Source organism: Rutidosis leptorrhynchoides, chromosome 6 (assembly GCF_046630445.1).
Source record: "Rutidosis leptorrhynchoides isolate AG116_Rl617_1_P2 chromosome 6, CSIRO_AGI_Rlap_v1, whole genome shotgun sequence".
NCBI lineage: Eukaryota > Viridiplantae > Streptophyta > Magnoliopsida > Asterales > Asteraceae > Rutidosis > Rutidosis leptorrhynchoides.
Genome location: NC_092338.1, coordinates 116,329,939 through 116,474,117, shown reverse-complemented (window position 1 = coordinate 116,474,117; position 144,179 = coordinate 116,329,939). Strand labels below are relative to the sequence as shown.

At 33.2% G+C, this 144,179-nt stretch overlaps 1 protein-coding gene across 1 annotated transcript; it reads left to right on the top strand.

The window, feature by feature from the left end:
• Window positions 1-63,947: 63,947 nt before the first annotated feature.
• On the top strand, window positions 63,948-92,979 carry LOC139853999 (uncharacterized mitochondrial protein AtMg00810-like). The gene is made up of 6 exons (XM_071843333.1): window positions 63,948-64,211; window positions 64,293-64,531; window positions 91,787-91,879; window positions 92,613-92,652; window positions 92,767-92,834; window positions 92,940-92,979. The coding sequence occupies exons 1-6, from the start codon at window positions 63,948-63,950 to the stop codon at window positions 92,977-92,979; spliced, it is 744 nt and encodes a 247-aa protein (XP_071699434.1).
• Window positions 92,980-144,179: the final 51,200 nt, after the last annotated feature.

The window sequence follows — 144,179 nt, the reverse complement described above, 5'->3', positions numbered from 1 at the left end:
TAAGTAAAACTAAGATATTTCTACAATAAAAACAAGTTTTACTACACCGGGCCCATAACGACCCGTTTTACAATAATATAGCGATTTCGACCCATTTATATCTTTAGACGGATTAGGACTCTACAACCCAACCCGATACCAAGAGCATAATCCCGGGGACTACCAAATCCCCAATCCGCATTAACATATCTAAAAGCTACCCCATCGAGCCCAAGCGCTTCTAAGAATATAGTCTAACAACTAGTTAGCTTCAATATACGATACCTGTAAAAAGGTAAACAACGAGAGGGGTAAGCATAAAGCTTCGTGAATGCAATAATTATACATATAAATATATAATATACTTACATGCACCCACTTACACAATTTCCTCATACACGCTAGCAATTTAATTAGCATACCATTACAAAGTATAACGCTAAATCTCCGATAATACAAGCTAGCACAACAATAGCATATAACACGCGTAATACAATATGCTACACTACAACACATAAAACATTGATGTTCACAACATCCATTAGTATTCAAGCTAGCCCAAACGAATGGTATCGTCAACATCGAACTTATTTCCCATCCGTCCTAATTAATGTGGTATCGTCAACATCGAACTTAGACCCACATATGAGGTATCATCAACATCGAACTTTAACCCTCATCTAATGAATTAATGTGGTATCGTCAACATCGAACTTAAACCCACATATGAGGTATCGTCAACATCGAACTTAAACCCTCATCTAAACAAACAACAATATACTCTAGGATATGGTATCGTCAACATCGAACTTTAATCCATACCCCACAAGCAAATAAATCATATACATACATATATAATTATTCCACTCACCTCGAACTCGAGCATTACAAACCACGCGCGAAATCTCCAACAACGCACCCATGCAAGCTTTTACCTATAATACGCATATATGTATTCACACAATCAACATACATTCTCTACAAGAAAATTCGACGCCAACACCCTTAACCAAGGGTTTATACTTACCTTCACAAACTGCCCATTTAGACACCTAAAATGAACTTCACCAATTACCACTACGAGTGGTAATTCCAAATCATTCAAACAAGTACAAACTAACCCTTATTGCACTTAATCATACCAAACCAACCCACAAGTGCAACTTGACCCAAATTGCACTAAACCACCAAAACAAGTCAAGTTTAACCCATTATCACCATTTTAACACTTAACACAAAAGTTTAACATCCATTTAATCCAAATTAGTGACATTACCAAATTCGACCCAATTCAATTCACCCATTTTGACATAAGTCTCCAAAAATGTCCAAAACCACTAACGACTAGTGATTATATTTCGAAAACACCAATTAACTCCTAAATCAAGTATTTACACACTTGATTCACCAAAACTTGACTTAAAACCCATTTCGACACCAAACCAAGTCAAAACCCTAAAATCACAATAATCGGGTTTACTTACACAATACATACAACAAAACTTCCGATTTCATGAGAAATGGGTTTAAACCCTAACAAGCTCAAACCCTACACATGAACAAGAACCGTAACAATTAAAATTCGGAGTTAGAACTTACCAATACTACCATAACGTAGCCGTGAATGAGGTGAACAACTTTAACTCTAGCGGCTTGACCCGATTCACTCTTCTTCTTCCTCAAACCAAGCTCTCTCTCTCTCTCTCTAAAATTCTAACTCTCTCTCTAAGTTGAAGGTGTGTAGGTGAAAGAGTAAGAAATGAGATAAGGATAAGCTTTGGGTCATTTCTTATGGCCTCAAACCGTCCACAATGTGAAAAGCCTAAAACACCCCTCGTTAAAATATTAAAATTCCAACAGCTGCCCGTCAGGCCATTTGGACGGCGTCCAAAATGGCTGGACGGCGTCCCACCTTTTGTTAGTGGACAGCGTTCTAAATTCTGGACGGCATCCACTATAACTGAAACTGAAAACATCAACTTCTTTCAGGCACTGAAATTGTCTGAGTCTGATTCTGATGCAAATTATGAAAATGCATAAGTGTTAGGTAGACTCTTAGTGGTGCTTTTTGATGCACACAATACTGACACTTTTAGAAACATTTTCTGACGCACAAAATTCAGGATCTTACAAATCTATCTGAGACTGTGTATATGTATCAACCACCAGGTTTTCGTGATCATACTCGTCCAGATTATGTGTGTTTACTTCACAAATCTCTATATGGTCTCAAGCAGGCCCCTCGGGCGTGGTTTCAGCGATTTTCCGGGTATGCACAACAGGCTGGTTTTCAGCATAACCGATGTGATACTTCCTTATTTATATATCGACGGGGTACAGACTGTGACGACCCAGAAATTTCTGACCAAATTTCAACTTAATCTTTGTATGATTCCGACACAGTAATCAAAGTCTATAATATTAAGTCTCGAAATTTTTGAACTGTTTTATGAAATCAATTGACCTTGACTATTACCGATGATTCACGAACCTTTGAATTGTAAACACAAATGTATATATATAAATGATTATATATGTAAATATCTAAATATAATAATTAGATATATTAATGAACTATTTTTTTTATTAAAGATAACTTAAAACAACTAAAACTTGTAATTTTAAATATATCGAGTATATTGAATATAAATAATTTCGAATATAATTTGTCAACGTTAACAAAGTATTTAATATATAATGTTATACTCTGAGATTATTTGTTCAATACATATAATTAATATATATTTATTTACTAGATATTTAAAACATAATTAAACATGTAGTAGTTGAAGTATCTAGATATATATATATATATATATATATATATATATATATACATATACATATATAAATGATTAGGGTACATAATTATTGATTGTATGTATATTGATATATATATGTATATTGATATATATATATATATATATATATATATATATATATATATATATATATATATATTAAATATTAAATGCATGTTATTATATATTATATGATAATACATAACAAATAAATTGTAATATTAATATATGTAATTACAAGTTACAATATAGTTATTAGATTAATATTTTTTTTATTACTTTCATTATTATTATTATTAATACTAATATTAGTGTTAATAATTAATATCAGTATTAGTTATACTATTATAGATAATATATAGATATGAAATTTAACGCATTTAATTTATCATCTTTACTATTATTATTATTATTATTATTACTTTCATTACTATTATTAGAATAAATATTTAATATTAATAACAGTGTTATCAATATTATTTTGTATAATACATAAATATGAAATTTGATATAATTGAATTATTATATAACTACAATTATTATTGTTATTATTATTAGTATCACTGTTATCATTATCCATATCGTAATTAGTAGTAATATTACAATTATAGTTACTATTAATGATTATGCATTATTATTATTATTATTATTATTATTATTATTATTATTATTATTATTATTATTATTATTATTATTATTATTATCTTTATCAAGATTATTATTATTAATATCATTATTAATATAGTATTTATTAATAGAAATTAATATAATCTATCAATAATAATATAATTATTATAAGTTTTAGGAGTATTAGTATTGTTATTATTTATTATTATTATTATTAATATAATTGTTATTATTAATTATACATTTATTAATTATTAGTATTTATGATTATTATTATTATTAATTATTAATTCTATCATGTATATAAAAATCGCAGGTATAGATTTGGAATCAGAAATTATTTCACGTAGCAATCACACTTTATATGATTTTGTTTATATCTCTAAAAGCATTACTTAACTGTATTAATTATACAAATTGTTGGAATTATCTATCTGTTATTTTACTTTAAATATTCTGATTAAATTTTTCTGTCCAAAGATCGTTACCAGTCTAAATCGCATTATAGTGTAGCCAACTCGATCCCATTATCTTTATTAAGTTTCAATTAGATGATATCTATCAATATATAAGCTATACACTACTGCAAATTCGAGATTGGAAATCCAAAACACAGAAAATAGAGTCGATACCCCTGTTCTTTAATGTTTTTGTAAAATCATCGAATCTGAGTGTTATTTTAAAATCTAATAATGCAGTTCCATTAGAAATCTTCTTCTCAAACTTCCTGTAAAGTTACAACCTTCAATTTCAAGTATTCAATTCAAATTTTGCGAGTCAAAGATTTAAATCAAAAAGTCAACCAAATTGATCTTCATGAAATTCGAGTTCTAGATGAGGTTACAGGATCAATTGATGATTCTAATACGTTATAATTATAATTTAAAAGGTATTTCATGAAGAGGTCAAGGTCTTAAAACATTCCAAAATCGAAATCAGTATTTCTGTGTTCTTCATATCCTTCGAAGATACAGTAAGTTATTTTTTTAATCTTCCCGTTAATTCAAATTAAGCATAAAAGGTTGTATCTATTCCTATAAAAACCTCTAAGCCCAACAGATTACTTTATAGTTATGATTATCAAGGCGTCTGATCGATTAGTCTATGGAGAAGAAGAACTTAAAAATAATACGGGTTATAATAATAAAAATTGTAATTAAATCAGAAAAACCGGGAGCAGAGGAGTGGTTAAGTGTTGATTTGGGTTAGCGTGAGGTCTCGGGTTCGATTTCAGTTTGGGGCATTCTTTTTGTAAAAACTCCTAAAGAGGGTATACTTCTTACTTTTATATCTATTATTATTATTATTATTATTATTATTATTATTATTATTATTATTATTATTATTATTATTATTATTATTATTATTATTATTATTAATATTAATATTATTATGATTATTATTATTATTATTGTTATTATTATTTTAATTACTATTATTATCATTATTATTAATTGTTATGAATATTATGATTATTATTATTATTATCCTTAAATATTAGAATTATAATTAATTGCTTTACTATTATTAAGTATTACGAACATTAGTTATTAGTATTATTATTATTACTAATACAAGTATTAGTTACCCTTTATTATTAATATTATTATCATAACTCTAGTTACAGTTAGGATTATTATTATTATTATTATTATTACTATTATTATTATCATAAATATAATTATTATTAACATTGTCATTACTAATATTACTATTTTTGTATTGTTCTTAAGTAATAGTATTATTATTATGATTATAACTATGATTATCATCATTATTATTTTTATGAAGATAATAAAGTTTAGTATTAGATCATTAAAATTAAGACCGGTATCATTTTATAATATTAGTATTATTATTATTAAAATAATTACTACTATTATTATTACCATTACCATTTTTGTTATTAGTGTTAACATTATTACTAAAGTTATTAATACTATTAAAAGAGTCAGTATTATCAAAACTAGCATTTCTTTAACAAATAAATATTTTGTATATAAAAATATACATATTACATATACCATAATTATATTAAAATTTCATATAGTTATATATCAAACCTTTTAACATTTTTTAAATACTTACACACATAACAAACTATTGATTTTTAAATATAATACTAAACATATAGTTATAGATATATTAATATAACAAAATGAATAAAAATTATTTTAAATGAATATATACAAAATATATATATAACATAAAATTTAAGATATAATACATATAAATAAAGTATAGGTATTAAATAAAAATTTACTATAAAATTTATATCACTACAAACACATAAATATTATATAAGTAATAAATGGAATTATGAGATTTCCATCACATGTATTAATAAATATACAAATGATATAGGTTCGTGAATCCGAGGTCAACCCTACACTTGTACAATGTCGTCATATGTATTTTTACTACAAAATACAATATGGTGAATTTCATTTGCTCCCTTTTTAAATGCTTTTGCAATATATATTTTTGGGACTGAGAATACATGCGCTGCTTTTACAAATGTTTGATGAAATAGACACAAGTACTTTAAAACATTCAATGATTGAGTTACGAGTACACCGAATATCACCCCTTTATAGTCTGGTAATCTAAGAATTAGGGAACCGAGCCCCTAATTGATGCGAATCCTAAAGATAGATCTATGGGCACTCATAAGCCCCAGTCAGAGAATTTGAACCGCTTTAGTACTTCGAAATAGGTATACAACCGCCAGCTTTAAAAGATATGATCTGTTTGTGAGGTGTGCACAACCATCATATTTAAAAGAATGGCCTGTTTGTATGCTTTTGCATGACCGTGCAGAATGTCGGTATGCGGGGGATATTCTATATGCATATTGTTAAGGTCGATTACCAGGTGTTTATATACCGTATGAATGATTTTCCAGCAGTGTGCAGACCTGCACAGGTTATTTTCTAAATATGAGTTTCTTATGGTCTAGTATATTATTGAAAAATGATTATTTATGATAAACTAATGAACTCACCAACCTTTTGGTTGACATTTGAAAGCATGTTTATTCTCAGGTATGAAAGAAATCTTCCGCTGTTCATTTGCTCATTTTAGAGATATTACTTGGAGTCATTCATGACATATTTCAAAAGACGTTACATTCGAGTCGTTAAGTTCATCAAGAATATTATTAAGTCAATTATAGTTGGATATATTATGAAATGGTATGCATGCCATCAACTTTCAATGTAATGAAAGTTTGTCTTTTAAAAACGAATGCAATGTTTGTAAAATGTATCATATAGAGGTCAAGTACCTCGCGATGTAACCAATTGTAATGTATTCGTCCAGATGGATTAGGACGAGTTGTTAGAGTTGGTATCAGAGCGGTGGTCTTAGCGAACCAGGTCTTGCATTAGTATGTCTAACTGATAGTTGTTTAGATGCATTAGTGGGTCTGGACTTCGACCGTGTCTGCATGTCAAAAGTTTTGCTTATCATTTCGTGTCGAAAATTATTTGCTTATCATCCTTAAAGTCTAGACACATCTTACTGCCTCTATTGTATAGACAGTGTATAAATAAATTCATATCTTAGCGTATCTGTTATTGTTACCTTTGTCTGACAGCTTCCGTAGATTCCTCCGTAATTTATGGGATTTTAGTATTATATATGCATATGTAAATTATGTATTTCAGGGTACTAATCTACATCCTATAATGTATATCTTATCGAAAATATTTCATCTGATCGTACGAGATGAATCCCTCAACCAGTTCGAGTCCCTCAGATTCCGATAGCTATTTCGATAGTTATTCCGACAGTTATTCCGATATGGAAACACACTTGAGCTCCGAAAGCAGTATAACTGGAATGGATCAACCAATTGGCCATCATCAATTCTGGATGAATTGGGGATGGGTTCGTGATCGACCTAATCAATGGAGGCGAGAAGAAGGCGATCCCTTCCACCAACCGAATTCACCTCTTGCGAAGAACCTGGTGCACTTACCGGCGAACCTATCCGAAACACCAATTTCAGCCTCATTTCTAGGGTAGCTCGTCACGATTATATTCTACCCACAATTCTAAACCTTATTCATCCACTCGTTTTGACCGACAATCATCCCGGAATAATAGAAGAAGTCAACGAGCTTCGCGCCCGAGTTGTAGTCTTGGAAAATATGGTGCAAAATGTACCAGCTTTAGCAACATCACCGGCACCAACAGTACCACCAAGATCAATACCAGTACTACCAACAACCCAAGTTTCAACATCACATGCCTAATCATCGTTCTACGAATCTATCTACATCATTTATCTTCGTTCTACATGGCGATTATGTAATCTCTAATGTTTTAGAGATTATGTATCATAGTTCTAATCATAAATCAGATGAATTCAATATCACATTGACTCATTAAATCCATGATTACATCTGAAGAAAATATATATGTATATATGTTTTCATAAAGATTGTAATTAAAAATTCTTTTGTACAAATTGTTAATGATGAAAATATTTTAACGGGTAGGTAATACCCGAGGAATATTTAGATTTCACATTAATAAGTTACACTGTGCATTATTCGAATCTGATTCAATGGTCATTTACTATCCTACTTACATCCACAGATATATGTATCCGTTCACCGTAGAATAACCATTTTCATTCAATTTCATATTTGGATTTTGACCTATCAGAATCCAACAAGTGGCATAATGAAGAAAACATTGGATGAAATAAAATTTGTTAGAAACAAACAATTTAACTATGAGAAATTTTGTTAAGAAACCACGCTAACAAAATCCTAGCTAACTGTTTCTAGCTAACTGTTAATTCCTTATTACATTTTATTTATCGCAATTTAATTATCACAATTTTAATTATCGCAATTTTATTTATCGTCATTGATAACGCTCCATTTGTATATATTTTTAGTCTCGTTATCGGTTATCATTATTATTAATTTTAACGTCTTTTGAAGATTTTGGGTTTGTTCGTGCTTAAAATGAATATTTATGGTCAAGATGTGGTTATGAGACTTTGCATGACTTTTGGACGAGGAATTACAAAAACCGATACCAATATTGATGACAAATGACAAATGACAAATGAAAAGAAATCGAGTTTTGCTGAACCTCGTATACTGTCGCGGTTATGACATGTGCATGGGGGTACGATAGATAATTAGATTAGGTTTACATGTAATTTTTTCCTCTTTTGGTCCCATCTTGTGGGTTTTGTTGACAAGTGGAGAAAGACACCAACACTTTGATGTTTATTTTTCTTTGGTCTCTGGAAGCATACGACAAAAAGAAAACCAATTCTTCAAGTTAGTATTTTTGGCTTTTAATTAGTTCTTGTTCATCTACAGACAATTAATAATCTTTAATTTAATTATTTGTTTATTACAATGAGTAATTATTTATTGTTGATTGTTTGTATTGATTGTTCAATTATTATGTTTAGCTAATTTTACTCGTATTCATTTAGATGATTGAATCTAGGTGACGGATTGCTAATCTTTTGTATGTATTAATAATTACTCTTGATCCATGATTCTTAATTACTCCCATTGATTGATCCCATTAATTACTTGTCTGTTGGTTGATGTAACGAGAGTTACTAGATTAATTAATTTATCTAGGTTATTGAGAAATAAGTAGATAGGTTGAATTGCATTCAGGACACCAGTGTAATTAGATTAGTAATTAATCTCATCAATTGAGTAGGTAATTGTGAAGCCTAAAAAGGGACATCGATTTATCCTTCAACTGAATCACCATCTTGAGTAGTTTTAATTGATTGATTGTGTTCTTCAGAAGCGTGTGGGAAACCAGCGTGAAAAACCGACACTTTCATGATATAATTAGTAACTAAGTGAGGGACACCAGCTTATCTTACTAATAGATTAATGAACTAGGGTAACGAGAGTTATATTTAGTGATTTAATTACATTGTTCTTAATAACAGCAATCCGGATCCTAGGGAATTGAATCTAAGTGAATACCCCTTTATCTATTTTAAATTCGTATTTACTTTCTTTGTTTTAATTAGTTTTAATTAAAACCTCATTTTTACAACTTAATCTTTAGAATAATTATTAGCCTTAAAATCTTAAACACTGCTCTCTGTGGACGAATTTGTAATCATACTACAATAAGATTAGGTGTGCTTTCCGCATATCAAATTTTTGGCGCCGCTGCCGGGGAGCGGTTCTACATTGGGATTTTAAGCTTACTTTTAATTATTCGATCCTTTTGTGAGAAGCAATTCTTGCAAAAGTTACTTTTCTATTATTTTTGTGTGGATTTACGCGCGGTTTTGTTTTGGTGTGATTGCAGGTTAGGTATCTATAACTCTGGAACCGTCTAGAGTGTATCATACACGCAGCAAAGCTAAAGTTGAGCAAGAAATCGCCGAAGGTTTCTTAGAGTTACCTTTTTATATTCCAGACTTTGAATATATTAAGAAGGAGGAAGATACAATGGGTGATCCAGCGCGAGGTCAATCCATGGAAGCTTTAATGAAAGCCACGAGGGCTGGTAATGGACATGCCATTAGACAACATGCAGTCAACACAGATTTTGAGGTCAAGGGGCAAATTCTTAACATGATAACTCATCAATGTCAGTTCCGGGGTACACCGAAAGAAGATGCATTCGAGCACCTTCAAAATTTTAAGAGTATTTGTAATTTGTTCAAGATTGCTCAGGTTGAAGATACTGTTATTTATTTGAGGGTTTTTCCTTGGTCTTTGAAAGATGACGCCAAGGACTGGCTAGAATCATTGCCTGAAGGTGATATTGATAGTTGGAATACGTTGGAAGATAAGTTTCTGTTGCGTTTCTTTCCAGCTTCTAAGGCTGCTCAATTGCAAAGTGACATTAATCACTTCACTCAAAAGCCACATGAGACACTTTATGATGCATGGACACGGTTTGGTAAGATTACGTAATTGTCCTCAACACGGGTTGAACAACTTCAATAAGGTCCAGATCTTCTATAAAGGTGTTAATGTGCCGGCGAGGAAAGAAATAGATATTGTCGCAGGTGGTTCTTTGATGAAAAAGACGCCGAATGAATCTTACAACATCATCTCCGAAACAGCTAAGCATTCTTATGATTGGCATCAAGATATGGATGTTTCTCGCTCTTCTCATGTCGCTAGTACTGAAAATAGAGATGCGCTCGCATCGGTTAGAGCATAACTAGCAACTGTTAAAAGACAAATGGAATCGATGACTAAAGAGATGCATGCTATGAAAGTTGGTTGTGAGTTATGTCAAGGGCCACATCTCACAAAGGATTGTAATCAGGCATCTATGGAAGAGCAGGTGAACTACTTGGCTAATCAATACAATAATCAGTACCAAGGAGGTAGTTCGGGTTATCAAAGGAACGGACCACCGGGGTTCGTTAATCGAAATCAAAATCAGTCATATGTGGATAAGGGTCCTTCATTAGAGGAGTTGTTGCGGGGTTTTGTAATAAAGACGGATGAAAGCATCACGGCATTGAGGCAAGATAGTGAATCAACAAAATAGCAAGTGAGAAGTCAACAGACCTCGATTCAGAATTTAGAACGAGATGTGGGGCGTATAGCTCAGTCGCTCACGGAGAGACAACCGGGTGCTCTCCCTTCGAATATGCAAGCCAATCTGAATGTCAATAGGCCACCCCGAACAATCTTGACTAATAATAACCGAAGTGATGCGAAGAATAAAGAGCCTCAGGTTCCTACTATTCGCATGTTAATGCTATTTCTGGTGATGAGGGTTATGATTCCGATGAGGTTATTCCTACTTATACTCATAATTGTGTAGACGGTTGGATTAGAGTTAGTGATATAACTCCCGCGTATGGTAATTACTTGATGAGTTTGATGACAGGGAGTTCTTCTAGTTCGGATAATCAAGAGTCGGAGGTGAATAGTGTTGAGACTACCGAGTCTCCTGAGTTTAGTGTTGATGAGATTAAAGTGGAAGAAGAGGTGAAACCTTCACCTAAATTGAAAGTTTACAAGCCACCCATTCCATATCCAAGAGCTATTCAATCCGAGCAACCAAAGGACACTATTTCTAAGTCTACTAATTCTAATGAAAATATTTGTGTGCATGTACCTTTGGTTGATGTTCTTGCAGGTATGCCCAATTATGGGAAATTTTTGAAAGATTTAATGGCAAAGAAGGGTGAGCATGAGCAGACATCCTCCGCGTTTCTTGAAGCGGAATGTGCTGTTATTTTGGAAAAGAGTGATATGCCACCAAAGTTAGGTGATCCCGGGCCATTCATAGTGCCATGTAGGATTGATGACTCTGAAATTTTTAAGTGTTTAAATGATTCAGGTGCGAGTATCAATCTTATGCCATTATCTGTTTATTCACATTTGGGTTTAGATGAACTTAAGCCGACTAATACTAGAGTTAGATTGATTAACCAGTCAATTAGTAAACCATTAGGGATTGCTGAAAATTTGGTGATTAATATAGGTGAATTAGAGTTCCCAGCAGACTTTGTGGTTGTTGATATGCCGGAGGATAAGGTTGTACCCATTGTTTTAGGTAGACCATTTTTAGCAACTGCAGGTGCATTAACTGACTGGAGGAATTGTAAGTTGATTTTGAGGGATAGAGGTAAGGCTTTGAGTTTTCAAACAAAGTTTAGTGTTAAACCACCACCCACACCCGTTGATTCTGTGAATGTCCTGACTAGTGAAACTGATAATGTTAAAACTGAGACTAGTAAAAGGCCTAAGTGTAGGGGTGGAGTTGTTAAAGAAAAACCCGTGGTTAAACTTCCCGATGATAGTGTTGTTGATAGGTCTATGCGAAGGTTATTCAGGCGGGTTAAGAAAGCGATGAATGAGAAAGATGAGTAGTTAAGACTCCGGTTAGTTTCTAATTTATCTGAAAAAAAGAAAGAAAAGTTGAGGGAACTGACTAGGGAGTCAAGGGCCATGGATGATTGGTTGATAAGTGTGATCGGTAATGGTATTGAAAGTGGTGGTTCCAATGGTTTGAAGAAGGAGGGAACCCACCATCTGGGCATCAGTTAAGAGGAAGGTGGAGTCTAGTGCAAGACTCGTTAATAAACTTGCACATGTAAAATTTGTATATTGCGTGAGTTTTAAAACTTAAAAAACCCTAAAAATTTGAAAAAACAAAAAAAAAACAAAAAAAAAACAATTTTTTTTCTTTTTGTGTTTTGTTCTAGTGTAATCATTGCAGGTACTATAATGTGATGACAATCGAGGAATGGCCGTTAGTGCAGAGCCGTCTATCACTCCGTTTCGAGATTATATTGCTCTACAGCCGGTTATGTTTTTCTCATTCACTCTATTGTCCTCTCGAATTTATATTTGATTTATCTAATTTCATGTAAATGAGGGCATTACATGATCTTAAGTGTGGGGGGAGATATAAATTCTCGCGGATGTAATACACTTGGATTGAGTCTTATTTTTGATTAAATTGTTGAAAAATTTAGGAAACTTTAAAATTTTTGACTCGTTAAAAAGCCAAGTATAGTTTTTTTTATTAAGCAAATGTTATCACTTTTGTAAGTCAAATTGTGCAGGTACCTCATTAATTCTGGTGTTTTGTATTTTATTTTGCGTGAGTGTGTGTAATAAGGAAGCAAAGCCTTCCAGGATTTTCAAAAAAAAAAAAAAAATACCAAAATTATAGGATGATTCAAGTGCATCTATAAAGGAAGTCAAGTCTTTCGAATGCCCGTGTTACTTGGTGTAGGAGACTTCCTAATCTACATCATTTCATACTGACATTGGTTAATACTTCATTTCACGATTTATTACACCGATGTATCGTACTGTGGGAAGAGGAGCCTTGAACTTCAACCATGCTGTCTTTTTATGTAAGAGCAATGGCTTCGTGCTAGCGTTTGCTTAGACAACGCACGCCATGGCCAAAAGCCATGGTACCCTTAAAATACAGAAATGTAGTATCTGCTTCCTACATTTTCTTAAAACTAGCATAAAAGCTAGATGCGTGGGAGGTGGGGTCCAAGGACCTTAAATAAAATAAAAAGTGTTTAAACACTTCCTGGAGAATCGAGTCCTCCCATGTTGTTCTTAGGAAGTAAAGTCTTCCGAACTTGTAAGTAAAGTCTTACAAGTAAAGTTTGTTTCAAAAGACCATTGCTTGAAAGTAAAGTCTTTCAGGTTTCATGTAATAGACCCCTCAAAAAATTTACACCCAAGGTAGGTCGCTTAAGTGCAACTACCCATGCGACTGTCTCATAATCGGAAAGGCTTGTATGCACACCGGCTTTTGAGCCAAATCATGGAATTGATGGACCTCTTAATTATCCACGTGGGGCACTAATTCCACGAACCTCCGTCAATGCTTTTGCCCTACTATGAGAGAAACTATAGAGTTATGATAGAAAGCTTGATGAGTGCCGGTCATCCTATGCCTGGATTGACCATAAAGATAGGGGTAACCAGTCCCCTACGCTTTGGCGCACCCACCTTAACCTAATTTTGGAATTGACGATTATATTTGGAATTGACGAATCATTGGTGTTTTGAGGGCATGGAGGTGAGGGGGATAGCCATCACGGATTGATTAAAAGAGCATACTTTTTGGAGGCGTACTGATGTTATGCGAGGTGTATATAAAATAGTTATTAATTTTAGCAGAAAACACTATTAAATACGATACAATTTTACACAAGATATTTATTTATTTATAGAATGGATATACTTAAACCTTGCTACAACACTTATAGGCAGTGTACCTAATCGTACAGTAGTGTAGTTTTTAGTAAGTCCGGTTCGTTCCACAGGGAAATCTTTAAACAAAACGTAACGCTATATTAGTTTACTTTTATAAAAATACAAACATATATATAAGTAATATTATTATTATAAAGGGGGGTTTTTACCGTTTAATGACCGGTTTGTCGATTTTAAGACTTTAGTCGCAGTTAAAACCTAATGTAAAATATAAAATAAATACAAGACTTAAATTAAAGCGTAAAGTAAATAACGATAATGAAATTGCGAATAATAAAAGTGCGATAAAATAAAATTGCGATAATTAAAAAGTACGATAATTAAAAGTGCGATTAAATAACAATAAATAAAAGTACGATAATTAGAAGTGCAATTAAATATAAAATAAAGGAAATTAAATATGAAATAAAAGAATTATGCTTATTTAAACTTCCGTAATCATGATGTTTGACGTGTTGATTTTAGTTTTATGCCCATGGGTTAATTGTCCTTTGTCCTGGATTATTTAATATGTCCGTCTGGTTTTTGTCCATAAAAGTCCATCAGTCATAAATATAAAGTGCGAGTGTCCTCGTCAAATTATTATTATACCCGAAGTTAAATATTCCAACTAATTGGGGATTCGAATTGTAACAAGGTTTTAATACTTTGTTTAATGAATACACCAGGTTATCGACTGCGTGTAAACCAAGGTTTTACTACTTTGTTAACAATTACACCAATTACCCTTGAATGTAATTTCACCCCTGTTTTAATTATTCTAGTGGCTATTAATCCATTCCCGTGTCTGGTTAAATGAACGATTATTCGTACATATAAATACCCCGCCCATCGTGTCCGATCGAGTGTATATGGTAATTTATAGGGACGCCCAATTGTAAATCTTTATATTAACATTAACAAACTTTCATTTAGTTAAACAAATATAAAGCCCATTAATAGCCCATAGTCTAATTTCCACAAGTGTCGTTCTTTTGTCCAAACCCCAATTATGGTACAAAGCCCAATTACCCAATTTTAGTAATTAGCCCAACATCATGATTACTTCGTTTTAAATAAGCATAATAATAACTTAGCTACGAGATATTAATATAAAAAGGTTGAACATAACTTACAATGATTAAAAATAGCGTAGCGTTACACGGACAGAATTTCGACTTACACCCTTACAATATTCGCTAACATACCCTTATTATTAGAATTATAATTATAATTAAAATTAAAATATAAATTATATATATATATTTTACGTATATATGAGAGAAGAGAGAAAAATAGATTATGATTTTTGATCAGAATTCGGTTTGCTTTATAGGGATTTTTGATTTTTGGGGCTCCGCGACTCGCGGTAAAATCTTCTTCAAACTCCGCGAGTCGCGGAGAATGTATTTACAGCTCACACCCTTGGAGTCTTTCTCTGCCGACGGTTTATAATATATATATATATATAATATATATATAATTAATATAATTAATTATATATTATATTATATTTATATACATAGTTAACTTGTAATTTTTAGTCCGTTGCGTCGAGCGTTCAGAGTTGACTCTGGTCCCGGTTCCGGATTTTCGAACGTCCTTGCGTACAATTTTATATTTTGTACTTTGCGTTTTGAATCTTGTACTCTTGTAATTTCGAGACGTTTCTTATCAATAATTGGAACCTTTTTGATTGTCTTTTGTACTTTTGAGCTTTTTGGTCGTTTGCGTCTTCAATTCGTCGAATCTGTCTTTTGTCTTCACCTTTTATTATTTAAACGAATATCACTTGTAAATAGAACAATTGCAACTAAAAGCTTGTCTTTCTTGAGGAATAATGCTATGAAATATATGTTCGTTTTTAGCATTATCAAATATTCCCACACTTGAGCGTTGCTTGTCCTCAAGCAATATCGTCTTGAAATACTAGAATCACTTCTTTATTCTTCACACTTTGTACATCAGTGATTTCTATACGGCAGTATAAACAATGGTAGTAACGATATGGTTTACAGTCCCACATGACTATAAAAATTTAGATCCATTAAGGAAATTGGATCTTTATGAAAACATTTGATCTTTTGAAATCTAGTTTTTACCCTAGATAAGTTTTCCGGGATAACCCTTTACCGGTGTTTGCAAAATATTTTTGTGGGTTTGGTGGGTTTCAGATTTGAAAATTTTAGCTCAAACTTGCGGTTTTGTGTCACCCACTTGCTAACCTTGTATTAGGAAAGCAACACGTCCAGTTTACTTGTTCCGTATATTACCTTTCGGCAAACTACCGTCCGGTTGAAAGGAAAGCGTTGAACAAGCAACTGTTAAGGCAATGTCCCGTGACATGCTTTTGATTATGGTCTATAACGTGTCGGACGCAATTACTATCCTTGGTAGGAGCAATAGTAAAGCTCACCCTTATAATTTTTCGGTCTGGCACAAGGTCATGTCTTTGACCACTATGCAACCACCATTCTTACGGTTGACACCCGATTTAGTTCAGGTGACCTAATGAATTCCAGGTGAATTCCTAGGATTTTACGTTCAATGGTAATGAACGCATTGAAAATGGGTTTTCAGAAAACAAATCGGTTTGTAATTTTGATCAAAATATTTTCTCGTTCAAGCTCGAGTTTAGATATCATTGAATTCCATGAGTTTGTAATTCTCAATCTTTAAGGTCAATCTCTAGGATTGAGTGATATCAGTCTTAAAAGCTGATTTTTAATCTTTAAGGAGATTATCCTTTCTGGAGATCTGATTCATTAGTCTTCTCCAGCTAATTTGCATGGTGCCCCCCCATTGTACGAGATAAATCCTTCTCATGGTTAGGATAAATCTGACCACTTGGCGACCCTGTTTAATGCTGAGGTCCGTGGATTTTCTGCTGATTTTAGTGATGACTTTTCTAGATTTTTCGTCAACCTACAGCTGGTCTGAACGACAACTTCATGACCTAAATCAAGAAGCGCATGTCTTTTTCGGAAGACTTTACTTCCTTTTAATGATGGAATTGATTCATCGTGTAGATCCATCTCTTCTTTTCTTTCATCGGGTAAAACAGTTTAGTTTAGTCCAAAGCAAAAGTATTTTCAGTTATTTGTTACAGATATATGTGACATATGTTTAAGATAACTTGGTAAATTTTCCCATACTTGGCTTTTATTTTCCTTTTTATCGTCCTCTATTCCATTTTAAATGAATTTTAACATTTTAGTTTGTTTCTTAATTTATGTCCTTTCCGAGGTAACAATAATTTCGGTGTTAAAACCTAGTTTTATCGTTCATAAATATGTATAAACATGATTTTGAATTCATTTAATTGAAAATTTTGAAAAATTTTACTAGAAGTGGGTAGTCAGTATATAAGACCAGGGCTGTTCTTTATTATCAGAGAGCACTAGATTCTAATACAACTACTGCTTTACTAGTATTTTTAATGGTAACCAAGTGTTTAAGATAAAAATTTTAAAATCCGAAAGAATTTAACCCCTTCCCACACTTAAGATCTTGCAATGCCCTCATTTGCAAGAAATCAGTAACAATTTAAATTATTGAGGGTGATTAGTGCGAAAATGATTAAATTTTTACCAAAGTTTCCAATTATATTGGCGTTTGTTTGCTGAATGATAAATGGTGCACATCATTTGTTCATTCCGTCTTGTTGTTATTTCACATATATTTTGCATCTTGTCGTCAAAATTAGTTGCTTTTGCTGAACTTAATGCCAGTCTTTGAAAATGCGTTGTTTTACCCTGTTGTGTACATAAGATAAACTGCAAACATATATACATATTTTTGAAGTTTGGTATATTACCCCACATTCAAAAATTATTAAAATCTAAGAATAAAAGTTAGATAATTATAAAAATGATTACAATATTAACAAAAGTATTAAACGTATCAATAATTACAAATTACAAAATAAAAATAAAATAAAATAATAATAAGTAAACTAAGGATGATATTGGTACCAATAGGGGTTCCAGGCATAACCATAGGTGCTATAGAATGCTTCGGCAGGGTCATACGTAGGATATGGTGGCTGCATCTCTATCGACCAAGGAGGGAAGATGAGTTTCGGTGTAGGAATATAGTTTCTACCTATATGTTGGCAATGAGCTATGATTTGGTTCTGATGAGCTTGCCAATCTTCAAATGCTCTCTGTCTAGCATTTTCGTATTCCTGAGAAGCTATAAACCTATGCATTTCTTGCATCTCATTCCCCCCTCCTACATTACCTTGCTGCTGGTTTCTCTCCACCTGTGGATGTCTACCATGGTATCGTACTGCGGCGTTATTTCGCCTCTTCAAAACTTTCGCACCATGGTATACATTTAAACCTATAGTATCGCGGGGTTCCGGCTCTTCTAGTAATAATCCCCCCCGAATTATATCCACACCGAGATATTCACCAATCAAAGTAATAAAAATACCACCTCCTATTATGCTATGTGGTCGCATCCCCCGAACCATAGCTGATAAATAATAACCCACACAATATGGTATACTTACAGCGCTTTGTGGGTCTCGAATACACATATGGTAAAACAAATCCTGTTCATTTACTTTTTCCTTGTTCTTACCCCTTTGTGTAATCGAATTAGCTAAAAACCTATGTATCACTCTTAATTCGGCTCTATCTATATCCAAATAAGAGTAATTTCCCCCTTTGAAACGGTGATGGCTTGTCATTTGACTCCACACACCGTGTGTATCAAAATTCTCATCTATCTTTCTACCGTTTAGTATCAATCCTCTACAATCGACAGACGCTAACTCCTCAGGCGTATATATACGTAAAGCCTGAGCCATGTCCAGTAAAGACATGTGGCGCATCGAACCGCCTAACAAAAATCTAATAAAAGAACGATCGGTTAAACTAGATACCCGATCATTCAACTCTATACTACATAACAATTCTTCACACCATACTTTATATACAGGTCTACGTATGGTGAATAAACATATCCAGTCATTAAAAGAAGAATTACCATACCTCTGTACAAGTAATTCCCTAATTGGCCCGGCCAATTCTACAGCTTCTAAGGGTCCCCATTCTATGACCCTCGGTACCTCAACAACCTTGGAATGAAGAGTATGCAAACCCCGTTGATATTTTGGATAATCTATCCAAAGTCTGTCAAATCTCAGGTTCGGGTGCAACTCTTCCAAGTGCATATCGGAAAAGGTCATGACTGGATGAGGTATATCCTGCTTGTAGTAGTTATCCACCTCCTGTTGTTCCAAATTCTCAGCAGGAGCATTGCGGGCTTGGGATGAAGATTCACCCCTTTCATTCTGCAAAACACATCAAACACAATTTTTGTGCATCCAAATATGCATTAGTGTCAGCAAAATCATCAATCAAAATAATTACAATGACATTATCAATTTATATCAAACTTAAGCTTATTTTCACATTTTTTATCAAATCTACACTTTTTCAAATAAGCATATACGAAAATTTTCACCAAGTTCATAAGCATTCAACTCAAATAACATGTCAAAATAATCATTACTAGCAATTAAACAAGTCTCAAATGGCATTATCTTTCAAAAATCAAGTTCATGAATTTTAGACTTGAAAAAGTCCACTTTAATTCTCAAAATCATGTTTAGACTCAAAGTTTGGATCATTTAACTACCTAGACATGTTACACTACTTAATTTAGCAATAATTCATGACAAAAATCGGCCATAACCTGTTTATATCAAAAAGCCCCAAATTTGCTCAAGAACACAAACCCTAGATTACTCAAAATTTGAAGTTTAAGGCTTCTAATCATGTTAAACAGCATCAATCTAGGTTATACAAGCATAATACATAAACAATTTAAGTCTAATTACACTAAAAAGCATCAAAATCAAATTGGGGAAAAAATTGCTCAAGAACATCAAATTTCGAATTAAATGGTGTTTAGGTGTAGAAATTTACCGTTTTTCTTGAGTAATTCTTAGATAGCATCCTTCTCAACATGATTTTAGCAAAAAATTTGGTGATTAACGGTTAAAAATTGGGATTTTTGGGGGTGGTTTTCGGGTTTTTTCGCAGCTATTTTCGCAGTATGTTTTTGTTTTGGGTTGGGGACTGATCTGTTCTGCGGGTATATTTTTTTTCTGTAAATTGGTCCCTCCGCGAGTCGCGGAGATTTAGGCTCCAAACTCCGCGACTCGCGGAGTTTGATATATATATATTTTTTTTTATAATCATTAACTTATTAAAACAATTAAGTAATTAATTTTAAAATTTTGTTTCCCTTGTTATTTAGGACGAGGTCGTTTCGGATCGATGTCCTAGTCCGTCCTTCGACAAAATTTTAAAATTTGTCTTTTAGTAGCGATTGTTTTAAAAGCTAAGATTTTTGGGTTTTTTTAATGTTTTTGGCATACTCTAATTCAATAAGATTAAAAATAATGATAATAAAAGTTCTCGTCCCTCCCTCGGGTAAAGCAATTTCGGTTCAAAGACCTAGTCTTCAACTTACGACGAATTTTAAAAATCATATTCTTAACTTAATGAGATAAAGTAAATTTTTGTTTTTAAATTCACACAACTTAAATATAAAATTCAAAATTAATATTAAAAATTCACACCAAACTTAATTTAAAAATTTATAAATTCATACCAAACTTATATTAATTTTTCAAATATTTACAATTTTAAATATATTGTTTTTACAAAGTTTACAATATTAATTTAAGATTTAAATATTAATTTTAAAAACATGGTAAAAAATAAATTTAAAAATCTTTTTGTCTTTTTATCCCACTTTAATCAATCAAATATTATCAAAAATATGCGCCCCTCTTTTCGGTAAAGTAATTTCGGTTCCAAGACCTAATTTAACTCATGACGAATTTTTGAAATATTTTGGGTTGATTGTTTAAAGATATTTATACCTTAAGAATAAACGTTAAATTTCGCAGTGATGTAATAAATTTTTGAATGATATCAATAATTTCGGTCGCCAAACCTAATTTTATTTAATACCAATTTAATACTTTTTAGCGAACAAATTAGCGTTTATTATCAAAAGGTTAAAAATAAAAATAAAAATAAAAACTGTACAGACATACCTGTGAAATAGATTTCTTAGTTATATGATCTATCTGTAACGACCCGCACTTTTTCGATCATACTATACTTATAAGATTAATATTTACATAAATTAAACCTTGCCAACATGATAAGCAATCCAAATTGTCGAGACTTATATTTCCGAAAAGAGTTTTACACAACGTTTGACCGTCTAGTTTGACCGATGATATCACGAACTATACAATATATGATAATTATACGTTTGTGTATATATATGTATATATACATATTTAACATGATTAATGAATGTTTTAATATCTCATTTTGTATTAATAACAACAAGTTATATGTGTATTTTGAAACTACTAACTTAAGTTTTCAAAACGATAACAATACGTAACGTTATTTGACTTAAATACTTAAGACTATAATGTTTATACATATATTGTATAAGTAATGTATTTAATCACTTTTAAGAACTTAAATACATAAAATCATATAAGTGTATTCACAAAAGATAGCTATATTTGAATCCTCATTCCATTTTTCACAAAATTTCTATACGTATATTTAGAGTATTTGTACTCGTATCATACCTAGCTTCTATACGTATTTACTAATAGTAAATACACATCAAAATCACCACCTAACCAGCCATTATTCATGCCCTTAGAGCTAGGTAATTACTTTTGGATGATTACTTGACTAATTAACAAAATTACAAACTAAAAATCTTATCATGTATTACATGATACATGTTTTTTTTAGGTTATAAGTATCACCATTTCTAGTTCATTTTCTAACCTCATTTTTAGTTAAACACACACTCTTTCACAACCCTTAAAACCCTTAATCAATTCAGCAAAGTTTCCAAGAAGATCTAGTTTCAAAAACCATACTAAAACACCATAAGAAAACCATACAAAAACACTTCAAGAAAACCCTCCAAGAACACCAACTTACTTCCAATCTTTCATTCACCTCTAGTACCCTTTTGATTCTAGCTTCTTACTTCTCTTTTACAGCAACTTCATCCAAGGAACTTGAGGTAGAATCTATGTTCATAACCTTATTCAATTCATATATATATAGCTATCTTATTTTGTGGTACAAAAGTTTAACAACAAGAACATAGTTTGAATGTTTTCAAACTTGTTTGCAAACTAAATAGATCCTTCTAACTTAACTTTTAAAATACTTCAAGACCTGTAATATAACTTATGTATATGCTAATTTAACAAGGTAAAACTTGGTTTTTCAAAGTATAAGTATTTTTAGAAAAATGGTCATTAAATGATTTTGTTGTAACAAAAATGTTTAACTTCATATGTTTCACTAATGTTTCACTTATGCCGTATGATTTTGAATACAAACCAAGGTATTTACAGTTCATAGTCTTAAAGAAGAACTCGATCCAAGAAGATGGCAATTTGAATCAACGAAAACGGATTTGTAACGAAGAAACTATGACCGAAACAAAATTGGTTATCCTAGATCATTTCAACTACGGGATCAATTGGAAAAAAATGATATAAATCACATATTTCTAAGATAACATGATATTTTATATATATGTACTTATAATTCAATTTTATATGGTTCAGGATCACCCGTAAACAACACGAGAAGATTAATCATAAGATCCCATGATTGTACGCAACACGTCATTTGACAACACCGGTACTTTATGTACGCAACACGTCATTTGACAACACCGGTACCATGGGTCAAGATTAATCTCGACCAATACATTTATGATGGGGTTTTACGGGAGTTTTATTTATTTCGTTGGGGGTTATATTTATTCATTGCGGGTATATTAAACATCTAAAAATGAACCATTAAAATTGAATTGCTAACCTCGGACTGCTAACTACGGACTAAGGAATTATTCAAAGTATTAAAAGTATAACAAGTATATATTTATAACGTTTGTTTAAAAATGAAAACATATTGATATATTATATGGATAGGTTCGTGATATCAACCGGAAGACCGAGTCAAAATATATATATCATCAAGACAAGAGTGAGTATATAGTCCCACTTTTAAACTCTAAATATTTCGGGATGAGAATACATGTATTTTATGTTTTACGTTATGGACACAAGTAACTGAAAAATATATTCTACGTTGAGTTGTACCACTGGCATACTTCCCTGTAGCTTGGTAACTGTTATTTACAGCGGTATTGTAAACGCGAATCCTGTTGATAGATCTATCGGGCCTGACAACCCCAACCGGACTGGACGACCAGTATTCAACGGTTGCACAGTACTTCGTTTCGTGACTACACTTGGTACAGTGTAGTAAGATTTCATATTAAAGGGAATATGCGACGTGATTAATTGTTAAGTATGGTTACCAAGTGCTCAACCACTTAGAATATTTTTATTGAAATGTTTATATACGAAATCTTGTGGTCTATATATATATATTGCTGCGCACTAAACCTATATCTCACCAACTTTATGTTGACGTTTTTAAACATGTTTATTCTCAGGTGATAATTAAAGCTTCCGCTGCATTATGTTGAATCTAAGCAGGATCATGCGTACTCATATTTGTGTCAAAAATAAAACTGCATATCCGAGGACGTGTGTTGTAAAATATGCTAGAAATCGTGTTGTTATTATCATTTGTAAAGTTTGTAAGTCGAAGATTATCGTTAAACGATAATCATCTTTTTATTGTCTAAAGCTTGTAACAAAAATAATGGTTTGGTTTGTAATGTATAATATATGCAGTTTTCCTTTTTAAAAATGTCGCATATAGAGGTCAATACCTCGCAATGAAATCATACGTTATCTAACACGTTCTTATGGTTAAGGACGGGTTATGACATGTGGTATCAGAGCGTTGGTCTTAGCGAACCAGGTCTGCATTAGTGTGTCTAACCGAGAAGCCGTTAGGATACATTAGTAAGTCTGGACTTTGACCGGGTCTGATTTAAAAAAAAAAAAAAAAACATTGCTTATCACTGTTGGTTAAAATTTATATGTAAATATTATATAAGTACTAATGGGTTAGTTGTTGTGTGATAGATGTCGAGCTCAAAAATTGTTATCACAATCAACGACTCCGAATCAGAATCTTCAGATGGCGTTCCAGTCATTAACCTGTCCGATGACGAAAATGATATCCTTGGGGAAGACTCACAAATTCCGGATGAACCAACTATAGAAATATCGGAAAGTGAACCCGAGGAGGAAAGTGAACCCGAGGAGGAAAGTGAACCCGAGGAGGAAAGTGAACCCGAGGAGGAAAGTGAACCCGAGGAAGAAATACAGGAAATTACAAAAGACGAGTTCGAACTAGGAAAGAAACGAAAGGCTAATGAATTAGAAAATCCAAATCCCGAGTTTAATGAGAATGATGTGGCACCAATTCCACTCAACACTACCACCCCTATCCCCGCTATTCCTATTCGTTCTGTCCCGGCATCCAGTTCTTCAGTCCCACAGCCAAAATATAGGCAGACAGTTAGGATAAGCGTTAAGCAAATCTTTGTGTCTAAACGTCCTAGAAAATAGATCAAACGATGCGCTGCTGTGTCAAACCATGGAACCGAATAATGTTTTGTATAATATTAATAGTGTGGTTTGCTTAATGTTCGATGTAAGATAAGCATATGTAAAATATTGAAGTATGAAATGCAATAATTTTCCATGGTTAAGTATTATTTAGATTGTAGTAATTGATTCTGTACTAAGCTATTAAGTATGAACATTAACGGGTAGGTACTACCCAAGATATAATTATAAAACGCTAATAAGAAGAAAAGGCTTTTATAATAATACCTAGTTCATATTATTAATAAGCTATAATGTACTATAAATACACACTACATCTATAATAATCCATGTGAATAATTATTTTCTTTCATTAGGAAATGGCGCGATTGAATCGAATGACGGAACAAGAACTCGAGGAACTCATCAACCAGCGAGTGAACGACAGAATGTTATGGGTTGAGGCTGCAAGAGCTGCTGCAGTTAATCCAAATCCTCGTGTAGGATGCTCCTACAAGACGTTCCAAGCTTGCAAGCCATCATCATTCAGTGGAACGGAAGGACCGATCGGTTTAACCCGATGGATAGAAAAGATGGAGACGGTGTTCAAAATCAGTGGTTGTGATGAAAAAGACATGACCAAGTTTGCATCGTGCACTTTACAAGATAGTGCACTCACATGGTGGAAGAATTATGTGAAGGCGGTAGGAGGAGATGTAGCTTATGATACTCCATGGGAAGAATTCAAAGCAATGATAATCACCGAGTATTGTCCAAGGAATGAGGTTATTAAGTTAGAAGATGAGTTACGAAGTTTGAAGGTGGTTGGTACTGAAATCACCAACTACAACCAGCGATTCATGGAATTAGTTTTGCTATGCCCTGAATTGGTTCCAACCGAAGAACGGAAGATTGAAATGTACAAAGCTGGTTTGCCCAAAAAGGTCAAGGCAAATGTTACAGCATCGAAACCTAAGACAATTCATGAAGCTATAACCATGGCAAACGAGCTAATGGATCAGGTCATCATGGATAAGAAAGTATCCAATACTGATGTGAAGGTATCAGGTAACAAAAGAAAGTGGAATGGAAATTATGATCGAGGTAACCAACAACAATCTTTTAAGAAACAAGAAAACACGCAAGGTGCGGGTAGTGGTTTAAGCTTTGGTTATAAAGGACAAAATCCTTTATGCAACCGTTGCCACAAACATCACTTTGGTTACTGTAGTGTGTTATGCACCAAGTGTAATCGACAAGGTCATCTTGCGGAAGATTGTAAGGCTCTCGTTACAAATGGCAACAAGACTCCTGCCACCAACGCAAATAGAACTGCTTTGGCTACCATTACTTGTTTTGGTTGTGGAAAACAAGGTCACTATAAGAGTCAGTGCCCGAATCAGAATGGCGGACCTGCACGTGGAAGAGCGTTTGTTATTAATGCTAGAGAGGCACGAGAAGACCCGGAGCTTGTTACGGGTACGTTTACCATTAATAACTTATCAGCATCTATTTTATTTGATACTGGCGCCGATAGAAGTTACGTGTGTATAAATTTTTACACTAAATTGAATTGTTCATCATTACCTCTAGATGCTAAGTGTAGTGACCCGAACTTTTCCATGTTTATATATATTAATTGAGATTGATATTTACATGATTAAATGTTTCCAACATGTTAAGCAATCAAACTTGTTAAGACTTGATTAATTGAAATAGGTTTCATATAGACAATTGACCACCCAAGTTGACCGGTGATTCACGAACGTTAAAACTTGTAAAAACTATATGATGACATATATATGGTTATATATATAGTTAACATGATATTATGATATGTAAACATATCATTAAGTATATTAACAATGAACTACATATGTAAAAACAAGACTACTAACTTAATGATTTTGAAACGAGACATATATGTAACGATTATCGTTGTAACGACATTTAATGTATATATATATCATATTAAGAGATATTCGTACATCATAATATCATGATAATATAATAATTTAAAATCTCTTTTGATATTATAAACATTGGGTTAACAACATTTAACAAGATCGTTAACCTAAAGGTTTCAAAACAACATTTACATGTAACGACTAACGATGACTTAACGACTCAGTTAAAATGTATATACATGTAGTGTTTTAATATGTATTCATACACTTTTGAAAGACTTCAAGACACTTATCAAAATACTTCTACTTAACAAAAATGCTTACAATTACATCCTCGTTCAGTTTCATCAACAATTCTACTCGTATGCACCCGTATTCGTACTCGTACAATACACAGCTTTTAGATGTATGTACTATTGGTATATACACTCCAATGATCAGCTCTTAGCAGCCCATGTGAGTCACCTAACACATGTGGGAACCATCATTTGGCAACTAGCATGAAATATCTCATAAAATTACAAAAATATGAGTAATCATTCATGACTTATTTACATGAAAACAAAATTACATATCCTTTATATCTAATCCATACACCAACGACCAAAAACACCTACAAACACTTTCATTCATCAATTTTCTTCATCTAATTGATCTCTCTCAAGTTCTATCTTCAAGTTCTAAGTGTTCTTCATAAATTTCAAAAGTTCTAGTTTCATAAAATCAAGAATACTTTCAAGATTGCTAGCTCACTTCCAATCTTGTAAGGTGATCATCCAACCTCAAGAAATCTTTGTTTCTTACAGTAGGTTATCATTCTAATACAAGGTAATAATCATATTCAAACTTTGGTTCAATTTCTATAACTATAACAATCTTATTTCAAGTGATGATCTTACTTGAACTTGTTTTCGTGTCATGATTTTGCTTCAAGAACTTTGAGCCATCCAAGGATCCATTGAAGCTAGATCCATTTTTCTCTTTTCCAGTAGGTTCATCCAAGCAACTTAAGGTAGTAATGATGTTCATAACATCATTCGATTCATACATATAAAGCTATCTTATTCGAAGGTTTAAACTTGTAATCACTAGAACATAGTTTAGTTAATTCTAAACTTGTTCGCAAACAAAAGTTAATCCTTCTAACTTAGCTTTTAAAATCAACTAAACACATGTTCTATATCTATATGATATGCTAACTTAATGATTTAAAACCTGGAAACACGAAAAACACCGTAAAACCGGATTTACGCCGTCGTAGTAACACCGCGGGCTGTTTTGGGTTAGTTAATTAAAAACTATGATAAACTTTGATTTAAAAGTTGTTATTCTGAGAAAATGATTTTTATTATGAACATGAAACTATATCCAAAAATTATGGTTAAACTCAAAGTGGAAGTATGTTTTCTAAAATGGTCATCTAGACGTCGTTCTTTCGACTGAAATGACTACCTTTACAAAAACGACTTGTAACTTATTTTTCCGACTATAAACCTATACTTTTTCTGTTTAGATTCATAAAATAGAGTTCAATATGAAACCATAGCAATTTGATTCACTCAAAACGGATTTAAAATGAAGAAGTTATGGGTAAAACAAGATTGGATAATTTTTCTCATTTTAGCTACGTGAAAATTGGTAACAAATCTATTCCAACCATAACTTAATCAACTTGTATTGTATATTATGTAATCTTGAGATACCATAGACACGTATACAATGTTTCGACCTATCATGTCGACACATCTATATATATTTCGGAACAACCATAGACACTCTATATGTGAATGTTGGAGTTAGCTATACAGGGTTGAGGTTGATTCCAAAATATATATAGTTTGAGTTGTGATCAATACTGAGATACGTATACACTGGGTCGTGGATTGATTCAAGATAATATTTATCGATTTATTTCTGTACATCTAACTGTGGACAACTAGTTATAGGTTACTAACGAGGACAGCTGACTTAATAAACTTAAAACATCAAAATATATTAAAAGTGTTGTAAATATATTTTGAACATACTTTAATATATATGTATATATTGTTATAGGTTCGTGAATCAACAGTGGCCAAGTCTTACTTCCCGACGAAGTAAAAATCTGTGAAAGTGAGTTATAGTCCCACTTTTAAAATCTAATATTTTTGGGATGAGAATACATGCAGGTTTTATAAATGATTTTAAAAATAGACACAAGTACGTGAAACTACATTCTATGGTTGAATTATCGAAATCGAATATGCCCCTTTTTATTAAGTCTGGTAATCTAAGAATTAGGGAACAGACACCCTAATTGACGCGAATCCTAAAGATAGATCTATTGGGCCTAACAAACCCCATCCAAAGTACCGGATGCTTTAGTACTTCGAAATTTATATCATATCCGAAGGGTGTCCCGGAATGATGGGGATATTCTTATATATGCATCTTGTTAATGTCGGTTACCAGGTGTTCACCATATGAATGATTTTTATCTCTATGTATGGGATGTGTATTGAAATATGAAATCTTGTGGTCTATTATTATGATTTGATATATATAGGTTAAACCTATAACTCACCAACATTTTTGTTGACATTTTAAGCATGTTTATTCTCAGGTGATTATTAAGAGCTTCCGCTGTCGCATACTTAAATAAGGACGAGATTTGGAGTCCATGCTTGTATGATATTGTGTAAAAACTGCATTCAAGAAACTTATTTTGTTGTAACATATTTGTATTGTAAACCATTATGTAATGGTCGTGTGTAAACAGGATATTTTAGATTATCATTATTTGATAATCTACTTAAAGCTTTTTAAACCTTTATTGATGAAATAAAGGTTATGGTTTGTTTTAAAATGAATGCAGTCTTTGAAAAACGTCTCATATAGAGGTCAAAACCTCGCAACGAAATCAATTAATATGGAACGTTTTTAATCAATAAGAACGGGACATTTCAGTTGGTATCCGAGCGTTGGTCTTAGAGAACCAGAAAATTGCATTAGTGTGTCTTATCGAGTTTGTTAGGATGCATTAGTGAGTCTGGACTTCGACCGTGTTTTCTTTAAAAATGATTGCTTAACATTTTTGTTGGAAACTATATATTTTTAACATATGAATATTATGTGATATATTAATCTCTTAACGTGTTTGATATTATGTGATAGATGTCTACCTCTAGAACAAGTCCCATTGACTCACCTAATAATAATGAAGAGTTAAATGTAAATTGGAATGATTCGTGGACTGATTCACAAGTTCCCGAAGAGGAACCGGAAGAAGAATCGGAACCGGAAGAAGAAATAGAACCGGTGGGGGAAATAATAAAACGGTTAAGTAAAAGAGAATCCTCAACCAACCGACCAAGGTTAATTATGGTCAATGGTGTTTCCGCCAAGGAAGCAAAATATTGGGAGGATTACCAATTCTCCGATGAATCGGATTCCGACGAGAATTCCGATGATGTTATAGAAATAACCCCAACTGAATTTAAAAAGGCAAAAGAAAATAATAAGGGAAAGGGCATAAAAATAGAGAAATCTAATTACAACCCCGATGAACTTTATATGTATCGTCAACCCCCGAAGTCCTTAAGTTGTAACAATGACCCGGGAACCTCTAAACCACCAGGTTTTTCTAAACCAATGTGGACAACGACGGCTCGTATTAGGGGAACATCATATATCCCTAGAAACTTGGCAAAACGAACCAAAACCCAACAAGAAGAAACGAGCGAGTCGGAATAAGATAGTTGTATTCGTGTGGTGTAATATATGTAATATAGTGTGCTTATGCTTTATGATATATGTAAAAAAATTGCTTGTATTAATAAGTATTTTTTTTTTATGAATCTAACTCTTGTCTATTTTACAGTTTAAAAACACAAAATGGATAGACAACCCAATATTTTAAGAGACCTACCCGGAGACATGATTGATGAAATCTTGTCTAGAGTCGGCCAGAATTCTTCGGCACAACTATTTAAGGCGAGATCAGTTTGTAAGACATTCGAAGAACGTTCCAAGAATGTCTTGGTTTATAAGAGACTTTCGTTTGAAAGATGGGGGATATCACATTGGGAAACCCATAAGTTACGATGTGTTTACTTTGACGCATATATTGCGGGGAACCCAAATGCTATTTTACGCAACGGGTTAAGAAATTATTTTGACTCAATATATCCGAATATTGGACTTCGTGATTTAGAAAAAGCGGCTAACATGCAACATAAAGAAGCATGTTATGCTTACGGATTAGTAATGTTCGCTTCTCACCAAAGTGAGAACAAGAACATCGGGCTACAACTATTAAACAAAACGTTTCCACAAGTGACGGAGTCGGTAATTGGGGTAAGAAATGAGGTTTTTAGATTATTACGGGACTGTTGGACATTACGTAACCCTCGTCCCTTTGATGACGTTACAACACGCTGTCTTATCAACGGCCATAACGGTTATGTTGCACAAGACCAAGGATGGGAAGTAGTCCTAGTAAAACCAGAATGCATGACTTGTTTCTGGACGTATGAATTACGTGTCTTTATTGCCTTTGCTGAACGACTTGTGTACTAGCTAGAATTATCTTCACAACTATCTTGTATCAAAGTTATTGTGTGCTATATTTCATGCTTTATGTAAAATAAGCGGTATTGTAAGTTTGTAAAATTTTGTATAAAAGTTTGAACGCGAAATATTATTATAATCAGTTTTTCATATAGAATTGTAGTAGTTGAATTGTATATTAGCTACTAAGTATGAACTTAACGGGTAGGTACTACCCGAATTTAAACTTATAAAACGCTAATATGAAGAAAAAGCTTTTATAAATGAGTTCATATTATGCTACGAAATACTATTAACTACTCTTAATATTCTGTATGATTAACTTGTTCCATTTAACTATTTTGAAGGAAATGGCACCGACTACTCGACACACCGTGAATATGAATGAAGAGGAATTCCGTACTTTTCTAGCTTCAAACATAGCCGCAGTACAGGCTGCGCTACATACCAACAATAACCTTGGATCTAGCAGTACAGGAAATCGTGTAGGATGCACCTACAAAGAATTCACTGCCTGCAAACCTTTGGAATTTGATGGAACCGAAGGACCGATCGGATTGAAACGGTGGACCGAGAAGGTCGAATCGGTGTTTGCCATAAGTAAGTGTACTGAAGAGGATAAAGTGAAGTACGCTACGCATACCTTCACAGGTTCTGCGTTAACATGGTGGAATACCTATCTAGAGCAAGTGGGACAAGATGATGCGTACGCACTACCATGGTCAGCATTCAAGCACTTGATGAACGAGAAGTACCGTCCCAGAACTGAGGTCAATAAGCTCAAGACAGAACTTAGAGGGTTACGAACCCAAGGATTTGATATTACCACATACGAAAGACGATTCACAGAATTGTGCCTATTGTGTCCGGGAGCATTCGAAGATGAGGAAGAAAAGATTGACGCGTTTGTGAAAGGATTACCAGAAAGAATCCAAGAAGATATAAGTTCACACGAGCCCGCCTCCATACAACAGGCATGTAGAATGGCTCACAAACTCGTGAACCAAATTGAAGAAAGAATTAAAGAACAGACTGCTGAAGAGGCCAATGTGAAGCAAGTCAAAAGAAAGTGGGAGGAAAACGGTGATAAGAATCACCAATACAACAACAACAACAATTACAACAATAATCGCAACAATTATCCCAACAATCGCAACATCAATCGCAACTACAACAAACGGCCCAACAATAACAACAACAACAGCAACTACAACAATCATCCCAACAACAATAATAACCGCAACAACAACAACAATCAGAAGCAGCTATGCCAAAGGTGTGAAAAGAATCACTCGGGGTTCTGCACCAAATTTTGCAACAAGTGTAAAAGAAATGGTCATAGCGCGGCGAAGTGTGAGGTCTATGGACCAGGGGTTAATAGAACGAAAGGAACAAATGGTGTCGGAACGAGTAATGGCGGAGCAAGTAGTGTCGGAGCAAGTTATGCCAATGTAGTTTGTTATAAATGTGGAAAACCAGGCCACATTATTAGAAATTGCCCGAACCAGGAGAACACGAATGGACAAGGCCGTGGAAGAGTTTTCAATATTAATGCGGCAGAGGCACAGGAAGACCCGGAGCTTGTTACGGGTACGTTTCTTATTGACAATAAATCTGCTTACGTTTTATTTGATTCGGGTGCGGATAGAAGCTATATGAGTAGAGATTTTTGTGCTAAATTAAGTTGTCCATTGACGCCTTTGGATAGTAAATTTTTACTCGAATTAGCAAATGGTAAATTAATTTCAGCAGATAATATATGTCGGAATCGAGAAATTAAACTGGTTAGCGAAACATTTAAGATTGATTTGATACCAGTAGAGTTAGGGAGTTTTGATGTGATAATCGGTATGGACTGGTTGAAAGAAGTGAAAGCGGAGATCGTTTGTTACAAAAATGCAATTCGCATTATACGAGAAAAAGGAAAACCCTTAATGGTGTACGGAGAAAAGGGCAACACGAAGCTACATCTTATTAGTAATTTGAAGGCACAAAAACTAATAAGAAAAGGTTGCTATGCTGTTCTAGCACACGTCGAGAAAGTACAAACTGAAGAAAAGAGCATCAATGATGTTCCCATTGCAAAAGAATTTCCCGATGTATTTCCGAAAGAATTACCGGGATTACCCCCACATCGATCCGTTGAATTTCAAATAGATCTTGTACCAGGAGCTGCACCAATAGCTCGTGCTCCTTACAGACTCGCACCCAGCGAGATGAAAGAACTGCAAAGCCAATTACAAGAACTTTTAGAGCGTGGTTTCATTCGACCAAGCACATCACCGTGGGGAGCTCCTGTTTTGTTTGTCAAGAAGAAAGATGGTACATTCAGGTTGTGTATCGACTACCGAGAGTTGAACAAACTTACCATCAAGAACCGCTACCCACTACCGAGAATCGACGACTTATTTGATCAACTACAAGGCTCGTCTGTTTATTCAAAGATTGACTTACGTTCCGGGTATCATCAAATGCGGGTGAAAGAAGATGATATTCCAAAGACTGCTTTCAGAACACGTTACGGTCATTACGAGTTTATGGTCATGCCGTTTGGTTTAACTAATGCACCAGCTGTGTTCATGGACCTTATGAACCGAGTGTGTGGACCATACCTTGACAAGTTTGTCATTGTTTTCATTGATGACATACTTATTTACTCAAAGAATGACCAAGAACACGGTGAACATTTGAGAAAGGTGTTAGAATTATTGAGGAAGGAAGAATTGTACGCTAAGTTTTCAAAGTGTGCATTTTGGTTGGAAGAAGTTCAATTCCTCGGTCACATAGTGAACAAAGAAGGTATTAAGGTGGATCCGGCAAAGATAGAAACTGTTGAAAAGTGGGAAACCCCGAAAACTCCGAAACACATACGCCAGTTTTTAGGACTAGCTGGTTACTACAGAAGGTTCATCCAAGACTTTTCCAGAATAGCAAAACCCTTGACTGCATTAACGCATAAAGGGAAGAAATTTGAATGGAATGATGAACAAGAGAAAGCGTTTCAGTTATTAAAGAAAAAGCTAACTACGGCACCTATATTGTCATTGCCTAAAGGGAATGATGATTTTGTGATTTATTGTGATGCATCAAAGCAAGGTCTCGGTTGTGTATTAATGCAACGAACGAAGGTGATTGCTTATGCGTCTAGACAATTGAAGATTCACGAACAAAATTATACGACGCATGATTTGGAATTAGGCGCAGTTGTTTTTGCATTAAAGACTTGGAGGCACTACTTATATGGGGTCAAAAGTATTATATATACCGACCACAAAAGTCTTCAACACATATTTAATCAGAAACAACTGAATATGAGGCAGCGTAGGTGGATTGAATTATTGAATGATTACGACTTTGAGATTCGTTACCACCCGGGGAAGGCAAATGTGGTAGCCGATGCCTTGAGCAGGAAGGACAGAGAACCCATTCGAGTAAAATCTATGAATATAATGATTCATAATAACCTTACTACTCAAATAAAGGAGGCGCAACAAGGAGTTTTAAAAGAGGGAAATTTAAAGGATGAAATACCCAAAGGATCGGAGAAGCATCTTAATATTCGGGAAGACGGAACCCGGTATAGGGCTGAAAGGATTTGGGTACCAAAATTTGGAGATATGAGAGAAATGGTACTTAGAGAAGCTCATAAAACCAGATACTCAATACATCCTGGAACGGGGAAGATGTACAAGGATCTAAAGAAACATTTTTGGTGGCCGGGTATGAAAGCCGATGTTGCTAAATACGTAGGAGAATGTTTGACGTGTTCTAAGGTCAAAGCTGAGCATCAGAAACCATCAGGTCTACTTCAACAACCCGAAATCCCAGAATGGAAATGGGAAAACATTACCATGGATTTCATCACTAAATTGCCAAGGACTGCAAGTGGTTTTGATACTATTTGGGTAATAGTTGATCGTCTCACCAAATCAGCACACTTCCTACCAATAAGAGAAGATGACAAGATGGAGAAGTTAGCACGACTGTATTTGAAGGAAGTCGTCTCCAGACATGGAATACCAATCTCTATTATCTCTGATAGGGATGGCAGATTTATTTCAAGATTCTGGCAGACATTACAGCAAGCATTAGGAACTCGTCTAGACATGAGTACTGCCTATCATCCACAAACTGATGGGCAGAGCGAAAGGACGATACAAACGCTTGAAGACATGCTACGAGCATGTGTTATTGATTTCGGAAACAGTTGGGATCGACATCTACCGTTAGCAGAATTTTCCTACAACAACAGCTACCATTCAAGCATTGAGATGGCGCCGTTTGAAGCACTTTATGGTAGAAAGTGCAGGTCTCCGATTTGTTGGAGTGAAGTGGGGGATAGACAGATTACGGGTCCGGAGATTATACAAGAAACTACCGAGAAGATCATCCAAATTCAACAACGGTTGAAAACCGCCCAAAGTCGACAAAAGAGCTACGCTGACATTAAAAGAAAAGATATAGAATTTGAAATTGGAGAGATGGTCATGCTTAAAGTTGCACCTTGGAAAGGCGTTGTTCGATTTGGTAAACGAGGGAAATTAAATCCAAGGTATATTGGACCATTCAAGATTATTGATCGTGTCGGACCAGTAGCTTACCGACTTGAGTTACCTCAACAACTCGCGGCTGTACATAACACTTTCCACGTCTCAAATTTGAAGAAATGTTTTGCTAAAGAAGATCTCACTATTCCGTTAGATGAAATCCAAATCAACGAAAAACTTCAATTCATCGAAGAACCCGTCGAAATAATGGATCGTGAGGTTAAAAGACTTAAGCAAAACAAGATACCAATTGTTAAGGTTCGATGGAATGCTCGTAGAGGACCCGAGTTCACCTGGGAGCGTGAAGATCAGATGAAGAAGAAATACCCGCATCTATTTCCAGAAGATTCGTCAACACCTTCAACAGCTTAAAATTTCGGGACGAAATTTATTTAACGGGTAGGTACTGTAGTGACCCGAACTTTTCCATGTTTATATATATTAATTGAGATTGATATTTACATGATTAAATGTTTCCAACATGTTAAGCAATCAAACTTGTTAAGACTTGATTAATTGAAATAGGTTTCATATAGACAATTGACCACCCAAGTTGACCGGTGATTCACGAACGTTAAAACTTGTAAAAACTATATGATGACATATATATGGTTATATATATAGTTAACATGATATTATGATATGTAAACATATCATTAAGTATATTAACAATGAACTACATATGTAAAAACAAGACTACTAACTTAATGATTTTGAAACGAGACATATATGTAACGATTATCGTTGTAACGACATTTAATGTATATATATATATATCATATTAAGAGATATTCGTACATCATAATATCATGATAATATAATAATTTAAAATCTCTTTTGATATTATAAACATTGGGTTAACAACATTTAACAAGATCGTTAACCTAAAGGTTTCAAAACAACATTTACATGTAACGACTAACGATGACTTAACGACTCAGTTAAAATGTATATACATGTAGTGTTTTAATATGTATTCATACACTTTTGAAAGACTTCAAGACACTTATCAAAATACTTCTACTTAACAAAAATGCTTACAATTACATCCTCGTTCAGTTTCATCAACAATTCTACTCGTATGCACCCGTATTCGTACTCGTACAATACACAGCTTTTAGATGTATGTACTATTGGTATATACACTCCAATGATCAGCTCTTAGCAGCCCATGTGAGTCACCTAACACATGTGGGAACCATAATTTGGCAACTAGCATGAAATATCTCATAAAATTACAAAAATATGAGTAATCATTCATGACTTATTTACATGAAAACAAAATTACATATCCTTTATATCTAATCCATACACCAACGACCAAAAACACCTACAAACACTTTCATTCATCAATTTTCTTCATCTAATTGATCTCTCTCAAGTTCTATCTTCAAGTTCTAAGTGTTCTTCATAAATTTCAAAAGTTCTAGTTTCATAAAATCAAGAATACTTTCAAGATTGCTAGCTCACTTCCAATCTTGTAAGGTGATCATCCAACCTCAAGAAATCTTTGTTTCTTACAGTAGGTTATCATTCTAATACAAGGTAATAATCATATTCAAACTTTGGTTCAATTTCTATAACTATAACAATCTTATTTCAAGTGATGATCTTACTTGAACTTGTTTTCGTGTCATGATTTTGCTTCAAGAACTTTGAGCCATCCAAGGATCCATTGAAGCTAGATCCATTTTTCTCTTTTCCAGTAGGTTCATCCAAGCAACTTAAGGTAGTAATGATGTTCATAACATCATTCGATTCATACATATAAAGCTATCTTATTCGAAGGTTTAAACTTGTAATCACTAGAACATAGTTTAGTTAATTCTAAACTTGTTCGCAAACAAAAGTTAATCCTTCTAACTTAGCTTTTAAAATCAACTAAACACATGTTCTATATCTATATGATATGCTAACTTAATGATTTAAAACCTGGAAACACGAAAAACACCGTAAAACCGGATTTACGCCGTCGTAGTAACACCGCGGGCTGTTTTGGGTTAGTTAATTAAAAACTATGATAAACTTTGATTTAAAAGTTGTTATTCTGAGAAAATGATTTTTATTATGAACATGAAACTATATCCAAAAATTATGGTTAAACTCAAAGTGGAAGTATGTTTTCTAAAATGGTCATCTAGACGTCGTTCTTTCGACTGAAATGACTACCTTTACAAAAATGACTTGTAACTTATTTTTCCGACTATAAACCTATACTTTTTCTGTTTAGATTCATAAAATAGAGTTCAATATGAAACCATAGCAATTTGATTCACTCAAAACGGATTTAAAATGAAGAAGTTATGGGTAAAACAAGATTGGATAATTTTTCTCATTTTAGCTACGTGAAAATTGGTAACAAATCTATTCCAACCATAACTTAATCAACTTGTATTGTATATTATGTAATCTTGAGATACCATAGACACGTATACAATGTTTCGACCTATCATGTCGACACATCTATATATATTTCGGAACAACCATAGACACTCTATATGTGAATGTTGGAGTTAGCTATACAGGGTTGAGGTTGATTCCAAAATATATATAGTTTGAGTTGTGATCAATACTGAGATACGTATACACTGGGTCGTGGATTGATTCAAGATAATATTTATCGATTTATTTCTGTACATCTAACTGTGGACAACTAGTTATAGGTTACTAACGAGGACAGCTGACTTAATAAACTTAAAACATCAAAATATATTAAAAGTGTTGTAAATATATTTTGAACATACTTTAATATATATGTATATATTGTTATAGGTTCGTGAATCAACAGTGGCCAAGTCTTACTTCCCGACGAAGTAAAAATCTGTGAAAGTGAGTTATAGTCCCACTTTTAAAATCTAATATTTTTGGGATGAGAATACATGCAGGTTTTATAAATGATTTTAAAAATAGACACAAGTACGTGAAACTACATTCTATGGTTGAATTATCGAAATCGAATATGCCCCTTTTTATTAAGTCTGGTAATCTAAGAATTAGGGAACAGACACCCTAATTGACGCGAATCCTAAAGATAGATCTATTGGGCCTAACAAACCCCATCCAAAGTACCGGATGCTTTAGTACTTCGAAATTTATATCATATCCGAAGGGTGTCCCGGAATGATGGGGATATTCTTATATATGCATCTTGTTAATGTCGGTTACCAGGTGTTCACCATATGAATGATTTTTATCTCTATGTATGGGATGTGTATTGAAATATGAAATCTTGTGGTCTATTATTATGATTTGATATATATAGGTTAAACCTATAACTCACCAACATTTTTGTTGACATTTTAAGCATGTTTATTCTCAGGTGATTATTAAGAGCTTCCGCTGTCGCATACTTAAATAAGGACGAGATTTGGAGTCCATGCTTGTATGATATTGTGTAAAAACTGCATTCAAGAAACTTATTTTGTTGTAACATATTTGTATTGTAAACCATTATGTAATGGTCGTGTGTAAACAGGATATTTTAGATTATCATTATTTGATAATCTACTTAAAGCTTTTTAAACCTTTATTGATGAAATAAAGGTTATGGTTTGTTTTAAAATGAATCCAGTCTTTGAAAAACGTCTCATATAGAGGTCAAAACCTCGCAACGAAATCAATTAATATGGAACGTTTTTAATCAATAAGAACGGGACATTTCACTAAGTACATGATTGAGTTAGCTAATGGTAAACTAATTAAAGCCGATAAAATTTGTCGTGATTGTAAGATAAATTTAGCCGGAGAAACATTTAAGATTGATTTGATACCCGTAGAATTAGGAAGTTTTGATGTAATAGTCGGCATGGACTGGATGTCCAAAGTAGGAGCGGAAGTTGTTTGTGCCAAGAAGGCAATTCGTATTCCTGGTAAGGATAAAATGCCGGTGATGATTTACGGAGAGAAGGGTGATTCAAAGCTAAAACTCATTAGCTGTTTGAAAGCCAAAAAGTGTTTAGAAAAGGGATGTTACGCTATTTTAGCACATGTTAATAAAGTCGAAAAGGAAGAGAAGTGCATCAATGACGTGCCTGTGGCAAGAGATTTTCCCGAAGTTTTTCCGGAAGAATTGCCGGGATTACCTCCATTTAGATCGGTAGAATTTCAAATAGATTTAGTACCAGGAGCTGCACCAGTGGCTCGTGCTCCATATAGACTTGCACCGTCCGAGTTAAAAGAACTTCAAAGTCAGTTAAAAGAATTACTGGACCGTGGATTCATACGACCGAGTACTTCACCGTGGGGAGCTCCAATTTTGTTTGTTAAGAAGAAAGATGGATCTTTTAGGATGTGTATAGACTATCGTGAATTAAATAAGTTAACTATCAAGAATCGGTATCCACTACCGAGAATTGATGACTTATTTGATCAATTGCAAGGATCATGTGTTTATTCGAAAATCGACTTAAGATCGGGCTATCATCAACTACGCGTCAAAGAAGAGGACATTCCGAAAACTGCTTTTCGGACACGTTATGGTCATTACGAATTTTTGGTTATGCCGTTTGGATTGACGAATGCGCCAGCTGTATTCATGGACCTCATGAATCGAGTTTGTAGTCCGTATTTAGATAAGTTTGTTATCGTTTTCATTGATGATATTCTTATCTATTCCAAGAGTGAGCAAGAGCATGAAGAGCATTTAAGGTTGATACTGGAGTTGTTGAGAAAAGAACAACTTTATGCTAAATTTTCTAAGTGTGCTTTCTGGTTGAAAGAAGTACAATTTCTTGGCCACGTTGTTAGTAGCAAAGGAATTCAGGTTGATCCAGCAAAAATTGAAGCCATTGAAAAATGGGAGACTCCTAAGACACCAACGCAGATACGCCAATTTTTGGGTTTAGCCGGTTATTATAGAAGGTTTATTCAAGATTTTTCCCGAATAGCTAAGCCGTTGACAGCGTTAACGCAAAAAGGGAAGAAATATGAATGGACCTCGGAGCAGGAGAACGCATTTCAAATACTGAAAAAGAAGTTAACTACGGCGCCTATTTTATCGTTACCAGAAGGGAACGATGATTTTGAAATATATTGTGACGCTTCGCGACAAGGTTTTGGTTGTGTTCTTATGCAACGGAAGAAAGTAATTGCATTTGCATCCCGACAATTGAAGATTCACGAGCGAAATTATACGACGCATGATCTAGAATTGGGAGCAGTCGTGTTTGCATTGAAGATGTGGAGACACTACTTGTATGGGGTTAAATTCACTGTGTTTACTGATCATAAAAGCCTTCAACATATTTTTGATCAGAAACAATTGAACATGAGGCAACGTAGGTGGGTCGAGTTAATAAACGACTATGATTGTGAAATTCGTTATCATCCCGGGAAGGCAAACGTGGTGGCTGATGCTTTAAGCAGAAAAGAACGAGAACCAATTCGAGTTCGAGCAATGAATATAAAAATTCGCATGAACCTCAACTCACAAATCAAAGAAGTTCAACGAGAAGCACTTAATGAAGAAAACATAAAGAATGAAATAATGAAGAAGTATGAGAAGCAACTCGTTATGCGGGAAGATGGAATTCGATATTTTGCAAATCGTATTTGGGTACCGAAGTTGGGTGGATTAAGGAAGTTGATATTGAACGAGGCACATAAGACAAGATATTCGATACATCCTGGAGTTGGAAAGATGTACCAAGATCTTAAGACGCATTATTGGTGGCCTAATTTAAAAACAGACGTTGCAACATATGTTGGGGAGTGTTTAACTTGTTCCAAGGTTAAAGCAGAACACCAGAAGCCGTCAGGGTTACTTCAACAACCAGAAATTCCAGAATGGAAATGGGACGGTATTACCATGGATTTCATCACGAAGTTACCAAAGACTGCCTGGGGATACGACACCATTTGGGTGATTGTTGATCGTCTCACCAAGTCTGCACATTTCTTGCCTATAAAGGAAACGGATAGAATGGAGAAACTATTACGATTGTATATAAAGGAAGTTGTTTCAAGGCATGGAATACCTATTTCCATTATATCCGATCGTGATAGTAGATTTACCTCAAAGTTTTGGCAATCACTACAGGAGGCACTAGGAACTCGTTTGGATATGAGTACCGCATATCATCCGCAGACCGACGGGCAGAGTGAGAGAACAATTCAGACTCTTGAAGACATGCTCAGGGCATGTGTGATCGATTTTGGAAACGGATGGGATAAATATCTACCGTTAGCAGAATTCTCGTATAATAATAGTTATCATGCGAGCATTGGAGCTGCGCCATTCGAAGCATTGTACGGAAGGAAGTGTAGATCTCCTATCTGTTGGAATGAAGTAGGAGATCGACAATTAACTGGTCCCGAGATCATACATGAAACGACTGAGAAGATAGTACAAATCAAGGAGAGATTGAAAACAGCCCGTAGTCGCCAAAAGAGCTACGCCGATGTCCGAAGGAAACCATTAGAGTTTCAGGTCGGGGACATGGTTATGCTAAAGGTGTCACCTTGGAAAGGTGTGATACGTTTCGGCAAAAGGGGTAAACTAAACCCAAGGTACGTAGGCCCGTTCAAGATCATCGAACGCATTGGACCGGTAGCTTATCGACTCGAGTTACCGCAACAACTCGCCGGAGTACATAATACCTTTCACGTCTCAAACCTTAAGAAGTGTCTTGCAAAGGAAGACCTCACCATTCCTCTTGAAGAAATCCATGTCGACGAGAAACTACAATTCGTCGAAGAACCAATCGAAATCATGGACCGTGAAGTTAAACAACTCAAACAGAGCAATATACCGATTGTTAAGGTTCGTTGGAATGCTAGAAGAGGTCCTGAGTTTACTTGGGAACGAGAGGATCAGATGAAACGAAAGTATCCGCACTTGTTTCTCGATAACGCAAAATAGGTACAATTTTAAAATTTCGGGACGAAATTTATTTAACGGGGAGGTAATGTAACGACCCGCACTTTTTCGATCATACTATACTTATAAGATTAATATTTACATAAATTAAACCTTGCCAACATGATAAGCAATCCAAATTGTCGAGACTTATATTTCCGAAAAGAGTTTTACACAACGTTTGACCGTCTAGTTTGACCGATGATATCACGAACTATACAATATATGATAATTATACGTTTGTGTATATATATGTATATATACATATTTAACATGATTAATGAATGTTTTAATATCTCATTTTGTATTAATAACAACAAGTTATATGTGTATTTTGAAACTACTAACTTAAGTTTTCAAAACGATAACAATACGTAACGTTATTTGACTTAAATACTTAAGACTATAATGTTTATACATATATTGTATAAGTAATGTATTTAATCACTTTTAAGAACTTAAATACATAAAATCATATAAGTGTATTCACAAAAGATAGCTATATTTGAATCCTCATTCCATTTTTCACAAAATTTCTATACGTATATTTAGAGTATTTGTACTCGTATCATACCTAGCTTCTATACGTATTTACTAATAGTAAATACACATCAAAATCACCACCTAACCAGCCATTATTCATGCCCTTAGAGCTAGGTAATTACTTTTGGATGATTACTTGACTAATTAACAAAATTACAAACTAAAAATCTTATCATGTATTACATGATACATGTTTTTTTTAGGTTATAAGTATCACCATTTCTAGTTCATTTTCTAACCTCATTTTTAGTTAAACACACACTCTTTCACAACCCTTAAAACCCTTAATCAATTCAGCAAAGTTTCCAAGAAGATCTAGTTTCAAAAACCATACTAAAACACCATAAGAAAACCATACAAAAACACTTCAAGAAAACCCTCCAAGAACACCAACTTACTTCCAATCTTTCATTCACCTCTAGTACCCTTTTGATTCTAGCTTCTTACTTCTCTTTTACAGCAACTTCATCCAAGGAACTTGAGGTAGAATCTATGTTCATAACCTTATTCAATTCATATATATATAGCTATCTTATTTTGTGGTACAAAAGTTTAACAACAAGAACATAGTTTGAATGTTTTCAAACTTGTTTGCAAACTAAATAGATCCTTCTAACTTAACTTTTAAAATACTTCAAGACCTGTAATATAACTTATGTATATGCTAATTTAACAAGGTAAAACTTGGTTTTTCAAAGTATAAGTATTTTTAGAAAAATGGTCATTAAATGATTTTGTTGTAACAAAAATGTTTAACTTCATATGTTTCACTAATGTTTCACTTATGCCGTATGATTTTGAATACAAACCAAGGTATTTACAGTTCATAGTCTTAAAGAAGAACTCGATCCAAGAAGATGGCAATTTGAATCAACGAAAACGGATTTGTAACGAAGAAACTATGACCGAAACAAAATTGGTTATCCTAGATCATTTCAACTACGGGATCAATTGGAAAAAAATGATATAAATCACATATTTCTAAGATAACATGATATTTTATATATATGTACTTATAATTCAATTTTATATGGTTCAGGATCACCCGTAAACAACACGAGAAGATTAATCATAAGATCCCATGATTGTACGCAACACGTCATTTGACAACACCGGTACTTTATGTACGCAACACGTCATTTGACAACACCGGTACCATGGGTCAAGATTAATCTCGACCAATACATTTATGATGGGGTTTTACGGGAGTTTTATTTATTTCGTTGGGGGTTATATTTATTCATTGCGGGTATATTAAACATCTAAAAATGAACCATTAAAATTGAATTGCTAACCTCGGACTGCTAACTACGGACTAAGGAATTATTCAAAGTATTAAAAGTATAACAAGTATATATTTATAACGTTTGTTTAAAAATGAAAACATATTGATATATTATATGGATAGGTTCGTGATATCAACCGGAAGACCGAGTCAAAATATATATATCATCAAGACAAGAGTGAGTATATAGTCCCACTTTTAAACTCTAAATATTTCGGGATGAGAATACATGTATTTTATGTTTTACGTTATGGACACAAGTAACTGAAAAATATATTCTACGTTGAGTTGTACCACTGGCATACTTCCCTGTAGCTTGGTAACTGTTATTTACAGCGGTATTGTAAACGCGAATCCTGTTGATAGATCTATCGGGCCTGACAACCCCAACCGGACTGGACGACCAGTATTCAACGGTTGCACAGTACTTCGTTTCGTGACTACACTTGGTACAGTGTAGTAAGATTTCATATTAAAGGGAATATGCGACGTGATTAATTGTTAAGTATGGTTACCAAGTGCTCAACCACTTAGAATATTTTTATTGAAATGTTTATATACGAAATCTTGTGGTCTATATATATATATTGCTGCGCACTAAACCTATATCTCACCAACTTTATGTTGACGTTTTTAAACATGTTTATTCTCAGGTGATAATTAAAGCTTCCGCTGCATTATGTTGAATCTAAGCAGGATCATGCGTACTCATATTTGTGTCAAAAATAAAACTGCATATCCGAGGACGTGTGTTGTAAAATATGCTAGAAATCGTGTTGTTATTATCATTTGTAAAGTTTGTAAGTCGAAGATTATCGTTAAACGATAATCATCTTTTTATTGTCTAAAGCTTGTAACAAAAATAATGGTTTGGTTTGTAATGTATAATATATGCAGTTTTCCTTTTTAAAAATGTCGCATATAGAGGTCAATACCTCGCAATGAAATCATACGTTATCTAACACGTTCTTATGGTTAAGGACGGGTTATGACACTATCCCATTCATAAGATAGTCGGTTTAATTGATTTTCCATGGCTACATAGGCGTAACCTCGAGCATTCAGTGTCTTTTCTTCTAAACATATGAACGGTCCGTCTCTGCATAAAGTAACAAATTCGGTATTTGAATAGGTTTGATTATTTGAACATTTACCTCCATGTGACCATTTTCCGCATTTGTGACATCGTTCTAAGTGTCGTGCTCTTCTTTTCGCTGCGGATTTTGATTTTCCTTTACCAAATTGTAACTTATTATCTTCGCATCTGGATTCTTTTCTAACTCCGTCCATTCTTTCTCTGATTACTGATACTATTTCACTCGGTAGTATGTCATTATTACGTTTAGTGATCAAAGCGTGTAGCATTAGACCATGGTTTAGTTCACAGGCAGTCTTCATTTTGTAAAAACCTAAAAAAAATAAAAATTCAGAATGGGGGGAGAAGACTAGTTCTTTAGGGTCTGCTAGGGAAAGACCATTCGGGTTCCATTTTCGAGAACTACACGAAAACAGACAATCTAACTCTAACAGAAATACATATTATCCTTTAAAGACTTGATTCTCCCCACACTTAGTTAGCTGTGGTGTCGAAATTGTGATTAACTTCGTTGTCGACTTCCATCGGACCATGTATGTAATGTTTAACTCCGTGACCATTAACTTTAAATTCAATCCCATTTGAATTTATTAATTCTATAGTTCCGTATGGGAAAACTCTTTTGACTATGAATGGTCCAGACCATCTTGATTTCAATTTTCCAGGAAATAGCTTGAATCGTGAATTGAAAAGAAGAACTCTGTCTCCTTCTTTAAATTCTTTTGAACTTCTGATTCTTTTATCATGCCATTTCTTCGTTCTTTCCTTATAGATTAACGAATTTTCGTATGCTTCATGTCTTAATTCTTCTAATTCATTTAGTTGACTTAATCGTAGACGTCCGGCTTCATGTAAATCAAGATTACATGTCTTCAAAGCCCAAAATGCTTTGTGTTCAATTTCTACTGGAAGATGACATGCTTTTCCATAAACAAGTCTAAAAGGTGTGGTTCCAATTGGAGTTTTGTAGGCTGTTCTAAAAGCCCAGAGTACATCCTCCAATTTAATGGACCATTCCTTCGGATTTGATCCTATGGTTTTCTCTAGAATACGTTTTAAAGCTCGGTTGGTATTTTCAACTTGTCCACTTGTTTGTGGATGATATGCGGTGGAGATTTTATGAGTTACTCCATATCTTTTAAGAACTTTCTCAAGTTGATTATTACAGAAATGAGTACCCCGATCACTTATTAAAGCTTTCGGTGTTCCAAACCTTGCAAAAAGACGTTTTAAAAAGTTGACTACAACTCGTGCATCGTTAGTTGGGAGAGCTTGTGCTTCCGCCCATTTAGATACATAATCAATTGCTACGAGTATATATAGATTATTATGAGATTTTGGAAATGGACCCATAAAGTCAATACCCCAAATGTCAAATACTTCACATACTTGGATGACATTTTGTGGCATTTCATCACGTTGACTTATTTTTCCGGCCCTTTGACATGCATCACAGGATTTGCAAAGAAGGTGTGCGTCTTTGTAAATTATAGGCCAATAGAATCCAGCTTCATAAACTTTTCTTGCTGTTAGTTGAGGCCCATAATGCCCTCCTGTTGGTCCTGTGTGACAATGGTTTAATATTTTACTAGCTTCATCTGACAACTTTTAAACAGATGTGGATCTTCCCAAAAATAGTGTTTTATATCACTGAAGAATTTCTTTCGTCTTTGGTACGATAATCCTTTTTCAAGGAATCCACAAACTAAGTAGTTTGCATAGTCTGCAAACCATGGGATTTCTTTATAATCTATCTTCAATAGATATTCATCAGGAAAGTTGTCTTGTATGGCTGATTCATTTAGAACTTCTAACTCAGGATTTTCAAGACGAGAAAGATGATCAGCGGCGAGATTTTCTGCTCCTCTTTTATCTCGGATTTCAATATCAAACTCTTGTAAGAGTAAGATCCAACGGATTAATCTTGGTTTAGCATCTTGTTTTGAAAATAGGTATCTAAGAGCAGAATGGTCGGTATAGACCACCGTTTTTGCTAGAACGAGATATGATCGAAATTTGTCAAAAGCAAAGATAATAGCAAGGAGTTCTTTTTAAGTAGTTGTATAGTTCGTTTGTGCTCCTTGTAATGTCTTACTAGCATAATATATAGGTTGAAATCGTTTTTCAATCCTTTGTCCTAAAACGGCTCCCATTGCAAAATCACTTGCATCGCACATTAGTTCAAATGGTAGATTCCAATTTGGTGTTATCATGATCGGTGCATTAGTGAGTTTCTCTTTAAGAATATTAAAAGATTTGATACACTCATCTGAAAAGATGAATGGCGCATCCTTTTCTAGGAGTTTATTCATAGGAGTGGCAATTTTAGAAAAATCTTTTATGAAACGTCGGTAAAAACCGGCATGTCCTAGAAAACTCCTAACTCCTCTAACATTGGTGGGATGTGGAAGTTTAGCAATTACATCTACTTTAGCTCTATCCACTTCAATTCCTTCTTTTGAAATTTTATGTCCAAGAACGATGCCTTCTTTAACCATGAAATGGCATTTCTCCCAATTAAGTACTAGATTTGATTGTTCGCATCTAATTAGCATTCGTTCCAGATTAACTAGACATGATTTAAATGTATCACCGAAGACTGAAAAGTCATCCATGAATACTTCCATGCATTCTTCTATCATGTCGTGAAAAATCGCCATCATACACCTTTGAAAGGTTGCAGGGGCGTTACAAAGTCCAAATGGCATGCGTTTGTAAGCAAAAGTACCATAAGGGTACGTGAATGTGGTTTTCTCTTGGTCCTCGGGTGCTATTGGAATTTGAAAATATCCGGAAAATCCATCTAGAAAACAATAGTAGCTATTTCCGGCTAATCTTTTCAACATTTGATCTATGAAAGGTAAGGGAAAGTGATCTTTTCTGGTGGCGTCATTTAATTTTCTATAATCAATACATACACGCCATCCTGTTACAGTCCTAGTAGGAATAAGCTCATTTTTCTCATTTGTAATGACAGTCATGCCACCCTTCTTAGGTACGCATTGAACTGGGCTTACCCATGGACTATCAGAGATTGGATAAATTAAACCTGCATCTAGCAGTTTAATAATCTCTTTCTTAACTACATCTTGCATATTAGGATTTAGTCTTCATTGGCGTTGCACATACGTTTTATGACCTTCTTCCATAAGGATTTTATGTGTGCAATACGAAGGACTTATTCCTTTAATATCATGAATCTTCCATGCAATGGCTGGTTTATGAGCTTTCAACACAGAAATGAGTTGTGATTTCTCATTTTCAGTAAGAGAAGACGATATTATTACAGGTAATTCAGATTCACCATGTAAATAAGCGTATTCCAAATGGTTTGGAAGTGGCTTTAACTCTAATTTCGGAGGTTCTTCTATCGATGATTTATATCGATATCTGTCTTCTTCTTTTAGCATTTGAATTTCTTCTGTTGTTGGTTCATATCCATTAGCTATAAGTGTAGCTAACATTTCAGCTTCATCAATTGGTTCATTACCTTCTCCTAAAGAACATTCTCCTGTTCCTTGTAATTCTGGAAATTCTTCTAATAATTCTGCATGTGCATCTATAGTTTGAATATAATAACATGTATCATCTGCAGATTGTGGTTGTTGCATTACTCTATCAACTGAAAAGGTAACACTCTCATCCTCTATACTTAGGGTCAGTTTCTTACCGAACACGTCTATCATTGCTTTAGCCGTGTTTAAGAATGGTCTTCCTAATATGAGAGGAACTTGAGAATCTTCTTCCATGTCCAAAACAACAAAATCTACTGGAAATACTAAAGTACCAACTTTAACTAGCATGTTCTCCATTATCCCTCTAGGATATTTTATTGATCTATCGGCTAGTTGTATGCTTATTCTGGTTGGTTTCAATTCTCCAAGGTCTAGTTTAGCGTATAGTGAATACGGCATTAGATTTATACTAGCACCTAAGTCTGCCAATGCTTCTATTGAACTAAGACTACTCAGAAAACATGGAATTGTGAAACTTCCTGGATCAGATAGTTTTTCTGGTATCTTATTCAACAGCACTGCTGAACAATTAGCATTCATAGTAACAGCCGAGAGTTCTTCCATTTTCTTTCTATTTGAGATTAGATCTTTCAAGAATTTAGCATATCTAGGCATTCCTGAAATCACATCAATGAAAGGAAGATTTACATTTATCTGTTTAAACATATCCAAGAATTTGGATTGCTCGGCTTCAAGTTTTTCTTTCTTCATTTTACTCGGGTAAGGAAGTGGTGGTTGGTATGGTTTAACATAAGGTTTATCCTTAACTGTGTTATCTTCATTAACCTTTTCAACTACCGGTTCTTTTTCCTTATCTTGATCAGGTTGTGGTTCTTGTGGAGTAGGAACAGTTTCATCAGAAGTTACAGGTATTTCAGGTGGTTTAAGTGTTGTACCACTTCTTGTGGTAATAGCTTTAGCTGTTTCATTCCGGGGGTTAGCATTTGTATCACTAGGTAGACTTCCCGGTTTTCTTTCACCTATTAACCTTGCTAGGTTACTTACTTCTTGTTCCAGATTTTGAATAGAAGCTTGTTGATTTCTAAATGCTTGAGCATTTTGTTCATTAGTTTGTTTTTGAGATGTGAAAAACTGCGTTTGAGTTTCAACTAGCTTCGTCATCATATCTTCTAAATTCGGCTTTTTATCATCGGTTTGTTGTGGTGGTTTGTTTTGAAAATTAGGTCTTTGCTGATTGTAAGTATTATTGGATACTTGTTGATTGCTAGGACCTTGTTGGTTGTTGTATGGAATATTTCGGTTATAATTCTGGTTTTGATTGTAAATTGGTCTTGGCGGTTGATAATTATTCTGATAATTATTTCCAGGCCTTTGGTTTATGTATGAAATATTCTCTCTTTGTTCCATTGTTAATTCAATACTGAGACAATCTTTTGTCAAATGTGGTCCTCCACACTGCTCACAACTAATTCGTATTGAGTGAATATCCTTAGTCATCTTTTCCATTCGTCTCTCCACAGCATCCATCTTTGCGGAAATGGAATCTAAGTCATGACTAGAATCGGCTCTAGCTGCTTTAGATGATCTAATGATATCTTTTTCTTGGTGCCACTCATGTGAGTGGGAAGCAGTGTTATCAATAGTGATGTCGCATCCTTGGTAGAATATTTGTACTATTTGACAGGTGTCTAAACCATGTTGCGGACATCCTCTTAACAACTTTCCATATCTTGTCCACGCCTCATATAGAGTTTCATTTGGTTTCTGTGTGAACGTAACAATTTCTGCTTGAAGTCTTACGGCTTTAGATGCAGGAAAGAATTGTTTAAGAAATTTGTCAATTAAAACGTCCCATGTATCGATCGCCCCTTCAGGTAACGATTCCAACCAATCTTTGGCTTCTCCCTTTAAAGTCCAGGGAAATAACATGAGATATATCTGTTCATCCTCCACTTCTCGGATTTTAAATAGTGTGCAGATCCTATTAAAGGTACGTAGATGTTCATTTGGATCTTCCTTCGGCGCACCACTAAATTGGCATTGATTAGTCACCATGTGTAAAATTTGTCCTTTGATTTCATAATCTGGCGCATTAATGTCTGGATGAGTAATTGCGTGACCTTGACCAGTGCGTTTAGCTCTCATTCGGTCTTCCATACTTAAAGGTTCCAGATTCTCCATAATTGAATTTGTTGAATCGGTATCACTAGATGATTCTGATTTAATGGTTCGTTCCTCAACAATCTCTGTTTGAATGATTGGTGGCTCCGGAGGAAAGTTTAATGGTTCAGGATCTACGAACCGTTCCTGAATATTTTCCGGATTCTCAATTGTGAGGTCGGGTTCAAAAAATGGATTATCGGAAATTTGAACTGAAGTACTTGGTCTACTGTATGACGATTCTAAAGAAAAATCAACGGCGGTTATATTTGCTAAATGTCTTGATCTAGTTACAGGTGGTGAACGTACAAAAGGTGATGAACGTCTTGCTCGGTGCATTCACTGAATATCCTATTAGTTTTAAAAAGGAAAGAAAAATTATAATAAGTTATCCAATCAATAGACTTTTCTGATTTTGCCCACGTTTCGAATAGCCAAAAGATGCAGCAGAGGGGCAGGATTCGTTTGGTCTCAATACAATTGAGGACTGTTTGGCTCCAATAACCCGGTCCACGTACAAATCCAACTATTACTACGAACCAGAAAATTTTGATGTCTATCAATTTAACCACTTAAAATAAATTTTCGTAATTTTAAGAAATTTAGATAAGAAGTAGAAAAAATTCTAAGTCCTAAAACTAGAATAGCGAGAAATAAGAAAGAAAAAGAGTTCGTCGAAAAAGGTAGAAAAACGAAAAATGGGTGAAAAATAAAAGGTGACGGAAAAATAAAAGAAACTTATAAAAACTTAAAAATACTTGACTAACCTAACCTTATTACTACAACTAACTTAAAATTATAATCGCAAATTGATATTACTAATTGGAATGATAATTGATACATAGTAAAAGGTGTCTAAAAATATTAAAGCTTACAGGAAAAACTAAATCCCAAATGGAAATAACTTAAAAAGAAACTAAAACTTAAAAAGGCGTCGCAAAATTCTAAAGTACCTAAATCTTAGTCTAAAGAAAAAGCACTTAAGGAATTCTACGGCAAAGCCTAAAAATCTAGGAGTAAAAATAACTATGGCAAAAACTAAAATTAAAATTAATTATGAGAGAAAAATACAAATATTATGCTACAACGATTAAAAAGGGACAAAATATAAAAATATACAAAAAGTTGTAAAAAGTACAATTTTTATAAAAATATTATTTTTATATTATTTATTTAATAAAACTACTAATTTTACAATTTAATTAAAACTAATTAATACTAAATACATAAATTAAATAAAAAGTAAAAGTAAAAATAAAACTAATAATAATAATAATAATAATAAGGGTTAAATAATAATAATAATTAATTAAAACTCGTAATTAATGCTGAATTAGGGCTTATGTCCGTGTGTCAGGTACCCTCCGCGACTTGCGGTATTTAATGCTTCAAACCCCGCGAGTCGCGGGGTTAAAAAATTCAAATGACAGCTTATAATTTCAACGCGTTTTTCTTTATTTATTTTTTTTTATTTTCTGTTTTTAATTTTTTTCTATAAATAAAAGATAGTTAATAAAACTTATATTTTTATAAACTAAAATAGAAATAAAGAAACTTATAAAACTTAAATATTTAACAAAATCTTAAAAATACTTATATTTTTGTTTTTCTTTTTATATTTTTCGAATATTTAAAACGTATTTTTACAAAACGAATTTTAATAGAAGTAAGCTAAAAATCTTTTTTTTTATATTATATATTAGCGTTGCGCTTCCGGCGTTTAAGAGTGTTCCCCGGCAGCGGCGCCAAAAATTACTTGATGTTATGCGAGGTGTATATAAAATAGTTATTAATTTTAGCAGAAAACACTATTAAATACGATACAATTTTACACAAGATATTTATTTATTTATAGAATGGATATACTTAAACCTTGCTACAACACTTATAGGCAGTGTACCTAATCGTACAGTAGTGTAGTTTTTAGTAAGTCCGGTTCGTTCCACAGGGAAATCTTTAAACAAAACGTAACGCTATATTAGTTTACTTTTATAAAAATACAAACATATATATAAGTAATATTATTATTATAAAGGGGGGTTTTTACCGTTTAATGACCGGTTTGTCGATTTTAAGACTTTAGTCGCAGTTAAAACCTAATGTAAAATATAAAATAAATACAAGACTTAAATTAAAGCGTAAAGTAAATAACGATAATGAAATTGCGAATAATAAAAGTGCGATAAAATAAAATTGCGATAATTAAAAAGTACGATAATTAAAAGTGCGATTAAATAACAATAAATAAAAGTGCGATAATTAGAAGTGCAATTAAATATAAAATAAAGGAAATTAAATATGAAATAAAAGAATTATGCTTATTTAAACTTCCGTAATCATGATGTTTGACGTGTTGATTTTAGTTTTATGCCCATGGGTTAATTGTCCTTTGTCCTGGATTATTTAATATGTCCGTCTGGTTTTTGTCCATAACAGTCCATCAGTCATAAATATAAAGTGCGAGTGTCCTCGTCAAATTATTATTATACCCGAAGTTAAATATTCCAACTAATTGGGGATTCGAATTGTAACAAGGTTTTAATACTTTGTTTAATGAATACACCAGGTTATCGACTGCGTGTAAACCAAGGTTTTACTACTTTGTTAACAATTACACCAATTACCCTTGAATGTAATTTCACCCCTGTTTTAATTATTCTAGTGGCTATTAATCTATTCCCGTGTCCGGTTAAATGAACGATTATTCGTACATATAAATACCCCGCCCTTCGTGTCCGATCGAGTGTATATGGTAATTTAAAGGGACGCCCAATTGTAAATCTTTATATTAACATTAACAAACTTTCATTTAGTTAAACAAATATAAAGCCCATTAATAGCCCATAGTCTAATTTCCACAAGTGTCGTTCTTTTGTCCAAACCCCAATTATGGTACAAAGCCCAATTACCCAATTTTAGTAATTAGCCCAACATCATGATTACTTCGTTTTAAATAAGCATAATAATAACTTAGCTACGAGACATTAATATAAAAAGGTTGAACATAACTTACAATGATTAAAAATAGCGTAGCGTTACACGGACAGAATTTCGACTTACACCCTTACAATATTCGCTAACATACCCTTATTATTAGAATTATAATTAAAATTAAAATTAAAATATAAATTATATATATATATTTTACGTATATATGAGAGAAGAGAGAAAAATAGATTATGATTTTTGATCAGAATTCGGTTTGCTTTATAGGGATTTTTGATTTTTGGGGCTCCGCGACTCACGGTAAAATCTTCTTCAAACTCCGCGAGTCGCGGAGAATGTATTTACAGCTCACACCCTTGGAGTCTTTCTCTGCCGACGGTTTATAATATATATATATATATAATATATATATAATTAATATAATTAATTATATATTATATTATATTTATATACATAGTTAACTTGTAATTTTTAGTCCGTTGCGTCGAGCGTTGAGAGTTGACTCTGGTCCCGGTTCCGGATTTTCGAACGTCCTTGCGTACAATTTTATATTTTGTACTTTGCGTTTTGAATCTTGTACTCTTGTAATTTCGAGACGTTTCTTATCAATAATTGGAACCTTTTTGATTGTCTTTTGTACTTTTGAGCTTTTTGTTCGTTTGCGTCTTCAATTCGTCGAATCTGTCTTTTGTCTTCACCTTTTATTATTTAAACGAATATCACTTGTAAATAGAACAATTGCAACTAAAAGCTTGTCTTTCTTGAGGAATAATGCTATGAAATATATGTTCGTTTTTAGCATTATCACGTACACTTTATACACGATGGACTCCTTGGTGAATGACTTAGGCTTGAATTATGGTTGATTTTGATGAGTTTGATTGAAGGCTTGAACCTTGTGATTGCTTGTTGAAGATCAATCGTTTGGCTATTTGCTTATGAAGACTTTAATGGTGTATCTTAACTCTATTTTTTTTATTGAAGACGCTTCGGGTACGTTTAATCTTGTATTGAGTTTCACTATTTTGAAGATAAGCTTACTTGAGGACAAGCAAGGTTCAAGTGTGGGGGAATTTGATAACGCTCCATTTATATATATTTTTAGTCCCATTATCGGTTATCATTATTATTAATTTTAATGTATTTTGAAGATTTTGGGTTTGTTCGTGCTTAAAATGAATATTTATGGTCAAGATGTGGTTATGAGACTTTGCATGACTTTTGGACGAGGAATTACAAAAACCGATACCAATATTGAAGACAAAAGACAAATGACAAACGAAAAGAAATCGAGTTTTGCTGAACCTCGTATACTGTCGCGGTTATGACATGTGCATGGGGGTACGATAGATAATTAGATTAGGTTTACATATAAATTTTTCCTCTTTTGGTCCCATCTTGTGGGTTTTGTCGACAAGTGGATAAAGACACCAACACTTTGGTGTTTATTTTTCTTTGGTCTCTGGAAGCATACGAAAAAAAAAACAATTCTTCAAGTTAGTATTTTTGGCTTTTAATTAGTTCCTGTTCATCTACAGACAATTGATAATCTTTAATTTAATTATTTGTCTATTACAATGAGTAATTATTTATTGTTGATTGTTTGTATTGATTGTTCAATTATTATGTTTAGCTAATTTTACTCGTATTTATTTAGATGATTGAATCTAGGTGACGGATTGCTAATCTTTTGTATGTATTAATAATTACTCTTGATCAATGATTCTTAATTACTCCCATTAATTACTTGTCTGTTGGTTGATGTAATGAGAGTTACTAGATTAATTAATTTATCTAGGTTATTGAGAAATAAGTAGATAGGTTGAATTGCATTCGGGACACCAATGTAATTAGACTAGTAATTAATCTCATCAATTGAGTAGGTAATTGTGAAGCCTAAAAAGGGGCATCGATTTACCCTTCAACTGAATCACCATCTTGAGTAGTTTTAATTGATTGATTGTGTTCTTCAGAAGCGTGCGGGAAACCAGCGTGAAAAAACGACACTTTCATGATATAATTAGTAACTAAGGGCCTGTTTACTTGTTATTTCATTAAGTCACATATGAATAAAGATGGCATAATGGATATAGAATAACTATATGGAGTATTCCTGAAATTTATAATCATGTTTACTTATTGTGCTGAATAAATATGCTGAATGATAAAAATGACTATCATACCCTTATACTAAATAATTGGAGTATTGGGTAACTTTTATCCACTTTGAAACAAATACCAATATAAATACGAGTCCTTTTATGTTACAATACATGTTAACATTGATAAATACATCCTACTCAAATAACAACGATACATTTATATATCTCTTCAAAAGTTAATACAAATGGCATGTATTACAGTCGACTAGTAAAGAATCAAAGTAACAGAGGGTCTAATACTTTCTTCTTCTTTTTTCAAGGCAAAGGGTCTAATACCTTCTATTGAATCAAACGAATTTATAATTTATAGAAAACAAATAAAAGGTAGATAGAATTGCAATAAGGTTAGATGCCTACAAAAAAACCTAAAAAGCTCTTACCTGTGACAAAGGTAGATGGAAAATAAGGGTGTGGTGGTGATTAATGGTGGATCACATAAATAATACGGAGGAAGCAAGATATCTACATGCTAAAAACGGTCTAATAGTTGGAGTAATTGTACGCGGAAGAAAGGGTAGCAAGGGGAAATATTAGGGCCATATGGGGAACACATCAATTTGGTGAATGACCGAAACAGCTCCTGGAAGGGATGAGATTATATTTTAAGCTGTTAGTAAACAGGCCAATAAAATGACCGAATAATCTGTGTGGGTCATTAGGCCCAATAATGCCTTAGTAAACAGGCCCTAAGTGAGGGACACCAGCTTATCTTACTAATAGATTAATGAACTAGGGTAACGAGATTTATACTTAGTGATTTAATTACATTGTTCTTAATAACAGCAATCCGGATCCTAGGGAATTGAATCTAAGTGAATACCCCTTTATCTATTTTAAATTTGTATTTACTTTCTTTGTTTTAATTAAAACCTCATTTTTACAACTTAATCTTCAGAATAATTATTAGCCTTAAAATCTTAAACACTGCTCTCTGTGGACGAATTCGTAATCATACTACAATAAGATTAGGTGTGCTTTCCGCATATCAGTCATTTAATTTCTGTTATTTATTTTACGCACTTTAAATATCGGGACACGTATACAAAGTTTTGACATATCATATCGATGCATATATATATATTATTTGGAATAACCATAGATACTCTATATGCAGTAATGTTCGAGTTAGCTATACAGGGTTGAGGTTGATTCTCAAATAATATATATACTTCGAGTTGTGATCGAGTCTGAGACTTGTATACAATGGGTCACGACATGTATTAATTAATTAGAATATTATATATTAAACTATATATGAATTATTGAACTACTAATTGTGGACTTCTAACTGTGGACTAATAATATTGGATAATTAAAACGAATTAAAATATTGATTATAACATATGAAACTAAACATTTCTTCAAGTTTGCCACTTGATTTCATCTTAAACCTCATTTGTATCTTGACGATTACAATCTGCATTCAAACCTTTCATGATTCTTGAAAACACCTCAATCGAAAGGATGAATCAACTGCACTTCATCTACGGAAGAAAAGATTGATGCATATAGTTATGCACCTGAAAACACTCGGAACCTAAGTAAACGTTTAAGATGTATCTGTGCTAGCTCCTTTGGCATTGCTATTCCCGAAAATAAAAATGAAATTTCTTTTCAAATTAGCTAATTTTGTCACAGCTCCAACAAGTCAACTCCGACTTTTCGTTCGAAACGACCTTATTATAACCTTGATATATATGTGTGCTCTTTTATTGTTACCGAAAAACCGTTTATATTCCAACACATTAGCAGTAAATTTACCAGCAACTTCATTACTCATTGACTTAAGTCTCTCCGAAGAATCATTACATTGTTCATTAAAACCCTATCATATACTCATCCATCTACATCTTGTAACAATAATTGCCATATCAACAACCGGGAATCATCAATCATCAATCTCGAATCTCGCAAGCGTTTTCACTTCAACAGTTATATATACATATAACGTGTAACTCCTGGAAGTTTTGATCTTCAATTCTAAAATTCTGAAAAGCACCCAGTCTGCGAATCAATACTCGGAATATTGAAAAAGCTCAAAGATTTTGATACTGAAAAACAAATTGAGTAAACCATGAAGGAGGCTATGGACAAATCACAAAGTCTAAACCTACTTCAAAGAATCCAAATGATTCCGTATCTGCTAAAGTCATTAACGAATACCTTGCTCCTGATCCTACACTTTTACGGACAAATATTCATCATCATCCATCGATATTAGAAATTCTAAGATATCATCGTACCTCTTATTATAAATATCCTCGATATTTCTGAAGATATTATCATAATTATTCTTATCTGAAATCATTTATCTCTTCGCGATATCAGTGTTACATCAGAAAGAAAACTATTTTAGTTTCTAAATCTCTGAAAACTTAGAGTTTGAATTATGAATGATTTTGAAGTAGTGTTGGGAACTGAAGCATGAGTTAGTATAATATAATGACACTTGATCAACGTGATTATATTACAGTAAGTCATGCTGAGTTTCTAATGGAATGTGTGATTCACAGACCCTACCGTCATCATGTGCCATGTTACACGACTCTTACATTCTACCTAATCTCCAAACATATCAAGAACATATCTTCCTGATACTTCTATCTTTTCTCTTGAATTCTGGTAATTTAACCAATCAAGATCGTGTTATTACAATCTCTCTCTTAAAACGTTAGTCATGTTCATTCAAAACTTCATACCTACGAATTCTGGACCATTATTCGTTTGAATTAAAGTTGTGAAAAGAAAACAAAAGTATGGATCTTCAAAATATAAAGGAAATGAAGAGGGTGGACTTATAGTGAAATATCCGACAGAGAAATCAAAACAGATTATCGCATTTAACCAAAGAAGATCCTAATATCTTTAATTACCGAATAACCAAATCTTATTACAAAGATTTCCTCTAAAATCCCTTGAATTCCGAAAATTAACCGTGACTACGTCACCGATTAAGACAAACCTGCATTTATTCGTTTCATTCTTTTGTGATAGCTTCACTCGTACTCTTCGCGAAATCGAATTGTTTTATCCTTATTACTCAATGGTGATAAAGCTCTATCTATCAACTCATATTCGTCATGAAAACATTCTTATTATTAGCCATGACGACCACATTCAAATTTCGGGACGAAATTTCTTTAACGGGTAGGTGCTGTGACGACCCGAAAATTTTCAACCAAATTTAAACTTAATCTTTATATGATTCCGACACGGTAAGCAAAGTCTATAATATTAAGTCTCAAAATTTTTGAACTATTTTATGAAATCAATCGACCTTGACTATTACCGACGATTCACGAACCTTTGAATTGTAAACACAAATGTATATATATAAATGATTATATATGTAAATAACTAAATATAATAAATTATATATATTAATGAACTATTTTTTTTATTAAAGATAACTTAAAACAACTAAAACTTGTTATTTTAAATATATAGAGTATATTGAATATAAATGATTTCAAATATAATTTGTCAACGTTAACAAAGTATTTAATGTATAATGTTATACTCTGAGATTATTTGTTCAATACATATAATTAATATATTTATTTACTAGATATTTAAAACATAATTAAACATGTAGTAGTTGAAGTATATATATATATATATATATATATATATATATATATATATATTGGGGTACATAATTATTGATTGTATGTATATATATATATATATATATATATATATATATATATATATATATATATATATATAATTATTAAATATTAAATGTATGTTATTATATATTATATGATAATATATAACAAATAAATTGTAATATTAATATATGTAATTACAAGTTACAATATAGTTATTAGATTAATATTTTTATTATTACTTTCATTATCATTATTAATACTAATATTAGTGTTAATAATTAATATCAGTATTAGTTATACTATTATAGATAATATATAGATATGAAATTTAACGCATTTAATTTATCATCTTTACTAATATTATTATTATTACTTTCATTACTATTATTAGAATAAATATTTAATATTAATAACAGTGTTATCAATATTATTTTATATAATACATAAATATGAAATTTGATATAATTGAATTATTATATAACTACTATTGTTATTGTTATTATTATTAGTATCACTGTTATCATTATCCATATCGTAATTAGTAGTAATATTACAATTATAGTTACTATTAATGATTATGCATTATTATTATTATTATTATTATTATTATTATTATTATTATTATTATTATTATTATTATTATTATTATTATTATTATTATTATTATTATTATTATTATTATTATTATTATTATTATTATTATTTTTATTATTTTTATTATCTTTATCAAGATTATTATTATTAATATCATTATTATTATAGTATTTATTAATAGAAATTAATATAATTTATCAATAATAATATAATTATTATAAGTTTTAGGAGTATTAGTATTGTTATTATTTATTATTATTATTATTAATATAATTGTTATTATTAATTATACATTTATTAATTATTAGTATTTATGATTATTATTATTATTAATTATTAATTCATTAATATCATGTATATAAAAATCGCAGGTATAGATTTGGAATCAGAAATTATTTCATGTAGCAATCACACTTTATATGATTTTTTTTATATATCTAAAAGCATTACTTAACTGTATTAATTGTACAAATTGTTGGAATTATCTATCTGTTATTTTACTTTAAATATTCTGATTGAATTTTTCTGTCCAAAGATCGTTACCAGTCCAAATCGTGTTACAGTGCAGCCAACTCGATCCCATTTCTTTATTAAGTTTCAATTAGATGATATCTATCAATATATAAGCCATACACTACTGCAAATTCGAGATTGGAAATCCAAAACACAGAAAATAGAGTCGATACCCATGTTCTTCAATGTTTTTGTAAAATCATCGAATTCGAGTGCTATTTTAAAATCTAATAATGCAGTTCCATTAGAAATCTTCTTCTCAAACTTCCTGTAAAGTTACAACCTTCAATTTCAAGTATTCAATTCAAATTTTTCGAGTCAAAGATTTAAATCAAAAAGTCAACCAAATTGATCTTCATGAAATTCGAGTTCTAGATGAGGTTACAGGATCAATTGATGATTCTAATACATTATAATGATAATTTAAAAGGTATTTCATGAAGAGGTCAAGGTCTTAAAACATTCCAAATTCGAAATCAGTATTTCTGTGTTCTTCATATCCTTCGAAGATACAGCAAGTTATTTTTTTTTAAATCTTCATGTTATTTCAAATTAAGCACAAAAGGTTGTATCTGTTCCTATAAAAACCTCTAAGCCGAACAGATTACTTTATAGTTATGATTATCAAGGTGTCTGATCGATTAGTCTATAGAGAAGAAGAACTTAAAAATAATACGGGTTATAATAATAAAAAGTGTAATTAAATCTGAAAAACTGGGAGTAGAGGAGTGGTTAAGTGTTGATTCGGGTTAGCGTGAGGTCTCGGGTTCGATTCCAGTTTGGGGCATTCTTTTTGTCAAAACTCCTAAAGAGGGTATACTTCTTACTTTTATATCTATTATTATTATTATTATTATTATTATTATTATTATTATTATTATTATTATTATTATTATTATTATTATTATTATTATTATTATTATTATTATTATTATTATTATTATTATTATTATTATAAATATTAATATTATTATTATTATGATCATTATTATTATTATTGTTATTATTATTTTAATTTTTATTATTATTATTATTAATTATTATGAATATTATGAATATTATTATTATTATTATCCTTAAATATTAGAATTATAATTAGTTGCTTTACTATTATTAAGTATTACAAACATTAGTTATTAGTATTATTATTATTACTAATAAAAGTAGCCCTTTATTATTAATATTATTATCATAACTCTAGTTACAGTTAGGATTATTATTATTATTATTACTATTATTATTATTATCATAAATATAATTATTATTAACATTGTCATTACTGATATTACTATTTTTGTATTGTTCTTAAGTAATAGTATTATTATTATGATTATAACTATGATTATCATCATTATTATTTTTATGAAGATAATAAAGTTTAGTATTAGATCATTAAAATTAAGACTGATATCATTTTATAATTATTAGTATTATTATTATTAACATAACTACTATTATTATTATTATTACCATTACAATTTTTGTTATTAGTATTAACATTATTATTAAAGTTATTAATACTATTAAAAGAGTCAGTATTATCAAAACTAGCATTTCTTTAACAAATAAATATTTTGTATATAAAAATATACATATTACGTATACCATAATAATATTAAAATTTGATATGGTTATATATCAAACTTTTAACATTTTTTAAATACTTACACACATAACAAACTATTGATTTTTAAATATAATACTAAACATATAGTTATAGATATATTAATATAACAAAATGAATAAAAATTATTTTAAATGAATATATACAAAATAGATATATAACATAAAATTTAAGATATAATACATATAAATAAAGTATAGGTATTAAATAAAAATTTAGTATAAAATTTATATAACTACAAACACATAAATATTATATAAGTAATAAATGAAATTATGAGATTCCAATCACATGTATTAATAAATATACAAATGATATAGGTTCGTGAATCTGAGGTCAACCCTACACTTGTACAATGTCGTCATATGTATTTTTACTACAAAATACAATATGGTGAGTTTCATTTGATCCCTTTTTAATTGCTTTTGCAATATATATTTTTGGGACTGAGAATACATGCGCTGCTTTTATAAATATTTGACGAAATAGACACAAGTACTTAAAAACATTCTACGATTGAGTTACGAGTACACCGAATATCACCTCTTTATAGTCTGGTAATCTAAGAATTAGGGAACCGATCCCTAATTGACGCGAATCCTAAAGATAGATCTATGGGCACTCACAAGCCCCAGTCAGAGAATTTGAACTGCTTTAGTACTTCGAAATAGGTATACAACTGCCAGCTTTAAAAGATATGATCTGTTTGTGAGGTGTACACAACCATCATATTTAAAAGAGTTGCCTGTTTGTATGCTTTTGCATGACCGTGCGGAATGCCGATATGCGGGGGATATTCTATATGCATCTTGTTAAGGTCGATTACCAGGTGTCTATATATCGTATGAATGATTTTCCAGCAGTGAGCAGACCTGCACAGATTGTTTTCTAAATATGAGTATCTTGTGGTCTATTATATTATTGAAAAATAATTATTTATGATAAACTAATGAACTCACCAACCTTTTAGTTAACACTTGAAAGCATGTTTATTCTCAGGTATGAAATAAATCTTCCGCTGTGCATTTGCTCATTTTAGAGATATTACTTGGAGTCATTCATGACATATTTCAAAAGCGTTGCATTCGAGTCGTTGAGTTCATCAAGAATATTATTAAGTCAATTATAGTTGGATATATTATGAAATGGTATGCATGCCGTCAACTTTCAATGTAATGACAGTTTGTCTTTTAAAAACGAATGCAATGTTTGTAAAATGTATCATATAGAGGTCAAGTACCTTACGATGTAACCAATTATAATGTATTCGTCCAGATGGATTAGGATGGGTTGTTAGATAGACACTGCTTATTTATTACTATATGTCGATGACATCATCTTGACTGCGTCGTCTCTGGCCTTTCTACAGCATGTTATTACCTCCTTACACAAGGAGTTTTCTATGACTGATCTTGGCCCGCTAAATTATTTTTTGGGTATCTCTGTCACCCGCGACTCCTCTGGGATGTTTCTGTCACAGAGAAAGTATGCTACCGAGGTTTTAGAGTGTGCCGACATGATTGGATGTAAGCCATGCCGAACCCCTGTTGACACTAATGCCAAACTTAAGGCTAGTGGTTCACCAGTGTCTGATCCTACACTTTACCGTAGTTTGGCCGGTGCACTTCAGTACCTCACCTTTATACGCCCTGATATTTCCTACGCAGTTCAGCAGATTTGTTTGTTCAAGCATGACCCCAGATAGGCTCATTTTTCCGCCTTAAGCCTGATTCTACGGTACGTCCAGGATACACTAGATCTGGGTCTTCAGCTTTTTGCATCATCCACCACCTCGCTGGTTGCCTACTCGGATCCTGATTGGGCAGGATGCCCCACTACTCGTCGTTCGACTTCAGGGTATTGTGTTTTCTTAGGTAACAATCTTCTCTCCTGGTCGTCAAAGCGACAGCATACTCCATCCCGCTCTAGTGCCGAGGCCAAATATAGAGGTGTGGCTAATGCCGTTGCTGAGACTTGTTGGCTCTGGTTCAGCATCACCGCACCAAACATATTGAGATTGACATACACTTCGTCCGTGACCTTGTTACTCAATGTAGTGACCCGAACTTTTCCATGTTTATATATATTAATTGAGATTGATGTTTACATGATTAAATGTTTCCAACATGTTAAGCAATCAAACTTGTTAAGACTTGATTAATTGAAATAGGTTTCATATAGACAATTGACCACCCAAGTTGACCGGTGATTCACGAACGTTAAAACTTGTAAAAAAACTATATGATGACATATATATGGTTATATATATAGTTAACATGATATTATGATAAGTAAACATATCATTAATTATATTAACAATGAACTACATATGTAAAAACAAGACTACTAACTTAATGATTTTGAAACGAGACATATATGTAACGTTTATCGTTGTAACGACATTTAATGTATATATATCATATTAAGAGATATTCGTACATCATAATATCATGATAATATAATAATTTAAAATCTCTTTTGTTATTATAAACATTGGGTTAACAACATTTAACAAGATCGTTAACCTAAAGGTTTCAAAACAACACTTACATGTAACGACTAACGATGACTTAACGACTCAGTTAAAATGTATATACATGTAGTGTTTTAATATGTATTTATACACTTTTGAAAGACTTAAATACACTTATCAAAATACTTCTACTTAACAAAAATGCTTACAATTACATTCTCGTTCAGTTTCATCAACAATTCTACTCGTATGCACCCGTATTCGTACTCGTACAATACACAGCTTTTAGATGTATGTACTATTGGTATATACACTCCAATGATCAGCTCTTAGCAGCCCATGTGAGTCACCTAACACATGTGGGAACCATCATTTGGCAACTAGCATGAAATATCTCATAAGATTACAAAAATATGAGTAATCATTCATGACTTATTTACATGAAAACAAAATTACATATCCTTTATATCTAATCCATACACCAACGACCAAAAACACCTACAAACACTTTCATTCTTCAATTTTCTTCATCTAATTGAACTCTCTCAAGTTCTATCTTCAAGTTCTAAGTGTTCTTCATAAATTCCAAAAGTTCTAGTTTCATAAAATCAAGAATACTTTCAAGTTTGCTAGCTCACTTCCAATCTTGTAAGGTGATCATCCAACCTCAAGAAATCTTTGTTTCTTACAGTAGGTTATCATTCTAATACAAGGTAATAATCATATTCAACCTTTGGTTCAATTTCTATAACTATAACAATCTTATTTCAAGTGATGATCTTACTTGAACTTGTTTTCGTGTCATGATTTTGCTTCAAGAACTTTGAGCCATCCAAGGATCCATTGAAGCTAGATCCATTTTTCTCTTTTCCAGTAGGTTCATCCAAGGAACTTAAGGTAGTAATGATGTTCATAACATCATTCGATTCATACATATAAAGCTATCTTATTCGAAGGTTTAAACTTGTAATCACTAGAACATAGTTTAGTTAATTCTAAACTTGTTCGCAAACAAAAGTTAATCCTTCTAACTTGACTTTTAAAATCAACTAAACACATGTTCTATATCTATATGATATGCTAACTTAATGATTTAAAACCTGGAAACACGAAAAACACCGTAAAACCGGATTTACGCCGTCGTAGTAACACCGCGGGCTGTTTTGGGTTAGTTAATTAAAAACTATGATAAACTTTGATTTAAAAGTTGTTATTCTGAGAAAATGATTTTTATTATGAACATGAAACTATATCCAAAAATTATGGTTAAACTCAAAGTGGAAGTATGTTTTCTAAAATGGTCATCTAGACGTCGTTCTTTCGACTGAAATGACTACCTTTACAAAAACGACTTGTAACTTATTTTTCCGACTAGAAACCTATACTTTTTTTGTTTAGATTCATAAAATAGAGTTCAATATGAAACCATAGCATTTTGATTCACTCAAAACGGATTTAAAATGAAGAAGTTATGGGTAAAACAAGATTGGATAATTTTTCTCATTTTAGCTACGTGAAAATTGGTAACAAATCTATTCCAACCATAACTTAATCAACTTGTATTATATATTATGTAATCTTGAGATACCATAGACACGTATACAATGTTTCGACCTATCATGTCGACACATCTATATATATTTCGGAACAACCATAGACACTCTATATGTGAATGTTGGAGTTAGCTATACAGGGTTGAGGTTGATTCCAAAATATATATAGTTTGAGTTGTGATCAATACTGAGATACGTATACACTGGGTCGTGGATTGATTCAAGATAATATTTATCGATTTATTTCTGTACATCTAACTGTGGACAACTAGTTGTAGGTTACTAACGAGGACAGCTGACTTAATAAACTTAAAACATCAAAATATATTAAAAGTGTTGTAAATATATTTTGAACATACTTTGATATATATGTATATATTGTTATAGGTTCGTGAATCAACCAGTGGCCAAGTCTTACTTTCCGACGAAGTAAAAATCTGTGAAAGTGAGTTATAGTCCCACTTTTAAAATCTAATATTTTTGGGATGAGAATACATGCATGTTTTATAAATGATTTACAAAATAGACACAAGTACGTGAAACTACATTCTATGGTTGAATTATCGAAATCGAATATGCCCCTTTTTATTAAGTCTGGTAATCTAAGAATTAGGGAACAGACACCCTAATTGACGCGAATCCTAAAGATAGATCTATTGGGCCTAACAAACCCCATCCAAAGTACCGGATGCTTTAGTACTTCGAAATTTATATCATATCCGAAGGGTGTCCCGGAATGATGGGGATATTCTTATATATGCATCTTGTTATTGTCGGTTACCAGGTGTTCACCATATGAATGATTTTTATCTCTATGTATGGGATGTGTATTGAAATATGAAATCTTGTGGTCTATTGTTACGATTTGATATATATAGGTTAAACCTATAACTCACCAACATTTTTGTTGACGTTTTAAGCATGTTTATTCTCAGGTGATTATTAAGAGCTTCCGCTGTCGCATACTTAAATAAGGACAAGATTTGGAGTCCATGCTTGTATGATATTGTGTAAAAACTGCATTCAAGAAACTTATTTTGTTGTAACATATTTGTATTGTAAACCATTATGTAATGGTCGTGTGTAAACAGGATATATTAGATTATCATTATTTGATAATCTACGTAAAGCTTTTTAAACCTTTATTGATGAAATAAAGGTTATGGTTTGTTTAAAAATGAATGCAGTCTTTGAAAAACGTCTCATATAGAGGTCAAAACCTCGCAACGAAATCAATTAATATGGAACGTTTTTAATCAATAAGAACGGGACATTTCAGTTGGTATCAGAGCGTTGGTCTTAGAGAACCAGAAAATTTGCATTAGTGTGTCTTATCGAGTTTGTTAGGATGCATTAGTGAGTCTGGACTTCGACCGTGTTTTCTTTAAAAATGATTGCTTAACATTTTTGTTGGAAACTATATATTTTTAACATATGAATATTATGTGATATATTAATCTCTTAACGTGTTTGATATTATGTGATAGATGTCTACCTCTAGAACAAGTCCCATTGACTCACCTAATAATAATGAAGAGTCAAATGTAAATTGGAATAATTTGTGGACTGATTCACAAGTTCCCGAAGAGGAACCGGAAGAAGAGTCGGAACCGGAAGAAGAATCGGAACCGGAAGAAGAATCGGAACCGGATGAAGAAATAGAACCGGTGGGGGAAATAATAAAACGGTTAAGTAAAAGAAAATCCTCAACCAACCGACCAAAGTTAATTATGGTCAATGGTGTTTCCGCCAAGGAAGCAAAATATTGGGAGGATTACCAATTCTCCGATGAATCGGATTCCGACGAGAATTCCGATGATGTTATAGAAATTACCCCAACTGAATTTAAAAAGGCAAAAGAAAATAATAAGGGAAAGGGCATAAAAATAGAGAAATCTAATTCCAACCCCGATGAACTTTATATGTATCGTCAACCCCCGAAGTCCTTAAGTTGTAACAATGACCCGGGAACCTCTAAACCACCAGGTTTTTCTAAACCAATGTGGACAACGACGGTTCGTATTAGGGGAACATCATATATCCCTAGAAACTTGGCAAAACGAACCAAAACCGAAGAAGAAGAAACGAGCGAGTCGGAATAAGATAGTTGTATTCGTGTGGTGTAATATATGGAATATAGTGTTCTTATGCTTTATGATATATGTAAAAATTGCTTGTATTAATAAGTATTTTTTTTTATGAATCTAACTCTTGTCTATTTTACAGTTTAAAAATACAAAATGGATAGACAACCCAATATTTTAAGAGACCTACCCGGAGACATGATTGATGAAATCTTGTCTAGAGTCGGCCAGAATTCTTCGGCACAACTATTTAAGGCGAGATCAGTTTGTAAGACATTCGAAGAACGTTCCAAGAATGTCTTGGTTTATAAGAGACTTTCGTTTGAAAGATGGGGGATATCACATTGGGAAACCCATAAGTTACGATGTGTTTACTTTGACGCATATATTGCGGGGAACCCAAATGCTATTTTACGCAACGGGTTAAGAAATTATTTTGACTCAATATATCCGAATATTGGACTTCGTGATTTAGAAAAAGCGGCTAACATGCAACATAAAGAAGCATGTTATGCTTACGGATTAGTAATGTTCGCTTCTCACCAAAGTGAGAACAAGAACATCGGGCTACAACTATTAAACAAAACGTTTCCACAAGTGACGGAGTCGGTAATTGGGGTAAGAAATGAGGTTTTTAGATTATTACGGGACTGTTGGACATTACGTAACCCTCGTCCCTTTGATGACGTTACAACACGCTGTCTTATCAACGGCCATAACGGTTATGTTGCACAAGACCAAGGATGGGAAGTAGTCCTAGTAAAACCAGAATGCATGACTTGTTTCTGGACGTATGAATTACGTGTATTTATTGCCTTTGCTGAACGACTTGTGTACTAGCTAGAATTGTCTTCACAACTATCTTGTATCAAAGTTATTGTGTGCTATATTTCATGCTTTATGTAAAATAAGCGGTATTGTAAGTTTGTAAAATATTGTATAAAAGTTTGAACGCGAAATATTATTATAATCAGTTTTTCATATAGAATTGTAGTAGTTGAATTGTATATTAGCTACTAAGTATGAACTTAACGGGTAGGTACTACCCGAATTTAAACTTATAAAACGCTAATATGAAGAAAAAGCTTTTATAAATGAGTTCATATTATGCTACGAAATACTATTAACTACTCTTAATATTCTGTATGATTAACTTGTTCCATTTAACTATTTTGAAGGAAATGGCACCGACTACTCGACACACCGTGAATATGAATGAAGAGGAATTCCGTACTTTTCTAGCTTCAAACATAGCCGCAGTACAGGCTGCGCTACATACCAACAATAACCTTGGATCTAGCAGTACAGGAAATCGTGTAGGATGCACCTACAAAGAATTCACTGCCTGCAAACCTTTGGAATTTGATGGAACCGAAGGACCGATCGGATTGAAACGGTGGACCGAGAAGGTTGAATCGGTGTTTGCCATAAGTAAGTGTACTGAAGAGGACAAAGTGAAGTACGCTACGCATACCTTCACAGGTTCTGCGTTAACATGGTGGAATACCTATCTAGAGCAAGTGGGACAAGATGATGCGTACGCACTACCGTGGTCAGCATTCAAGCACTTGATGAACGAGAAGTACCGTCCCAGAACCGAGGTCAATAAGCTCAAGACAGAACTTAGAGGGTTACGAACCCAAGGATTTGATATTACCACGTACGAAAGACGATTCACAGAATTGTGCCTATTGTGTCCTGGAGCATTCGAAGATGAGGAAGAGAAGATCGACGCGTTTGTGAAAGGATTACCGGAAAGAATCCAAGAAGATATAAGTTCACACGAGCCCGCCTCCATACAACAGGCATGTAGAATGGCTCACAAACTAGTGAACCAGATTGAAGAAAGAATTAAAGAACAGACTGCTGAAGAGGCCAATGTGAAGCAAGTCAAAAGAAAGTGGGAGGAAAACGGTGATAAGAATCACCAATACAACAACAACAGCAATTACAACAATAATCGCAACAATTATCCCAACAATCGCAACATCAATCGCAACTACAACAAACGGCCCAACAACAACAACAACAACAACAACAACAACAGCAACTACAACAATCATCCCAACAACAATAATAACCGCAACAACAACAACAATCAGAAGCAACTATGCCAAAGGTGTGAAAAGAATCACTCGGGGTTCTGCACCAAATTTTGCAACAAGTGTAAAAGAAATGGTCATAGCGCGGCGAAGTGTGAGGTCTACGGACCAGGGGTTAATAGAACGAAAGGAACAAATGGGGTCGGAACGAGTAATGGCGGAGCAAGTAGTGTCGGAGCAAGTTATGCCAATGTAGTTTGTTATAAATGTGGAAAACCAGGCCACATTATTAGAAATTGCCCGAACCAGGAGAACACGAATGGACAAGGCCGTGGAAGAGTTTTCAATATTAATGCGGTAGAGGCACAGGAAGACCCGGAGCTTGTTACGGGTACGTTTCTTATTGACAATAAATCTGCTTACGTTTTATTTGATTCGGGTGCGGATAGAAGCTATATGAGTAGAGATTTTTGTGCTAAATTAAGTTGTCCATTGACGCCTTTGGATAGTAAATTTTTACTCGAATTAGCAAATGGTAAATTAATTTCAGCAGATAATATATGTCGGAATCGAGAAATTAAACTGGTTAGCGAAACATTTAAGATTGATTTGATACCAGTAGAGTTAGGGAGTTTTGATGTGATAATCGGTATGGACTGGTTGAAAGAAGTGAAAGCGGAGATCGTTTGTTACAAAAATGCAATTCGCATTATACGAGAAAAAGGAAAACCCTTAATGGTGTACGGAGAAAAGGGCAACACGAAGCTACATCTTATTAGTAATTTGAAGGCACAAAAACTAATAAGAAAAGGTTGCTATGCTGTTCTAGCACACGTCGAGAAAGTACAAACTGAAGAAAAGAGCATCAATGATGTTCCCATTGCAAAAGAATTTCCCGATGTATTTCCGAAAGAATTACCGGGATTACCCCCACATCGATCCGTTGAATTTCAAATAGATCTTGTACCAGGAGCTGCACCAATAGCTCGTGCTCCTTACAGACTCGCACCCAGCGAGATGAAAGAACTGCAAAGCCAATTACAAGAACTTTTAGAGCGTGGTTTCATTCGACCAAGCACATCACCGTGGGGAGCTCCTGTTTTGTTTGTCAAGAAGAAAGATGGTACATTCAGGTTGTGTATCGACTACCGAGAGTTGAACAAACTTACCATCAAGAACCGCTACCCACTACCGAGAATCGACGACTTATTTGATCAACTACAAGGCTCGTCTGTTTATTCAAAGATTGACTTACGTTCCGGGTATCATCAAATGCGGGTGAAAGAAGATGATATTCCAAAGACTGCTTTCAGAACACGTTACGGTCATTACGAGTTTATGGTCATGCCGTTTGGTTTAACTAATGCACCAGCTGTGTTCATGGACCTTATGAACCGAGTGTGTGGACCATACCTTGACAAGTTTGTCATTGTTTTCATTGATGACATACTTATTTACTCAAAGAATGACCAAGAACACGGTGAACATTTGAGAAAAGTGTTAGAAGTATTGAGGAAGGAAGAATTGTACGCTAAGTTTTCAAAGTGTGCATTTTGGTTGGAAGAAGTTCAATTCCTCGGTCACATAGTGAACAAAGAAGGTATTAAGGTGGATCCGGCAAAGATAGAAACTGTTGAAAAGTGGGAAACCCCGAAAACTCCGAAACACATACGCCAGTTTTTAGGACTAGCTGGTTACTACAGAAGGTTCATCCAAGACTTTTCCAGAATAGCAAAACCCTTGACTGCATTAACGCATAAAGGGAAGAAATTTGAATGGAATGATGAACAAGAGAAAGCGTTTCAGTTATTGAAGAAAAAGCTAACTACGGCACCTATATTGTCATTGCCTGAAGGGAATGATGATTTTGTGATTTATTGTGACGCATCAAAGCAAGGTCTCGGTTGTGTATTAATGCAACGAACGAAGGTGATTGCTTATGCGTCTAGACAATTGAAGATTCACGAACAAAATTATACGACGCATGATTTGGAATTAGGCGCGGTTGTTTTTGCATTAAAGACTTGGAGGCACTACTTATATGGGGTCAAAAGTATTATATATACCGACCACAAAAGTCTTCAACACATATTTAATCAGAAACAACTGAATATGAGGCAGCGTAGGTGGATTGAATTATTGAATGATTACGATTTTGAGATTCGTTACCACCCGGGGAAGGCAAATGTGGTAGCCGATGCCTTGAGCAGGAAGGATAGAGAACCCATTCGAGTAAAATCTATGAATATAATGATTCATAATAACATTACTACTCAAATAAAGGAGGCGCAACAAGGAGTTTTAAAAGAGGGAAATTTAAAGGATGAAATACCCAAAGGATCGGAGAAACATCTTAATATTCGGGAAGACGGAACCCGGTATAGGGCTGAAAGGATTTGGGTACCAAAATTTGGAGATATGAGAGAAATGGTACTTAGAGAAGCTCATAAAACCAGATACTCAATACATCCTGGAACGGGGAAGATGTACAAGGATCTCAAGAAACATTTTTGGTGGCCGGGTATGAAAGCCGATGTTGCTAAATACGTAGGAGAATGTTTGACGTGTTCTAAGGTCAAAGCTGAGCATCAGAAACCATCAGGTCTACTTCAACAACCCGAAATCCCGGAATGGAAATGGGAAAACATTACCATGGATTTCATCACTAAATTGCCAAGGACTGCAAGTGGTTTTGATACTATTTGGGTAATAGTTGATCGTCTCACCAAATCAGCACACTTCCTACCAATAAGAGAAGATGACAAGATGGAGAAGTTAGCACGACTGTATTTGAAGGAAGTCGTCTCCAGACATGGAATACCAATCTCTATTATCTCTGATAGGGATGGCAGATTTATTTCAAGATTCTGGCAGACATTACAGCAAGCATTAGGAACTCGTCTAGACATGAGTACTGCCTATCATCCACAAACTGATGGGCAGAGCGAAAGGACGATACAAACGCTTGAAGACATGCTACGAGCATGTGTTATTGATTTCGGAAACAGTTGGGATCGACATCTACCGTTAGCAGAATTTTCCTACAACAACAGCTACCATTCAAGCATTGAGATGGCGCCGTTTGAAGCACTTTATGGTAGAAAGTGCAGGTCTCCGATTTGTTGGAGTGAGGTGGGGGATAGACAGATTACGGGTCCGGAGATTATACAAGAAACTACCGAGAAGATCATCCAAATTCAACAACGGTTGAAAACCGCCCAAAGTCGACAAAAGAGCTACGCTGACATTAAAAGAAAAGATATAGAATTTGAAATTGGAGAGATGGTCATGCTTAAAGTTTCACCTTGGAAAGGCGTTGTTCGATTTGGTAAACGAGGGAAATTAAATCCAAGGTATATTGGACCATTCAAGATTATTGATCGTGTCGGACCAGTAGCTTACCGACTTGAGTTACCTCAACAACTCGCGGCTGTACATAACACTTTCCACGTCTCGAATTTGAAGAAATGTTTTGCTAAAGAAGATCTCACTATTCCGTTAGATGAAATCCAAATCAACGAAAAACTCCAATTCATCGAAGAACCCGTCGAAATAATGGATCGTGAGGTTAAAAGACTTAAGCAAAACAAGATACCAATTGTTAAGGTTCGATGGAATGCTCGTAGAGGACCCGAGTTCACCTGGGAGCGTGAAGATCAGATGAAGAAGAAATACCCGCATCTATTTCCAGAAGATTCGTCAACACCTTCAACAGCTTAAAATTTCGGGACGAAATTTATTTAACGGGTAGGTACTGTAGTGACCCGAACTTTTCCATGTTTATATATATTAATTGAGATTGATGTTTACATGATTAAATGTTTCCAACATGTTAAGCAATCAAACTTGTTAAGACTTGATTAATTGAAATAGGTTTCATATAGACAATTGACCACCCAAGTTGACCGGTGATTCACGAACGTTAAAACTTGTAAAAAAACTATATGATGACATATATATGGTTATATATATAGTTAACATGATATTATGATAAGTAAACATATCATTAATTATATTAACAATGAACTACATATGTAAAAACAAGACTACTAACTTAATGATTTTGAAACGAGACATATATGTAACGTTTATCGTTGTAACGACATTTAATGTATATATATCATATTAAGAGATATTCGTACATCATAATATCATGATAATATAATAATTTAAAATCTCTTTTGTTATTATAAACATTGGGTTAACAACATTTAACAAGATCGTTAACCTAAAGGTTTCAAAACAACACTTACATGTAACGACTAACGATGACTTAACGACTCAGTTAAAATGTATATACATGTAGTGTTTTAATATGTATTTATACACTTTTGAAAGACTTAAATACACTTATCAAAATACTTCTACTTAACAAAAATGCTTACAATTACATTCTCGTTCAGTTTCATCAACAATTCTACTCGTATGCACCCGTATTCGTACTCGTACAATACACAGCTTTTAGATGTATGTACTATTGGTATATACACTCCAATGATCAGCTCTTAGCAGCCCATGTGAGTCACCTAACACATGTGGGAACCATCATTTGGCAACTAGCATGAAATATCTCATAAGATTACAAAAATATGAGTAATCATTCATGACTTATTTACATGAAAACAAAATTACATATCCTTTATATCTAATCCATACACCAACGACCAAAAACACCTACAAACACTTTCATTCTTCAATTTTCTTCATCTAATTGAACTCTCTCAAGTTCTATCTTCAAGTTCTAAGTGTTCTTCATAAATTCCAAAAGTTCTAGTTTCATAAAATCAAGAATACTTTCAAGTTTGCTAGCTCACTTCCAATCTTGTAAGGTGATCATCCAACCTCAAGAAATCTTTGTTTCTTACAGTAGGTTATCATTCTAATACAAGGTAATAATCATATTCAACCTTTGGTTCAATTTCTATAACTATAACAATCTTATTTCAAGTGATGATCTTACTTGAACTTGTTTTCGTGTCATGATTTTGCTTCAAGAACTTTGAGCCATCCAAGGATCCATTGAAGCTAGATCCATTTTTCTCTTTTCCAGTAGGTTCATCCAAGGAACTTAAGGTAGTAATGATGTTCATAACATCATTCGATTCATACATATAAAGCTATCTTATTCGAAGGTTTAAACTTGTAATCACTAGAACATAGTTTAGTTAATTCTAAACTTGTTCGCAAACAAAAGTTAATCCTTCTAACTTGACTTTTAAAATCAACTAAACACATGTTCTATATCTATATGATATGCTAACTTAATGATTTAAAACCTGGAAACACGAAAAACACCGTAAAACCGGATTTACGCCGTCGTAGTAACACCGCGGGCTGTTTTGGGTTAGTTAATTAAAAACTATGATAAACTTTGATTTAAAAGTTGTTATTCTGAGAAAATGATTTTTATTATGAACATGAAACTATATCCAAAAATTATGGTTAAACTCAAAGTGGAAGTATGTTTTCTAAAATGGTCATCTAGACGTCGTTCTTTCGACTGAAATGACTACCTTTACAAAAACGACTTGTAACTTATTTTTCCGACTAGAAACCTATACTTTTTTTGTTTAGATTCATAAAATAGAGTTCAATATGAAACCATAGCATTTTGATTCACTCAAAACGGATTTAAAATGAAGAAGTTATGGGTAAAACAAGATTGGATAATTTTTCTCATTTTAGCTACGTGAAAATTGGTAACAAATCTATTCCAACCATAACTTAATCAACTTGTATTATATATTATGTAATCTTGAGATACCATAGACACGTATACAATGTTTCGACCTATCATGTCGACACATCTATATATATTTCGGAACAACCATAGACACTCTATATGTGAATGTTGGAGTTAGCTATACAGGGTTGAGGTTGATTCCAAAATATATATAGTTTGAGTTGTGATCAATACTGAGATACGTATACACTGGGTCGTGGATTGATTCAAGATAATATTTATCGATTTATTTCTGTACATCTAACTGTGGACAACTAGTTGTAGGTTACTAACGAGGACAGCTGACTTAATAAACTTAAAACATCAAAATATATTAAAAGTGTTGTAAATATATTTTGAACATACTTTGATATATATGTATATATTGTTATAGGTTCGTGAATCAACCAGTGGCCAAGTCTTACTTTCCGACGAAGTAAAAATCTGTGAAAGTGAGTTATAGTCCCACTTTTAAAATCTAATATTTTTGGGATGAGAATACATGCAGGTTTTATAAATGATTTACAAAATAGACACAAGTACGTGAAACTACATTCTATGGTTGAATTATCGAAATCGAATATGCCCCTTTTTATTAAGTCTGGTAATCTAAGAATTAGGGAACAGACACCCTAATTGACGCGAATCCTAAAGATAGATCTATTGGGCCTAACAAACCCCATCCAAAGTACCGGATGCTTTAGTACTTCGAAATTTATATCATATCCGAAGGGTGTCCCGGAATGATGGGGATATTCTTATATATGCATCTTGTTATTGTCGGTTACCAGGTGTTCACCATATGAATGATTTTTATCTCTATGTATGGGATGTGTATTGAAATATGAAATCTTGTGGTCTATTGTTACGATTTGATATATATAGGTTAAACCTATAACTCACCAACATTTTTGTTGACGTTTTAAGCATGTTTATTCTCAGGTGATTATTAAGAGCTTCCGCTGTCGCATACTTAAATAAGGACAAGATTTGGAGTCCATGCTTGTATGATATTGTGTAAAAACTGCATTCAAGAAACTTATTTTGTTGTAACATATTTGTATTGTAAACCATTATGTAATGGTCGTGTGTAAACAGGATATATTAGATTATCATTATTTGATAATCTACGTAAAGCTTTTTAAACCTTTATTGATGAAATAAAGGTTATGGTTTGTTTAAAAATGAATGCAGTCTTTGAAAAACGTCTCATATAGAGGTCAAAACCTCGCAACGAAATCAATTAATATGGAACGTTTTTAATCAATAAGAACGGGACATTTCACTCAAGGCCTTGTTCGCATCCTTCACGTCCCTTCTCAATACCAGTATGCCGACATCTTCACCAAGGGTCTTCCCTCCGCGCTGTTTGATGAGTTTCACTCCAGTTTGAGCGTCCGCCCTGCACCCGCTCCAACTGCGGGGGGCTGTTAGACGGATCATTATTATATCTATATTATTTATATCTTGTGTTTAGCCTTGTATTGTTTAGGGCCTTGTTTATGTAGCCCATTAGGTCTTGAGATCATTGGACTATTTATATCTCTCTTTTATGTACGTATGAGGCAATCAATAAGAGATACATCGATACTTTGCAAACTAACAAATAGTACCGTGCAGATCAATGAACTAATGCACTATTATAGTACCCGTTAGATTATTATTATTAATATCAATATCAACAATATTAATGCTAGTAACTAATTAGGCCGAAAATAATTTTTTTAGAAAAAAAGAAGATTAATCAAAAAAAAAAAACAAATTAGCTAAGACGTAAGTAGATTATTGCGTGGTTGTCACGTCATGCAATGGTGATATGCTTTAGACACACCTAATCTTATTGTAATATACTTACGAGTTCGTCCACAGAGAGCAGAGTTTAGGATTTGAAAACTAATAATTATTCTGAAGATTTAAGTTGTAAAATGGGGATTTTGATTTAACATTAATTAAAGCAAAGAAAACAAATATGAATTCAATAAGATAAAGGGGTATTCACTTAGATTTAATTCCCTAGGATCTCGATTGCTTTTATTAAGAACATTGTAATTAAATCCCTAAGTATAACTCTCATTAACCTAGTTCATTAACCAATTAGTAAAATAAGCTAGTTTTACTCACTTAGATACTAACTAGCATCGGACCGGGCCGCGCATTGCGGCGGGGTTTTTTGACTTGAATATTTATATTTAGCGTAGCGTTATGTGTTTACAGACGGAAAAACGGATCATGTTGTAAGCCCCGTTTTGTATGTCGTTGTGTTTAGGTTTTTTAAAAAGTGTCCGTTTTCAACGCAGCTAGTTTCATTTTGTTCGTAAAATTATTTTGAGTTTAATGATGGTGTCGATTGACGCTAACGGCTGGCGAACATGAAGATACGGCCGGTTAAAAATCGTGGTGGGATTTAATATTAAAGTTACGCTTTATACCCCTGAAATTTCCAGTTTTAGTCCTTGCAAAATTTAATGACTGTACATAATTAAAGGGTCGTAAGTGAAAATTTGCAATGTGAATGCATGAGATTAAACGAAATTTTTTTTGGGGGGAACGACACCAAACCCCACCTCTTTTAGTATATGTATATAATTATATCATGACAGTGTCAGTTTTTCATGCTGGTTTCTCGCACGCTTCTGAAGAACACAATCAATCAATTTAAAACTACTCAAGATGGTGATTCAGTTGAAGGGTAAATCGGTGTCCTTTTTAGGCTTCACAATTACCTACTTAATTAAATGAATTAATTACTAGTCTAATTATACTGATGTCCAGCATGCAATTCAACCCATCTAATTATTTCTCCATAACCTAGATAAGTTAATCAATCTAGTAACTTTTGTTACACCAACCAATAAACAAGTAATTAATGGGATTAATTAATGGGACTAATTTAGAAGCATGATCAAGAGCAATTAGTAATACATACAAAATATAAAGCAATCCTTCACCTAGGTTCAATCCTCTAAGTGAACACTAGGAATTTAACTACTCATTGCAATGATAAAGGCAATTAAACACAAAGATAGACAAAATTCATCATGATATAAATCAAAGATAAGAAAAGAAAAGATAGTTACCAATGATTAAACTATGATACAATGATAATCCAAGTGTTAGAATACCTTAAAACCACATTGAAAAGCTTAAAAATTCTAACCCTAGCTAAACTATTCATAATATCAAAAACTGCCCATGAGTTTTGGGTTTAAAATCTATTTATAGGGTTAAAAACATGCTGGCCGACTAGAATATCGCGACCGCAATTATGACCTCGTGAACACGATCTTCTGCAAATCTCACGACCGCAATTATGACATCGCGAGCGCGAAATTACAATATCCACTTGTGAACTTCTGTTATCAAATTGCGAGCGTACTACACAATTTCGCAACCGGTAGAAAGTGAATCGCGACCGCGAAATGCTTCATAAACAGCAGGTTGAGTTTTCACTTGATTTTTCTTTTACACTTGAACATTTGATGCCAGAAGTTGCTGAAAACGTCCAAAATACCCACACAAAGACTCATTAAGCTGAAACCATCATTTTTATCATAACCACGAACCAAAATCTCCAATCTTCATAAATTTATACCCGAAAAGAACAAGATATCGAGAGTAATATTATGTATAAAAGAGGCAATATCAAATGGCTACTATTAGTAATAGTAATAGTAAAGTAATAGTAATAGTAATACTAATAACACTACATACATAGTAATAGTAATAGTAATAATATTAATAATTAATTGTTAATAACTACGAGTAATAATTAGTACTCCCCCCATCTCAAATCTATTGTCTCCAGACAAAAAACACACAGTTTAAGAAAAAGTACCTGTCACGTGTACTATTCTGTTTACTTTTCAGTTTTACTCTTTACTTTGTACCTATATTTTTGTCATACATGCATAAAGTAGGGGCACAAAAGACATTTATCACAATATTCTTTTTCATTTATGAATGTGGACAATTAATTTGAGACATCTCAAAATAGAATAATAGGCTATAGATTTGGGACGGAGGGAGTACTATTAGTTGCGAAGTGGTCGCGCATTGTTGCGGCTGGAGTAATGCGATAGTTGTTTGTATTCGTCGGACGTAAAATGGCATATTCGTGATGTAAAAATAGTTGTATGATTTTATTTAGTAGGTACGGCTGCAAAATATAATTGATTAGATATTCATATTTACAATAACAAGATATCTACAATAAGTAAAAGGCAAGAGTGGAGTAGGTATGAAGAGGTAAACATGTTTAGTAGTGGTTATGTTTTGTAATAAAAGGTTGGTACGGAGGGTATTTCTGGAAGTTTATACAATATAAATCCATGTAGCTCTATTTGATTGGACAGTTAAGAAAAATGAAAAGGAAAAATTTGGAAAAGACAAGTAAGGACAATTGATACAGTAAGACTTTGTGTAATAGTATATTTAGATAAAATACTTGATACTTAATAATAATAATAATATATTAGCCAACACCAATGAATAGTACTCGGGTGATGTCATCACGACATCACCTATTTCGTCTTTTAGTATTTTTTTTACGATTTTTCATCCCGATTATCTGGCCCAACGGAGTGGGCTACTCCGGACCTCCATCTAGTTAATTATAAGGGGGAAAATTAAAATAGTAAAATCCAATTCAATAATTTAAAAATAGAAAATAGAAAAATATTACATTATCACCAAAATTAATGAAAAAATATAATTTAAAATAATTATATATAAGTTTAATTGAATACATTTATAAAAAAAAAATACTTTTTTATATATAAAATTAGATTAGATTAGAATAGATTAGATAGGTAGAATTGGATTAGAACTGGTATAAAGTTATATCATGTGAATTGACCTACTCACAAATTAACTTATTGTATTCGTGTTTTAACCGTTGAAATTAGAGTTAGAGATGTTCATTAAATTGTTTTACCCGACTAATGATTCATTTTTTTTTGTTAACATGGATTATGTTTATCTGGGTGTGATTTGAATGTAACCTTACAATTGTTCGTTATATGTTAAATTTGGATTTTTCTTATGTATGATTCAGCTTAATCGGTTTATTTAGGTATGGTTAGGCTTATTTTGACGTTGATCTGACTATAACCGTTAGTCCAAAACTAACAAGTTAACGTAGTTTTGCATAAGTGTTAACCAACATCGGAAGCTGACTTCACGTTCTTCGAAGGCCCTGACGCAGAAATAATAGTCCACCCCTTCAATTCTTTGAGGTCACAAATAGAAATCGACGAGTGTCCACATCTGCCAGCAACACTAAAAGCACCAGAAAGCACTCAACGCATTCTGCAATTCCATTACGGTTTAGTATACAACAACAAACAAGAATTTATTATCGATAACACTCGAAAGTTCAAGATACACTTTGAGTAAATGACCAAAACACTCGAAAGTTCAAGATACACTTTGAGTAATATAGATTATTGATAATTTAAGACTATTTTTTTGACAAAGGTACGAATCACGAAACGTAAAGTACAAGTTTTCTAAGCGTACGAAAGGACGTTCGAAAAACCGAAACTGGGACATAAGTCGAATGTAAACGTACAAGACATCATAACCAAAAATTCAAGTTAACTAGTCACGAGAATATAATATAATATATAATTAATTAATAAAAATTATATATATATTATATATTTATTTAATCATGTCGACAAGCAAAACAACAAACGATTGTGAGCTGGCTGAGGGACTCATGCGATCGCATGTGAGACGACCCGTCCTAATCCATAAGGACGAATACAATAACAAATGGTTACATCGCGAGGTATTTGATCTCTATATAATACATTTTACAAACATTGCATTCGTTTAAAAAGACAAACATTCATTTCATCAAAATTTGACAGGCACACATACCATTTCGTAATATCCACTATAAATGACCTAATCTGTCATTTACTTAATCATAATCTCTATTGAACTCAACGACTTGAATGCAACGTATTTTGAAATATGCCATGAATGACTCCAAATAATATCTCTAAAATGAGCAAATGCACAGCGGAAGATTTCTTTCATACCTGAGAATAAACATGCTTTAAAGTGTCAACCAAAAGGTTGGTGAGTTCATTAGTTTATCATCAATATTCATTTCCATAATTTAAATAGACCACAAGATTCTCATTTTTCATAAATAACATTACACTCGCAAGTGTAATAAAAATCATTCGTATGATGAACACCTGGTAACTGACATTAACATAATGCATATAGAATATCCCCCGCATACTCGCAAGTATGCCATAATATTGGCAATCGCAATCACCATTTAAATCGAAGTACTAAAGCATTCCAAATTCCAGAATGGGGTTTGTTAGGCCCATATATCTATCTTTAGGATTCACGTCAATTAGGGGCCATTTCCCTAATTCTTAGGTTACCAGACTTGAAGGGGCGATATTCGGTATAGTATTCCAACCATACAATGTAGTTTCAAGTACTTGTGTCTATTTCATAAAACATTTATAAAAGCAGCGCATGTATTCTCAGTCCCAAAAATATATATTGCAAAAGCATTTAAAAAAGGGGAGCAAATGAAACTCACTATACTATCTTTCGTAGTAATTATGCATATGACATCACTGAACAAGTGTAGGGTTGACCTCGGATTCACGAACCTATATCAGTAATATATATCAAATAATATAAAGAACTTATTTTAGTACATTCTATATTTTAATTGTTATATATATATATATATATATATATATATATATATATATATATATATACACACACACACACACACACTTTCAAATTCGTCTTAATACTTTAATAATTAAAAATTTTATTAAATATATTAGATACTTATTTCAAAATATGTTTATATATATTTAAGCTTATATAAGTTAAATTAGTATTTAAAAATAAAAATGGTTTTATATTTATTAATATTTACATAACTTATAAATATAATCTTTTGATAAGGATTACTTATAATTATATTCATGGTATAATTATCATATTTTCTATTTTTCTTATTATGTATTTAATAATATTAGTAGTAGTAGTAGTAGTAGTAGTAGTAGTAGTAGTAGTAGTAGTAGTAGTAGTAATAATAATAATAATAATAATAATAATAATAATAATAATAATAATAATAATAATAATAATAATAATAATAATAATTCACTACCTCAAGAAATAGGCCCTCTAAAAAGAATACGCTCCTGCCCAGACTCGAACCCGTGACCTCTCGTTCCTCATCACAACACCCTAACCATTCTGCCAAACACGCTTTTCCTGATTTACACCCAATTTAAATTCCTTTAACCCTTTTCTATTTCATATCCTCCTCCATCTTAAATGCAAAGTCGACCAAGGATTAAGAGACAGAAATTTTGTGGGTTTGCAAGTAATGGCCCAAATAAAACGGCAGCCCAGTAATAGCTTGGATCTCGGCCCAAGTATTAAATTTATTAAGCCCACTTGTGTGATTATTTATAATTAGCCTGCTATAAGGAATAAAGAAAAAGAAATAAAAGGAGACGTAGGTATAGCAGTAGCCTGCAAATGGATTTGTGGAAATGGTTCGAAAAAGGAAACCATCTGCAGGTCAATGGTTGAGCAAAAACGTGACCGGAACAGGAGTTGTAAAACGCGTTTAACAACAATAAAGGATCATGATTTTATATACGTATCATTACCACGCCATTCGTTTTTTTCCTCACCATCATACCATATCACGATTACCATTAATATTATGGTAACATTATCATTTATTAGATTATCTATACTGTTCATCTTCATCATCATTTTCCTTCGTTGTATTATCATAATCGTCATTAAAACTAACATCATCATTGTCTCTGATCATTCATCATCATTCATGTATTATCACAGTCATCATCGTCAAGCTCGCCATGTATCATCATTTCATCATGTCATCGTCTTCTACACTTCATCATCACAGGTTCAACACTAACCCTATTACTATTATGGCCCAACAGCAATTAAAAGGAATCTCGGCCCGATTGAAAAACCAAATCGTAGCCCTCCCAGCATATAAAACACGGCCTAAGAGAAAAAAATGATGTCACGGCCCAACATTAATTCCAGTGGCTCATTATAAAATGAATCCTATATGCAATATATAAAATTGTCAAGTTGGTACGTATATTGAATTGGTTATCAATCACTTTAGGCTGTCACCATCTTCTTTATCTTTTGGTTACCCATTATTCTCATCTTCCACATGTGGGGCTCGTAAATGATCAAAAAGAAAATAACAGAAAACTTATCAGCAAAAGTTAATGGGTTTATTTGATGATGGTTTCGAAAACAGAAAAGGAAGAAGGAAGATTATCGAGCTGCAAGTGTAGCAGTTCAGGTGGTTTAAGACTGGTTGTAACAGCGAACCTTAATGAACTACAAATGGGTTTTCGAATAACAACATATTAACCGTGAAGTGATCGATCTTGATATGTTTGTTTCAGCTGCATAGGTGACTTATGATGTAGATGAGAGAGATGACGTATGGTGGTGTTTGAAGGCAGTAAAACGCAGCAAAAAGTTAGTATAGGTCTTCGTTGGTGGTGGGTTTTGTTGTGCGAGTAGAAATAGAAACGATAGATATATAGTAGTTGTAGTAATCGAGTAAAAATATTAACATTTGCAGGTTCTAGATGGTGTTGAGTATTCGTGGTGAACCAAGATAGAAAAGAAACAGAAAAGAATACGTCCATAGTAGCAGTAAGGGTTATACAATTCTTGTCCGAAAGAATTAGAAACGGAATCAAAGAAGTTGAAATCGTTGGTGAGGTTGGCGGTGGTGTTGAGATGTTTACAAGGGTGGTTTGGTTCTCGATTATGGTTAGTTGGGTTTGTGTTGATTTGGGTTGTTCAAAGAAGATAGTGTTGTGTTTCATCGTGTATTAGCTGTAAATCCGAATAGTAGCAACAATAAGGGATGGTTCAAGTGGTGGAGGTGGTAATCTTGGTGATGGTGTTTTAATGGAGTTGATGTTCTAGTGATGATGAATAGGGGATGTAGGAAATCATTTAATCATGAATGAAAGGAAGGGAGTAGGTGGGTGTGAATATATGTAAATGTATGTAATATATAAAAATATGATTCATAAGATTAATTAATAATATTAATTTAAGAAAAGAGATGAAATGAAATCAGGATAAGGAATCAAAGGACGTTTGTATGCTTGTGTGTAGGTAATGAGCAAGTGGCAAACAAAGAAAAGAAAACACTGGTGATGGATTGGAATATATAGTCCATGTGTTTGTCTATGCATGCATATATGTGTTATATATGTAAATGTAATACGTATATGATTGTTAAAAGTTAATCATTCAGATGATTGATTGAATCAAAAAGGAAAATAGTGTCAATCATTCAATTTAAAAGAACAGTTAACGGGTGATTTAATAACTCTACCGACAGTTTTCAAGGACTGTGTATCGTCCACTATTTGAAATCAGTGGCTGATAAAAGTCTTCAGAAAAATCCCAAATTTTTACAGTAATTATATTTATTTATTTTAGTCATTATGGTATAAAATTCGATCATTAACTATTAAATAAAAATTACATTAATTATTCACTCCCAACCCCAAGTAAAATATAAAAAATTTTAAAATTCAAAAAGTAGTTCCTAAATACATTTTTAATAAGCCTAAAATTTATATTACACATTTTCGTATCACCATTTATTTTAAAATTACCTATGTTTGAATTTAACTCGCTTAATATCAATCGGAACATCAGACGAGCATTACAATCATTTAATATTTATTTTTAATATTCCTTATTTATATATATAGATATATTTTAAATAATTATTATTATAATATCATTTTTTTATTTTATTTTACATAATTAAAGTTTAATAGCAATAACATATAATATTTCAAATTATATTTTCAATTACAAGTTATATATATATACACACACATATCTATTTACAATTAATGGTTCGTGAATCGTTGAGAGCAGTTGAAGGTCAATTGTATACATGAACACAGTTCAAAATTTTTGAGACTTCAATATTACAGATTTTGATTATCGTGTTGAATTCATATAAAGATTAAGTTTAAATTTGGTCGGAAATTTCCGGGTGGTCACAGTACCTACCGTTAAAGAAATTTCGTCCCGAAATTTGATCGAGGTCGTCATAGCTAACCATAAAAAAATGTTTTCATGACGAGTTGATAAGTAGAGTTTTATCAATATTGACTAATATAGATAAAAAGATTCGATTATGTGAAGCGTACGAGTGAAGCTGTCACAACATATTGAGATAGAGATTTAACTTTTGATGTAGTCACGGTAGATTTCCAGAATTCAAGGGATTTAAAGAAAATCTTTGAAATCTATATAAGATTTGATTCTTTGGAATTTATGGAAATCAGGATCTCTTTAATTAAATGCGATGATCTGCCTCGATTGCTCTGTCGGATATTTTACTATATGTTCACCCCTTCGTTTCCTTATTTCCACAACTCACACCTTCTATTCTTTCTTTTCCAATTCATACGCTAAAGCATTATTCAATATGCTCTATCCAGTTCTGATTCTTGATATACTCCTAACTTTCATATCTGTCATTCTTCTTTTTCACCTGCTCCAGAAGAATCCATTTACTTCTACTATACTCTTGGTTTTATAGTATTTTTAGTCCTCCCATGTCTTTATGTTGCTATATGCATCGATATATACGGTTTGAAATTTCTGGGTTTGTGATCGGCTTTATATTTCTTGTTATGTTTCGGAGCTCCATGCTCTTGTTTTCTCTTCCCGACTTCAAGTCAAGCGAATAACGGTCCAGAATTCGTAGGTATGAAATTTCGATTGATCATAATGTTCTAAGCAGGAAAGATCGTAATAGCACAATTTGATTTGGTAAATACCAGAATCTCTGAGGATAGAACTATCAATAATATACTTTATTGATATGTTCGGAGGTGAAGTAGAATGGTAGAGTTGTGTAACATAGCGCATGATAACGATAGGGTCTGTGAATCATCATGTTCCATTAGAACTTTCAGCATGACTTACTGTAATATAATCACGTTGGCCAAGTGTCATTATATTATACTAACTCATGCTCAAATTCTTAACACTTCTCCAGAATTCATTCGAAATTTATATTTAGGTTTTGTAGAAGTTTTCAATATAATGTAATACAGATAGCACGAAGAGGTATATAATTTCGGATGAGAATATTTATGAAAATATCCTCAGAAATATCGAAGATATTTATGATGATATTTTGGAATTTCAAAGTTCGAAGGTTGATGAAGAAAGATTTTCCGCAAGATTTTAACATGACTTCGGAGCAAGATATTTTCTAAGGATTTCATCGGATACAGAATTATATGGATTCTTGGAACACAGGGTATGGTCCTTGTATTTGTCCATGGTCTCCTTCATGATTTGCTCAATTCGTATTTCAGTACCAAATTTTCTATCGAGCGTTCCTAACACTCCATTCTTTATCATCAAACATTTGGCCATTTAGATCATCTATAATTTTTCTGTTTCCTCTGCATTTAATACTACGATATCTGAATCATCGGTTATCAATCCGAGGTGGTTTCAAGAGAATTGTGTTTTTAGATGATTAAACGCTGATTGTAATCGTCAAGATACAAGGATGTTTTAGATGAAATCAAGTGGCAAACTTAAAGAATTGTTTAGTTTCATATGTTATAATCAATATTTTAATTCATTTTAATTGTCCAATGTTAGCAGTCCACAGTTAGCTGTCCACAATTAGTAATTCAATAATTTATATATAGTTTAATATATAATATTCTAATTAATTAATACGTATTCGTGACCCATTATATACATGTCTCAGACTCGACCACAACTCAAAGTATATATATTATTATAGAATCAACCTCAACCCTGTATAGCTAACTCATGCATTACTGCATATAGAGTGTCTATGGTTATTCCAAATAATATATATAGATGCGTTGATATGATATGTCAAAACATTGTATACGTTTCCCGATATTTAAAATGCGTAAATAACAGTATTTAAATGACGATAAATAAAGTGCATAATATAAATAACATAAATTAAATGACGATAAATAAAATTGCGAGAATTAAAATTGCGATAAATAAATTGCGATAAATAAATTGCGATAAATAAATGTAATAAGGAATTAACAGTTAGTTAGGAACAGTTAGCTAGGATTTTGTTAGCGTGGATTCTTAACAAATTTTCTCATAGTTAATTTGTTTGTTTCTAACAAATTTTATTTTGTCAAATGTTTTCTTCATTATGCTACTTGTTGAATTCTGATAAGTCAAAATCCAAATATGAAATTGAATAAAAATGGTTAATTTGCGGTGAACGGATACGTATATCTGTGGATGTAAGTAGGATAGTAAATGACCGTTGAATCAGATTGGAAGAATGTACAGTGTAACTTATTAATGTGTAATCTAAATATTTCTCGGGTATTACCTACCCGTTAAAATATTTTCATCATTAACAGTTTGTACAAAAGAATTTTTAATTACAATCTTTATGAAAATATATATACATATATATTTTCTTCAGATGTAATCATGTATTTAATGAGTCAATATGATATTAAACTCATTTGATTTATCATTAGAACTAGAACACATAATCTCTAAAACTTTAAAGACTACATAATCGTCATGTCGAATGAAGATAATTGAGGTAGAATGATACGTAGAACGATGATTATACTCGAGGTACAGAATAAGATGTTGAGACATGGTTTGTCGATGGTACTGGTGCTGTCACTGATGGTACTGTTGATGATGGTGATGTTGCTGAAGCTGGTAAATTTTGCACCATATTTTCCAAGGCTACAACTCGGGCGCGAAATTCGTTGACTTCTTCTATTATTCCGGGATGATTGTCAGTTGGAACGAGCTGATGAATAAGGTTTAGAATAGTAGATATTACGTAATCGTTGCTAGCTATTCTAGAGATGAGGGTGAAAATGGTGTTCCGGACTGGTTCGCCGGTAAGTGTTTCAGGTTCTTCGCCAAGAGGTGAATTCGGTCGGTGGAAGGAAAGGATCGCCTTTTTCCCGTCTCCATTGATTGAGTCGACTACGAACCCATCCCCAATTCATCTAGAATTGATGATGGCTGATTGGTTGATCCATTCCAGTTATACTGCCTTCGGAGTTCGAGTGGTAATCCATATCGGAATAGCTGTCGGAATCCGAGAAACTTGAACTAGTGGCGAATTCCATTTCGTACGATTGAATAAAGGATTTTCCGATATGAAATAATTTTTGAATATTGAATGATATTCTAAATACATAGAATATCTATATAAATATAGTACTAAAGATTTCGTAGATTACAGAGGAATTTACGGAATATGTCAGGCAAAATCTTCAGTAACATATGCACTAAGATATGAATTATCAGATACGCTAAGATATGAATTTTTTCTATACACCATTCATGCAGTCAATGCAGTAAAACATGTCTAGACTAAAAATGATAAGCAAGTGATTCCCTAAGAATGATAAGCAGGTAATTTTCGACACAAAATGATAAGCAAAACTTTTGACATGCAGACACGGTCGAAGTCCAGACTCACTAATGCATCTAAACAGCTATCAGTTAGATACACTAATGCAAGACCTGGTTCGCGAAGACCACCGCTCTGATACCACATGAGACGACCCGTCCTAATCCATAAGGACGAATACAATAATAAATGGTTACATCGCGAGGTATTTGACCTCTATATGATACATTTTACAAACATTGCATTCGTTTTAAAAGACAAACTTTCATTTCATCGAAATTTGACAGGCACACATACCATTTCGTAATATCCACTATAAATGACCTAATCTGTCATTTACTTAATCATAATCTCTATTGAACTCAACGACTTAAATGCAACGTCTTTTGAAATATGTGATGAATGACTCCAAATAATATCTCTAAAATGAGCAAATGCACAGCAGAAGATTTCTTTCATATCTGAGAATAAACATGCTTTAAAGTGTCAACCAAAAGGTTGGTGAGTTCATTAGTTTATCATCAATATTCATTTCCATAATTTAAATAGACCACAAGATTCTCATTTTTCATAAATAACCTTACACTCGCAAGTGTAATAAAAATCATTCATATGATGAACACCTGGTAACCGACAATAACATAATGCATATAGAATATCCCCCGCATACTCGCAAGTATACCATAATATTGGCAATCACTATCACCATTTAAATCGAAGTACTAAAGCATTCCAAATTCCAGAATGGGGTTTGTTAGGCCCATAGATCTATCTTTAGGATTCGCGTCAATTAGGGGCCATTTCCGTAATTCTTAGGTTATCAGACTTGAAGGGGCGATATTCGGTATAGTAATCCAACCATACAATGTAGTTTCAACTACTTGTGTCTATTTCGTAAAACATTTATAAAAGCAGCGCATGTATTCTCTGTCCCAAAAATATATATTGCAAAGGCATTTATAAAAGGGAGCAAATGAAACTCACTATACTGTATTTCATTGTAATTATGCATATGACGTCACTGAACAAGTGTAGGGTTGACCTCGGATTCACGAACCTATATCAGTAATATATATCAAATAATATAAAGAACTTATTTTAGTACATTTTATATTTTAATTGTTATATATATATATATATATATATATATATATATATATACTTTCATATTCGTCTTAATATTTTAATAATTAAAAAGTTAATTAAATATGTTAGATACTTATTTCAAAATATGTTTATATATATTTAATCTTATATATGTTAAATTAGTATTTAAAAATAAAAATGGTTTTATATTTATTAATATTTACATAACTTATAAATATAATCTTTTGATAAGGATTACTTATAATTATATCCATGGTATAATTATCATATTTTCTATTTTTCTTATTATGTATTTAATAATATTAGTAGTAGTAATAATAATAATAATAATAATAATAATAATAATAATAATAATAATAATAATAATAATAATAATAATAATAATAATAATAATAATAACAATAATAATAATTCACTACCTCAAGAAATTAGCCCTCTAAAAAGAATACGCTCCTGCCCAGACTCGAAACCGTGACCTCTCGTTCCTCATCACAACACCCTAACCATTCTGCCAAACACGCTTTTCCTGATTTACACCCCATTTAAATTCCTTTAACCCTTTTCTGTTTCATATCCTCCTCCATCTTAAATGCAAAGTCGACCAGGGATCAAGAGACAGAAATTTTGTGGGTTTGCAAGTAATGGCCTAAATAAAACGGTAGCCCAATAATAGCTTGGATCTCGGCCCATGTATTAAATTTATTAAGCCCACTTATGTGATTATTTATAATTGGCATGCTATAGGAATAAAGAAAAAGAAATAAAAGGAGATGCAGGTATAGCAGTAGCCTGCAAATGGATTTGTGGAAATGGTTCGAAAAAGGAAACCATCTGCAGGTCAATGGTTGAGCAAAAATGTGACCGGAACAGGAGTTGTAAAACACGTTTAGCAACAATAAAGGATCATGATTTTATATACGTATCATTACCACGCCATTCGTTGTTTTCTTCACCATCATACCATATCACGATTACCATTAATATTATGGTAACATAATCATTTATCAGATTATCTATACTGTTCATCTTCATCATCGTTTTCCTTCATTGTATTATGATAATCGTCATTAAAACTAACATCATCATTGTCTCTGATCATTCATCATCATTCATGTATTATCACAGTCATCATCGTCAAGCTCGCCATGTATCATCATTTCATCATGTCATCGTCTTCTACACTTCATCATCACAGGTTCAACACTAACCCTATTACTATTATGGCCCAACAGCAATTAAAAGGAATCTCCCCTATTGAAAAACTAAATCGTGGCCCTCCCAGCATATAAAACACGGCCTAAGAGAAAAAAATGATGTCACGGCCCAACATTAATTCCAGTGGCTCATTATAAAATGAATCCTATATGCAATATATAAAATTGTCAAGTTGGTACGTATATTGAATTGGTTATCAATCACTTTAGGCTGTCACCATCTTCTTTATCTTTTGGTTACCCATTATTCTCATCTTCCACATGTGGGGCTCGTAAATGATTAAAAAGAAAATAACAGAAAACTTATCAGCAAAAGTTAATGGGTTTATTTGATGATGGTTTTGAAAACGAAAAAGGAAGAAGGAAGATTATCGAGCTGCAGGTGTAGCAGTTCAGGTGGTTTAAGACTGGTTGTAACAGCGAACCTTAATGAACTACAAATGGGTTTTCCAATAACAACATATTAACTGTGAAGTGATCAATCTTGATATGTTTGTTTCGGCTGCATAGTTGATTTATGATGGAGATGAGAGAGATGGCATATGGTGGTGTTTGAAGGCAGTAAAACGCAGCAAAAAGTTAGTATAGGTCTTCGTTGGTGGTGGGTTTTGTTGTGCGAGTAGAAATAGAAACGATAGATATATAGTAGTTGTAGTAATCGAGTAAAATATTAATATTTGCAGGTTCTTGATGGTGTTGATTATTCGTGGTGAACCAAGATAGAAAAGAAACAGAAAAGAATACGTCCATAGTAGCAGTAAGGGTTATACAATTCTTGTCCGAAAGAATTAGAAACGGAATCAAAGAAGTTGAAATTATTGGTGAGGGTGGCGGTGGTGTTGAGATGTTTACAAGGGTGGTTTGGTTCTCGATTATGGTTAGTAGGGTTTGTGTTGATTTGGGTTGTTTGAAGAAGATAGTGTTGTGTATCATCGTGTATTAGCTGTAAATCCGAATAGTAGCAACAATAAGGGATGGTTCAAGTGGTGGAGGTGGTAATCTTGGTGATGGTGTTTTAATGGAGTTGATGTTCTAGTGATGATGAATAGGGGATGTAGGAAATCATTTAATCATGGATGAACGGAAGGGAGTAGGTGTGTGTGAATATATGTAAATGTATGTTATATATAAAAATATGATTCATAAGATTAATTAATAATACTTATTTAAGAAAAGAGATGAAATGAAATCAGGATAAGGAATCAAAGGATGTTTGTATGCTTGTGTGTAGGTAATGAGCAAGTGCAAACAAAGAAAAGAAAACACTGGTAGTGGATTGGAATATAAAGTCCATGTGTTTGTCTATGCATGCATATATGTGTTATATATGTAAATGTAATACATATATGATTGTTAAAAGTTAATCATTCAGATAATTGATTGAATCAAAAAGGAAAACAGTGCCAATCATTCAATTTAAAAGAACAGTTAACGGGTGATTTAATAACTCTACCGACAGTTTTCACGGACTGTGTATCATCCACTATTTGAAATCAGTGGCGGATAAAAGTCTTCAGAAAAATCCCAAATTTTTACAGTAATTATATTTATTTATTTTAGTCATTATGATATAAAATTCGATCATTAACTATTAAATAAAAATTACATTAATTATTCACTCCCAACCCCAAGTAAAATATAAAAAAATTTTAAAATTCAAAAAGTAGTTCCTAAATACATTTTTAATAAGCCTAAACTTTATATTACACATTTTCGTATCACCGTTTATTTTAAAATTACCTATGTTTGAATTTAACTCGCTTAATATCAATCGGAACATCAGACGAGCATTACAATAATTTAATATTTATTTTTAATATTCCTTATTTATATATAGAGAAATATTTTAAATAATAATTATTATAATATCATGTTTTTATTTTATTTTACATAATTAAATTTTAATAGCAATAACATATAATATTTCAAATTATATTTTCAATTACAAGTTATATATATATACACACATTTCTATTTACAATTAATGGTTCGTGAATCGTTGAGAGCAGTTGAAGGTCAATTGTATACATAAACACAGTTCAAAATTTTTGAGACTTCAATATTATAGATTTTGATTATCGTGTTGAATTCATATAAAGATTAAGTTTAAATTTGGTCGGAAATTTCCACGTAGTCACAGTACCTACCCGTTAAAGAAATTTCGTCCCGAAATTTGATCGAGGTCGTCATAGCTAACCATAAAAAAAATGTTTTCGTAACGAGTTGATAAATAGAATTTTATCAATATTGACTAATATAGATAAAACGATTCGATTATGTGAAGCGTACGAGTGAAGCTGTCACAACATATTGAGATAGAGATTTAACTTTTGATGTAGTCACGATAAATTTCCAAAATTCAAGGGATATAAAGAAAATCTTTGAAATCTATATAAGATTTGATTCTTTGGAATTTCTAGAAATTACGATCTCTTTAATTAAATTCGATGATCAGCCTTGATTGCTCTGTCGGATATTTTACTATATATTCACCCCTTCGTTTCCTTATTTCCACAACTCACACCTTCTATTCTTTCTTTCCTAATTCATACGCTAAAGCATTATTCAATATGCTCCATCCAGTTCTGATTCTTGATATACTCCTAACTTTCATATCTGTCATTCTTCTTTTTCACCTGCTCCAGAAGAATCCATTTACTTCTACTATACTCTTGGTTTTATAGTGTTTTTAGTCCCCCCGTGTCTTTATGTTGCTATATGCATCGATATATACGGTTTGTAATTTTTAGGTTTGTGATCGGCTTTATATTTCTTGTTATGTTTCGGAGCTCCATGCTCTTGTTTTCTCTTGCTAACTTCAAGTCAAGCGAATAACGGTCCAGAATTCGTAGGTATGAAATTTCGATTGATCATAATGTTCTAAGCAGGAAAGATCGTAATAGCACGATTTGATTTGGTAAATACCAGAATCTCTGAGGATAGAACTATCAATAATATACTTTATTGATATGTTCGGAGGTGAAATAGAATGGTAGAGTTGTCTAACATAGCGCATGATGATGAGAGGGTCTGTGAATCATCATGTTCCATTAGAACTTTCAGCATGACTTGCTGTAATATAATCACGTTTGCCAAGTGTCATTATATTATACTAACTCATGCTCAAATTCTTAACACTTCTCCAGAATTCATTCAAAATTTATATTTAGGTTTTGCAGAAGTTTTCAATATAATGTAATACAGATAGCACGAAGAGGTATATAATTTCGGATGAGAATATTTATGAAAATATCCTCAGAAATATCGAAGATATTTATGATGATATTTTGGAATTTCAAAGTTCGAAGGTTGATGAAGAAAGATTTTCCGTAAGATTTTAACATGACTTCGGAGCAAGATATTTTCTAAGGATTTCATCGGATACAGAATTATCTGGATTCTTGGAACACAGGGTATGGTCCTTATATTTGTCCTTGGTCTCCTTCATGATTTGCTCAATTCGTATTTCAGTACCAAATTTTCTATCGAGCGTTCCTAACACTCCATTCTTTATCATCAAACTTTTAGCCGTTTAGATCATCTATAATTTTTCTGTTTCCTCTTCATTTAATGCTACGATATCTGAATCATTGGTTATCAATCCGAGGTGGTTTCAAGAGAATTGTATTTTTAGATGATTAAACGTTGATTGTAATCGTCAAGATACAAGGATGTTTTAGATGAAATCAAGTGGCAAACTTAAAGAATTGTTTAGTTTCATATGTTATAATCAATATTTTACTTCATTTTAATTGTCCAATGTTGGCAGTCCACAGTTAGCAGTCCACAATTAGTAATTCAATAATTCATATATAGTTTAATATATAATATTGGAATTAATTAATACGTATTCGTGACCCATTATATACATGTCTCAGACTCGACCACAACTCAAAGTATATATATATTATTATAGAATCAACCTCAACCCTGTATAGCTAACTCATGCATTACTGCATATAGAGTGTCTATGATTATTCAAAATAATATATATAGATGCGTAGATATGATATGTCAAAACATTGTATACGTGTCCCGATATTTAAAATGCGTAAATAACAGTATTTAAATGACGATAAATAAAGTGCATAATATAAATAACAGAAATTAAATGACGATAAATAAAATTGCGAGAATTAAAATTGCGATAAATAAATTTCGATAAATAAATTTAATAATGAATTAATAGTTAGCTAGGAACAGTTAGCTAGGATTTTGTTAGCGTGGATTCTTAACAAATTTTCTCATAGTTAATTTGTTTGTTTCTAACAAATTTTATTTTGTTAAATGTTTTCTTCATTATGCCACTTGTTGGATTCTGATAAGTCAAAATTCAAATATGAAATTGAATAAAAATGGTTAATTTGCGGTGAACGGATACGTATATCTGTGGATGTAAGTAGGATAGTAAATGACCATTGAATCAGATTGGAAGAATGTACAGTGTAACTTATTAATGTGAAATCTAAATATTTCTCGGGTATTACCTACCCGTTAAAATATTTTCATCATTAACAGTTTGTACAAAAGAATTTTTAATTACAATCTTTATGAAAATAAATATAGATATATATTTTCTTCAGATGTAGTCATGGATTTAATGAGTCAATATAATATTAAACTCATTTGATTTATCGTTAGAACTAGAACACATAATCTCTAAAACTTTAAAGATTACATAATCGTCATGTCGAACGAAGATAATTGAGGTAGAATGATACGTAGAACGATGATTATACTCGAGGTACAGAATAAGATGTTGACACATGGTTTGTCGATGGTACTGGTGCTGTTACTGATGGTACTGTTGATGACGGTGATGTTGCTAAAGCTGGTAAATTTTGCACCATATTTTCCAAGGCTACAACTCGGGCGCGAAATTCGTTGACTTCTTCTATTATTCCGAGATGATTGTCGGTTGGAACGAGTGGATGAATAAGGTTTAGAATAGTAGATATTACGTAATCGTTGCAAGCTATTCTGGAGATGAGGGTGAAAATGGTGTTCCGGAGTGGTTCGCCGGTAAGTGTTTCAGGTTCTTCGCCAAGAGATGAATTCGGTTGGTGGAAGGAAAGGATCGCCTTCTTCTCGTCTCCATTGATTGAGTCTACTACGAACCCATCCCCAATTCATCCAGAATTGATGATGGCTGATTGGTTGATCCATTCCCTCTATACTGCCTTCGGAGTTCGAGTGGTAATCCATATCGGAATAGCTGTCGGAATCCGAGGAACTTGAACTAGTGGCGAATTCCATTTCGTACGATTGAATAAAGGATTTTTCGATATGAAATGATTTTCGAATATTGAATGATATTCTAACTACATAGAATATCTATATAAATATAGTACTAAAGATTTCGTAGATTACCGAGGAATTTACGGAATATGTCAGGCAAAGTCTTCAGTAACATATGCACTAAGATATGAATAATCAGATACGCTAAGATATGAATTTTGTCTATACACCATTCATGCAGTCAATGCAGTAAAACGTGTCTAGACTAAGAATGATAAGCAAGTGATTCCCTAAGAATGATAAGCAGGTAATTTTTGACACAAAATGATAAGCAAAACTTTTGACATGCAGACACGGTCGAAGTCCAGACTCACTAATGCATCTAAAAAGCTATCAGTTAGACACACTAATGCAAGACCTGGTTCGCTAAGACCACCACTCTGATACCACATGAGACGACCCGTCCTAATCCATAAGGACGAATACAATAACAAATGGTTACATCACGAGGTATTTGACCTCTATATGATACATTTTACAAACATTGCATTCGTTTTAAAAGACAAACTTTCATTTCATCGAAAATTGACAGGCACACATACCATTTCGTAATATTCACTATAAATGACCTAATCTGTCATTTACTTAATCATAATCTCTATTGAACTCAACGACTTGAATGCAATGTCTTTTAAAATATATGATGAATGACTCCAAATAATATCTCTAAAATGAGCAAATGTACAGCGGAAGATTTCTTTCATACCTGAGAATAACCATGCTTTAAAGTGTCAACCAAAAGGTTGGTGAGTTCATTAGTTTATCATCAATATTCATTTCCATAATTTAAATAGACCACAAGATTCTCATTTTTCATAAATAACATTACACTCGCAAGTGTAATAAAAATCATTCGTATGATGAACATCAGGTAACCGACATTAACATAATGCATATAGAATATCCCCCACATACTCGCAAGTATGCCATAATATTGGCAATCGAAATCACCATTTAAATCGAAGTACTAAAGCATTCCAAATTCCAGAATGGGGTTTGTTAGGCCCATAGATCTATCTTTAGGATTCGCGTCAATTAGGGACCATTTCCCTAATTCTTAGGTTACAGGACTTGAAGGGGCGATATTCGGTATAGTAATCCAACCATACAATGTAGTTTCAAGTACTTGTGTCTATTTCGTAAAATATTTATAAAAGCAGCGCATGTATTCTCAGTCCCAAAAATATATATTTCAAAAACATTTAAAAAAGGGAGCAAATAAAACTCACTATACTGTATTTCGTAGTAATTATGCATATGACGTCACTGAACAAGTGTAGAGTTGGCCTCGGATTAACGAACCTATATCAGTAATATATATCAAATAATATAAAGAACTTATTTTAGTACATTCTATATTTTAATTGTTATATATATATATATATATATATATATATATATATATATATATATATATATATATATATATATATATATATATATATATATATATATATATATGCTTTCATATTCGTCTTAATATATTAATAATTAAAAAGTTAATTAAATATGTTAGATACTTATTTCAAAATATGTTTATATATATTTAAGCTTATATAAGTTAAATTAGTATTTAAAAATAAAAATGGTTTTATATTTATTAATATTTACATAACTTATAAATATAATCTTTTGATAAGGATTACTTATAATTATATTCATGGTATAATTATCATATTTTCTAATTTTCTTATTATGTATTTAATAATATTATTAGTAATAAAAATAATAATAATAATAATAATAATAATAATAATAATAATAATAATAATAATAATAATAATAATAATAATAATAATAATAATAATAATAATAATAATAATAATAATAATAATAATAATAATAATAATAATAATAATAATAATAATAATTCACTACCTCAAGAAATAAGCCCTCTAAAAAGAATACGCTCCTGCCCAGACTCGAACCCGTGACCTCTCCTTCCTCATCACAACACCCTAACCATTCTGCCAACCACGCTTTTCCTGATTTACACCCCATTTAAATTCCTTTAACCCTTTTCTGTTTCATATCCTCCTCCATCTTAAATGCAAAGTCGACCAGGGATCAAGAGACAGAAATTTTGTGGGTTTGCAAGTAATGGCCCAAATAAAACGACGGCCCAATAATAGCTTGGATCTCGGCCCAATTATTAAATTTATTAAGCCCACTTGTGTGATTATTTATAATTGGCCTGCTATAAGGAATAAAGAAAAAGAAATAAAAGGAGACGCAGGTATAACAGTAGCCTGCAAATGGATTTGTGGAAACGGTTCGAAAAAGGAAACCATCTGCAGGTCAATGGTTGAGCAAAAACGTGACCGGAACAGGAGTTGTAAAACACGTTTAGCAACAATAAAGGATCATGATTTTATATACGTATCATTACCACGCCATTCGTTGTTTTCCTCACCATCATACCATATCACGATTACCATTAATATTATGGTAACATCATCATTTATCAGATTATCTATACTGTTCATCTTCATCATCGTTTTCCTTTGTTGTATTATCATAATCGTCATTAAAACTAACATCATCATTGTCTCTAATCATTCATCATCATTCATGTATTATCACAGTCATCATCGTCAAGCTCGCCATGTATCATCATTTCATCATGTCATTGTCTTCTACACTTCATCATCACAGGTTCAACACTAACCCTATTACTATTACGGCCCAACATCAATTTAAATGAATCTCGGCCCAATTGAAAAACCAAATCGTGGCCCACCCAGGAAATAAAACACGGCCTAAGAGAAAAAAATGATGTCACGGCCCAACATTAATTCCAGTGGCTCATTATAAAACGAATCCTATATGCAATATATAAAATTGTCAAGTTGGTACGTATATTGAATTGGTTATCAATCACTTTAGGCTGTCACCATCTTCTTTATCTTTTGGTTACCCATTATTCTCATCTTCCACATGTGGGGCTCGTAAATGATCAAAAAGAAAATAACAGAAAACTTATCAGCAAAAGTTAATGGGTTTGTTTGATGATGGTTTCGAAAACAGAAAAGGAAGAAGGAAGATTATCGAACTGCAGGTGTAGCAGTTCAGGTGGTTTAAGACTGGTTGTAACAGCGAACCTTAATGAACTACAAATGGGTTTTCGAATAACAACATATTAACCGTGAAGTGATCGATCTTGGTATGTTTGTTTTGGCTGCATAGGTAACTTATGATGGAGATGAGAGATAGCGTATGGTGGTGTTTGAAGGCAGTAAAACGTAAAGTTAGTATAGGTCTTCGTTGGTGGTGGGTTTTGTTGTACGAGTAGAAATAGAAATGATAGATATATAGTAGTTGTAGTAATTGAGTAAAAATATTAACATTTGCAGGTTCTTGATGGTGTTGAGTATTCGTGGTGAACCAATATAGAAAGAAACAGAAAAGAATACGTCCATAGTAGCAGTAAGGGTTATACAATTCTTGTTCGAAAGAATTAGAAACGGAATCAAAGAAGTTGAAATCGTTGGTGAGGGTGGCGGTGGTGTTGAGATGTTTACAAGGGTGGTTTGGTTCTCGATTATGGTTAGTTGGGTTTGTGTTGATTTGGGTTGTTCGAAGAAGATAGTGTTGTGTTTCATCGTATATTAGCTGTAAATCCGAATAGTAGCAACAATAAGGGATGGTTCAAGTGGTGGAGGTGGTAATCTTGGTGATGGTGTTTTAATGGAGTTGATGTTCTAGTGATGATGAATAGGGGATGTAGGAAATCATTTAATCATGAATGAATGGAAGGGAGTAGGTGGGTGTGAATATATGTAAATGTATGTTATATATAAAAATATGATTCATAAGATTAATTAATAATACTAATTTAAGAAAAGAGATGAAATGAAATCAGGATAAGGAATCAAAGGACGTTTGTATGCTTGTGTGTAGGTAATGAGCAAGTGGCAAACAAAGAAAAGAAAACACTGGTGGTGGATTGGAATATAAAGTCCATGTGTTTGTCTATGCATGCATATATGTGTTATATATGTAAATGTAATACGTATATGCATGCATTTATGTGTTATATATGTAAATGTAATACGTATATGATTGTTAAAAGTTAATCATTCAGATGATTGATTGAATCAAAAAGGAAAACAGTGCCAATCATTCAATTTAAAAGAACAGTTAACGGGTGATTTAATAACTCTACCGACAGTTTTCACGGACTGTGTATCGTCCACTATTTGAAATAAGTGGCGGATAAAAATCTTCAGAAAAATCGCCAATTTTTACAGTAATTATATTTATTTATTTTAGTCATTATGGTATAAAATTCGATCATTAACTATTAAATAAAAATTACATTAATTATTCACTCCCAACCCCAAGTAAAATATAAAAAATTTTAAAATTAAAAAAGTTGTTCCTAAATGCATTTTTAATAAGCCTAAACTTTATATTACACATTTTCGTATCACCGTTTATTTTAAAATTACATATGTTTGAATTTAACTCGCTTAATATCAATCGAAACATCAAACGAGCATTACAATCATTTAATATTTGTTTTTAATGTTCCTTATTTATATATATAGATATATTTTAAATAATAATTATTATAATATCATGTTTTTATTTTATTTTACATAATTAAATTTTAATAGCAATAACATATAATATTTCAAATTATATTTTCAATTACAAGTTATATATATATATACGCACATATCTATTTACAATTAATGGTTCGTGAATCGTTGAGAGCAGTTGAAGGTCAATTGTATACATGAACACAGTTCAAAATTTTTGAGACTTCAATATTACAGATTTTGATTATCGTGTTGGTCAGAAATTTCCGGATCGTCACAGCATGAGAATCCCATACAAATGAGGTGCTGGGACAGAAATATTCCTATAAATTCATTCGATTGCAGGCGAGTTCAAACATATATCCTTCTCTATCTATCTTACTCTCTCAATATATATATATATATATATATATATATATATATATATATATATATATATATATATATATATATATATATTATAATAATAATAATTATTATTAAGATTAATATTATTATTAATCTTATAGTTAGGAGTATTATTAGTAGTATTATACATAAAATACTACGATGAGGTCATGAGCGAGTTGTTTCAAAATGGGTTTTCCGAGCGAGATAGAGCTAAGAAATTATGGGTTATAGCTATGGATGTTATGGGGTATGGTTCGAGGGTATTGCTCGTGAGTCAAACTAGTGTTTATCATCTCCGTTGCGTCTACGTACTTTTCTACAATATTGAATCACAATATTGATACGTGAGCATTCATATCTTATCTTTTATATATTAATAGTGTATCCATATCTTGTGCTCGAGTATATATGTTTATGTATGCTTGTATGCTTTAATTTTGTCGTTAGATAGTTTATGATGAATCACGAATTTGATACATATGCTACTGATATAAAGTATATGATATGCATGTCATTGGAAAGCTATCGAAAAATTTATAACTTTTCTTTTAGAAATCGAGTGATTTCGATGAACGGATTAAAAGATATGGTCAACTGAATTATGTTAGACGTTAATTGAAATTGTGTTTGAAACTGCAAATTAATATTTAAACAACTTGTCTATGAGATTGATAAATTGGATTTTTAGATATTACTAATCGAGTAAATGAATTTCTATATAAGTCACGTCTCGTTTTCTTGAACAATTGTCAAAGTTGACTGTCGTATCATGTTTTAAAACTTTATAAACACTATAATATGATTTTTAAAGTATTGGAAAACTATGTGAAATAATAAAATATTTTCGATTGCCATGATAATTCAAATATAATATAGCTCCTGAAATAAATAATATTTTGAGTTTGATAAACTATAAATTCGTTCAATTATCAAGACTTATACTATGTTAATATAATAAACATGTATAGATTTAAAGATCATATTAGGTCAGATTGAATTTTGGGATGACTTTTGTTAACTTTTACATGTCGGTCTCGAGCATTAGGATTGTGATACATTATGACCTGACCTAGTTTGTTAGACATGTATTGACCAACATATGTTCTCTAGGTTGAGATCTATGATTATTTTGCATTCCGAGTTTCGGTCACATTTCGATGAATGACCTTATGTGCTGCTAAGGTGAGTTTCATATGCACCCTTTTTAATTGCTTTTGCAATCTATATTTTTGGGCTAAGAATAAATGCACTTTATTTTAAACGCAATGGATACAAGTACATACTAAATTTTACACTGAGTTTGAACCGAAAATCCCTTAGCTTTGGTAACTAGTAACTACCGGTTATAAGAACAAGTGGGCGCGAGTAGTTGTATATGGATCCATAGGGTTTGACATCCCCGTCTGTTCCAGGTATAGAAACCCTAGCCTGAACTATAAAATAGACGTATGCTATTTGAGTTTAGTACACGTTGGTTTACGTGTATTGTACATGTTAGTTGCATGTATGTTGTGATGGCCCCGTTAAAACACTTAACGGCTCCGTCACTTGGTTCCACAGCTTGATCGAACTTAAATGAATTTAACAAACGACATTGCATTCTTTTATTTCAAAAGTTTCCCAAAAAGGAAAGCATATCAAAATATGTAGTTTAAATGTAACCCAACATATTAATTAACCAAAGTTGACACGAAACATTGCCAACAAACCCACAAATTTAAATTATCCAAAAACAAAATGCAAGCTTAAGTTTCATAAAATCTGTCCAAATGCATGCAGACTCCTCTAAACACAGCGAAAGCATCACATAACTCAAATACCTGTGAAAACATGTGAGTAAACTGTCAACACAAAGGTTGAGTGAATTATAGGTTTAAATAATTGAATAAACTTTAGACCACAAGATTTAAAAATGATAGAAAACATTAAACATTACTCCATTATCAATGAGTCACCTGGTAACCACTTAACCCTTTATTTACCCTTGCCAAACACAATAAATGATATACATCGGACAGTGTATCTACAACAAAATACGAAGTACTAAAAATTCTGATTATAAATTAATAGCGCGACTAGCTCGAAATGGGGTTGTCAAACCCGACAGATCTATCCGTAGGATTCGCGTTCACCAGTAGAAACCAGTGATTACAGTTACCAGACTAGGGAATATTTTTGTCCAACTCACAATGAATAATTTATATTTAATTGTCACTTGTGTCTAAACGTGAAACAAAATGCATGTAATCACATCTCAAAAATATACTTTGAAAAGTATGTAAAAACGGGACTATAACTCACCTTAATAGTAACAAAGTAACCAACACAAATAAGCGAACAGCAAATGAGTACAGTGATCAGTCATGATCACAACGCCGACCTATAAATAAAGCAGGTAGATATAAATAACTAACTTAGGTCAAGTCTTAGTATGATAGCTATTGTACATGTTGCAAGTAGACATAGAACAATACTCAGCATGCATCGGTTTGATCGGAACAGCTTACAGACACACACTTTCTATTTTTAGAAAGTTTCTATTTTTAGCAGGTTTCCATTTTTGAAAAGTTTCTATTTTTGGAAAGTTTATAAGTTAGGAAAGTTTCCTTAATTAGAAAGTCAACAAAAGTCAACTGAAAGTCAAAGTCAATCGAAAGTCAACTCAAAAGTCAACCTTGGTCAAACATAGTCAACGTAAAATTTAAAAGTGTAAGTTATAATAATAATGTAAGTTATAATGTTTATTAAAGTTAAATATGTCTAATTATGTCATAACATAAGTTTAATTAAATTAAAATGAATTATTAAAGTTAATATAAGTTTAAATGATATAATTAATATAACATAAGTATTTAATTAATTAATTAAATATTAGTCATAATATAAGTATTATTAATTAATAATAAATTTTAAATCATCTCATAAGTATTATTAATTAATAATGAATTATTAATCATATCATAAGTTTCTAATTATAATCATTAAATCATAAGTATTTAATAATTAAATTATAATTAAATAATAACTAAGCCTTATAATAATTAAATAATTAATTAATCCTTATTATAAGTCTTATAATAATAATCTTATAATATAAGTTTAATACTTATCATAAGTATTTTCCATTAATAATAAAAGTATTATTAATCATAAGTTTAATTAAAATGTTAATTAAATCATAAGTAATAATTAAATGATATAATAAATATATATCATAAGTCTTAAATTATAATAATTACTTTTTATATCATAAGTAATTTAATAATAATGAAAATCATTATTTATATCATAATTTTTAATAATTAACCATAACTTTTAAATCAAAAGTTCTTCGGGTCATATCTTGAGCCCCAGGTGTCGGTTTTCGGCGAGCCTTATATATATATATCTTCGCCTAACCAACCCACCTGAAACATTAGTGTACTCAAGAACACTCCAAGAACAGCATGCAAGTCGTGACTTACAGCCCTTACTCAATTTGGATCTTTAATCCGCTCAAAAACGTGTTTTAGTCATACCGGGTGATCCGTGGCTCGGATTTCGATGACCCGAATATGAATGTTCATCCCATCATCAATCCTAACACACTATTACACCCTAAAGACTCTAAAAGTGGTCACAAAATCGGACCAAACCTGGTTCAATACATTTTTATATTTTAATTCTAATTAATCACCACTTTAATCATAACAAGGGCTCCGGGAATCGAAACGACATGAATCCGGAGTCTAAAATTAATGTCTTGATGAGAGGAACTCATCTAAACACTTTAATTTCACTTTTATATCAGTTATATTTACAGAAAATAACAAACAACCCGCTGTCCCAAAACAATCAAACCGAAAACATGAATTAACGAGCAATTCTACGCATATAATCAACAATACAATAACATATAATCATCATACTACTAAAATAACATATAAAATCAGTAAAATAAATGAAAAATAGAAAATCAAGGGTTAGGGTTTATACCCTAATCGATAATCAAAGAGTATGAACGTGTAGAGGAGAACGAGAGCAACGCGTTTATGCAAACAATAGAATGATCCAAGCTTTAATTTTTGATGAAGATGATGATGATGGTGTGATGGTTGGCGACGGCCAAAGGAGCAAGGAAGGGAGGAGAGAGCAAAAAAATAGAAACTAGGTTTTTAGGAAATCAAAAGTGGTATATATATGGAATGTAAATAAATATGAAAAAGGAAACAAAGGGGGATACCCCCTCCCCTTGGTTTCGGCCGAATGGGGTTGTGGGGTGGGTCCCATGGCCCAAATTTTGCTTTTTGGTAAAATCCTTGTGGCCCGAACGCTCGAACGAAACCCGAAACGCGAAAACACGATTACGCGATTAATTATTCGGAAAGATATTAACTACGCGACGTAAAATATATATAAATACCATATACAAATATATTACATTAAAATATCATATTTAAAATAAATAGGACTTAAAAATCCCAAAAGCTCGACCGTTGGTCTGAAAACCGAAAAGATTCGCCGGTTAGAAATTCGCGATTCGTATAAACGTACAAATTGAAATATGAATACAAATGTTCATTTAACACATAATAATTAATATATTATTATTAAAATAACAATATAGGTCATAGAAATGACGGGACACAAATAACAAATAACTGACGTTAAATAATTAACGGAAAAAGATAACGGAAAAAGTAGGGTCGTTACATATGTTAAAACAGGGTACTTATTATATATACGTTAAGTTTAGTTACCAGGGTGCTCAATTTCATAGAATATTTTGATAAACGTTTTGGATGAAACAACTGAAATCTTGTGATCCACCTTTACATACAGATTATGTGCAACATTAAAACTATGAACTCACCAACCTTTGTGTTGACCCTTTTAAGCATGTTTATTCTCAGGTTCCTAAAAGTCTTCCACTGTTTGCTTATATGTGATACAAGCTATGTGCATAGAGTCATACATGCTTTATTCAAGAAAACGTTGCATTCACAAAATCATCACCATGTATCTTATTTTGACTGCATTATCAACGGATGTAATATTGTAAACTATTATTTAGGGTGATTGTCTATATGTAGAAATCATCAAACGTCAAAAACCTTGGAATTTGATATTCAATTATGGCGTGCCTTTTCAAAAGAATGCAATGTTTACAAAACGTATCATGTAGAGGTCAGTACCTCAATGTGAAATCGATGAATGATGTATTCGTCCAAGTGGATTTGGACGGGTCATCACAGTTGGTATCAAAGATTGAGGTCATAGGGAACCAGAATTTACATTGGTGTGTTTAACTGGTAATTGTTAGGATGCATTAGTGAATCTGGACTATGACCGTATCTGTTTTTACCGAGTTTTGCTTATCATTTCTTGTCAGAAATTACTTGTTTATCATTCTTAAGTCTAGACATATTTTCCTGCATTTATTGCACATATAGTGTACAGACGAATTCATATCTTAGCATATCTGTTACTGTACACTTTGCCTGACATCTTCCGAAGATTCCTCCGTAATTTATGGGATCTTGGCATTATATATACATATGAAAATTATGTATTGAAGAATAACAAATATAAGTCCTATAATCTATTTCACATCAAAAATCATTTCCCCGATTACACAAGATGGATCCCGCATCAAGTTCGAATTCCTCAGATTCCGACAGCTATTCCGATATGGAATTCGACGTGAGCTCCGAAAGCAGCGTAACCGGAATGGATCAACCAATTAGTCAGCATCTATTCTGGATGAATTGGGAATGGGTTCGTAGCTTGCTTAATCATTGGAGACAAGAAGAAGGTGATCCCTTCCATCCACCACATTGCCCTATTGGCAAAGAACCTGAAGCACTTACCGGTGAACCTGTTCGTAATACCATTTTCTCTCTCATTTCCAGAGTATCTCGTCACGATATATACTATCTCAAATTCTAGATCTTATTCGTCTGCTCGTCCGAACTGACAATCACCCCGGTGTAATAGAAGAAGTCAACGAGCTTCGCGCTCAGATAATGGCTTTGAAAAATATGGTGCAAAGGTTACAAGCACCAGCAGCATCACCGGCATCAGCAGTACCACCATCATCAACACCAACAGTACCATTACCACCACCAACAACAACCTCCGCATCCCACACCTCAGCATCAGCGTCATACTAACTATAGATACCAAGGAGTACCAACAATAATAAACGATGAAGTATTGATTCATAACTTCATCGAAGAAATATTTTGCAGAGAATATGTAGTTTCTAAAAGCTTTAGAGATTACTTATTCTAGTTCTAACCGTAAACCAGATGAGTGGACCAAAATGATAGAAGGAATAGTAGAAACCCTGACAAGAATGGTGCGTGATTTACAAGTTACACTTGTTATACAAGCGCCACCGGTAGTACCACTAGCATCACCATCAGTATCACCAACACCAGCAACACCTGTAGCACCACAAGCTACATCAGCTCTATAACCATCAATGGTATCGACACCACAAGCAAAAACGAGTATATTATATCAACGAGTTATGAAATATTAACTCATTTCCTCTGAAGAAATTATATGTATATTATATATATATATTTATATATATATATATATATATATATATATATATATATATATATATATATATATATATATATATATATATATATATATATATATATATATATATATATATATATATATATGTATGAATTTTGAGATCAAAATAAATCTTTTCGTACTAAGCTATTATGTGTGAATCTTAACTAGTAGGTTCTACTCGGTTAGTTCATGTTACTGATATACTTTGATGTACATTCTTCGTTAACCACAATCTCCGTTTCAACTCAATGAATTCCATTTCATAATAAACTAAGTATATTATTCAATTATATGTTTGATTTTATACTTTCATCTTCGATGTATTCGAAACTTTCTAGAAAACATCATTCGTACCTTGCAAAGTTAGCAAGAGTTCCATGAGCACCAACATGATTCACTGAGGAAATATCAATAAAACTGAATAACGAAATATTGATTACATTAGTGAAATACTCCACGAAGATTATTAAATCTTTAATGTTTTAGAGATTATTCATTTCTAATCCAGCTGAAAATCAAATGAGCTTAATATGATATTAACTCATTAAATATGTATTACATATGTAGAAAATATACATACATATATTTTCATAAAGACTGTAATAAAATATTCTGGTACAAAATATTACTTGTGAAACTTTTAACGGGTAGGTAATACCGAAAGATATACAAATTCACAATTAATATGTTACATTCTTCAATTCTGATTCAGCAAATCATCAACTATACTCACTACTTTCACAACGATATACATTCTTTCCTAGAAATCGAAACAACCATTCGCATCCAAATTTGATTACATATTCTGATTTTGAAAAATCAGAATCCAAACCAAGATTTAACAGAAAATATCTGTAATGACCCGGATTTTTCCGCTAATATATAGAAGATTAATATTTACATAATTAAGGTTTCCAACATGTTAGGCAATCAAATTTATTAAGACTTGGTTATTTGGAATGAATTTTATACAAACGTTTGGCCACCCAATCTGTCTGACGATTTACGAATGTCAGATATCGTAATAATTAATTAAAGGAATATATATTTGGATATATATATATATATATATATATATATATATATATATATATATATATATATATATATATATATATATATTATGATTTGATTAAATGATATTTAAGTATCTCATTAAGTATAATAACAATGAGTTATATATATTAGATGAGACTACTAACTTAAAGACTTTGAAACAATATACATATATGTATCGATTATCGACGTATTAAATCTTAAGTTAAAATCAATATATATGTATTGTATTAAGATGTATTAATACACTTTTGAAAGACTTAAATACATATATCAATATACTTATACTCAACAAAGATAGCTATATTCATATTCCCATTCAATTCCATCAAGAATTCTACTCGTATTCATACGGTATTTATACCCGTATTGTAACCAGTTTCTATACGTATATACTATTGGTATATACAAATAAAAATCTGCATCTTACCAACCCTAGGACAGCAAGAAACATGTGGGATCCATGGATTGACAACTAGTATTAACCATTTAGCTAAAATTCAACATAAGGATCCTATACACTTACCTTAACCTCATGCCATCTTTACTACTTATACATCCATTCCATTTTCATTTCTACTTCATATTTTTCTAACTAAAAACATACATACTCAAACACTCTCTCAAGAATACAACACAATTCAGCAAGTTTTAGAATCAAAAGCTAAGTTAGAATCATCATAAGAAAGCTTGATCAAGAACATATCAAGATAACTTTCCAGGTGTACAAGTTTACTTCCAATCTTTCAATCTAACTCCACAACTCTTTAGAATCCATAATCCTACTTTCATATCTGTAGCTTTCCATCTTATAATCAAGGTAATAAACATATTCAAGCTTTGGTTCAATTCATATAATCATAACTATCTTAAATCAAGATAGATTTCTTACTTAAAACTTTTGTTGATTCCATGATTCTACTTCAAGAATTTCAAGCCATCAAAGCTACCTTTGAGCTAAAGATTATTTACTATCTTTTCCAGTAGCTTTACCCTAGTAATTTGAGGTAATAGCTTTGTTCAAAATCTCTTTCGATTCATGTTCATATAGCTATCTTATTTTGAGTTATAACTAATAACAACAAGAACATAGTTTAGATTATTTCTAAACTTGTTTGCAAATAAACTTAATCCTTCTAACTTGACTTTTAAAATACTTCAACACATGTATTATGACAGTATGTCAAGCTAACATAAGGATATAAAACTTGTAAACACGAAGAACACCTTAAAATCGAATATACGTCGTCTTAGTCGAACAGTGGTTGTTTTGGGTTTAAAATACTATCTTAAACTTTGAATTAATATATTTCCTTTGGTGAAAAATATTATTTTATATGGATATGAAATATATCCAAAATTCATGGTTAAACTCTAAGTGGAAGTATGTTTTTCAAAAGGGTCATCAAGATGTCGTTCTTACGACGGATATGACTATCTTCTCTTATTTGACACCTAAGCTGTATTTTTGACTATAAACCTATACTTTTTCTATTAAGATTAATAATGTTGAGTTCGATACGAAACCATGGCAACTCAAATCACTCAAAACGGATTTGTAACGAAGAAAGTATGGGTAAAACAAAATTGGATATTTTTCTTAATTTTTAGCTACAGACATGATTTATAAAAATGGATGCTAACCTTATCGTAGCTAACTTACCTTGTATCCTACATGTATTTATACATGTCTTGTTCCCGAACTTATGGAAATACAATTTATAATAGTCGTGATTAAGTTCTACGACAATATATTATAGTCTTAATAAAGATCGTAAGGCACCATATATATATATATATATATATATATATATATATATATATATATATATATATATATATATGACTTGATCACCGTGGATTCGTATACAAAGTTTTGACATATCATTTTGACTTCTTCTATATATATTATTGGAACGAACTATTAGACACCATTGGCAGTAATCTGGAGTTAGCTGTGGGTCGAAGTGGATTCCAAAATATTATATAATTTGAGTTGTGATCGAGCATGAGACATGTATACAATGGGTCGCGAATTGCTTTAGAAAATATACATATTATGTGTCTTATTATTTTAAGACAATATATTATAGTGTTAGTGAATTCTAACACAATATACGAATTTATATTTATATATATATATATATATATATATATATATATATATATATATATATATATATATATATATATATATATATATATATATATTTATATACTGTTGGACTATTGGACTATTGGACTATTGGACTATTGGACTATTGGACTACGAACTTTGGACTACTAACAATGGACGATTAAAATTATCACAAGTATCATAAGTATGGAATATTAATTATATATATATATCTTGATACAAGAATATTATTATTAGGTTCGTGAATTTGTTAAAAGACCAAGTCTTATCACCATCTAATCAGAAATCATCACAAGTGAGTTATAGTCCCATTTTTACTATCTAAATTATTTTGGGATGAGAATACATGCAAAATTTATAAATGTTTTATAAAATAAGCACAAGTTCATGGAACTACATTCTACGATTGTTTTTTATACCGGATATCTATACTTATTATTATTATGCTTGGTAACCTAAGAATTAGTGAAAAACACTAATTGACGCGAATCCTAAAGGTAGATCTACGGGCACCAACCACCCCCATTTTCGAATAGTGGAAATGCTTTAGTACTTCGAAGGGTTCTTGTCATACATTTGAATAGTGGAATGTATGCTGCCAGATATCTTAAGCGCTCTATGTTAAGGTCGGTTACCAGGCGACTCATCGTATGAATGATTTTTGCAGTTGTAATGATCCTGCGCATTTAATTAAATGAAATCTTGTGGCTTATTAAATGTTATGATTATTATATAGAAATTAAACCTATGACTCACCAACATTTTTGTTGACGTTTTAAGCATGTTTATTCTAAAGTGAAAATTTAAAAACGCTTCCGCTGTCGTATGCCAACCCAAGGTCAAGATTTGGAGTCGGCATAATTGTTTATATTGTTTAAACTTGCATTCGGAGTATTTGTTGTAATATATTTGATCATATTGTAATAGGTTGTGTAAAAACTTATTTATTTGAGGAGATTGTCTTTGATAGACAATCTAAATTATGTCATTAAGATCTTTATTCAATAATAAAGGTTATGGTTGTTTTTAAAAACGAATGCAAGATTTGAAAAACGTCTCATATAGAGGTCAAAACCTCGCAAAGAAACCAATTAATATGAAACGTTTATAATTAATATGAACGGGGCATTTCTGTTGGTATCCGAGCGTTGGTCTTAGAGAATTAGAAAATTTTTCATTAGTGTGTCTAACTGATTTTTGATTCATTAGTGAGTCTGGACTTCGACAGTAATTATTTTAAAAATGATTGCTTAATATAATTGTTGGAAACATAAGATTATTAACATATAAATATTATAAGATATATCATTCTCTTAACGTGCCTGCTATTATGTGATAGATGACTTCATCCGATCATATAAGCATCTCTAGTGATTCAGATTTCATTTACTTATCAAGTGATTCGGAGGCTGAGTCAAAGCATACGACTTATGAACCAACAGAAAAGTTAACTTTTGGTGCGACCATTAAAGTGGAAAATTGTTGGCAAAATTGGGAAGATTCACAATTGCCAGTAGAGGTTACAGAACAGGATCCAGAAGAAGATCCCGAAGAGGAATCCGAAGAAGAGGATCCTGAAGAAGTTGTGGAAATTACCGAACCACAACGTGATTTGGGAAAATCTTTGGCTGTTATACCCGATCCCAAACTCGATGAATCTATTATGACCCAAAATGTTTGTGATTATCCACCTGAACCACCTAAGAGACCAGTTTATAAAATGACCGCTCGTATAACGACTGTTGGTTTTGCTCCCAAACAATTAGCCAAAAGAACCAATTGAGAGGAATTGAAAAAAGAACTATCCAAACGAAAATCCAAACGTTTGGCCGAGAAAGAAACAACGTCAACATCTAAGAAATCTCGCCATTCTTGAACCATCGGTAGCTATCCTGTATTCCATGCATTGTATAATATGTATTATATTGTGTGTTTAAGTTTGTAAGAAAATCCGCAATGTAATTTTCCTTATGATTGTATAATAATAAGAATAAGCATGGAAGGTTTATTATTATTATTACAACTTATTATTACGTAGTAACGTAATAACATACCATAGTTTTCATATTAGAATTTTAGTAGTAAATTTGTGTGTTAGCTGCTAAGTATGAACATTATTATAGTTATAAAACGCTAATATGAAGAAAAGGCTTTTATAATAATAAGTTCATATTAAGCTACAAAATACTTTTTGGCTACTTCTAAAATTTTATATGATTAACTCAGTCGGCTATTTTTGAAGGAAATGGCTCCTCCAGCTACTAGACAACAACAATTGAACACATAAGAACTTTAAGCTTTCGCTGCAAATATGGCTGCAGTGGTGAATGCAATGAACAACAATAACCAATCGGGTTCCAGCAGTGGAGGAAACAATGGCAACCGGGTAGGATGTTCCTACAAAGCTTTTATGGCCTGCAAACCCAATGAGTTTGAAGGAACTGAAGGACCCGTTGGACTAAAGTGGTGGACAGAGAAGGTTGAAGCCGTGTTCGCAATCAGCAACTGCGTAGAAGAGGATAAAGTTAAGTATGCCACACATACTTTCAGGGGTATTGCTTTGACAAGGTGGAATACCTACATGGATTACGTAGGACAGAATACCGCCTACGCACTTCCATGGTCCGCTTTCAAGCATATGATGACGGAAGAGTACCGTCCCAGAACTGAAATCAACAAGCTCAAGGCAGAGCTTAAAGCACTAACAACCCAAGGATTAGATGTCACTACCTACGAGCGACGTTTCAATGAGCTGGCTTTAATGTGTCCTGGAGCATTTGAGGACGAAGAAGCAAAAATTGAAGCATTCATAAAAGGGTTGCCGGAACGAATCCAAGAGCATGTAGGTGGTAACGACCCTGCAACAATGCAGAAAGCGAGCCGTATAGCCTACAAATTGATAGGCCAAATTACAGGAAGGATAAAGAAAGAAGCGGCCGAGGAGGCCATAATGAAACAGGGAAAAAGAAAGTGGGAGGAAAGCAGTGATCAGGGTCACCGATACAACAACAACAATCAAAACAACAACTACAACAACAATCGCAACCACACCAACAACAAAAATAATCGCAACAACAACCTCAACAATAACCGCAACAACCATCCCAATAATAATAACAACAACAACAATCCCAATCACAACAATAACAACAACAAATGACTCAACAACAATAACCCTAACAACAACAACAACAACAACAACAACAATAACAACAACAACAACAACGACAACAAAAGGCAAAGAACTATATACCCCAGGTGTGATACGTTTCATCCGGAATGGTTTTGTAGAGAATTATGTACCAAGTGTAATAGGAATGGCCATATTGCGGCAAAGTGTGAAGTCTACAGACCAAATAGAAACAAAGGAGTAAATAATGCCGGAACAAATAATAACGGCGTTGTTTGCTATGGATGTGGAAAACCGGGCCATACCATAAACCAGTGCAGGAATGGAAATAGACAAGGCCGTGGGAGAGCCTTCAACATTAATGGGGAGAAAGCACAGGAAGACCCGGAGCTTGTTACGGGTACATTTCTTATCAACAATACACCTGCTTATGTTTTATTTGATTCGGGTACTGATAGAAGTTATATGAGTAGAGAATTTTGTGCCAAATTAAATTGCCCGTTAACGCCTTTGGATAAAAAGTGTATAGTTGAAGTAGCAAACGGTAAACTAATTAAGGTTGATAAAATTTGCCGAAATCAAAAAATTAGTTTAGTTAGCGAAACGTTTGCAATTGATTTAATACCGGTGGAATTGGGAAGCTTCGACGTAATTATTGGAATGGACTGGATGTCCAAGGTGAAAGCCGAAGTTGTTTGTCATGAGAAGGCGATTCGCATTCCGAGAGAAAACGGGTTACCCTTAATGGTGTACGGAGAAAAGGGTAATGCCAAATTAAATCTTATTAGTAGTTTGAAGGCGCAAACTAATAAGAAAAGGTTGCTATGCCATACTAGCACACGTCGAGAAGGTTGAAAAAGAAGAAAAGAAAATCGATGACGTTCCTGTTGCAAGAGAATTTTCTGAGGTGTTTCCGGACGAATTACCGGGACTACCTCCACACCGATCCGTTGAATTTCAAATAGATCTTGTACCAGGAGCCGCACCAATAGCTTGTGCTCCATATAGACTTGCGCCCACCGAAATGAAAGAATTATAAAGTCAGCTACAAGAATTATTAGAACGTGGTTTTATTCAACCGAGTACGTCACCATGGGGAGCTCCAATTTTATTCGTTAAAAAGAAAGATGGGTCTTTTCGCATGTGTATTGATTACTGTGAGCTGAACAAAGTAACCATCAAAAACCGATACCCTTTACCCCGAATCGACGACCTATTTGATCAACTCCAAGTTTCGAGCGTATACTCCAAAATCGACTTAAGGTCGGGTTATCATCAACTGAGGGTTAAAGAAGCCGATATACCAAAAACAACCTTCAAAAATCGTTATGGCCATTACGAATTCATGGTTATGCCATTCGGTCTAACCAATGCACCCGCAGTTTTCATGGATCTCATGCACCGAGTATGTAGTCCATATTTAGATAAGTTTGTTATTGTCTTTATTGATGACATTCTTATCTATTCGAAGAATAACCAAGAACATGAACAACACTTGAGACTTGTATTAGAGTTCTTAAGAGAAGAACAACTTTATGCAAAATTCTCTAAGTGCGCTTTTTGGTTAAATGAAGTACAATTTCTTGGCCACGTATGTAGCGACCCCGACAAATCGTCAAGTGACGGCGTCGACTACGTAGGTCCCATTACCTGGTCATAAGTCTTTAAAACAGACGTTTGACCCAAAATATGTCGCATCCATTTAAGTGTAAAGATTGTTTCAAAGTTTACAAAGATAATTGACCACAAGTTAAGTTACAACGTTATAAGTACAAATGAAAACTATGCGACACAGTTTAAATAAGTTCAAAAGATGCTCCAAAATGCATGTATACTCGACATCCAAGCAAGTATCAAAAGAGTGCGGAAGCATGTATCACTAAGCATTCAAAACCTGAGAAAACATAGAAGAATCTGTCAACGAAAACGTTGGTGAAATCATAGGTTTAGTAAGTATTAAACGTTGTTTTTGAACCACAAGATTTTGTATTTCCATAACGTAGATTATCCAAATCATTTGCATTCCAAAAGTGTTGTTATACGCGAGCACTCAATTATCAAAACTTAACCAACGTTACCCCATCACACAGTGCTAGAACCCACACTAAAACACAAAAATATATTTCATCCGCATAACGGTAGCGAACCGTCCGAATGAGGGTTTGTTAAACCCGTATGGCCACACAATATAAGTTCTCGCTTACACCCTGCAAGTGTAACTAATGATAATCGAATTGAGGCATTTTTGTTCTAACTCGCACGTGGAATGTTTGTTTTCACACTTGTGTTCAAAACATAAAAGTAAGTAGTACAAGATGTAACAAAGTATATGTTTTCTCAGCCCACGATTTAAAAGTATAAAAGTTGTTGAAAAGGGTGGGACTATGATCTCACCTTGAGCGCAAGAGTTAATAAAGTACTTCAACGAGTAAACGTGCAAAGAACAATGCTAGTCTCGACCTAAACAATTAGGTTGTATCAATAACGATAGTCACGAAAGGTCAAAGTTGTTCAATTAGTCCTATGGCTCGTTTCGACTCGATTATGTAGCATGTGAAATCAAATTGTCAAGTTTCATGCAAGGTACAAGTATATAAACAAGTTAGGAGGGTTGCATAATCATTTGGTTAAGTTTGACAAAAAGTCAAACTTTGGTCGGTCAAAGTCAACAAAAAGTCAACACGTTCGGGTCGGGTCCCGGACAAATTTTCTATGCTAATTATTCATATACAAGTATATTAAAACAAGTTTCATGTGAATCGGAGGTCGGTAACTAATCAAACATTTCGCGTGAAAAGTGACATAATGAGCAGAATCTGGCCAGGCCTAATTGCGCGCCGCGCGGGGAAGGGGCGCGCCGCGCCACCATCTGGGCAGACACTTTTCTGTTTTTCACAAGTATGCACGAGCTAAAAACCAAATAACCACATTTTATGATCCGTAAACAATTAGAACATGTATCTTATATCATCGGAAAGGTAATTTGACGAGGAAAACACCTAGACACATTTCATCAAGCAATTCAACACTTACAACAACCCAAAACCGCATTAAACGTTCATAATCAAAGTTTCAAGTTCTAAAAACGCATTTCATGATTCGGGCAACCAATTTACATGTATGATATGCCGTTTCGAAGGTAATCAAACACACATTGCAACTAAACACTTATCAACAACAATTCATAGTATTTGATGCACCAAAAGTTCATATAAAGCTTATCAAACCCTAATCCAAAATCACCAAAATCACTAATCAAGTTTATGAAGTTTTACAAATCAACCTACACATCAAATTGAAGCTAGTGACACTAGGAACACATCTAATACTTGCACTTTAACATATTAACAACATTTAAGCATCCAAATCATAAATCAAACACACCAAACTTTCAAGTTCATGCTAGTTATCAAAAATAACGAAATCGAACATATAAATCATATATTCATGTTAGACTTGAGCCATAGACACTAATTAACAACTTTATAAGTTAAAAACATCAAGAACACAAAAATCTAGTGATTTTAGAAAGTTACCCAAACGAGATGAGGTTGGTATGAAATCGAAGAGGAAGATGCAAGGATTCCAAATATGTAATTTGTTTGGATTGAAGCTTGATCGATTTAAAATGGATGATGATTTCTTGTTTGAAGATTTGAGAGAATTCTTGAAAGTGTTAAAAGAAAATGAAAATGAAAATGGAAAGGAATGGGGAGGTGGGTGTTGACTAGTCAAAAGCTAGTCACATCTTTGCTCCCTTGGCGAAACTAGTCCCTCGAGTTCGTTTGCGGGTGCGTGAATTAACCAAACGAATATTTTAAAAACGTTCGAGTAACGGATGACTTTATAATTAGATAACGAGAATATTATGAACGTTAGTTAACGAAAGATACAAATTTGAATAACGAAAGATATTATAAAAAAAATAAAAAAATAAAAAAAATAAAAAAAAGACGGTGTTAAAATAAGTTTAACGGAAAATCACGGGATGTTACATTATCCACACCTCAAAAGAAATTTCGTCCCGAAATTTAGTTGGAAGTAGTAGTCGATGTCTCTTACTCGAGACCTAGCGTTGTTCAATCTACGGAGCAGTGAAGATACATCCTTAGGCATTTCCACGAATCTGAATAGTCGGGGTATTACGTAGTAGTAAGGTTTAGTTTTACGATCCACAAGTTCAGCCGGTTTTCCTATGAAGAGTAGTTTGTCATCAATAGCTGGTGCATCTAGAAGGATTGCAAGTTCCTGTTCCGCAGGACACGTTTCTAAGTTTGTTACACGAAATGTAAGGTAAACGGAAACTTAATTCAGTCGGCAGTTCTAAATGGTAGGAAGCGGCTCCAATACGCCCCAATGTTTCAAAAGGTTAAATATTGCGGATATAACCTTCCTCGATTTCCCGAAATGAATTACACCTTTCCAAAGTGCGGTTTCTCAATACTACGCGGTCACACACTGGGTTTGGTGGGGTTTTCATCTAAGTTTGGTATGACTCTTTTGGGCGACTACGGGTCGTCTGGAGCCCTTCTCGGACTTGGATTATCTCAATTGTTGTTTCTTGGATGAGTTAAGATTCGGTGTTTTGTTTGCCACATGCTTTGGTCCAACGAATAGGGGTATGACATTAGCGGTCATATAGGGTTTCGGAAAGTGCGTGTGAACACACGAGTGGTAACTACTGTTGTAAGAGGGATCTACTAAAAGCGACCATGCAAGTTTGAAACATGTCTTTCGAAGACGTAAATCGTTCATTTGTTCGGTTCGTCTGTTTGTGGGTGGTACGCGGTACTCATGTCTAAGCGGGTCTCCAAGGTTTCTTGTAAAACTAGAAGTGAAACGAGTATTTCGATACGGAATAATTGACAAAGATACACCGTGTTGGAATAGAATCTATTAAGATACGTTTGAACAAGTCAGTTAGGGTTCGAAAAATGTTCGTTAGGACTATTCACCCTCGTGGCGAATACTAATGTAATATGATGAATTTCTCTATCCATGGAGAAATGTTACAAGGAGTTTCTTTAAACGGAAATGCGAGCGATAAAGATAGGAGTGAAATGAGGACTTAGAATAGGATGAGCTTGCATCTCGAGGTTGCCATAACGTGCCTCTAGTTGTCAAAAGTTGAAGTCTGAAAGAGAAACGAGATAGTACACGTGGTTGTATAGTTCGGGGTTGAATAATAGTTGGCCGATTATCAGAAATACAAGGGCGTTAAGTCAAAGAAGAGTGAAGTATCGTTGGATTGTGTGTTATCTTAATTTCCAGTAATATCAGACGGTAACGGTGAAATAACAGAGGTATGTAGTGTGGTACGTGATGACAAGAATATTGATCGGATCCACAATTTAGTATTCGAATTCTTCGTGCGAAATAACGAATTTCCGTTCCGTTGATTTCGAGTCGAGGGAGTATGCCTTTCGGCGTTCAAGTAGAAATATTTCCATGTTTGAGTTCCATCTGTTGCTATACGATTTTTAACTAGAAATGTTGGTGTGAAGAATCACGCTCAAGGTGCGAACACGGAGAGGTTTAAAGTTTTCCTTAGCGAGTTAACGAGTTTAAAAGTCGTGTAACACGAGAAAAGTCAGAAATGAATCTTCGGTGATAACAGGCGAGATCTAAGATTTTACGAATACAAGTCTGAGTTGAGAGAGTTTCATGATTACGTGTGGCTTGATTTCGAGATTGATTGAAATGCCTTGACCATTAACATCATGGTCTAGAAAATTGGACTTCGTTCAACAGAAATTCTCACTCGGAGAATTTGGTATAGAGTTGCTCTTTTCTCAAAAGTTCGAGCGTAAGATGGTGATGTTGTTCGTTTTCCTTCTTTACTTAAATAAGTTAAGATGTCATCCATAAATACGATAACAGATTTGTCTAGATAAGTTGCATACGTGGTTTAGGAGGTTCATGAATACGGACGGAGTCCTAAATAAATCAAACGGTACTAAGAGAGATTTACAACTAACGTTGCGAGTTCGGAAAAATGGCTTAGGAGACATCGTCTCCCTTAACCCCCAATTGATGATAACCGGAACGGAGGTCGATTTGGAACATACGGGATTCGTGAAAATAATCATGAGGTCATGGATGCGAGGGAGAGGGTATCGGTTTCCAACCGAAAATTTCTTAGTTCACAATAATCTATACATAAATGTAGGGCAACAATTTCTCCTTAATGAATAGGTTTTGAGTTCCTTAGTTCTATTGGTGTCGAGTTCAATTTCTTAACGTATATCCTCCGATAATATTTATAGGCACACAATATTTTTCCGTTGGTCGCTTAAATCGTCTAAGTAGTATCTGGGGGAAAGAGGTGGAATATAAAGAGCACGAGTCAAATCCTTGGTTATAAAACGTCTAACGGTACTCGAATCGAGTAAGTATGAAATATACGGTTTGTTGTGAAGAAACGTACCCGTGACTAGTCCATCATCGTCTCGGGCATCCTAGGTGTCGATGTTGTAAGTTCAACGGCGCGCGTTGGTTTTTGCTTTATTCTTTGGGCATTCATTCCTAAAATGACCCGATTGGCCACATTTGTAGCAAATACTCGGCTTTGGTGCGTCGGGCCCCTTTTGAGTGACGGGGGCGGTACTTCCACAATACTTGGCAATATGACCACTACCTTGGCACCGATGGCAAATTAGCTTGCCACATTCACCAAAATGATGCTTGTGGCATTTGTTGCAAAAAGGTCGTGTCCCGGCATAACTTTTCTTGCCGACGGGGGTGAGAGGTTCCTTGGAAAAGTTGTTGTTGTAGTTACTCGATTGGGGGGCTTCCCATTTTCTTTTGTTGTCACCCGACTCATCCTCGGCTTTAGGTGCCGGCACTTCAATCTCGTCTACCGTTTCGATCAATTGACGGGCCATATTCAGGGCCTCTTGGTGATTACTGGGTTTGGATGACATTACTCCTTGTTTGATGCTCTTGGGAAGACCATCCATGTAAAGTTCAACCCTTAGAGGTTCGGGGGTCACGAGGTTTGGGCACATCAAGGATAGCTCAGAAAATCGTTGATTATATGCCTTTAGGTCATTCCCGACCGCTTTTAAAGTTCTTAGTTCGTGTTCGAGCTTACGGGTCTCTTCGCGCGGGAAGTATTCGGTGATCATCTTTTTCTTTAAGTCGGCCCATGAGAGTGTGTGGGCTTCATCGATACCCACCGACAGCACATACGTATTCCACCATGTGAGAGCGATACCGGCAAAAGTGTGGGTGGAATATTTGACTTTGTCTTGGTCCCGACAACCGCTTATGCTAAAAACGGCTTCTGTTTGCTCAAACCATCGGGTGAGCACAACCGGTCCTCCGGTCCCATCGAAGGTGTGAGGTTTGCACCCCATGAAAGTTTTGTAGGAGCAACCCTCGTTTGAATTACCGGCTCCATGGTTGTTGTGGTTGTGGTTGTGGTTGTTATTGATGTCGGAGGAGATACTAGCCATAGCCGCACCTATGGCGGTGGCTATCATGCGTTGAAAAGCTTGTTCGGAAGTTTCATTACGTGGTCCGCGACGGGGAGGCATTGTTCCTTCAAGACACAAGAATATCGTTGATTAGTATTCTCAATAATACTAATCATGATAGGGAATGATGATGTAGAGAAAATTTTCCTTGACTCGCCTTAAATTCTTTATGTCATAATGTCGGAATGTCCATATGAATCACCGTAATATAATCCCGGAAATTATATTACCCTGATTCTCATGTGCATTTAACATTACCTCATAAAGTCAAGGTGGCGCGTCAACAAAATTTATCAACGTAAGATCAAGATCGAATACGAGTTAGATATGATTGAAGAGTTCGAGTATAAATGCACAAATAGTCAAGTAATTCCTACTTCAGTCTATATGCCGGTTGTAGTCTAGATTCACCTATGTACCCTATGACTCGGGGTGGACACAAATGAACTCTAAATCCCTACAACCAAGGCTCTGATACCACTTGTAGCGACCCCGACAAATTGTCAAGTGACGGCGTCGACTACGTAGGTCCCATTACCTGGTCATAAGTCTTTAAAACAGACGTTTGACCCAAAATATGTCGCATCCATTCAAGTGTAAAGATTGTTTCAAAGTTTACAAAGATAATTGACCACAAGTTAAGTTACAACGTTATAAGTACAAATGAAAACTATGCGACACAGTTTAAATAAGTTTAAAAGATGCTCCAAAATGCATGTATACTCGACATCCAAGCAAGTATCAAAAGAGTGCGGAAGCATGTATCACTAAGCATTCAAAACCTGAGAAAACATAGAAGAATCTGTCAACGAAAACGTTGGTGAAATCATAGGTTTAGTAAGTATTAAACGTTGTTTTTGAACCACAAGATTTTGTATTTCCATAACGTAGATTATCCAAATCATTTGCATTCCAAAAGTGTTGTTATACGCGAGCACTCAATTATCAAAACTTAACCAACGTTACCCCATCACACAGTGCTAGAACCCACACTAAAACACAAAAATATATTTCATCCGCATAACGGTAGCGAACCGTCCGAATGAGGGTTTGTTAAACCCGTATGGCCACACAATATAAGTTCTCGCTTACACCCTGCAAGTGTAACTAATGATAATCGAATTGAGGCATTTTTGTTCTAACTCGCACGTGGAATGTTTGTTTTCACACTTGTGTTCAAAACATAAAAGTAAGTAGTACAAGATGTAACAAAGTATATGTTTTCTCAGCCCACGATTTAAAAGTATAAAAGTTGTTGAAAAGGGTGGGACTATGATCTCACCTTGAGCGCAAGAGTTAATAAAGTACTTCAACGAGTAAACGTGCAAAGAACAATGCTAGTCTCGACCTAAACAATTAGGTTGTATCAATAACGATAGTCACGAAAGGTCAAAGTTGTTCAATTAGTCCTATGGCTCGTTACGACTCGATTATGTAGCATGTGAAATCAAATTGTCAAGTTTCATGCAAGGTACAAGTATATAAACAAGTTAGGAGGGTTGCATAATCATTTGGTTAAGTTTGACAAAAAGTCAAACTTTGGTCGGTCAAAGTCAACAAAAAGTCAACACGTTCGGGTCGGGTCCCGGACAAATTTTCTATGCTAATTATTCATATACAAGTATATTAAAACAAGTTTCATGTGAATCGGAGGTCGGTAACTAGTCAAACATTTCGCGTGAAAAGTGACATAATGAGCAGAATCTGGCCAGGCTTAATTGCGCGCCGCGCGGGGAAGGGGCGCGCCGCGCCACCATCTGGGCAGACACTTTTCTGTTTTTCACAAGTATGCACGAGCTAAAAACCAAATAACCACATTTTATGATCCGTAAACAATTAGAACATGTATCTTATATCATCGGAAAGGTAATTTGACGAGGAAAACACCTAGACACATTTCATCAAGCAATTCAACACTTACAACAACCCAAAACCGCATTAAACGTTCATAATCAAAGTTTCAAGTTCTAAAAACGCATTTCATGATTCGGGCAACCAATTTACATGTATGATATGCCGTTTCGAAGGTAATCAAACACACATTGCAACTAAACACTTATCAACAACAATTCATAGCATTTGATGCACCAAAAGTTCATATAAAGCTTATCAAACCCTAATCCAAAATCACCAAAATCACTAATCAAGTTTATGAAGTTTTACAAATCAACCTACACATCAAATTGAAGCTAGTGACACTAGGAACACATCTAATACTTGCACTTTAACATATTAACAACATTTAAGCATCCAAATCATAAATCAAACACACCAAACTTTCAAGTTCATGCTAGTTATCAAAAATAACAAAATCGAACATATAAATCATATATTCATGTTAGACTTGAGCCATAGACACTAATTAACAACTTTATAAGTTAAAAAAATCAAGAACACAAAAATCTAGTGATTTTAGAAAGTTACCCAAACGAGATGAGGTTGGTATGAAATCGAAGAGGAAGATGCAAGGATTCCAAATATGTAATTTGTTTGGATTGAAGCTTGATCGATTTAAAATGGATGATGATTTCTTGTTTGAAGATTTGAGAGAATTCTTGAAAGTGTTAAAAGAAAATGAAAATGAAAATGGAAAGGAATGGGGAGGTGGGTGTTGACTAGTCAAAAGCTAGTCACATCTTTGCTCCCTTGGCGAAACTAGTCCCTCGAGTTCGTTTGCGGGTGCGTGAATTAACCAAACGAATATTTTAAAAACGTTCGAGTAACGGATGACTTTATAATTAGATAACGAGAATATTATGAACGTTAGTTAACGAAAGATACAAATTTGAATAACGAAAGATATTATAAAAAAAATAAAAAAATAAAAAAAATAAAAAAAAGACGGTGTTAAAATAAGTTTAACGGAAAATCACGGGATGTTACATTATCCACACCTCAAAAGAAATTTCGTCCCGAAATTTAGTTGGAAGTAGTAGTCGATGTCTCTTACTCGAGACCTAGCGTTGTTCAATCTACGGAGCAGTGAAGATACATCCTTAGGCATTTCCACGAATCTGAATAGTCGGGGTATTACGTAGTAGTAAGGTTTGGTTTTACGATCCACAAGTTCAGCCGGTTTTCCTATGAAGAGTAGTTTGTCATCAATAGCTGGTGCATCTAGAAGGATTGCAAGTTCCTGTTCCGCAGGACACGTTTCTAAGTTTGTTACACGAAATGTAAGGTAAACGGAAACTTAATTCAGTCGGCAGTTCTAAATGGTAGGAAGCGGCTCCAATACGCCCCAAGGTTTCAAAAGGTTAAATGTTGCAGATATAACCTTCCTCGATTTCCCGAAATGAATTACACCTTTCCAAAGTGCGGTTTCTCAATACTACGCGGTCACACACTGGGTTTGGTGGGGTTTTCATCTAAGTTTGGTATGACTCTTTTGGGCGACTACGGGTCGTCTCGAGCCCTTCTCGGACTTGGATTATCTCAATTGTTGTTTCTTGGATGAGTTAAGATTCGGTGTTTTATTTGCCACATGCTTTGGTCCAACGAATAGGGGTATGACATTAGCGGTCATATAGGGTTTCGGAAAGTGCGTGTGAACACACGAGTGGTAACTACTATTGTAAGAGGGATCTACTAAAAGCGACCATGCAAGTTTGAAACATGTCTTTCGAAGACGTAAATCGTTCATTTGTTCGGTTCGTCTGTTTGTGGGTGGTACGCGGTACTCATGTCTAAGCGGGTCTCCAAGGTTTCTTGTAAAACTAGAAGTGAAACGAGTATTTCGATACGGAATAATTGACAAAGATACACCGTGTTGGAATAGAATCTATTAAGATACGTTTGAACAAGTCAGTTAGGGTTCGAAAAATGTTCGTTAGGACTATTCACCCTCGTGGCGAATACTAATGTAATATGATGAATTTCTCTATCCATGGAGAAATGTTACAAGGAGTTTCTTTAAACGGAAATGCGAGCGATAAAGATAGGAGTGAAATGAGGACTTAGAATAGGATGAGCTTGCATCTCGAGGTTGCCATAACGTGCCTCTAGTTGTCAAAAGTTGAAGTCTGAAAGAGAAACGAGATAGTACACGTGGTTGTATAGTTCGGGGTTGAATAATAGTTGGCCGATTATCAGAAATACAAGGGCGTTAAGTCAAAGAAGAGTGAAGTATCATTGGATTGTGTGTTATCTTAATTTCCAGTAATATCAGACGGTAACGGTGAAATAACAGAGGTATGTAGTGTGGTACGTGATGACAAGAATATTGATCGGATCCACAATTTAGTATTCGAATTCTTCGTGCGAAATAACGAATTTCCGTTCCGTTGATTTCGAGTCGAGGGAGTATGCCTTTCGGCGTTCAAGTAGAAATATTTCCATGTTTGAGTTCCATCTGTTGCTATACGATTTTTAACTAGAAATGTTGGTGTGAAGAATCACGCTCAAGGTGCGAACACGGAGAGGTTTAAAGTTTTCCTTAGCGAGTTAACGAGTTTAAAAGTCGTGTAACACGAGAAAAGTCAGAAATGAATCTTCGGTGATAACAGGCGAGATCTAAGATTTTACGAATACAAGTCTGAGTTGAGAGAGTTTCATGATTACGTGTGGCTTGATTTCGAGATTGATTGAAATGCCTTGACCATTAACATCATGGTCTAGAAAATTGGACTTCGTTCAACAGAAATTCTCACTCGGAGAATTTGGTATAGAGTTGCTCTTTTCTCAAAAGTTCGAGCGTAAGATGGTGATGTTGTTCGTTTTCCTTCTTTACTTAAATAAGTTAAGATGTCATCCATAAATACGATAACAGATTTGTCTAGATAAGTTGCATACGTGGTTTAGGAGGTTCATGAATACGGACGGAGTCCTAAATAAATCAAACGGTACTAAGAGAGATTTACAACTAACGTTGCGAGTTCGGAAAAATGGCTTAGGAGACATCGTCTCCCTTAACCCCCAATTGATGATAACCGGAACGGAGGTCGATTTGGAACATACGGGATTCGTGCAAATAATCATGAGGTCATGGATGCGAGGGAGAGGGTATCGGTTTCCAACCGAAAATTTCTTAGTTCACAATAATCTATACATAAATGTAGGGCAACAATTTCTCCTTAATGAATAGGTTTTGAGTTCCTTAGTTCTATTGGTGTCGAGTTCAATTTCTTAACGTATATCCTCCGATAATATTTATAGGCACACAATATTTTTCCGTTGGTCGCTTAAATCGTCTAAGTAGTATCTGGGGGAAAGAGGTGGAATATAAAGAGCACGAGTCAAATCCTTGGTTATAAAACGTCTAACGGTACTCGAATCGAGTAAGTATGAAATATACGGTTTGTTGTGAAGAAACGTACCCGTGACTAGTCCATCATCGTCTCGGGCATCCTAGGTGTCAATGTTGTAAGTTCAACGGCGCGCGTTGGTTTTTGCTTTATTCTTTGGGCATTCATTCCTAAAATGACCCGATTGGCCACATTTGTAGCAAATACTCGGCTTTGGTGCGTCGGGCCCCTTTTGAGTGACGGGAGCGGTACTTCCACAATACTTGGCAATATGACCACTACCTTGGCACCGATGGCAAATTAGCTTGCCACATTCACCAAAATGATGCTTGTGGCATTTGTTGCAAAAAGGTCGTGTCCCGGCATAACTTTTCTTGCCGACGGGGGTGAGAGGTTCCTTGGAAAAGTTGTTGTTGTAGTTACTCGATTGGGGGGCTTCCCATTTTCTTTTGTTGTCACCCGACTCATCCTCGGCTTTAGGTGCCGGCACTTCAATCTCGTCTACCGTTTCGATCAATTGACGGGCCATATTCAGGGCCTCTTGGTGATTACTGGGTTTGGATGACATTACTCCTTGTTTGATGCTCTTGGGAAGACCATCCATGTAAAGTTCAACCCTTAGAGGTTCGGGGGTCACGAGGTTTGGGCACATCAAGGATAGCTCAGAAAATCGTTGATTATATGCCTTTAGGTCATTCCCGACCGCTTTTAAAGTTCTTAGTTCGTGTTCGAGCTTACGGGTCTCTTCGCGCGGGAAGTATTCGGTGATCATCTTTTTCTTTAAGTCGGCCCATGAGAGTGTGTGGGCTTCATCGATACCCACCGACAGCACATACGTATTCCACCATGTGAGAGCGATACCGGCAAAAGTGTGGGTGGAATATTTGACTTTGTCTTGGTCCCGACAACCGCTTATGCTAAAAACGGCTTCTGTTTGCTCAAACCATCGGGTGAGCACAACCGGTCCTCCGGTCCCATCGAAGGTGTGAGGTTTGCACCCCATGAAAGTTTTGTAGGAGCAACCCTCGTTTGAATTACCGGCTCCATGGTTGTTGTGGTTGTGGTTGTGGTTGTTATTGATGTCGGAGGAGATACTAGCCATAGCCGCACCTATGGCGGTGGCTATCATGCGTTGAAAAGCTTGTTCGGAAGTTTCATTACGTGGTCCGCGACGGGGAGGCATTGTTCCTTCAAGACACAAGAATATCGTTGATTAGTATTCTCAATAATACTAATCATGATAGGGAATGATGATGTAGAGAAAATTTTCCTTGACTCGCCTTAAATTCTTTATGTCATAATGTCGGAATGTCCATATGAATCACCGTAATATAATCCCGGAAATTATATTACCCTGATTCTCATGTGCATTTAACATTACCTCATAAAGTCAAGGTGGCGCGTCAACAAAATTTATCAACGTAAGATCAAGATCGAATACGAGTTAGATATGATTGAAGAGTTCGAGTATAAATGCACAAATAGTCAAGTAATTCCTACTTCAGTCTATATGCCGGTTGTAGTCTAGATTCACCTATGTACCCTATGACTCGGGGTGGACACAAATGAACTTTAATCCCTACAACCAAGGCTCTGATACCACTTGTAGCGACCCCGACAAATCGTCAAGTGACGGCGTCGACTACGTAGGTCCCATTACCTGGTCATAAGTCTTTAAAACAGACGTTTGACCCAAAATATGTCGCATCCATTCAAGTGTAAAGATTGTTTCAAAGTTTACAAAGATAATTGACCACAAGTTAAGTTACAACGTTATAAGTACAAATGAAAACTATGCGACACAGTTTAAATAAGTTTAAAAGATGCTCCAAAATGCATGTATACTCGACATCCAAGCAAGTATCAAAAGAGTGCGGAAGCATGTATCACTAAGCATTCAAAACCTGAGAAAACATAGAAGAATCTGTCAACGAAAACGTTGGTGAAATCATAGGTTTAGTAAGTATTAAACGTTGTTTTTGAACCACAAGATTTTGTATTTCCATAACGTAGATTATCCAAATCATTTGCATTCCAAAAGTGTTGTTATACGCGAGCACTCAATTATCAAAACTTAACCAACGTTACCCCATCACACAGTGCTAGAACCCACACTAAAACACAAAAATATATTTCATCCGCATAACGGTAGCGAACCGTCCGAATGAGGGTTTGTTAAACCCGTATGGCCACACAATATAAGTTCTCGCTTACACCCTGCAAGTGTAACTAATGATAATCGAATTGAGGCATTTTTGTTCTAACTCGCACGTGGAATGTTTGTTTTCACACTTGTGTTCAAAACATAAAAGTAAGTAGTACAAGATGTAACAAAGTATATGTTTTCTCAGCCCACGATTTAAAAGTATAAAAGTTGTTGAAAAGGGTGGGACTATGATCTCACCTTGAGCGCAAGAGTTAATAAAGTACTTCAACGAGTAAACGTGCAAAGAACAATGCTAGTCTCGACCTAAACAATTAGGTTGTATCAATAACGATAGTCACGAAAGGTCAAAGTTGTTCAATTAGTCCTATGGCTCGTTACGACTCGATTATGTAGCATGTGAAATCAAATTGTCAAGTTTCATGCAAGGTACAAGTATATAAACAAGTTAGGAGGGTTGCATAATCATTTGGTTAAGTTTGACAAAAAGTCAAACTTTGGTCGGTCAAAGTCAACAAAAAGTCAACACGTTCGGGTCGGGTCCCGGACAAATTTTCTATGCTAATTATTCATATACAAGTATATTAAAACAAGTTTCATGTGAATCGGAGGTCGGTAACTAGTCAAACATTTCGCGTGAAAAGTGACATAATGAGCAGAATCTGGCCAGGCCTAATTGCGCGCCGCGCGGGGAAGGGGCGCGCCGCGCCACCATCTGGGCAGACACTTTTCTGTTTTTCACAAGTATGCACGAGCTAAAAACCAAATAACCACATTTTATGATCCGTAAACAATTAGAACATGTATCTTATATCATCGGAAAGGTAATTTGACGAGGAAAACACCTAGACACATTTCATCAAGCAATTCAACACTTACAACAACCCAAAACCGCATTAAACGTTCATAATCAAAGTTTCAAGTTCTAAAAACGCATTTCATGATTCGGGCAACCAATTTACATGTATGATATGCCGTTTCGAAGGTAATCAAACACACATTGCAACTAAACACTTATCAACAACAATTCATAGCATTTGATGCACCAAAAGTTCATATAAAGCTTATCAAACCCTAATCCAAAATCACCAAAATCACTAATCAAGTTTATGAAGTTTTACAAATCAACCTACACATCAAATTGAAGCTAGTGACACTAGGAACACATCTAATACTTGCACTTTAACATATTAACAACATTTAAGCATCCAAATCATAAATCAAACACACCAAACTTTCAAGTTCATGCTAGTTATCAAAAATAACGAAATCGAACATATAAATCATATATTCATGTTAGACTTGAACCATAGACACTAATTAACAACTTTATAAGTTAAAAACATCAAGAACACAAAAATCTAGTGATTTTAGAAAGTTACCCAAACGAGATGAGGTTGGTATGAAATCGAAGAGGAAGATGCAAGGATTCCAAATATGTAATTTGTTTGGATTGAAGCTTGATCGATTTAAAATGGATGATGATTTCTTGTTTGAAGATTTGAGAGAATTCTTGAAAGTGTTAAAAGAAAATGAAAATGAAAATGGAAAGGAATGGGGAGGTGGGTGTTGACTAGTCAAAAGCTAGTCACATCTTTGCTCCCTTGGCGAAACTAGTCCCTCGAGTTCGTTTGCGGGTGCGTGAATTAACCAAACGAATATTTTAAAAACGTTCGAGTAACGGATGACTTTATAATTAGATAACGAGAATATTATGAACGTTAGTTAACGAAAGATACAAATTTGAATAACGAAAGATATTATAAAAAAAATAAAAAAATAAAAAAAATAAAAAAAAGACGGTGTTAAAATAAGTTTAACGGAAAATCACGGGATGTTACAACGTAGTCAGTAGTAATGGAATCAAAGTTGATCCCTCCAAGATCGAAGCCATCAAAAATTGTGAAACCCCGAAAACTCCAATACGTCAATTTTTGGGTTTAGCCGGTTATTATAGGAGATTTATTCAAGATTTCTCCCGAGTAGCCAAACCTTTAACTGCCTTGACACACAAGGGGAAAAAGTATGAATGGACTTCTGAACAAGAGGGTGCCTTCCAATTGTTGAAAAAGAAGTTGACTACGACACCTATTTTATTGTTACCTGACGGAATGGAAGATTTTGTTATCTACTGCGACGCATCAAGAATGGGTTTTGGGTGTGTTCTTATGCAACGGAAGAAGGTGATTGCATATGCTTCTCGACAACTCAAAATTCATGAACAAAACTACACCACACATGATCTGGAATTGGGCGCCGTTGTTTTTGCATTTAAGATGTGGAGACATTATCTATATGGGGTCAAGTTTATTGTATACACCGACCACAAAAGTCTCCAACATATTTTAAATCAAAAGCAACTAAATATGAGGCAGCGTAGGTGGGTTGAGCTGCTAAATGATTATGATTGTGAAATCCTTTACCACCCGGGGAAAGCGAATGTGGTAGCTGATGCCTTGAGTCAAAACGAAAGATAACCTATTCGAGTAAAAGCTATGAACATGATTATTCATACTAATCTTACTACTCAAATAAAAGAGGCACAACAGGAGGTTTTGAATGAAGGAATTTTTGGAAAGGAAATACCCAAAGGACTAGAAAAACAACTTAATATTCGGGAAGACGGAACCAGGTATTTAGCTGAAAGAATTTGGGTACCAAAGAATGGGGATTTGAGAAAAGTGGTACTAGATGAAGCACATAAAACCAGATATTTAATACATCCTGGTGCGGGGAAAATGTACCAAGACCTCAAGAGAAACTTTTGGTGGCCAGGAATGAAGACCGATATAGCCACATATGTAGGAGCATGTTTGACTTGTTCTAAAGTCGAAGCTGAACATCAGAAACCATCGGGTCTACTCCAACAACCTGAAATCCCAGAATGGAAATGGCAAAACATTACCATGGATTTCATTGCTAAGTTACCGAGAACCGCAGGTGGTTATGATATGATTTGGGTAATAGTCGATTATCTAACTAAGTCTGCACACTTTTTGCCAATAAAAGAAGAGGATGGTATAGAGAAATTAACACGATCATACCCGAAAGAAGTTATTTCTAGACATGGTATACCAATCTCTATTATCTTTGATTGTGATAGCAGATTTACTTCCAGATTCTGGCAGGCATTACACGAAGCGTTGGGAACTCGTCTAGATTTAAGTACTGCCTATCATCCATAAACTGATGGGCAGAGTGAAAGGATGATTCAGACACTCGAAGACATGCTACAAGCATGTGTTATTGATTTTGGAAGCAGTTGGGATCGACATCTACCGTTAGCTGAGTTTTTCTACAACAACAGCTATCATTCTAGCATTGAGGCGGCACCATTCGAGGCACTTTATGGGAGGAAGTGCAGGTCTCCGATTTGTTGGAGTGATGTGGGGGGAAAAACAGATTACAGGTTTAGAAATTATCCAGGAAACTACCGACAAGGTCATTCAGATTCAGCAACGATTGAAAACAGCCCGGAGTCGGCAGAAGAGCTACGCGGATGTTAGAAGGAAACCTTTAGAGTTTGAGGAGGGTGATATGGTTATGCTTAAGATATCACCTTGGAAATGTGTTATTCATTTTGGAAAGCGAGGGAAATTGAGCCCAAGATACATTGGGCCATTCAAGATCGAAAAATGCATTGGGCCGGTGGCCTATCGACTTGAACTACCTCCACAATTAGAAAAGATTCACAACACCTTTCATGTTTCGAACCTGAAGAAATGCCTAGCTATCGAAGATCTCATTATCCCTTTAGAAGAAATTAAGATTGATGAGAAACTAAATTTCGTCGAAGAACCCGTCGAAATTATGGATCGTGAGGTCAAACGACTCAAACAAAGTAAGATGCCAATCTTTTAGGTTCGGTGGAATGCTCGTAGAGGACCTGAATTCACTTAGGAACGAGAAGACCAAATGAAGCTGAAGTACCCACATTTGTTTTCCAATATCGCACGTTAACTAGGTACTATTCTAAATTTCGGGACGAAATTTAATTTAACGGGTGTGTAATGTAACGACCCGGATTTTTCCGCTAATATATAGAAGATTAATATTTATATAATTAAGGTTTTCAACATGTTAGGCAATCAAATTTATTAAGACTTGGTTATTTGGAATGAATTTTATACAAACGTTTGGCCACCCAGTCTGTCTGACGATTCACGAACGTCATATATCGTAATAATTAATTAAAGGAATATATATTTGGATATATATATATATATATATATATATATATATATATATATATATATATATATATATATATATATATATATTATGATTTGATTAAATGATATTCAAGTATCTCATTAAGTATAATAACAATGAGTTATATATATTAGATGAGACTACTAACTTAAAGACTTTGAAACAATATACATATATGTATCGATTATCGACGTATTAACTCTTAAGTTAAAATCAATATATATATATATATATATATATATATATATATATATATATATATATATATATATATATATATATATTGTATTAAGATGTATTAATACACTTTTGAAAGACTTAAATACATATATCAATATACTTATACTCAACAAAGATAGCTATATTCATATTCCCATTCAATTCCATCATGAATTCTACTCGTATTCATACGGTATTTATACCCGTATTGTAACCAGTTTCTATACGTATATACTATTGGTATATACACATAAAAATCTGCATCTTACCAACCCTAGGACAGCAAGAAACATGTGGGAGCCATGGATTTACAACTAGTATTAACCATTTAGCTAAAATTCAACATAAGGATCCTATACACTTACCTTAACCTCATGCCATCTTTACTACTTATACATCCGTTCCATTTTCATTTCTACTTCATATTTTTCTAACTAAAAACACAAATACTCAAACACTCTCTTAAGAACACAACACAATTCAGAAAGTTTTAGAATCAAAAACTAAGTTAGAATCATCATAAGAAAGCTTGATCAAGAACATATCAAGATAACCTTCCAAGTGTACAAGTTTACTTCCAATCTTTCAATCCAACTCCACAACTCTTTAGAATCCATAATCCTACTTTCATATCAGTAGCTTTCCATCTTATAATCAAGGTAATAAACATATTCAAGCTTTGGTTCAATTCATATAATCATAACTATCTTAAATCAAGATAGATTTCTTACTTGAAACTTTTGTTGATTCCATGATTCTACTTCAAGAATTTCAAGCCATCAAAGCTACCTTTGAGCTAAAGATTATTTACTATCTTTTCTAGTAGCTTTACCCTAGTAAGTTGAGGTAATAGCTTTGTTCAAAATCTCGTTCGATTCATATTCATATAGCTATCTTATTTTGAGTTATAACTAATAACAACAAGAACATAGTTTAGATTATTTCTAAACTTGTTTGCAAAAAACTTAATCCTTATAACTTCACTTTTAAAATACTTCAACACATGTATTATGACAGTATGTCAAGCTAACATAAGGATATAAAACTTGTAAACACGAAGAACACCTTAAAATCGAATATACGCCGTCTTAGTCGAACGGGGGCTGTTTTGGGTTTAATTTTAAAAACCTATCTTAAACTTTGAATTAAAATATTTCCTTTGGTGAAAATTTTATTTATATGGATATGAAATATATCCAAAATCCATGGTTAAACTCTAAGTGGAATATGTTTTTCAAAAGGGTCATCAAGATGTCGTTCTTACTACGGATATGACTATCTTCTCTTATTTGACACCTTAGCTGTATTTTCAACTATAAACAATAATGTTGAGTTTAATACGAAACCATGGCAACTCGAATCACTCAAAACAGATTTGTAACGAAGAAATTATGGGTAAAACAAAATTGGATATTTTTCTTAATTTTTAGCTACGGACATGATTTATAAAAATGGATGCTAACCTTATCCTAGCTAACTTACCTTGTATCCTACATGTATTTATACATTTCTTGTTCCCGAACTTATGGAAATACAATTTATAATAGTATTAAGTTCTACGACAATATATTATAGTCTTAATAAAGATCGTAAGGCACCATATATATATGACTTGATCACCGTGGATTCGTATACAAAGTTTTGACATATCATTTTGACTTCTTCTATATATATTATTGGAACGAACTATTAGACACCATTGGCAGTAATCTCGAGTTAGCTGTGGGTCGAAGTGGATTCCAAAATACTATATACTTTGAGTTGTGATCGAGCCTGAGACATGTATACAATGTGTCGCGGATTGCTTTAGACAATACACATATTATGTCTCTTATTATATTAAGACAATATATTATATTGTTAGTGAATTCTAACACAATATACGCATTTATATTTATATATATATTTATACTGTTGGACTATTGGACTATTGGACTACTAACAATGGACGATTAAAATTATCACAAGTATCATAAGTATGGAATATTAATTATATATATATATATATATATATATATATATATATATATATATATATATATATATATATATATATATATATATATATATATATATATATATATATCTTGACACAAGAATATTATTATTAGGTTCATGAATTTGTCAAAAGGCCAAGTCTTATCACCATCTATTCGGAAATCATCACAAGTGAGTTATACTCCCATTTTTACTATCTAAATTATTTTAGGATGAGAATACATGCAAAATTTATAAATGTTTTACAAAATAAGCACAAGTTCATGGAACTACATTCTATGATTGTTTTGTTATACCAGATATCTGTACTTATTATTATTATGCTTGGTAACCTAAAAATTAGTGAAAAACACTAATTGACGCGAATCCTAAAGGTAGATCTACGGGCACCAACCACCCTCATTTTCGAATAGTGTAAATGCTTTAGTACTTCGAAGAGTTCTTGTCATACATTTGAATAGTGGAATGATGCCATATATCTTAAGCGCTCTATGTTAAGGTCGGTTACCAGGCGACTCATCGTATGAATGATTTTTGCAGTTGTAATGATCCTGCACATTTAATTAAATGAAATCTTTTGGCTTATTAAATGTTATGATTATTATATAGAAATTAAACCTATGACTCACCAACATTTTTGTTGACGTTTTAAGCATGTTTATTCTAAAGTGAAAATTTAAAAATGCTTCCGCTGTCGTATGCCAACCCAAGTTCAAGATTTGGAGTCGGCATAATTGTTTATATTGTTTAAACTTGCATTCGGAGTATTTGTTGTAATATATTTGATCATATTGTAATAGGTTGTGTAAAAACTTATTTATTTGAGGAGATTGTCTTTGATAGACAATCTAAATTATGTCATTAAGACCTTTATTCAATAATAAAGGTTATGGTTGTTTTTAAAAACGAATGCAAGATTTGAAAAACGTCTCATATAGAGGTCAAAACCTCGCAAAGAAACCAATTAATATGAAACGTTTATAATTAATATGAACGGGGCATTTCAATATCACTCTTAGATTCTTACATTTTTCAAAGCTACACTTTGACTTCAAAACTGTGCTAGAACGTCACTTATATAAAACTCAGAAAAATATTTGTATCATTCAAAATTCTAGAACATCATATGTATCTTGACAATTACAATCTTCATTCAAACCCTTCAAACTCTTGAAAACACCTCGGATTGATAACCGACGATTCGGTTATGATGACTTTGAATGCTGAAGAAGCAGCAAAAACTATAAACGACTTTAACAGTCGAAAGTTTGATGATAAAGAATAGTGTGTTGGCAAAGCTCAAAAAAATTGGAACTGGAAAACGGTTTGAGCAAACCATGAAGGAGGCTGTGGACAAATCACAAAGACTAAACCTGCCTTCAAAGAATCCAAATGATTCAGTTTCTACTAAAGTCATTAACAAATACCTTGCTCCTGACTCTAAACCTTTGCGGACAAATATTCTTCATCACCTTTCGAAATTAGAAATTCTAAGATATCATCGTATCTTTCATTATAAATATCCTCGATAATTCTGAAGATATTTTCACCTGAAATTATACATGTCTTCGCGCTATCTGCGTTACATCATAAAGGAAACTGTTTTAGTTTCTAATATCTGAAAAATTCGAATTTAAAATATGAATGTTTTTGAAGTAGTGTTGGGAATTGAAGCATGAGTTAGTATAATATAATAACACTTGATCAACATGATTATATTACAGTAAGTCATGCTGAGTTTCTATTGGAACGTGATAATTCACAGATCATAACGTCATCATGTACCATGTTACATGACTCTTACACTCTGTCTAGTATATAAACATATCAAGAACATAATTTCTTGATAGTTCTATCTTTTCTCTTGAATTCTAGTAATTTAACTAATCAAGATCGTGCTATTACGATTTCTCTCTTAAAACATTAGCCATGTTCATTTGAAACTCCATATCTATGAATTCTGGACCATTATTCGCTTGACTTGAAGTCGGGAAGGAAAAAAAAAAGCATGGAACCCCTAAATATAAGGGAAAATATAAAGCCTGACAACAAACACATAAATTACAAACCATGTATATCAATACGTATTGCAACGTAAAGACATAGGAGAATTAAAAACATTATAACCCCAAGGTAATAGTAGAATAAAATAACTTCCTCTGGTGGCAGATGAAAAAGAAGAATGAAGGATACGATAGCTAGGAAAATATCAAGAATCAGGATTAGATTTAACATTTTCACAACCTATTGGGAGGTATGAAATGAGGAAGAAGATGTAGGAGTAATGAAAATAATGGAACGAAAGAGGTTGATTTATAGCGAAATAGCATGCATAGCAATCGAGGCAGATTACCGCAATTAATCAAAGAGGATCATAATTTCCTTGATTACCGGAGAATCAAATCTTTTATAGATTTCAAGGATTATCTTTAGATTCCTTGAAATCCAAAAATCCACCGTGACTATGTCCAAAGTTAAATCTTTATCTCAACCTTTTGTGACAGCTTCACTCGTACGCTTCACATAATCGAATCGTTTTATCTATATTAGTCAATTATGATGAAACTCTATTCATCAACTCGTATTCGTCATGAAAACATTTTTATTGTTAGCCATGACAATCTCTATCAAATTTCGGGACGAAATTTCTTTAACGGGTAGGTACTGTGACGACCCTAAAATTTCCGACCAAATTTAAAACTTAATCTTTATATGATTTCGACAAGATAAGCAAAGTGTGTAATATTGATTCTCAAAATTTTTGAACTAATGTTATATATTCAGTTAACCTTTGACTATTGACCGACGATTCACGAACATCTATTTGTATATATATATATATATATATATATATATATATATATATATATATATATATATATATATATATATATATATATATATACAATAAGTTGGAATATTAATTATTAAAATTAATTATAAATAACTTGCAATGTGTATTTAAAAACTGATTTATGTATATTAAATAAAGATATATACATATATATAATTTCAAGTTATTTAGTAAACGATAGTAACATTCGATTATTGATTCGATTGATATTTAGATAAGTTAACTAAAACGTTTAAGATGAACAAGTAAAGCACTAAATTGCTACAGTATTTTTGAATTGCTACAGTACCCGAAAAGCTACAGTATTTTCGAAAACAACTATTTGCTACAGTATAAATCATTTTGCTACAGTAAAACACTATTTCAAAATGAAAATGTATGTATATTTTACAAATGTTATAAAATATAATATTAACTTAGATATAAAACGTTTTGATTTAAAATAATATTATTATATATTAAGACGTTAATTTATAGACGCAAATGACCAAAACATTCGAAAGTTCAAGATATACTTTGAGTAATATAGTTTATTGATAATTTAAGACTATTTTTTGACAAAGGTACGAATCACGAAACGTAAAGTATAAGTTTTCTAAGCGTACGAAAGGACGTTCGAAAAACTGAAACCGGGACATAAGTCGAACGTAAACGTACAAGACATCGGAACCAAAATTTCAAGTTAACTAGGCACGAGAATATAATATAATATATAATTAATTAATATAAATTATATATTTATTTAATCATGTCGACAAGCAAAACAACAAACGATTGTGAGCTGGCTGAGGGACTCATGCGATCGCAAGAGAATCCCATACAAACCTCATGCAATCGCATGAGGTGCTGGGACAGAAATGTTCCTATAAATTTGTTCGATTGCAGGCGAGTTCAAACATATATCCTTCTCTATCTATCTTACTCTCTCAATATATATATTATAATTATAATTATTATTATTATTATTATTATTATTATTATTATTATTATTATTATTATTATTATTATTATTATTATTATTATTATTATTATTATTATTATTATTATTATTATTAAGATTAATATTATTATTAATCTAATAGTTAGGAGTATTATTATTAGTAGTATTATACATAAAATACTACGACGAGGTCATGAGCGAGTTGTTTCAAAAAGGGTTTTGCGAGCGGGATAGAGCTAAGAAATTATGGGTTATAGCTATGGATGTTATGTGTATGGTTCGAGGGTATTGCTCATGAGTCAAACTAGTGTTTATCATCTCCGTTGCGTCTACGTAGTTTACTGTAATATTGAATCACAATATTGATACGTGAGCATTCATATATTATCATTTATATATTAATAGTGTATCCATGTCTAGTGCTCGAGTATATATGTTTATGTATGCTTGTATGCTTTAATTTTGTCGTTAGATAGTTTATGATGAATCACGAATTTGATACATATGCTACTGATATAAAGTATATGATATGCATGTCGTTGGAAAGCTATCGAAAAATTTATAACTTTTCTTTTAGAAATCGAGTGATTTCGATGATTGGATTAAAAGATATGGTCAACTGAATTATGTTTGACGTTAATTGAAATTGTGTTTGAAACTGAAAATTAATATTTAAACAACTTGTCTATGAGATTGATAAATTGGATTTTTAGATATTACTAATCGAGTAAATGAATTTCTATATAAGGCACGTCTCATTTTGTTGAACAATTGTCAAAGTTGACTGTCATATCATGTTTTAAAACTTTATAAACACTATAATCTGATTTTTAAATTATTGGAAAACTATGTGAAATAATAAAATATTTTCGATTGCCATGATAACTCAAATATAATATAGCTGCTGAAATAAATAATATTTTGAGTTTGATAAACTATAAATTCGTTCAATTATCAACACTTATACTATGTTAATATAATAAACATGTATATATTTAAAGATCATATTTGGTCAGGTTGACTTTTGGGATGACTTTTGTTAACTTTTACATGTCGGTCTCGAGCATTAGGATTGTGATACACTATGACCTGATCTAGTTTGTTAGACATGTATTGACCAACATATGTTCTCTAGGTTGAGAACTACGATTATTTTTCATTTCAAGTTTCGGTCACATTTCGATGAATGACCTTATGTGCTGCTAAGGTGAGTTTCATATGCACCCTTTTTAATTGCTTTTGAAATCTATATTTTTGGGCTGAGAATAAATGCACTTTATTTTAAACGCAATGTATACAAGTGCATACTAAATTCTACACTGAGTTTGAACTGAAAATCCCTTAGCTTTGGTAACTAGTAACTGCCGATTATAAGAACTAGTGGGCGCGAGTAGTTGTATATGGATCCATAGGGCTTGACATCCTCGTCTGTTCCAGGTATAGAAACCCTAGCCTAAACTATAAAACAGACGTATGCTATTTGAGTTTAGTACACGTTGGTTTGCATGTATTTTACATGTTGGTTGCATGTATGTTAAAACAGGGGTACTTATTATATATACGGTAAGTTTAGTTACCAGGGTGCTCAATTTCGTAGAATATTTTGATAAACGTTTTGGATGAAACAACTGAAATCTTGTGATCCACCTTTACATACAGATTATGCGCAACATTAAAACTATGAACTCACCAACCTTTGTGTTGACACTTTTAAGCATGTTTCTTCTCAGGTTCCTAGAAGTCTTTCGCTGTTTGCTTATATGTGATACAAGCTATGTGCATGGAGTCATACATGCTTTATTCAAGAAAACGTTGCATTCACAAAATCATCACCATGTATCTTATTTTAACTGCATTATCAACCGATGTAGTATTGTAAACTATTACTTAAGGTGATTGTCTATATGTAGAAATCATCAAACGTCAAAAACCTTGGAATTTGATATTCAATTATGGTGTGCCTTTTCAAAAGAATGCAATGTTTACAAAACGTATCATGTAGAGGTCAGTACCTCACTGTGAAATAGATGAATGATGTATTCATCCAAGTGGATTTGGACGGGTCATCACAATAAAAGTAAGTAGTATAAAATGTATTTGTTTCTTATCCCATGATTTAAAAGAGTAAAAGTTATTGAAAAGATGGGACTATGATCTCACCGTAGTCGCACGCCAAAGTATTTGAAATTAAACGTTGTGTAAATGAAAGTTGCTTAGCCTTGACCTAAACAATTAAGTTATATCAATTAACGGTTACGACATAAGGTCGGGTGAAATGTGTTCAATTAGTCCTATGGCTCGTTATGACTCGATTATATATAGCATGTGAATCACATTGTCAAGTTTCATGCAAGATATAAGTATAAAAGCATGTTAGAATGATCGCATACGCATTTGGTTAAGTTTGATTAAAAGTCAAACTTCGGTCAAGTCAAAGTCAACGAAAAAGCCAACACATTCGGGTCGGGTCTCGGACAATTTTTCTAAGTTATATAATCAAATATGAACATGTTAGAAAAAGTTACATGTTAATCGGAGATGCGTAGCATAGTTAGAATTAAACGAAAAATTATAATTTTGGACAGCCCAAAATGTTACGCCCGCAGTGGCATGGGTTACGGCCGCAATGTCCTGGGTTACAGTCACAATGGCCTGGGTTACGGCCGCAACTTGGGTCCTCCAGGTGCTGAAATGCTGAATTTTTCTAAGTGTTGAGCCAAACTTCTTTCATTCATAACTAATGATCCGAAAACACTAAAAACGCATATCATACATCGTTGGAAAGATATTTTGACAAGGAATACAACTAAACACATGTCCTCAATCAAGTTCATCATTTATAATAACAAAAACCTCATCAAAAGATCGTTAAAAGTCCATTATCAAAGTTTCAAGTTCATAAAATGCATTTCATGATTCGGGAAACCAATTTACATATACGACATGCTGTTTCATAGGTAATTAAACATACAATACAACTAAACACTTACCAACAACATCTCATGGCATTCAAGGCATCAAAAGTTCATTTTAAATGCTACCAAACCCTAACCAAGAATCAAAAATTCAACATTTTTGTAAATGAAGTTTTTCTAAATCAACCTACATACCAAATCGAAGCTAATGATGCTAGTAACACATTTAATACATGAGCTTTAACATCTAACAACATTAAATCACCCAAAAATCAAGATTAAATAAACTCTTTTTCAAGTTCATGCTAGTTTATGCAAAATAACAAGATCGAGCAAATAAATCACATATTCATGCTAGACTCAAGCCATAGACACTAACTAACACACTTTTAAGTTTAAAGGTCTAATTTATGAAAATTAGAGATTTTGAAAAGCTTACCCCAAGCTATAAAATTGGTACCAAATTGAAGAGGATGATGCAAGGATCACAAATATGTAGTTTGTTTTGATGTTTGATTGCTAGATTGGATTTAGATGATGAATTAGTGAATTGGGTGTTTGAGAGTAAAAATGGAAGTAGTAGAGAAAGAGGAGGTGAATGAATGATTGGAGGATGAGGAACTTGACTAGTTGACCTAGTCACTAGTTTGGTCCCTTGGCAATTTTGGTCCCTCGAGTTTGGAAGCGGGTGCGTGAATTAACCAAACAAAATATTTCAACTACGCAAGAGTAAACGGGAGATGTTATAATTAGATAGCGGAAAATATTG

Coding starts and splice junctions, on each gene's coding strand:
- LOC139853999 (XM_071843333.1), top strand. CDS start 63,948: ATGACTGATCTTGGCCCGCTAAATTATTTTTTGGGTATCTCTGTCACC. Junction 92,653..92,766: donor CTGCAGGTGTAGCAGTTCAG/GTGGTTTAAGAC, acceptor TCGGCTGCATAG/TTGATTTATGATGGAGATGA. Junction 92,835..92,939: donor GCAGTAAAACGCAGCAAAAA/GTTAGTATAGGT, acceptor TAATATTTGCAG/GTTCTTGATGGTGTTGATTA.